The sequence below is a fragment of the Sminthopsis crassicaudata genome, chromosome 1, assembly GCF_048593235.1.
Source record: "Sminthopsis crassicaudata isolate SCR6 chromosome 1, ASM4859323v1, whole genome shotgun sequence".
Classification (NCBI taxonomy): domain Eukaryota; kingdom Metazoa; phylum Chordata; class Mammalia; order Dasyuromorphia; family Dasyuridae; genus Sminthopsis; species Sminthopsis crassicaudata.
Window position 1 is genome coordinate 428,485,584 of NC_133617.1, and position 144,179 is coordinate 428,629,762.

The window sequence follows — 144,179 nt, forward strand, 5'->3', positions numbered from 1 at the left end:
TAAAGAGGGAATGCTTTGATCTGTATTCAGAGACAATCACTTCCTTTTCTGGTATGGATAGGAATTTTCATCATAAATCCTTCATAGTAGTTGTGTGAATGATGTATTACTGAAAATAGCAAAGTCACGGTTATTCCAGAACATTGCTATTACTTTGTATACAATACATTTCACTTTGCTCGAGTTCTTGGAGGACTCCAATTTTTTTTTCCCCCAAGAAAATCCTGCTCATTATTTCCCATAGAACAATAATATTCCTTCCCAAACACATACTGAAGTTTATTGAGCCATTCCTCAACTAATGAGCAACCCTTCAATTTCCTTTTCTTTTCTTTTCTTTTTTTTTTTTTTTTTTGCTCTGAGAAGAGAGCTGCTATGAATATTTTTGGTACATATAAGTCATTCCCCCCTCCCTTTCTTCCTCTATCTCTTGATATTTATGCCTAGTAGTGGTGGTGTTAGGTCAAAGGATATGCATGAATTTATAAGCTTTTGGGCATTGATCATATCTTTTGATCATTTATCAATTGGAGCATGGCTCTTATTTTTTTAAAATTTGATTGTTTGAGAAAAAAGATCTTATCAGAGAAACTTGCTTCAAAAATTTTTTTACAATTACTACTGTTAATTATATCCTCCCCCCATTTATTCTCTCTCTCTCCTTTCACCCTGTTCCTCCTCAAAAGTATTTTAGTTTTGATCTCTCCCTCCCCCAATATCCCTCTCTTTTATCACTCTCCCTCCTTCCTATGTCCCATTTCTCTCCTATTTTCGTGCAGGGTAGGATAGATTTCTATACCCCTATTGAGTAGGTATCAAGTACCCAACATTATTTTGTTAAAAAAAAAAAAAAGTCATTAAAGAAAAATAAATACATTGGTCATGTCTGAAGATGTAAGCTTTATTCTATATTTCTAGCTCATCATCTCTCAAGAAATAGGAAGCATGCTTCATCATCATTCTTATAGAATTATGATTGGCACTATATTGTGTAGAACAAACTCAAAGTTGTTTTCCTTGACAATTTTTAAATCATTGTATAACTATTTTCATGATTCTGCTAATTTCATTAGTCATAGTTTCATACAAATGTTACCAAATTTCTTTGATGTCTTTATCCACCATTTCTTATGTTGCAATAACATTACCTTCATGTACTACATATTGTTCAGCCATTCATCAACTGATGATTACCTGCTTTATTTCTAGTTTTTTTGCTACAGCAATAAAGTGCTACTATAAATATTTTTACCTATATGGGTCTTTTCACCCATTCCATTTCCCTTATTCAGTATTCTCCAGTGGCTTCCCATCACCTCTAGGATATAACACCCTCTGGCATTCAAGCCCTTTACAACCTCCCCTACCTCCTTCTTTTACCTTACTCCTCAGTGACACTGATTTTTTTATTTCTCAAACAAGACAGTGCAGCTTTCAACTCAGACACGTTTACTTGCTGCCCTTATGCCTGGAATTCTCTTCCTTCACAAGAACTTCCCAGCTTCCTTCAAATGTCAGGTAAAATCTCACTCTTCATAGAGAACTGTCCCTGATCTCCCACAATTCTAGTGCTTTTCCTCTTTTATTTCCAATTTATCCTGTCTATATAGTTATTTGCATATTATCTCCCCTAAAAAGTTGTGAGCTAAATGAAAGCAGGGAACAATTTTGCCTCTTTTTTATCCCAGCTTTAGCATAATATCTAGCATATAGTAGCTGTTTAGTAAATGTTTTATTAAATGACTTGACTGACTTGATCTCTTTGGACCATAGGCCTAACAATGATATTATTTTGTCAAATATTTAGTGAGTTTTAGTTGCAAATTGCTTTCCAGAATGACTGAAACAATTCACAGTGACATCAACAAGGTATTAAGGTGCTTTCCTCCCTGTCATCCCTTCAATAATTGTAATTTCCCTTTTTTGGACATCCTCTCTAACCTGAGGGATAGAAGGTAAAAAAATTATAATTATTTTTATTTGACTTCTCCTATTATTGATGATATGAGCATTTTTTCTATAGTTATAATCATCCTACACTTCTTCTTTTGAAAATTGCCCACGATATCTTTGATCTTTGTCTACTGGTAAATAACTCTTTTTCTTGTACATTTGTATCTGCATATATTTTGTGATTATCTCTATGTCTTGTGTGATCAAGAATTCTACCAATAGCTGTGAAGATTATCTCCTTTTCTGATCCTCTAATTTATTTATGACAGGACTTTTTATGTCTAGGCTGTGTATCCATTTGGAGCATATTTGTGATATGTGTGTGTATTACTTTTAATGACCACAAACTTCTTGAAACAAAGTAAATCATGGTGTTTGGCCAAAGATAGTGAAAAAGGACCAAATGTACCCAAATAGCTATAGCAACGCTTTTTTGTTGTAGGAAAGAACTGGAAACAAAGTGACTTCCAATAGACTGAGGAATGTCTGAACAAATTATGATATATGAATGTTATGGAATATTATTATTATTCTATAAGAAATGGTAAATATAAAGAAGTCAGATGAACTTGAGAAGACTTGTGTAAACATGCAGAATTAAATAAACAGAACCAGGAGAACAAGTTACATTATGATTATAATATTGTAAATAAAATAACTTTGAAAGACTTAAAAAATATGAGCAATGGCCAGCTCTGATTTCTGAAGCAAGTTTCCTACCTCTTGGCAAAGAAGTGATGAACTAGAACTACAGAATGACATATATTTTCAAGTATGGTCAATACATTGATATATTTTGCTAAAAAATAAACACATGCTTATTTGTTATAAGGGAGGGCTTCTTTTTGGGAAGGAGGTAAATAGGATATCCTCCCTTATTTCTCTCCTCTCCCCAAAAAGAAAAAAATACCAATAAGAAAGATACACAGGAAAAAAAGTTTAGAAGGGGACACAAATGGGATGACTTTTTACTAACTTATTAAAGGTAATATATACTTTTTAAAAGTGGAGCAAATGTTCATATTTTCATATATAATTCTCATTTTATGCATTTCATAATGAAACTTTTGCTTGTTGGTATTCACAATGAAAAAAATTTAAATCATACTTTCTTAAGAATTGACATCATAGGGGCAGCTAGGTGGCACAATGGATAGAGCACCAGTCTTGAAGTCAGGAGGACCAGAGTTCAAATTTGACCTCAGACACTAACACTTCCTAGCTGTGTGACCCTGGGCAAGTCATTTAACCCCAATTGCCTCAGCAAAAAAGAAACAAAGAAAAAAAAGAATTATCATATAATGCAGGCCAGTTCCAATGATCTTGTGAGAAGAGACATCTGCACCCAGAAAGAGGATTGTGGGGACTGAGTGTGGATCACAACATAGCATTTTCACTTTTTGTTGTTGTTTTGCATTCTGTTTTCTTTCTCATTTTTTCCCTTTTTGATCTGATTTTTCTTGTGCACCATGATAAGTGTGGAAATATGTATAGAAGAATTGCTCATTTTAAACATATATTGGATTACTTGGTGTCTAGGGAAAGGGGTGGGGGAAAGAGAGGAAAAATTAGGACACCAGATTTTGTAAGGGTAAAGGTTGAAAATAATCCATTTATTTACAAAATGCTCATCCAAATTATTTTGAAAATAAAAAGCTTTAATTAAAAAAAAAGAACTGACATCATGGGTCATTGAAGAAGCATGACAAAAAATGGGCATGATGAGAATGCAATATATAGTTTCTAATTTTTATTGAAATGTTTTAAATATCACTTTCATTTTCTACTACATTTATTTCCTCTCCTTTTTAACTGCAAATTTAAAAAGAGAAAGGGAAGGGAGAAGAAAAGCAATTCAACAAAACTAATCAACACAATTATTGAAGTTGTCAGTGTATGAGACACTTCGACTCAGCAGTCTCCCCAAAGAAGGAATGGAAGTTAGGCTACCTAGAAATAAAGTATCTTGTTTGGAGCAGCCAGGTTGCCAGGGTCACTGGACCAAAGAGTATGTGTCAGGGAGTAAAGTGTAAGAAGAGTGGAAAGATTGGGGGGAGGTTACAAAGAGTTTTGAATACTCAAAAGAGCATTTTGCATTTGCTCTTGGAGATGATAGATAGCCCCTGTTGGAGTAACATGCATATACTTGGGTTTTAGGAAAATCACTTTGATGTCTGGAGGATGGATTGGAATGGTGGGAATCTTAAGGCAAGCAGAACACCCAGCTGGCCATTGCTATAAGGAGATAACAAGGGCCTTTATGAGAGTGCTGGCAATGCCAGGAGAAGAGGCTGTTTGGAGAGATGCTGTAAAGATGCTGTCATCAGGTCCTGGCAATGCTTGGATATGGGGGAAGGGAGAAGAGAGAGAGTGAAGAATCCAGGATGGCTCCTAGGTTTTTGACCCTAAGAGATGGGGAGGCTGGTGTTGCTGTCTACAGAGTCTAGAGTTAAGAACATTAATCTTCTCACATTCAAATCTGGCCTAACATACTTAGTAGCAAGTCATTTAACCTTGTTTACCTCAGTCTTCTTATCTGTAAAAGGAGCTGGAAATGGCAAATTATTTCAGTATCTTTGTGAATGAAGTCACAAAGAGTTGGACACGAATGAAATGACTGAATAACATCAGGATCTTCATGAAATAGTGACCCCCTCCCCCATTAGAAAAAGGGCTGCAAGGCTGGAGATATCTTGGGCAGAGGAGGTTGTTGGGGTGTAGATAAGAGGAAAGACTCAGGAATGGACCCAGGTGAGACATGTTATCTAAAACTGTCAACTTAGAATTGTCATCTAGCTTAGTTCCTTCATTATATAGATCAGGGCTTCTTAAAACTTTTCCCACTCTTGACCCCTTTTTACCCAAGAAATTTTTATATGACTCTGGGTATATGGGCATATAAAAATGATATACAAATCAAGTATTTACTGATTTCATAATTTTGTAACCCCCCCATTCATGAAAACATGAGGAAATCATGAACCACAGTTTAAGGAGGTGAGGTCTACATGAAGTAACAGGTTTAAGGAATTAAAACTTTTCTGAGGCTGCACTGATAGTAAATAGCAGAGCAAGGATTCAGACCTAGATTTTGATAAAGAGGTGATGGATACAAGGAATTCTGTCCACTGTGTGAATGTTTTTACAGAGGTTTCCCCCCAGTTTTTTTTCCTTTTTATTGAAGCACCCCCCCCTTCAATAAGGGATAAGAAGAAAAGGTTAGCAATAATGATGTGATGCAAAAGAGGATTACTACAATGTTCTTAAATGCCCAGAAGACAACAGAAGGAATTTCAGAAAGAAACATAGAAAAGGAGGGCAGTTTTTGTTCTATACTTTTTAAAAAGAAAGAGTATGAAATGAGGATTCAAGATTTTACACAGAATCCTTTTTTCTGTTGTGCTCTGTGTACAGAAAAGTATTTTTTGCTCATGGTCAGAAGTTATTTTAAGAGAAAGCAGAAATTGACTTGGACATGAGAAGGGCTCTTTCCCCAAAGGACTTTACTATGAGGGAAAAAAGACCACTTTGATATCAGAGGCTTAATAGTGGGTGAGAGAAAATAAGATGTTTGCTTTTTATCCTATAAACGGGGCTAGCCTGAAGATTTAACATTTTACCAATAATTTATTGTTTCTGGTCTTTTTTATTCTGATTCATAGTTAAGAGATATGGATTGATAAGTTGGAAGCAAGGGACTCACATGTCAATTATATTTCTCAGCTTCTAGGAACAGAGTAAATTGGCTATTCCAAAAACCAAAAGTTACTGACCAACACCCCCCTCAATATTATTTAAGGGAACACCTACAAATCCATTCCCCCATTCCCAATTTTCTTCTTCCACTAAAGAAATTGGAATGGACATTAGCTCTGGATTAAAACTTTACTTTTGTCTGGATAATCTTTTCCATGTCCTTAGAACTTTTCCAAGCTTCAGTTTTCTGCCTTTGCTGAGGCAATTGGAGATAAAGTGACTTGCCCAGATTCACACAATTAGGAAGTGTTAAGTGTCTTGAGATCACATTTGAACTGGGGTCTTCCTGACTTCAGGGCTGGTGCTCTAATCACTGCTTCCCCCTCCTCAAGACTTTAGTAATCTGTAAGACTGGCTTCTTCTAACTCTTCTAAATCTTTGTTTGTAAAATCTTGAAAAGCCCACATAGTAAATGATTTCTCTAAAGTAACACATCATTTTCTGTTTTCCTGGACAAGGAGATCCCTTTCAAATCCAGATTTATGATAAATGACAAGAAAATATCATTTTTTAAAACCAAATATCCCTTAGATGAACTTATGGGTCAAATTTTTTTTCCTACAGTGTTTTTTTTAATTTTTTTAAACTAATTTTATAATTTGACAGTACATATGCATGGGTAATTTTTTACATTATCCCTTGTATTCACTTCTGTTCTAAATTTTCCCCTCCTTCCCTCCACCCTCGATGGCAGGCAGTCCCATACATGTTAAATGTGTTATAGTATATCCTAGATACAATATATGTGTGCAGAACCGAACAGTTCTTGTTGCACAGGAAGAATTGGATTCAGAAGGTAAAAATAACCTGGGAAGAAAAACAAAAATGCAAACAGTTTACACTCATTTCCCAATGTTCCTTCTCTGGATGTTCTACAGGGTTTTGTGAGATCTATGGAGGCACTTTCAAGCCTAGAATTCTAGGGTCATTTGACTTGGAGCTTGGGCAGAGGGACCAATGTGGATGAATTAAAAGGTAAAAGCAAAAGTTCTAAAGACCTCATCCTTCCTTTCAGAATGAATCAGATCACCATTAGACTCTTGGTACATCTTCCTATCCCATTTCAGATCCATTCTAGTGTGCAGCTTGGTAGAGTGGACAGTCTTGGATTTGAGTCAATAAACATTTATTAGGCACCAAATGCCAGACCCTGCTAAGTGTTGAGAATCAAAACGCAGTCTGGGCTCTCAAGGTTTAACATAAGTATGCAAATGACTGTATAAGATATATATATATATCTTATACAGTCATTTGCATATATATGCAAATATATATATATATTTTATATTATAAAATATAATATTTTATATTATATATAAAAATATAAATATATATATATAAATGTATATGCATATATATATATATATGCACACACACATATATACGTAGACATACATATACAGACTAGGGCTTTAAAAGCCAAACAAGATCTTAAAGGCAATTAAGGAGTCACTGGATTTTACTGAAAGGACTGCTCAGCCCTGTACCTTAGGAATCCCATCTATCAGTCTGATCAAAGGCAAATTGCTTAATTTCTCTGGAGCTAAATAGCATGCAGATATTTCTAAGGTTGAAGTTCTAGATGTATTACTCTATTCTGCTCCAACCATTGCCCTCTCCCCCAAGAATTCTATTCTCAACCTAGTATTGAATATCTTGTTTCTCAGTGTTCACCATTTATAAGAAGCCTTTCCCACTCTCCCACTCCCTCTTAATTCTAGTGCCTTCCCTGTTTACTTGCATATGTCTATGTTGTCTCTCCCTAGTTTATGAGCTTGAGGGAGCTCTTTGGCTTTTTTGTATTTTGCATTTCCTGCACTTATCATGGTGTCTAGCACACAGTAAGCACTTAATGTTGATTGTTCCCATTCTTTCCTCTGTATTCTCTTCTGCATAATAAACCACTCTTAAATTAAGAATCAACAATTTAATTAAACCCGATTGGTGGGATTACCCTTAAGGTTGTGTTGCCAGAGCGAGAGCATATGCTTGTTTCTCCATATACATTATACTGGTATTAAATGAGCATGGAATTACAAGGGGAGGGGAAGAAAGGAAGGCTGACATCCTTAGCTATTCTATGCTGGATTAACTGAGACAACATTCCTATATGAAAGACCCAACCACTTTTGAGAAATTTTTGATTTAATGAGCTTATTGCCCCCCAGAGCAGACGACTTGGGAACATTAATACTTCATCTTTTCCTCCTCTTTGGCATCCCATTCCAATGATATCAAGAACTCCCTTTATAAGTACACAAGCTCACAAAACTCAAAACATGAACAGATTTATTTAGGAGTTCATGGAAACCAATGATCTACTCATAGAAAAGAGTAATATAAATGCGCAAGCCTCTCTTTCCGAGGCTTTAACAATCTCAGTTGCTTACAGCCATGCCCCAAGCAGGGCTCCAGGAAGGACCCCTGGGGTGGCTCTTTTCTGAGGTCATGCTGTTGAGGTCCCTTTAGTTTTCCTGTGTTATCTGTAGATCTTGGCTTCCTGTAGGTGGCAGTCCATCACAGGTCTTCCCAGTGTTAGCTATTGCCGTGGGGGAACTCTCTTCCTTAAGTAGATGGTACTTGTGGTCCCCTTTACCAGAAGACCCATATCAAGAGTCTGTCTTGACTGAGCTAGTTCACAACTCAAAGCACACTTTCAGAACAGAGGGTCTCTTTTTTTTTTTTCCATAGTTTTGACAGTTTCTCTTGGTAACTTAGGAAATCAGAAGTTTCTAAGTCATAAAGTTGAGATTTTTGTGAAGTCATCTTGCAAAATAGATGAAAAAAATATTGCTTTAGTGCAATGGCAATAATGCTGGGCTTGGAGTCAAAATAACGATTTAAATCCTGGTTCTTTTCTCAAACCTAGGGCACTGTAAAAAATGAGGTTACTGAAGCCCCTTGTTTCTAAATCCATCAGAGAGATGAGGCTCCAATGTCAAAAGGAACATAATTGCTTTCCAACTAGTTATACATATCATCCAAGGGCACAACAAATTCCATCCTTAAGTCTTCACTATAATTCTGGGAGTGAAATCATTCTAACCTCCCCCCAATTTTCCATTTGGTGATTTCAATCTGAAATCCAAGATTCTATAAATTAAACTGCCTTTTCCAAAGTTTTTTATAATTTCCATAGGCTTCTTTCTAAAGACTATCTCCCTACTTCTCATTCTTTGTATTGATACTCCCAATATCCAGCACAGTGCCTGGCATATAAGAGGATCCTTTAGTAAAAGCTTGTTGACCTATTCCTATCTTCACAATTTTTACTCCATTTTCACAATCTTTGCTGTCAGCAGCTTGAGCAGCACAAGTCTAAATTAGGATCAGAAGAGGTTCTCTTTCAATTGTCCTATTCTCTTACATTACTCTGTATTTGGGACATAGTTTTTTTTTTTTTAAATGGATTTAGAAAACACCTGACAATCACTCAGAGGAGAAATATTGATCCCCACTTCTCAGTCATGTGAGGATGCAATACCTATCACTCCCTCGCTTAATAGTTTTGTGCAGGGGAAAAATAAAAGCTAAAACATAGGTCTAAGGCCCCTAAAAGACTTGATTTCTAATCCTGGCTCTGGCATTAGTAGCTGTGATGCTTCAGGCAAAACACTTCTGGTACTAAGGACTAGAGTTGAATCCAAGTTCTACCACTTCCCATTTCTAGGCTTTGTTTTCCACATAGGAGCTGGACAACAGGAACTTTGGAGGTTCCAAGTTGAAATTTATCACCCTAAGTTTTTTCTTGATTGCCAAATGGAGGTTGTCACATAGTGGTTCTTGAGCAATATGAAAGTGTTTCAATAAGTATAAATCTATTTTTAAAAAGTGGTTTGGGGAATAGCTAAGTTTTTCACTCATAAGACCAATGACAGAAGGATGAGTCCTTGGGATTTTAGCCATAGAGCAAAAGCAGAGGTGCCATTTTACTCCCATCTAGTGGTGAACAACTTCACTGCCACCAGTACAACATACACCTTAAAATGTTTTCCATCTGTCTTGCTCCTAAAGGCTGCTAGACAAAGTGCAAAACATCCCCCCACCAATTACAGTTAGCCTCTCGTATTATTTGTAAATTTTAAAATAATCAGTTTCTTAGTTAATTCCACAGCAATTTTCTACACTCTCAATTTCTCAATCCATTGTCTCAATTTCAATCCTGAATCTGAGACACTGGTTTGGCCCAAGTCAAGCCCTATGTTGGTTTGGAGGAGACAGCCTCTCTTACCTTGATCCAACTGAAATCCATCCTAGCTTTCCAAACCCAGGACAACAATTAGAGCTCCCTCAACTCCCCTCTAAAACAAAAATAAACATTGCCTTTTCTTTTATGTCTTAATCTTTTCTAGGTGGAGGTATATTAGTAGAGGGGATTTTGCCACTACATTCCAGTATATTAAACCTGTGCTCTGGTCTCACTTTCCTCCCTTTGCAACCTTTAGAAAGGTAAGAGTCTAATGTCTATCCAAACTTTGCTTCTCCCAAGTGCCTAGGCAAAATGCTCTGGACATAGAAAGTGTAAAAAAAAGCCTAATATTGCATCGCCTCCTAACTAATAAAGGTATGAAGCTAAAAAGAGAGAAGTTATTTAGTGAAGTAGTTTAGAAGAACCAAGCCTCATGTGCAAAATATATAGAAATATATCCTGACATACCTGTAAAATGAATATATTTCAAATACAGATTTAGAAAAATATTCATAACTGAGTGCCTATTATATGCAAAACATTAAGATTAGCTAGTAAATGAATATTGCTTGTTCTCAAATTGGACAAAACCCTGAACTTCACTGTGCTGAACACAAATTACCTAACCTAGCTTGCTGGATTCTATTGAAATGAATTATTTCTGTCTGGATATACCTAACACTTAAGTTTTCCTTTTTCTAACAACAGCTACAATCTTGTATGATTTTATACCCAACCCTTATAAAACTGTTCAAACTGAATCTTGAAATAGTCAGGCTTTTGTTTTGTTGCTACATTTAAAGCACCTTAAAAACTAACAGGAGGGGCTAATATACCAGGCAAGTTCTCATATTGGTAAATGCATCTTTTCTCTCAACTGACTTTATCCCGCATGTTTTCTGTTTAGAAATGATCACCATTGAACTATTATCATTATTTTAATATTTGAATTAAATGGTCCCACTTTTCTAAGTACCAAAAGGAAAAGGCACAAAATGTAGGAGATGTGTTCAAGTGTTTTCTTTCCTTTCTTTTAGTATTTAAAACCACTGGAAGAAATGATTTTCTAATTTTACTTTTTCTTTACTTAAAAAATACAAAACAGAACAAAGCAAACCTTTCCTTTTCTCAAGGAAGGGGACAGAGTCAAGAAATCAACAAAACATAACTTAAAGACTTCTACTGATGGAAAGTATCACTCAAGAACTCTTAATTTAGAAGAAAGCTACCAAATCTGTAAAACATACAATAAACCAAACAAGGTATTTTTATTTAAGATTTATAACCTACTTCCTTCCAAAAAAAGTAGTAAGGAGGCAAAAGCCAAACAAGTTATATTCTTAAAGCATATTAATGTATTTCAATCTTGTAAGAATCAAAAGTGTAAGAATCAGAGGATAACAAATTACTTGAGTTAACTGGTACAGATATTCTCCTTTACCCAAGATTGTCACTGAGCTGACAGTGCCACCTTGAAGATGACTCTAATGGTCTATTACATAATTTAATATATTTGCATGAAGGTTTCATGACATACTGGACAACTGGATAAAAAATATTCAAGGTGACCAAAAATAAAATTTGTATGAAAGCCAACTTTAAAAACCCTTATAATACACATTTGATACAATGCTTCAAGAACTGGATGTCACTTCGATGAAATCCACAATTGTACTAAAATTTAGTATATGTCCTTTGAGAATTGTCATCACCCATGGTGAAAAGCCTCTCTTAAATTAGCCAGAGAATTCAATTAACTAAAAAAATGCTCAAACAACAGTTGTGCAGTATACCATGGCAACCTTCTCTAATGTCTTTCCAGCCTGGTAGGATCTACTAAAGCTTGTACTCTGCCAGCCAACTACCATTGAAGTGGGAAACCACTTCCCTTCCCTGCCTAGTTTCCAGAGGTACTCACTGCCTCTGGTGTGGCTAGATGCGGGCAGATTTTGGGGGGTGGGGTTATATGCCATCAGGTGATCTCTCCCTGAGTGTAAGAGGCCCCTGGCACACTTAAACCTTGGGGTTTCAGGGGATACCTTGTGTAAACATGTGACCTCACTCAAATCTTTTCAAGAAGCTAATGGGAAAACTGTTATTAAAATTAGTCCCTTGTAACAAAGATAAATTTTGAGATGGAATGAAAATGTCAAAGTAGAAACAGGGTTTTAATCAATTATTCAGATGAAGCAATAGAAGATAAACGGTAGAATTGTTTGATCTTTTTTCTGGCATAGATGCTGAATTCTGTGATAAGCATGCCAGGAAATTTTCACAAATTTCATTATATAAGATTCACAAAATAAACTTGTTCTTGGTATTATAAAGCCTAAGGGGGGGGGGGGGGAGGAAGACTAGAAAGATGTCAAATTGTTTAATTTTCAAACAGAATAGTTCTACTACCTTGCTGTGCTGAGGCACAGCACCTGACAACAGCACCTGTCTGTTTTAAAGGCTAGTTGTTAAACTCATTGCTTGGAAATATTTTTTAAGGTTCTTTACTTGTAAGAGGATAACACAGTTTAAGATTCATTGAGTTGCTGCATACTTTGGTTAAAAAAACAAAAACACACCCATAAGTATGTCAGTTTTCTATCAAAGGCATGTTATCACAATACTGTGGCTAAAATGAGCCATGGCTTCACAATATCCCAAGAAATTAAACAGAATGTACTCCACCCAGTTATTTACTCCAATGATTTCAAATGAATTTATAACATTTTATAAAACTATTATCCTGATTGCCCATAGAAGGCCTAGTACATCACTAGTATCCAATACATATTAAAGGAGATGGTATTCATTTCAGCGGTTTAATATAAGCCATTAATGCCATTATTAAAGAAGTTCCTTATATTTCATAATTAGAAAACCATGTTTCACTCAATTTAAAACTCAGAAGCACTGTTGTCTTTGATTTCCTTGACTGGAAGCAAAGGAATAATTAAATGCATCACACAAATGTAAACATTACCAAAAATTCTTTGTAAAAAGTCATTTAATATCCTTAGGAGAGTGGCAGGTTTCTGTTACTCTCCAATATTGTACTTAACCCCTTCTCCCTCTAAAAAAAAATCCTTTAGAAGTTGAAAGACAAAAAGTATTGATGAATTATTTTTACTATCATTTCCATAGTTAATTTTCAGGGATTAGAAGGGTGAAGTCTGTGGTACTGCTACTTCCCATTAGTACTATCTATTCATTGATTTTGAAGGCAGCTTTTGGGTTATGAAGGCATACACATTACAGTGGAAGTCCAGAAAGAGAGATCATAATTGCAAGTACAGATTTCATCACATACCTTTATAAACACCACATTTGGGGTATGTGGATAACAGAATTTTGAACAAGGCAAGTGGAGCAAATCTACTCCAAATACTATGGATCCCACAGATTAAAATACCTTAAAAAGTATTTAAAGAATATTTCCAGTCATTGTATTTGTACACGGTTCCCTCCTGGAAAACCTTTTATTTCTTAAGCTCAAATGTGACTAGTTAGAGGCCAAAAAACCAGGATTATACATCGGCAATACTGAAATTAAAAAAAAAAAAATACATCTTAGTAAAACCTTGTTATAAATGAAAAGGTTTCCCAAACTGTACTTCCAGGGAGAGCAGAAATCTTCCTCAACTTCCACGTCACTCACTGAAGTAAAATTTTTATAGAAAATTTTATTCAACATACAACATTTTCCAGCAAAAAAAGGCAATATACAGGAAGAGTTGTTGTACACTGCTGCTACAGAAAAAAAAAAAAAAAAATTACTGGAAAAGAATGAAAAATAAATGTGATTTGCTGATTCTATTTTTACTGCACTCAAAACTAGACACGCTGGCATTAGCTCCAAAATAAAAGGAAACAGTCTGGGACTGAAATAAAACTACACACAATGAATATCAACATCAGTGAAATTCACTTGCAGACTCACCCAACAAAATTAACCTCCAAGTGTTAAATTGTACATGTTCATTCATTAAATATACAATTTCATGTTCTTTTTTCTTACTTTTTCCCTTTTTTGTTTTTCTTTTTTTTTGTTTTTTTGTTTTATTTTTTTTACAAAGTCAATAGCTTACTAAACACTAGTGAGCATGCCCTCTGTGCTAAAAGGCTATTTTCTTTGTTTTTTCCGTCTGTTCCCATTTAAATGAAACTATATTTATAATCCTTTGAACCTGCTTTTGCCAACTTCTGATATCATTAAATTTGCCAATAGGCAAAATAGTAAACCTTAATTGTATTTAACAGTGTTTTTAATTTATTAAAAAGACCCAAAATGTCTTTTAGGATTTTATTCAGTGCATCCACTCTGCAAAATGGGCAGCAAAATAGTGGCTGAACTAAATAAATCAAAACTAGTTTTATTAAAAAGATCCTATGTAGCTGGAGGAGACATAAATCCCGAATAAGTGCCAACAATGTACACAATGAAGTAGAGATCTCTATTTATTGATGTTGTGAGTTCTTTTTCTTTTGCATTTACAAATGCACAAAATGTCATTTAAAGTATAACTGAAGGAAATAAATCAGTTGTGAGTCTAAACATAAGACTTACTTGCTGCAGGGTTGGTGAAGGAAACCATACCAAGAAGAGCAGCCAGTTAGCTTATGCCATCTATAAACATACTACAGACACATTTTTTGCCAATATCAATTGTCTTACTAAACTCTTCCCCCATTATGCTGACAATTGCCTTGCATTACGTTTACCATAAAATAACTCTCATTGGCATCCAAGCTTTATAAAAACACCTTCATTTTGCTCAAAAAGGGCAGTCAATAGATACAGAGAAGCCAAACTGAACAGCCTCAACAAAATAAAATTAACATCAGCAGCAAATCCTCTTGCTGAAGACTTCAGATATAGTGCACGTGTACCAAAGTTCTACTGTTGTTAAAAAGGTGCACACACACACGTATTGTCCCTTGCCTTGAACAAACTGGTTAAGTAAGTCAGTTATGAATTTTAATAGCCTTTTCAAGGTAAGTGTAGCGACTTCTCTTTGGGGCTTTATTGAAATGGTCAAGCCCCAGCCAAGGCCTGGGATGAGACATGTTACCTAGGGGAAGAAAAAAAAAAGGAAAAAATCTTTTAGAACTGATAATTTATACCTGAACACAATGATAGAGTTATCTTGACTTATAAACTCAAAAGACTAGTTTATACATCCCCCCACCAATTTAAATTATAATTCAACAATTAGTCACTGCCAAAGTGAATAATAATAGGGAAATACTTAAAAGATTGTGAATGTTAACTATATTTTCTTTTGGACTCTGAAACATAGTGTAACTAGTTCTGAGAATGGTTCTAAACATTTGGTGGCAAATTATAATCAAGTATTTCTTATAAAATTTCATTTAAATAGCAATAAATTTAAAAATTTTATTTCTGCTGTCTTACTTCTCCGACTTACACTTGATAAGGAATAATGGTCTAAAACTAAATGTCAAGGCACTCACCCGGCTGAGCCTCAAAATCTTTCAAATTGACTTCATATTCATCTTCATTTATGTACTGGTGTCGACCCATCATTACAATGGCAAATTTAAACTTAAAAATAAAAAAAAAAAAACACACACACACACAAAAATAAAAACAAAACCGAAGTCTTTTCAAGTCTGAATAGAGGCATAATGTGACTGCTGTGGAGATAAAAATAATCTCATCTCCAGAAATATACTGGGGTTTCTCATATACACAGATGTAAGATATCCTTTAGTAATAATGAAAAGCAAATCAAGAAGGAGAGGTATGGTGTTTTTTTCATGAGTATGGGGGGAGAAGGGAGAGAATTAATTTAAGTGTGGGGAGACAGAGATACCTATTGGCAAGGTTCCTGCCAGGGATAGGCTGGAAATGGACAATCTCTCCTATCCCATTCACTATACAATCCAGGAATTTCATGAATATGGGGGTAGGGGTCCCCCATCTAGGTGGCTGGTATTTTATCAAGGAACACTAAAATATCACTGCTTAAGAACAATTTGATTAGCTGTGCTAGAGAAAGTAACACAATTTACATCAGGAATAACTTTATAGCATCTCTAACAATAATTAACATTATAGGTCACTAATAAGTTTATAAAAAATGCTTTTTACCTCCTCCTGCAGGTCTAATGTAAATTCTTACCTTCTCAAACTCTTTTTCCTGGATATCTAGCATTGTCTGAATTCGTTTCATCACTTCTCTGAAATGTTCACCCTATAAATATATTTATATATATAATATATAATATGTTTAAATATATTTAACAGACAATACTAAATATATTAAAAGAGATTACATCTAAAACTGACACTTTTCAAATGAGCCACATGTATGACATTAAAATGTGAAAATAAATTAATTACAATTAAAATAAAAATTAATTCTTAATTATTATAAAATTAATTATTAATTAAATTAAAACAAAAATACATTAAAAGTTAATTCTCTGCAGTACCCCAGGCCAGAGGTCAGCAGAAAGTTCAAAATTATATAAATAGGTTACAGCCCTCATGAAGTGTACAATTGAGCAAAAAGAAAATGTCGTGCAAGTTTTTCCCAGTTTAAAAAAACTGACTACAGTTATTATACAATTTTTTAAACAAAAGTAAATCAGAGAATAAACATATTACAAATGATTAGTCAAATACTGAATCAGTGTGTCCTAAATTGCCCTGCTTTTGGGAGATATTAGAATGCTGATTAAAGACTGAACAAAAAAATTAATCTAGTAATCAAGAAGAGCATGGCTATCTTAAAAAGTAACTTACCTGGTGTATCCTGAGCAAAAATGGTATACCAAAAGTTCCAAAGACCTCTTTGTGGAAATGAGCCACTGTGATTAGCATCTCATTTTCTTTATCTATATCTACCTGGTCCAAGGGTATTTCCTGTAGTCAAATTAAATATTCTGATCATGAGCAGTTCTGATAAACAATTTAGAAGACAGAAATAGGTGGATTTACAATTAATACACTAACAAATCCCAAGGATTTTTTTTTTGTTCTTAAGTCATTTCTAAACTGCATTAGTCTTTAAATATATATATATATATATATATATATATATATAGATAGATATAGATGAAGAATCTATAAAATTATCTTCAATATTAAAAACACAATTCTAATATACTTAATTAATGGTTTCAGAGAAACTAGGAAAGGTTTGTATGAAATAATGCAGTGTGAAGTGAGTCAATTTATACCACTACACCAACCTTGTTAAAAAAGGATGCCAAAACACAACTTTGAAAGCTTTAAGAATTGTGACTAACCATGATTCCAAAAGACCAATAAAGGATGATGCTCAAGTCTTAACAGAGAGGCACACAGACTAAAGTGCAAGTCTAACATAGTCCTTCCTCCTCTCATTCGATGAACTTTAGTGGTTCCTTAGGACCTCTAGGATCAAACAGAGCCTTTTGCTTGATATAAAGTCTTTCATAATCTGGCCCCCTCCAAACTTTTCTGATTTTCTTAAAACTTAAATAAAGTTTAACACTGCCATACTCTAATTTAGAGGAAGTGGCCTCTTTTTTGAGTCTTGCACAAGACAACCATTCTCCTCTCCTAATTTCAGAAATCACTAGTTGTCTCCTAAGCCTGAAATTTCCTGGCTTCTTAACAAATATCAGCTTGAATCTGATCTACAAGAAGCCTTTCCTAACTTCTCTTAAGGTTGGTGCCTTCCTTCTATAAATCATGTCCAATTTATCCTGTAGATAATTTGTTTTTTCCTAGCAGCAGGATTTAAGCAGCATGAGCTGTCTTTTACCTTTCTTGTATCCCTAGTAATAAAAGCAAAGCACATACTAAGCTCTTAAATGTTTGCTGACCAACTGACTGGGTCCTATTACCTTTCTGTCAGGAAATAAATAACATGAGCAATCTTTGAAAATGACTAGTACCTAATGAGGCTTTCTCCTGAAGTAGCCACGAAAACTTAAAAAAGTCATGGCATTGGACAGAACCCTCTAAGACATTTTTTGTCAAAGTTCCTTATTTGCAGAAATCTCTAGAACCCTTTGCACCCCATAAATGAGAAAGCTATCTTTCAGCAAAAATTTAACCAAAAAAAAAAAAAAAATTAAGGAAAACTTAGTCTAATTAACAAATGCTAGTTCATAACAAATCAGCTTTAATCATAACCAAACAACTTCCTTGCAAAGAAAAAGATAATCTTTTATAATTCCTTTCAGTTTTAAATCTTTGAATTACTAACCTCTATTCGAAATGTTCGACTTGTTGCAGGTGATAAACATTCTAACAATTCATCTTCCTGATGGACACCAATAATTTTGTAGCTTACAATTTCTAGCAGCCTTAAAAATAGGAAATGAGTAAAAACAGAATTAACGAATTTTTCTTTCTTTCTTTCTTTTTTTTTTTTAAACAAAAATGAACGCTTAGATTAAATTAACTACAACAACTAGGGGTGCTTTTCTGAACTTATCTGTTCTATCTAATTGGATTCACTTTATAGATTATATCATTTAACCAAGTCAACAGTTATGTTGCCTGAAATGTCAAAGGAGGTTTTTCCTTCTTAATAGTGGAAATAGTGGAAAGTGGTGAGGAGAGGGAAAAAATTCTTATTGCAAAAAATTTACAAGAAATTTGTGAGAGGGAAAGAATAATGAATAATAATAACTTCTCTATATAAAGAAAAAAAAAATCATTGAAAAAGAACACCTGAATTAAAAGACTTTCATATTTTAAAAATAGCTGTCATCAAGATTGAAATTATGTTGGGCAAGGAACTTCTGAAAGTTTTGGAGGAACAGGAGATTTGTTGCTTTCATTTAAACTACCACTCTGGAATGTAGAAACACCTCCTGTATTCAATCCCCAGACTCCTTATGTGATCTCCGATTAAATCTACCAAAGCTTGCTATGCCTTGGATGACTCCCATAATCTGTTACCTTCATGCCCACTACCGAATAAAGACTTGAAAAAAAACAAAAAACAAAAACCACACCACAATGATTCTGACTAGATTCTTGAGAACTTTGTCATACAACCTCAAATGGGACCTCACTGCTGCTAGACAAAATCTTACTGTACCTCCCATATCAACTCACTATTCTACCTTTTCTTACCTTCTTGAAATATCTCATGGAGTTCCCCTTCTTCCCACTGTGTCAGATGAAAATCTTGCCTCATATTTTATAGAAAAAATTGAGGCCATTTGCTGTGAACTTCTTCCTTATCATCTATCACTCAGATGTATCCTGTCAACTTCTCTTCTTTAACCCTTGTATCATAAAGTGATCTCAAGGCTATTCTCTATTCAAAAAAGTCTCATTCCAACAGGTTGCTCCCACTGTCATCCCTAAGCTTTCCCTTATCCTGGAAAAGAATCTCACTTGATCCTTAGCTTTCCCTTCTTAACCATAATCCCACATGTCTCTGTCTTTTTGGAGCTAAACTCCTTTAAAAGGTCACTTAGAATGTAGAAGAGAAATTTTTATAAGTTATCATTTTCTTCTTAGTCTTTCAGATCTTCTCATTCCACTAAAGCTGCTCTCCAAAATTACTAACTTATGATTAGTTGCTAAATCCAGTGTTCTTTTCTAAATCCTCAGTCTTTGACCTCTAAGTACAGCTTCTGACACTCTCCTCACCCTGGTTCTCCTCCTATCTGACTGACTCTTGTCTTTTGTTCTTGGATCCAGGGGGCAACTAGTAGCACAGTAAATAGAGCACCTGCTCTGCAGTTAGGAGGACCTTAATTTAAATATGACCTCAGGGGGCAGCTGGGTGGAGCACCAGCCTTGAATTCAGGAGGACCCAAGTTCAAATCTGGTCTCAGACACTTAATACTTCCTAGCTGTGTGAAAAAAAGAGAAATAAATAAATGAATCTGACCTCAGACATCTGACACTTATTAGCTGTTTAGACCCTGGGCAAGTAACTTAACCCTGATTTCCTCAACAACAGCAAAAATTATATTAAGTTCTTTGAGGATAGGGACTTTTTTTCCTTACTTAATATTTATTGATCATGTAGATGATAATTTTGATGATAATGAAGATTGTTTTATTTCCTTTACACTTTCCACAACTATTTTCAGGAAATGCTTACCTAAGTTTCCCTGATGCTTTCTCGCATAGTTCTACAGCCTTTTTACATTCTTCTAACAGGTCCCGAACACAGCCATGTTTGTCTGGATATAGTGTTATTTCCTAAGTAGTAAAAGAATTAAACACACTTTAGAAAATAGAAAATGGCTTTTTTTCATCAAGTTTTCCAATGTCTCATACCTTCACGTGGAAGTGGGCAAGTTCGCAAGGGTGATTAAAAAAAAAAAAAAGAAAGCTATAGCAGTATAGCTCCCTATATACAATATAATAGCATATATACACTACTATATAATAGTATAGTATAGTATTTGCTATACTACCACAACAAATTATTTGCGGCCTAAAGGGGACAGCTAGGTGGCGCAGTGGATAGAGCACCAGCCTTGAATTCAGGGGGACCAGAGTTCAGATCTGATCTCAGATACTTAACACTTTCTAGCTGTGTGACCCTGGGCTAGTCACTTAACCCCAGCCTCAGAAAAAGGGGAAAAAAAATAGGGCCTAAAATTTCCAAGCTAACTAGAGACAGTACTAGATAATCCTCCCCTGCTTTCTTCTCAATTTATGACACTGTGTAATTAAGTATGGATGAGCTATACTGCAATACATAGTATTAAAAAAAAAAAAAATTGTGAGGTACACTGTGTACCACAAAGTGATAAAGAAAAGTTGTGTGATTATCTGGACTATCAGAGTCAGGAGACCTATGACCTATATCAACAAAACATAAATTTTCACAGCATAAGATATCTTCAATAATGCTCTCAGGTCTAGCGCAAGGTATGGAAAATGTCCTGTTCAAAGGGATTAATTAGTAGTCTAAATGTGACTTTTAGAAATGTCTGGGTGTCCTGAAAACAAAAAGAATAAAATAAAATCAGGAGAATAGAGTTTTTATTTTATTTTATTCTAACTAAAAATTTTTGGAATGCTCCAATGTGCAATAATAAACATACTATAACACTTCTCTAAGGAGTGTATGATGCAAAATATTTCATCTTCTATTTATTCATCTTTCTCACCTGCATACCCAACTGAAATACAATAGTGCTATTTTAAAATAAGACAATCATTAAAAATATAGCAGAATAATTTTAAAACTTAAAAATTTAAATTTTAGGTAAATATGTCGACACCACATGGAGAAATCCTGCTATACACCTTGAGGCTAATTCAGAAGCCAAATTCCAAAGCTAAGTTTTAGAGGAAAGATATATAAAATTTGTCACTTTATTCACCTGAACCTGCATAATTGTTCACAAATTATTCCACATGTGTAAGTATGGGTTCTTCAAATAATAATATTACATCTTTAAGTTTACTACAATTGTGTTTACTAATTGCATTTGGGCTCACTAAATGCTATAACCACAATTTTACTAGCATATCAGGGGAAAAGGCAACTATGTTTTTAATCCAGAGTGTCATGATAGCATGCAATTTATGTGGGTGTGTACGCATGTGTGCGCGCATGCACGCGCATTCTTTGAAGCCAGGGTAGAAGGAAAATATTTACCAGGTATTCCACAATTATAAATAAAAACCCATGTTATATACCTTGTTCTTTTCATACATATAGTGAAAATGGTACTATTCTGTAGGGGGAATTTGTTCCTTGATATGAAAAATTATTTCCTCAGTGCACAGGAAAAGATCATATCAAGAGAGGAGAGGGAGAGAGAGAGAGGGGGGGAGGAGGAGGGGGAGAGAGAGAGAGATTGTGAATGTGTGTTTGTGAGATGAGGGAGGAGAAAGAAGTATTAGACAACATGCTATTTTTTAAAAAATCAACAGAGAAGAGAGAGAGAGAGAGAGAGAGCGAGCTGAGAAGAAAGGGAATAATAATTGGAAATAATTATAGGGGTATAAAAGTTCACTATCAATATGAAATTTTCTGAGGTAGTTTACCATTAGATCATATTACAAATGTTACTTTGCTTACCTCTTCCCTAAATTGACTGTTTAGCCAAATGCATTTAAAACTCCTCCGATTTTCGAAATCTGTGATTTTCATTTTTAGCTAAGAAAAACAAACACAGTTTAAATATATCCACATGTATTCTCCTCCCACCCTTTCTTTGATGATTGTTATTTCAATTATAAATAATTTGGCTTCCTACCTGCTGGTAGTAAAGTTTCTTGGGTTGTCTGGGTTTAAAGAACTGCAGGAGATCTCTTAAAGTACCTTCATAATTATGTCTAAGAGGATTACCTGGGCCATCCCTATAACTACACAAAAAAAGAGTATATAAATATAATTTATTTATACCTACATTCTAAACATCTGGCTGTACATAAAGAAGCAAGCCACTATCCTTTTAATCCTAGGTATGCAACTCAGGATCTACTATTTGGAAGTGAGAGTTGGAATTACCTAAACCACCAGATTATGATAATGATTGTTTAAAAAAAAAATATCAGATTGAAAAAATTCTTGCACCATGGCAAATATTGCTACCAAATGTAATATTTAGATATGGATATATGCTAAATTCTCTTTAAATTTAATATTCTGAAATCTTATAACTGAAACTGCAAATAAAACAAGCATCCTTAAAAATTATACTTTGACTTACTCCTTTACATTTCAGGCTAATTGCCTGAAAAAGCTCTTTTCTTCCCATTCAACAAGTTTCACATGATCACCATCTTCCAGCTAACACACACTCTGCAACCAGTCACCCTTCAGTTTTTCAAATCAGTGACTGCAAAATATTAAAATACAAAACCTCCTACTCTTTCCTTGGGCCAACCCACCGCAAGTAATAGGAAGCAATGGAATGCCAACTGAAGGAGGAGTTGCTTGGTATGGGACAAAAAAAAAAAAAAACGACTATAACTTATTTTAAAAAAGGTTTCACTAGATCAAAGAAAGCACAAAGAAGTATTAGGCAAAATAACACAGATTTCCATAAATACATCTTACCCTTGGGACTTGAAAAACTGAAGTAGCATTGGATCTGTATTTAGCCTCTGTGCAACTGTCTTTGCAACCTAAAAAAGGGAAATGGTGGTAATGACAACATTATCAGTTTTCTTGGTAAATATTTAAAACCATATGAATATGGATAGAATCTGACCAAGCAAAAAGTGGTTTTTAGCTTTTTTACTGATTCATCCTTATTGGAGGTAATTTTAATCACTGTAGTTTTGCTATTTGTAAAAATGTGAAGATCAAGATTAAATCCTTAATATGCTGAAATAATAAAATATTTGTGGAAAAAATGAATATTATCATTTTTTCCACAAATATTTTAGCTTACCAAAGATATGAATACATTTTCTTATGAAATACCAACTTTTAATACTACTCCAATATTCTAATTATGGTTATTAGAGATTAAAGCCTAACCTACTAAACTGGAGAAAATGAAGAAAATCAATTTAAATGCAATTCACTGGAATTTATATTGAACAACTTCTTTAAGATGGAATGTTTTAATGGCTATATGTAAGGATATTCCAAATTCTGTTTCTACTATCTAGTTCCAAGATAGCAAAGCTATGTGGGTAGAAATAAATCTGAAGAAATCACCTGCACCCTAACAGTTGGCATTATATTGTGGTGTGTACACATATACTTTTGACAACTTTCCATCATTAAGGGTAGACTTTGGGATGCAAAGAGTGTGAAGAAAAAGCAACAAAAGCTTATACTTTGTTGGGGAGAGACAAGGCACACATTGTTTCTGCAGGATCATTTCAATTAAGAAAGGAAAAAAAGTGAAAGAAGGTATAAAGTACATCATGGGAAAAATTTCTTAATACAATTTAAAGTGTTAAAGTGTACTATGTGTTTTGAGTATGCCAAAATGATGCAATTAAACTAAAAGACTAAGCAATTTCTTGTGGACTATTTAGCAAGAAGTTCTTTCAACTAAACTGAAGAAATTTTTTTTCAATAGCTTGGGAAACAAAAATTGCAATTTGTTAAAAAGTACCTGAAAATAATTCATCCTATTTGACAAAGTAACAACAAATCCAGGATCATTGGGAATAGTTTTATCACAGAAAATGACATCCACACGGTGATACAAGTCTCTGAAATATTCCTTTGCAGTTGGTAGTTCACTGTTATCATTTTCTGGGTCATCTCTGAAAACAAAAACCTAAGTTATTAACTACTTAAAAATACAAAATAGAAGAAATCATTGATACAAATTACACCAATGTTTTTTCAAAAGATATTTTCAATGAAAAAAATTAATGTGTTAGAAAATTATACATTAAAGAATCTATATTGATATTTAAATGTTATGTTTTGTGTCTTAGAAGACTAAAATCTAGTATTTAAAAATGATCTGACAAGACAGATTCACTTATAGAGGAATACGAATGGATTAGTCTCAGTTTAATCTTTGGAAGAAAGTTAAGCAAAATTAATTTGAAAATCTGATGATATTATAGTTCTTTACTTAATCCTTATACAGACTATTGCTAGAAAGGACCTTGAGGGCCCTCTAGTTATACATGCTCATTTTACAGAAGTGGTCCAGAAAGGAAAAGGCATACACCATGGTAGCAAATAGCAAAGCTTTTATTTATCATGGACTCTAATGCCAAAATTCTATCATGGGATCCTAGTCCCAATGCTTTTTTTCCCCCCCCAGAGCATCATATAAATCCCTTAAGAGTCAGTTATATTTAACAAATAAACAGAAGCCAAGTTTTAATTTCATGTGACAAATTCCTACCATTCATTAAGAAAAAGTTTGTCAACCAGTTTAATTTGGTCATAATTAAATTCTTCAAAAATACATATTTCTGCATATATAGAATTTAACATATATCTCTACTGTGTTTAACATATGTTGGAGTACTTGCCATCTGGGGAGGGAGTGGGGGAAGGGAGGAAAAATTGGAACAAGGTTTTGCAAGGGTTTATGTTGAAGAATTATCCATGCATGTTTTGAAAAATAAAAAGCTTTTAAAAAAAAATACATACTTCTGAAACACTATGATGTCACCATCCATTAGTTCATCGAGTGCTTTATCAAGAGACACATCATAATCCTGAATTCTCTCTGTTAAATTCGGTTTAACTTCCTATAGGAAAAGATAACATGAAATAAACAACAAAGCATCAGAAGATTATTCTGTGTAAGTAATCTAATATAATGCATGACATTTAACTTTTGTCAATAAAGACACTACATAAGTCACAAAATCTGAATGCAAAATAGGTATAAAATTAATGTGATGCTAAGTTATAGCTTATAAATTCAAGTTTGAAATTGTCATAATTTAATACTAATCATGATGAACAAATGAAACTTAGAACTACAATTTAACATTTTTAGATTAGAACTACAACAATGTTGTAAACATTGAAAACAAACAATCCAAACCTCATAGAGGATAAGGTTAGTTTCTTGGGAAAATCCTGCTCTTTCACACATAACTGGGAGCAAATCGCCTAACAAAGAAAAGAAAATATGCATAACAACACATCACAATGTAATATACTGAAATTTTAAGTACCAAAATTCTAGATTATAAGAGAAAAGCTTACGTAAAGACTTACGAATTTTACAGGATATAGGAGTATAGATATGTCCACAATAATTCAAACTCCGTGTTTTTGGATCATACATCTTCAGGAACAGCATTACATCATCTATAAATTGAAAAACATATTTATTTTTGGTATACATACCAAATACACAGACCCTCACTCCATATTAAAAACCAAAAAAAATATATTAAGTTTAAAAATAATGAAAGATCATTTGTTTTATTCAAACTTGATTAGTATTATTAAGAAGCTATTAATGTCAGGGCTAAAATTATGTTGGATTTAGATTAAATGAATTAGTTACCTTAATCAATTTTTGAAGTTTATTTGTTTATCATGATATATTTACACTGGAGTAAAGATGATGAAATATCATTAGTCTAGATCAAATATAGGTTCTTCTTTAAACTGTGTGACTTGAGGCAATCTGTAAATACTGGAACAGATAAACTTCTACTGAAGTCCTACCTCAAAATGGCAGGCATATATATGGCCCTGAAGTCTTTAACTTATGTCAACAGAGTGTAGGCACTAGCGGGCTCTATAAATAAGACTAGGCCTAATATCCTGTAATATTAGAGACATTTAAATATTTATAAAATGTATCAGATATAAATGAATATTTATATTTTCTCAACACATGCCATTTCTGTTCACGTCAACCTATAAAAAATTTTTTCTAACATGTTAAAAACCTTACCTCTAGATCATATTTTACATTTAAATGACAAACATGATCAACATAGAGAAAAATAAAAACTGAATTGATGCAGATTGAAAAATATGGAACCAAAAAAATAAAAATGCCATAACAATGTAAATATCCCAAAAAAAGGAAACTGAACAAAGAAATCCAAAAACATAGTATACTTTACATTTTTTAGTCAGTTATGCTGCTTTTTTCCCTTTCTTTGTCTGTAAGAAATATTATTATCTAAGATGGCTATCTAGGAAAGGGATAGAGATAAAGTTAATTACTTTTTGTTGTAGCAAAGAGCTAAAAACAAAGTGGGTAGTCATCAACCAGGGAATAGCTATGCAAATTAAAGTATCTGGCTCCTCGTAACTCTCCAGACTTTTTACAGTTACAGATTATACCCTTTCATGTACTCTAGGATATATATACCTATAGTGGTCTAAGTTTTGCCAAACATGACTTTTATCTTTCATCTCTATGCCCCTCATCTCTGCTTTTTAATTTCCTTAGATTTCTTTTAGATTCTGCAGCAGGCCTTTCTTGGTATTTCCCCACCTCTTCGCTGCTAATTAATAACTTCTACTTTTAAACTGCCTCCATCTACTCTCAAAATATCTCACATTCACTAACTAATGGATTTACTCTATTAGAACAAGCTTTACTTAAGGGTATGGGTTTTTATCTCTAGGCCTTACTTAGCACAGGGCCTTGTACACAGTAAGTAGCTAACACATGCTTATGAACAATGAATAATATATTTTTACTACACTATTAAAAAATGAGGCTTGTGAGGTTTCTCAAATTTGAACATTAATTTTTCCACCCATCCTCCTTTATTCCCACGTATATACAGATTAATTTGCTTTCTTCTTTATAGTTTTTGTAAAACTCTTTTAAACTTTATTTCACAGACTGTTGTGGACAAAGAAAATATCACTTAAAGACTATATATAATCTATAGCGTCTATGACCGATTTAGCTATATGATAAGTTCATCACTAGAAGTATGGTTTCTTTTAAAGCATGTACCAGATAATTAACATCTTTGCTTTTTTTTGGTTTGACTTTTGATTTTATGTAATGAATTATGTATTCTAAACTGTTTAACATAATGTACAATAGGCTAAAAAAAACCACAATGCCCTAAATCTGTATGATATAAGGAAGGATATATATACAAATATATATTTTCTGCTCAATCTCAGGCATGAATTGTCACATAACTCCTGTCTTCCCCTAAAATACTATTTCCAAGTGGTTTATAGAAACACAAGAAAAACACATTAGGGATCACTGAACTCACAATGTCTTGTTCTTAGCTCACTGTAAGAAGTTTTTATTTTTAAGAAGCACTTACGATCTTTGTCAAACTTCGGTAATGTTGCCCCACTAGCAGCCATCTCAGGATCTACTGTTTCAAGGAATATCGTCCATGGATTTTCATTGTCACTGAGTTCAATCATCTTATTTGGAAGAAACAAAGAAATAGGTACTGAATTTGATAGCAAAAATTTATATTCATAAAATGGAGATGTGATCCCATATTTCTAAGAATCCTCTAATGATACATATAATACTTACTGTTTTATTGCCATCTGCTTCATTATCTAACATTGCTGGTCGTTTTGTTCCATTACTCCTTGCCTGCATGGGCCATAATCGAATCTGATCCTGTGGAAATCCCTAAAACAAACAAAGCATAAAATAACCGATAAAGTAAATGACATAATGGTTAGAATACTGGACTTGAATTTACAAAGAGTCCCAACACCAAAGTGGTCCTTACTAGCTTATGAGATTCTAAGTAAATCTTAGGTGTCTTATAGGGTTCATGTGATAATGAACTATTATAGAGTTAGCTCTTCTCAGAAATACACTGATCCAAGACAAAAAACTTTATCCCAATGCCATCCATATACAGATATAGAACTATGAAGACTGACTGTGGATGGTTTTTGCCTTTGTGTGTGTGTGTGGTTTTTTGAAATATGTAAAATGATTGTACATGTATCATTACCTTTATCAGATTGGGGGGTGAGGGAGAGGAAGGAAAAAAAATGGAACTCAAAAAACTTATAAAAATGCTCAAAAATTATCTTTTGCATGTTACTGGAAAAATAATACTATTAAAATTAAAAAAGAAAAATATTAACTCCTGATTCATAGATATCATCCTCTTTAATTAACTTGTCTCCTGAAGAGAGAGGGTCATAGGGGAAATGTAGGTAGTATAAATACAAGATATCAATAAAAATCTTTATTGGGAAAAAAAAAAAAAAGTTAAGCTATCCAATGCAGAGAATTGCATTCCTATTTATATTTATATCTATTTATATCTTGAACACTTGGAATATAGTGAACAATTTTATTCCATTTATTCTCTGCAATTCTATCTCTAATAGATTTTTTTAAACCAATGGTATAAGAAAAATATTTCCAGCACTTTAAGTGATAGGTGAAAAGGAAGAAACAGTTTATCTAGTGACATTAAGACAAAATTTCATTCCCTCCCCTAAGATATAAATTGAATCCAATTTTCTGATTAAAAGTTAAGAAGACTGTCCCCAACTCATGAATTCAGCAATGTTATAAGAATCATTTAACAAAACAAACTTACCATTGTTTGAGAAAGATTCTGTACAAACTCAGCTAATGAGGAGTTTTTTAATACTTTGAAGACTGTATATTTTACTTTTTCTTCATCATACATATCATTGCCTTGGTGCCCACAAAACTGGTCCTCGGTCACTATCTGGAAATATTCATTGATGTGTGAAACTGATTAAAAAAAAAACCTATAGGAAATCTACCACACAATCTTAATAAAGTCATTGTACTTGATTATAGCTAGGTTCAAGTAAAAAATTATAGGGGAAAAAATAAATATAAACAAGCATGTATAGCTAACAAGAATAAGTTACTATGACAGAATTTTATTATAATTTATTCACACACAAAAAGTACAAATTCTAGCTCAAAAATTCCATTAAGTAAAAGAAAAGTAGCACTTTTCTGAAAGAATCAGGATACCATATTATTTTCACATCTTCTTAACACATACATATATATGTTATAAAATAATATGAAAATGAAAAAATATATAATTAAAGCCACTAGATCATTGTCACCTATTTTCTAGCTAAAATTTTTGATTTTCCTTTAGTAAAATAGAAATTTGAATGTGTAAGATCCTGTTCCTTTTTCAATGTTGCTATCAGTTTCTTCTCCCTTCCTAGCCTGTTGTAAAATGCAAACAGCTAACAGTTCAAGTACAAAAACAAAAACAAAAAAATACCCAAAAAGGATTGATAGACCCAAGAGTTGACTTTTGTGGGGAACAAAAATTAGGCTCAAACTACCCTGGATGTTTCAATACAGAAAGCTAACAGGTTTAGTATAGATAAGAGCATGAAAGTGGTAGTGGTAGTGATATGAAATAATAGTACTTGGAAATATTATCAATAGAACCAACTTGAGGTCTGGGAGGAGGAGGGAGAGAAGTAGTCTATGGAAAAAAAAAAAAAAAAAAAAAAGAAAAAAAAAAAGAAAAGCCAGAGTTAACTCTTCATCCCATTTAGACTTCTGAGCACAAGGGGAAGGGAGAAAAGAACTCACAAGAGAGGGAGATCTTGAGATCTTCCAGATGGATATTTGTATAAGTGGCATGGGTGTATAAGTGCCGGGGCATGAATCATTAATCATCTGTATATGATTTTGTTCAACAAGTTTTCCATTAGTGAAAGTCAATCTTCTTGTATTTTTAGTTCCTCTTCTAATGCTAGGCAGACAAATATTCAAAAAATACTACTAAAAATAGGAAAAATGGCTCCAAATATTGTTCAGAACTATGCTGATTTTCTTTCTCATTTGTCAATTATTACTCCTTAAGTTTGAACATTCGTAGGGATTCATGCTTTATACCCATGCTTTTATACCTGTCTCATCTAACAGTCAAATAAGGACTTTGTGTCCTTCTTGGTTTGGAAGCTGACCTGCACTTGCATATAGAGATGGGCTTCCTGTCGCTCCTTCCTCTTTTGAGCCTCTATTCTTTTTTCTTCTTGTAAGCGTTCTACCAATTGTTGAGGAATATCATGATCAGTGACAGCTTGCAAAACTTCACCTGCAGAAATAACTGGGATTTAGTTTAAAAATTTTAAGTGATTCAATTCTATTGCTCTGAAGTGAGTATTCTAATCTAATAAATCACTTATCAATTGTTATTTATATAGTCTAATCTGTTGACTGAAGAATTAGTCTGTGCCTTGAAATCATAACAAAATAAAAGCTGAAAAAAGATTTTTAGCCACATGCCTAATTTAACTAATCTTCCACTTGAACAAGACAGCTTTGTATCTTTATATGGGCTTTTTCCATTCTCCTTTAAGAGTGCTCTGATTACTAAAAAACCATGAAAGAATCTTTTAAAAAGATATTTTCAAAGTTAAAAAAAATTGTCTCTCCCCCCTCCCCCAATAGAGAATAACTATAAATTAGTACAACTTCATAAAACTATCTGTTGATTGTTTTTACTTAATTCTCCCTCTAGCCTTTTTTTTTTTTTTTTTAATATTGATTGAAAGGATGTTGGGTAAAGAATGGTTCTAAAATAAAGATGGCAATAATTTCAAATAATTAAGGAAGAGAAGTAAAATATAAAAATAACAAATTATATACTTACTCAGTTTTGATTCCCTGATATAAACTAACATATAAGCATTTGTACAATGCCGAACTGATAAGTCATCATCATGACCTCCGTAATTATGCTCAATTGCTTCTTCCTTTGTACACCTTGACACAACATCGTCATCAAATTTACACCACTGTAAACAAAATGTACATTGTTTAAATAAAATATACACCAACCCACATGTTAAATGTAAAGTGACAGAATTGTATTGTATTGCATGCCTAGTCTAAAAGAGAGGCAGCTAGGCAGAACAATGAAAATGCAGGTCTGGGGGTGAAATCAGGAATGTGGCCTCATTATCTTACTAGGCATGTGATGCTGGGCATTCATTTAATCTCTTTGCCTCAGTTTCCCTAATTGTGAACACAGAAATTAGCAGTGCTTGGGACAAGGTAGTCCTTTTAATAAATCCTTTTTTTCTTTCTATCTTTGACAAATGTGATATTATGCAAAGTCACTAGTTCCTTATAAAGTTTTAATGTAAATCAAACTATTGATTTGAAAACTATTTTCTCCAACAATTCTATTCCACTGATGACTACAGGTTCTATATACATAAAAACAATTTCCATCCTGGAATGACACATTACCTCAAACAGCAGAGAGGACTAAAGACTAAAACTTTTTTAGTTTTACTATATAATTGCTCCCAATAGGATATAATAGAAAGCAGATCAGGAATTTGAATAGAGTTCAAGTCCCACTATACCCATATGATCTTGGCCAACACACAAAAATTGACCTCTTTGAACCCTCATCTCCTTTATTTGCGCAAGAGTAATAAATTTGCCCTGCCTAATTCAGGCTTAGTGAAGATCAAAGGAAATGATGTATATTAATGTCTTGAAATTAGACATGTTAAGCTAGAAATATCATTATAACTAAATTCCTCACAAAGGGTTCTTTCCCCAATTACATTTAGAATATTCTTCCTCTAAAAGTAATTATAGGAGAACCTCACCAGATCAAAAATACTTGCTAAATGCCCTAAAGCAGCTGGCTATAAAAAATTAATATCTTTAAAAAAAAAACAAAAACAAAAACAAAAAACTTAAATGTTAAAACAAGTAACATGCTATAACAATTTAATTTAATAGAAGAATGAAACATTTGCGGGTAAACTCAAAATTATTTATTTTTAAAAGATGTGACTATATTCCAGGTTTTGCTGGATTTTAATAACTTTAGCTACTTACTTTGCCATCCCCTCTAGGGTTTAGGTAAACCACATAATGTCCACCATGATTATCTCCACTATGTACTAGTACTGCATGAAGAATATAATTTGCAGGATCCTTGGGATCAGTTTTTTGCAAAAACTCATCAAGTGGTAATTGTTCAGGAAACTCGAACCTATTAAAAGAGAAAAAAGAAACAGCTTCAATAGATGTATAAAGTATTTAAGAAATCACTAGTAAAAAAAAATTCTTAATTAGCCATGTTAATGAAAGGAAGTCATGACATGGTTAACACAAAGAGAAATGACATAATTGATATTGACTGTCGAATGATAATTTTTCTACTTACTGTGCACAGAACTGTTGCTGATTTTCTGGAAACTGAAAAAATTTTCAAACAAAATAATGAAACCACAGCATCCAGCTATTCCATCTTGTCTTTCCTGCTTCACAGTCCATGCTAGGAATGGATCGCAACCTTTCAGGTTGTGTGGCCACGTTCCAGCAGCCTAAAGCAATGCTAAACCCTTTTGAAAACTGAACTATTTTATATCCTTCTTAGGGAATGGATGCAAGACCAATGAATCAGTGTGTGACATGACTGGGGAAAATAACATAAAGTTTTGATAATTGTGCTGTACTAAACAGGCATTCCCTACTTTTACAATGCCTTTAAAGGTCTAATTCAGGTGGGGGATCTTCAGAGAATAAAACCTCTCCTGAACTCTTCCTTCATGCCCAAATATTATTTGGTTTTTACAATGTCTTCAAATCACTTTTTGCCTCTTTCCTTTGCCCTTTCATAGATCTTAACTGAGGTAAGTGAATTCCTATCCCAATAATCCCAAGGGATTTGGGGAAGGATTCAGACTATAAGGTAGCAAGGAAAGGGAAAGCTGACAAAGAGACCTTCTTTCAAGATTAAATGATTCATTAGCACAGAGATTAACAAAATCCCTTTTCATATTGAACACAACAACTAAGGCTCTATGTGTTACACTTGCTCTATTTGACAATTTGTCTATTGACAAATGCTCTACTTGAAACATACCATGCTTTAAAAGTAACATTAACACAAAGCGCCAGAGGTAATGGGAAAAATACAAACGAAAACTGGTTTTGAGAAACCTTCATAGAATTCCTTTACTAGGTTTGATTCCACCATTCAAGGCAATATTTAAAATTTTATTTAGCAAATTACATGTAGTAGCAATTTTCAAAGAAAACAGCCAGTAATTGCACAACTTTTAATTAAGTCATATCTTGAAGATTTTTTTGCAAAACTTTCCTTCAAAAAATGAGTAAACAACCAATTTAGAAGCATAATTAAGTCTTCTGAAGAAAAATATGTTATTAATTTAAATTTATTAATCCCCACAATAGACATTTATACAAGACTATCTTTTCTCTTTGCTAGTATTAGAGAGCATACTTAATGGTTACTAATAAACTGGTTGTTAGAATCAGTAGAAGAGTACTATCAACAGGTACTTGTTTATGTTGACCTGATTACATTTGTACCTTTTTCCTCAAATCACAAGGAAATGCATTATTTCAAATAAGACTGAGCAGAAGTTGTCCAAGTGAAAATATCTACACTGTTATTTTCTAAATCAAAATTGTTTAAGGAATGTAAACAGTCTGCTGCAAGAAGGGTGAATCTTATACACAGTTATTTTTGTAATATGGCTAAGATTCTCTAATATATTAGATAAGATAGATGCAATGCAATGAGGAATGGCAAGTTTGATAAAAGCAAAAATTATGCTTTAGTAGGGCTGAAGGGACATCAAAATTGTTGAAGAAAACATCTCTTGGGTTGTGAATATTGGAGAAACAAAGCATAATTTTCAATCTATCTTAAATTTCAAGTGTTGGTCCAACATTTACAGATATATCTGTTTCTTAAAGAATGGTAAAAAAAAAAAAAGGGGGGGGGGGCAGCTAGGTGGTGCAGTGGATACAGCAACAGCCCTAAATTCAGGACGACCTGAGGTCAACTCTAGTCTTAGACACTTGACACTTCCTAGCTATGTGACACTAAGCAAGTCACTTAACCCCAGCCTCAAAAAAAAAAAAAAAAATTATACACGAAAAATTTTATTAACTAAAAAATTATCTATATATTACCTATCATTTATCTTGATATTTTGGTCCGTCTGTGGGTCATACATAAATCTCATGAGTTGTAGATGTAACACTGGTGGCAATGTGAGGAATTTCACACCTTTCTCAGCTTCCTGATAAATGAAGAAGAAATGTACATTAGCTATTTATTATCTCTGAGGAACCAAAGTACCATCATATAAATTAGAAATTTGCTTTGTTATTAACACAGCTGTATAGTCTTATCTTTTTAAAATGTGATATAAATTATTTATAATTCAATTGCAAAGCCAAAAAGGCACTAAAAATCCATATCCTTATGCTTTGTTCTACATAAAGATCTGGTTCTGGGATTAATTGACAATGGATTTAAAATTTAAAAATTAAAGTAGATGCCAGAAATATATCACTATCGATGAATTAAGAAATAGTTACAAAAATCCCAAGTACCTGCAAGCCATGCTCTCCAGCATCATATTTGTTGTCACCATCTAGCTGTTCTACTGCCACATAGTCTATGAAGGACTCAAATACTAAGAAAAGATAAAGAATTTTTTTTTTAACCAAAATGTGATTATTACAAGCATTATATGTTATAAGTCAATTTTAAAGAATTCAACTATGGCAAAATGTTTAATAAAATCACAAGCAATTAATCAACAATAGTGGAAAAAAGAAAATAAGCAGAAAAGTGAATTCATTCTTTCATACTGGCAATCAAAACATGCTAAATGGAAATCACAAATACACTTTAACCAAATATGAAACGCTTAATTCAACAACATTTTATTATGTATGTGAAACTTACTATTTTTTTTTCCCTTTATACTTAGCTGGATATCATAATAATCTTCTCTCCGATCAGATCGATAGTCCACATCTTTGCACTGGATATAGGACTAAAAACAAACAAAAAAATTCTATATATACATAAATTGACTTAATATGTAGCTTTACTATAAGTATTCAACAACATTTAAATACTTCTTTCAAAATAATTTAGTGAGCATTTACATACCACCATCTTGCCTCTAAATAATTTAGGTATGGTTCCTTCTACACACGTTCCTTTCATTTTATTCTCCACATTATCAAGCAACTGGAAGAGAATTTTACAACTTTTTTAATTTTAACACTCATACAGCTCATATCATCCTTCCTTATTCTATCTATCATAATCATATCAAATTATATAGATAATAGATTAAAGAACTGAAGGGACTGGAGAAAGCAATAGTCAAAACTCCCTCATTTTGCAGATAGATGAGAAAACTGGCTTAATTAAAAATGACACAATTAAAAATAACACAGAAGTAGTGAACAGAGAACCTGGGCTTGAACTCAGGTCTTCCGAGCCCTAATCCAGTGTTCTTACTAATTTTCTAGCTACTTCTAACACAAAACAAACTAACAATAACATATATATAAAGATAATGACCTCTTAAGAGGTGGAATAGTTGTGGAGCAGTCCTCAAAACAAGAAAGTAGACTTAGTTTGTAAACTTTGAAATAAGGAGAAACAGAACATGATTTTGACATGATAAGTCACTTAACCCCAGCCTCAGGAAAAAAAAAATTTGCTGCTGTAAAGGGACATTAGACCTAATTGTACTAGACTAAGATACTCATTTTAACCAATTTGATCTAATGTCATGCCTTCTTGAGCAAGGAGATTGCATATACACCATAACTTCTTATTAAGCAATAAAATTTACCTCACTCTTTTCTTAAAAACCTATTTTACATAATTAAGAGTAAAAACATTGCTGGAAACTTACCACTCGACATAGTTCTTGGACATCATGTTGCATGAAGCTGTCTAAAGTTTCCCATCTTTTAAAATAGAAAAAAAAATTTATGGAAATATAGGTTTAAAAAGCTATAAAGGTATCCTAGTCCAATTCAATATCTTAACAATAAAGAAATCTTGCCAATGGGGATGAAGTCCAGACAAGTGAAGAAGCAGAAAGAAAACAAGCCAAGGACTCCAATATTTAACAATTTAAATTGTAAGTAGAATTCAAGTTTTGGCTGATATGGGGAGTGATACAGATACTTCAGGAAAAATGGTAGCTAAACTGTCATTACTAAAAGAATTAGATAGAGAAATGATCAATTTATCTCAGTTATCTCAGTTGAATTAAATGACTCAATTTATGTACAATTGAGTGATATTTAGTTTGAAAAGACCAAGCTAGTATGATTAAATGAATTATTTTTGGGAGGATAAAATAAAAATTTCTATTCAATGTCCAAATTCTGTTTTGAATTGTTTGTCCAATTTCTTTTTTGAAAATACCCTAGTTGAAATCCTAGAGATCCGTAAGAAATTTAGAGCCTATTTATCTTTAAAATAATTTCTATGGATATAGTCTATTCTAATTCAAAGATTACTATGATAATTGGTGCCTGAAAAATAAGATACACAAAGATACAGAAACACTGAAACTACCTTTGATTTTGTTAATAAATTCCTGGTATAAATCCTATCATAGTATATTATCCTGCTGATAAATTGCTATAATCTCTTTGCTAATGTTTTATTTAAAATTTTTGCATCAATATTCATTAGGGAGATTGTCCTTCCTGGTTTAGATTATCAGTGCCATATTTGTGTCATAAAAGGAATTTGGTAGTACTCCTCCTTTACCTATTTTTCCAAAAAATTTACATAGTAAAAGAGTTTTTTAATTGTTGATACAATTAACTTGTGAATCCATCTGGTTCTGGAGACTTTTTTTTTTCTTTTTTCTTTTTTTAATTACAATTTTTTTTCCCCACAGTATATATGCATGAGCAATTTTTAAAAAAATAACATTATCCCTTGTATTCATTTTTCCAAATTATCCCCTCCCCTCCATTCCCTCCCCCCCCATGACAGGCAATCCCATACATTTTACATGTGTTACAATACAACCTAGATATAATATATGTGTGTAAATACCATTTTCTTGTTGCACATTAAGTATTAGATCTGGGGACTTTTTCTTAAGGAGTTCATTGTTCAATTTCTTTTTCTAAAATGGGACTAAGTATTTTATTTCCTCTTCTGTTAAACTGAGTTTATATTTTTGTAAACATTCATTGTCAGACTTTTTGCCAGGGTTTTGGGCAAAATATTTACCAATTATTTTTTTTTTCTGTTAGCAGTAAGTTCTCCCCTTTCATTTTTAATACTAGTGATTAGCTTGCTTCCTTTCCTTTTTCTGAATAAATTAAATTCATTTATTTATTTGTTAGTTTTTTTTGGATTTTATAGATTTATATACATTTTATTTATATATATTTATCTACTTTATTAGTTTTTTTCATAAAATCAACTTAAGTTTTATTAGTTCAATATTTTTCTTAGTTTCTCTTTTATTAATCTTTTCTTTGAATTTCACAATTCCTAATTTGATATTTAATTGGGGGATTTTAAATTGTCCTTTTTCTAACTTTTTTAGTTGCATGCCTAATTCATTGATCTCTTTATTTTATTTATATAGCTATTTAGCTTTGTCTACATCCCATATGTTTTGGTATGTTTTATTATTTGGTTTATTATTGTCATTTTCTTGGATGAAATTATGGATTGTTTCAGTGATTTGTTGTTTCACCCACTCATTCTTTAGATTATTTATTCTCCAATTGGTTTTAGTTTTTCCCCAGCCCTTTACTGAATGTAATTTTTATTGCATTGTGGCCTGAAAAGGAAGCTCTTACTCTTTCTGCCTTTTTGCATTTGATTGTGAGGTTTTTATACCCTAATAAAATGGTCAATTTTTGTGCCATTTTACAACCCAGAAAAAGGTGTATTCCTTTTTGTCCCCATTCAATTTTCTCCAGAGGTCTATTTTAGGATTCTATTAATCTCCCTAGTTTCCTTCTTGTTTATTTTGTGGTTAGATTTGTCCAATTCTTAAGAGGGGAATCTTGAGGTCCCCTACTAGAATAGGGGTCTATTTTTTCCTGTAACTGGCTTAAAATCTTCTCTAGGAAGATTTTACCACTTGGTGCATTCACATTTAATATTACTAGTTCACTATGGTACCCTTTATCAAGTTGTGCTTTTCCCTTCTTATTTCATTAAAAGAAATAAGAATAAATCTTATTAAAACAAGAATAAATCTTATTAAAAAAGATCTAATTTTACTTTTTGCTTTATCTGATTTTTCTGATGTTTTTGCTGATTTTTCTCTCCACACAATTCATAAAACAATATGTATTAAAAACAAACTAAAAAAATTTAATCATGCATTTTATATGTAAATAAAAGTAATTTAGACCCCCCCCAAAAAAAAGACATTGTAAATGAAATCTTTTTGAAAAGTGGGATGGCAATATATAAAAAGTTATAAAACTCAAGACTCTTTTACCCAGTAATTAGATTCTAAAATCTTACTATCTATAGAAATATTTACTTACTATATATAGAAATATTTTTAGAGCAAATAAATTTTGGGGGTGTGAAATTGAGACAATCCATGACATATGACCATAATAGTATGGGAGAGAGATGTTAAAGAATTTCCAATACAATAATGCAATATTGATCAAGTCAGCTGACATTTGCCTGGCGTTTTTAGAGGATAATCATGTCAAAATGAGAAGCATTATCTTCCTGACTCTAAAGCCAAACATTTTCTATCCACTACTCCATGAGATTATTGTGATTACTAAATTCAGAATAAAAACACCAAGTTCCAGGTGCCAATTTTGTGAAGTTAATTTGACAAGACTTGGCACTTGAATTACAGGGGTGAAAGCGAGGAATCAGTAGTAATGTTGGTATTGTAAACCTGTGAGAAAATGGTAAAAGATGGTAAACTAAAAGCTAACAGATTTTTGAGAAGCAAATTCTTTAGGTCTACTAGTATAACAAAAGGCTGTCAGGATATAGAATGTTGTTAATTGAGGCACTTTATAATTAATGGAACACTCCCACTATTTTTTTATGTTTTAAAAGTTATCTTCTGAATTTTATATTAACATGCTTAAAATGTGTGAATATACTGTTGTTTTGATTCCTTTTTCACTCTGTACCAAATTACATAAATTTTCAACAAATTCAACCAACATTTACTAAGCACTTGCTATGTACAGGGCATAATGCCAGGATCATGTTCTCTTGGAGTTTATACTTTTACAAGAAGGATGCAACATTTACACATAAAAAACCAAATTATCAAGGGGGTTGTGAAAAGCCTTTCTGTAAACAGTGGGACCTGACAAGTGCTTTGAAGGAAGGACTCTATGAGTAAACGTGAGAAGGGTGTGCTCTATAGTACTAGGGGACAATATATACAAAGGTACACTCATAGTAATTCACTTGGGTTTTAAAAGGTGGCATATTTCATCAAGTCATATATTGTAGTATGTTGCAATTGAGCGCTATACATGATCAGCTTTTGATACTACAAATGATGCTATGAAACTGTCTAGACATTGCCTCTTCCATCTTAGGTCAATAACAACCCCATGTAAAGATCATTATCCCAGATCTGAGTATTTTTGCAACTCTGCAAAAAAAGACTACTGCTTTCCAAAAGACTGTAATAATTTAAAATTTGCCATCAGTCTATTTCTCCAGTCCTACTGGTACTAAATTTTGTATGTATGAATGGTAGCATCCTGACTTTTTTTCCATTTCAACTTATTGCTGGAAACACATGGATATTATTGGTAAATCTATTTACCCATGTCAAATTTTTCAAAAATGTTTATGGTGAAATTTGTCTCAATATTATAATTTCTAGATATGCTGCTTTTCTGTTGTGCACACATCAATATGTTTTTTCTTCTGTTTTTTGTTCAAGGTTTTTAGGCATAAAAACTGATGGAGTTTGTAGCATCAAGTTCCTCTTCTGTTATATTATGATATATACACCTAACAAAATGAGACTAATTCCTTTGATCTTTTCCAAAATGTTTCAAACAGCTGCTTTATTCTCAGGAAAGTACTCCTATTCATTTCTATGTCTCACTTTTGAGGAAGAAAACCAGTGTTTTTGAACTGGAGATTGTTTAATATAATCAATTATCAATTATATGTAATCAATTATATTAATCAATTAATGTACCATCATGTGTATGCCTAAATCAATTTTAAAGAAAAATTTCCCCTTGAAAGTGGAAGTAAAGAAAAATTTCCCCTTGAAAGTGGAAGTAAGAATGTGGCTTCTTCATACTTACCCAAATGATTTTGTTAGCTTTTTTGTTCCTACTGGCTTGTCACTGTGTTGTAATTCATAAAACACTCTTTGTAATGCTAAAGGAACACTTTTTGATGAGTCATCACCTTCTGTTGGCATCATGTATACAGCCTAAAAAAGAATCATTAAATTATAAAAATTTATTTTTTTGTTCTCCCTCCTGCTATTTTAAATATAACCCTTTTTCTCATGTATATATAATTGAGGAATCTCCAAAAAAATGGGTAAAAACCTAAGGCAATTGGGGTTAAGTGAATGCCCAGAGTCACACAGCTAGGAAGTGCTAAGTGTCTGAGACCATATTTTGAACGAGGTCCTACTGACTTCAGGGCTGGTGCTCAAAACCTAACATTTTAAAAGCAATATTCATATTTTCAAAAATGGCGTAATATTATTCATTTTCAGATCATGCCAAAACAAACATAACTGGCTCCTACTAATCTAAGTTTAAAAATAGAATCATTTGAATCCAGAACATGTTGAAATATGTACCAAAATGCATTTAAATGTGGGGAGAGGGAGAAGGAGAGGGAGAGAGAAAGGAGTCTACTTGGGATAATGAGGTGGTGAAGTGGATTGAGTACTGGTTCTTGAAGTCAGGAGGTTCTGTCAAGCTCTGTCTCAGACACTTGACACATATGAGCTTTGTCACTCTGGGCAAGTCACTTAGTCCTGATTACCTCTCATCCAAATAAGAAGCCTCGTTAATAAGAAAAATTGTATCTCTGAAGCTAAATTTTAAAAATTAAATGTTTAAACACATTAATATGAAAAGCTAACATATATTTTATTCCTAAAATAAAAAGTTGGAGGTAGAGGCATGGATTGTAAAATCATATTCCTTGTGGCTATGTTTTTTTAAATCACCTGTGTGATTAACAAGGCAAATAAAAACAACAGTCTACTAAAAAGGATTTTCCTGAGTATAGTGCTAAGAGAAAAAGTTCAAGACAAAAGGAAATGGAAGGAGAAATATTATACACTTTACCTTGCGTAGTTGATTTGTGAAAAATAAAGTTTGTAACAAACTGTTCATGTAACAAGTTGCTCCCTGGTTCTTTAAACCAACATATCCCGTATGCTTCTTTGAATCCCACCTAAAATATTTTAAGGTTAAGTGTTAAACACATACCTTATATGTATGTATTTTACCCTCATATTAACTATCATAAAATCAAATATTTATATACACCAATCTCATAAAACCTACCTACTGTATAAGATGATGGAAAGAAGAGTGATTTATATCATGTTAAAATGATAGAAACCTGAGTAATTATTAGTCGTGAAATTTACTATGACCCATGTGTCTGAACACTATATTAATGAAATCAAAGACAAAGGTTTACAGTGAGACCAAACCTCTAATCCCAGCCTGCTGCCACGGAAATTGGTGGTATTACTAAAAAAGTTTGAAGCAATTGATGGATAAGGGCAGCTACATTGTAACTAAGGAAAAATACATGACAACACAGGCCCTATACAGATAAAATACTATGACAAATAGAGATCATCATGAAAATCTGGCTTAAGTCCCACCTCTGACACAGACAGTACTGGGCAAACCACCTAACCTAAATTACTACCCCTTTGAAAAACTGCAGCTTCATAGTTGCTGATCTGTATTGGTAAAGATAGATGTTTAATCTACATATACCACATTACCTAATATTGAGGAGATGAAATCAAAACAGAACTGAATCCTAAAAGTGAAGAGGAGTATTTTGAATACAGAATAAAAGCTGATGGTTTCCTGTCAGGAAGGAATAAAATCCATGAACAGAAGACAGGTATTGAAAGTCAACCAAAAGAATTATTGGTTTAAAAACAAATAACTTTTTCCCTTTAAAATTCAACCAAAAGACAAAGTAAAAGTAATTTTTACTTTATAAATAAAAGTAAGGATCCTCTTAATTTTCTTTTCTATTAAGAAAGCATGACTGAGTGTTAAATGTTAATAATTCAGTAATGTTTGCATTGTTGTGAGGTTATTTTAAAGAAAGAATTTTAAATCATGAATTCCTTTGAGAGCCTGATAATATCAATGAACTTCCCTCTCAAAAGAATATTACAAAGGAAACCAATTATATTTCAAAGTTATCAAAATATTCAAAAATAAAAAATTTTGCAAACATCAAGTTAAAAACTTGCTTTACAAAGTTCTATGATAAGGATAAACACTGTTGGCCTGTAAATGCAATGAAGCAGGATGTCTTGATTTTTAAACTGTTGATAACTGTTTATCATACCATCATTTCAGTTAGCCATACAATTTTCATTTGTGGAAGATTAAAGTATATAGGGAAGGGCTGGAGAAAAGATTTAATTGCTGGCTGATTTTAATTTTCAAATTAGTTTTTAATTTTTTTTTTTTATGGCATAGAAACCACTATTTGAATAAGCCTTCTGTGGTAATTACTTAACTTGAAATATGAAATAATAACAACTTTCCAAATACTAATGGCATGAGACTAATACCCACAATTACTCATAAATACGGGTAATCTACAATGCACATTATCGTGTGCATCATCTTCATATTCCATAGCCTTCCAAAATGGGGCATATATTTTTTGAAATTTGGAACCTACAAAGTCTTGAATTTAATATTACCTGTAATACTTGGCAAATATCACACCTATTTCTAGTTTTACTTCTCATCAATCAGTTTATGAGGATCTTGATGATCAAATTAAAGTATCTGTAAAATACTTCACAAACCTTAAAGTACTATATAAATCTTCCCTGGGTAAGCCCTCATATATGCTCCATAGTGGATTTACTGAACACATCAAAGGCCCTCATCTAATAACATTCTAATAGTCTCAGCCCAATTAGTCTATTTATCTTCTATTGCTAGAACAACACAATCAAACATTTCCTGAATACCTTCTGTACTATTTCCTTTTGAATGTCATTTTTTGGGAATATTCCACAGTCTATTTAACATGCACCACCATCTCTTTTGAAATTTAATGTTTCATGATTTCTAGTAAGAGAAATCTATCAGAAAGCAGCTTGGCAATGTTGAAATAATTTGCCAAATGTAATGCAGTCCTATCTTTCTCTGCTATTTAATGATGGGGGCAAAATTCAGTGGCTTCCCAAGATAAATATGTTAATGAACATACACAACTCTAAGCCACAGCTTAAACAGAGGCATACTTCATCATATGAGTGATTTATTGTTTTCTTGAGGAAATAGAGACTTGATATCCTCAATACAATGTCAACCATAAAAAGTATTGAGAAAACTTCAGCAACAAAGAGAATCCCTGTTTTATTTGAAAGATGAATATGAGACATCAAGCTAAGCTTTTTACTTGACGATAATAATTATAGGAATGCTGGAAAAATTATTGCTGTGTATTTATCAGAGATAAGATATATGACACTGGAGGAAGGTCTTTAGGACTGTTTTGTTGTCATATAAATGTAAAATTAAAGAGATAAAGGACTCATCTATGTTATTTTAGTTATTTGTGTAAGGACATGGTCTAATGTAAGAGGCAAACATATTTTGATGGATTTATGTTTAATTTAAGAAAATTATGGGCAACAAAATACATTTATGCTCTCTTATTCTGTATAACCTGTATCTTATATGAGTCTATTTATCCAAGAGGAGCCTCCCTTATTAGTAAATAAGTGACCATTTTCCTTTGAAGCTACAATGTTTCATGGAGTCCTGAAGTGGAATTTCTGAAGGCTATGCCTACACAGAAAACATGCAGGCCCAACACCAAAATAAAAATTAAGTATAGACTTTTCAATGGGTTGATATTCAAGGAATGGGCTAACTAAATGTGGAGAGTAGAGCCTTACTACCAAATTTTAATGATAAAGAGACTAATTTTCAGTCACTATAATGCTATAAAAGATGTCTGTAGAGTCACAGAATTGTGATCTAAATTGAAGGATATGTATATAGCAATGAAATCCACAGTTCCTACAACAAGGGTAGTAAAAAGTTTTTTAAAATACTGGTTAATATGTGCGGATAGTAGATAACTAAAGGAAACTTTTTTGGTGTGTTCATTTTTAAAATTATTATAGCTTTTTATTTACAAAACATATGCATGGGTAATTTTTCAACATTGCCTCTTGCAAAACTAAAGGAAACATTAAAGAGGAAAAACTTACGCAACTCCATGGGGAGCATCTGCCTGTACATAAACTTCAAAAGTAACCTTGTCATCTTCTATAAATCCTTTTTCAGGATCAGTAACTTCCTACAAAATAGAAAAAAGACTGCTGAATCTGTATACAATATTGCAAGATCATATTTACTCAATTATATTTATTATTGGCAAAAGTAGTAATTATCAAGTACTTAAATTCTTTCCAAATGCCAACAGTAATAATAATTACATGTAAGTTTCTTCTAAATAAGAACTGCTCCATTCACTGAATACTTATTTGAACAATAACTAATATCCTTCACCCCTTTCAGTCACATTTTGTGAAGCTTCAGCAATCCTGTTTAATTTTTTTAATATTCAATGCACTGAGGAAGGGATAAAAGACCCACAAGACATTTCAAGAATTACTCTAAGAATGTATAGACATTAATCCAACAGTTAAAGATAGCAATAATGATAATTTATGGTCTCAGCTGTTTTTGTTTTTCTCTTGAAGATATTAGGTATTGGTCTGTCTTTGACCTACAATATGGTAAATGCATATTCCCAAATGGGCAGAACCTTAAAATTGTGAACTAGCAAAACAAGTAAAATCAGTAAGGAATTTGACCTTATTGCCATCTAGAATAATTTTATGAATCAGAATCATGCAGCAAATTATTGAAATAACTAATAAAATCCAACTGTAAAATATATTAAGTACATTGTTAACTTACACTCCATGCCATGAAATTGGAAAATCCCCAATCATTTTCTTTATGAAAGAATAAGTGACTGATGCGGCGGCTGAATGATTTTTCATCATCTTTGTAATTTATTATCTTCAGCACAGCTTGTGCATGACAAGACCATGACCTGTTTTTAAAAATATATATACATATATATTTGTATTATTTGTATAATTAGCTGGTGATCTAGAATTTTCAAAATATCAGTTTTTTGGGGGGGAGAGGGGGGACAAAAAGAACAATATCTGTTGTTCATGGGTTTTTTTGTTTTTTAATTGGAAGTATAGTTTCATTAATTTCATTGCTGGGAGTAGGGAGTTGCTGATCAGGAAGCTCTCTTGCCAATGTAGGGTAAGCAACTTTAGAAAGTTACCTGGAACACTGAGAGATCAAGGAATTTTACTAAGGACACGAAACCAGAATGTAACAGAGAAGACCTGTTACTGTCCAGAGAGGATTGAATCTGTCCCTCTTTCACAAAATAATATTCTAACAATAATTATAACTTATCTAGTAATGATTTAAAAAAAAGAATAAAGTATCTGAATGGCAATTTTAAGATTGATTACACGACAATTTGTAAACTTTTTAAGTATACATAAAACCACATAAAAAAGGAAACAAGCATATTATAGGCTTCAAGATTTCAAAGAAAAGTGAATGGTAGAAACCTAAGAAAAAAGCTTTTATGACTAATCAAATGCATGACTTAGTCATGCTCACCCAAGTGATATAGAAGACTTTCAAAATTTTGTACTGATGTTTAGAAATGTTGTTTAATGATACCCCAGTTTATTTGAGAACAAAATATTGAATTCAACTAAGAGAATTGCAACCCTAAACCCCAACATTTAATTCTTACTAATCATGAGCTGATAAATGTGCCATAATTTCATGTTTTTTAAAAAAACTTATAAAATTTGTTCAAATTGCAGCACCTTATTTTATAGATGAGAAAACTAAGTTTGAGAAAGATGAAGGGACTTGCCATAGTCACAATAGTACCCAAAAATACAGAGTTAGGTTCTCAGAAATCCAGAACACTTGATTAATGATTAGAAAGATCAACACACTTCAATGAAAGACCAGTATTTATGGCCTATCTAAAAGAGATTTTGAAGATTAAATAAGAAATACTAGTCAAAAGCAAAATTAGTCAAACCAATTTTGGCATCCTTAAGACAAATGACACAGTAAAAAAAATAGTAAAAAAGCAATTTGGAAGGCAATACTTATAAACAAGATTTATGAAAGAAAAATGAGATTTTGTGTTGTAATTTTCTTCTGCAGGTTGTACGCCAATTGTTTCTTTCCTGATCAGGAAAATGATGATATTAATTTATGTTCTCATAAACAAATCGTATTTTCTATACTCCTTAATTTAAACATACCATTTTAGTTCATCAAGTTATGGGCACAAGAATGAGAAAAGTGGACAACTTGTCCCAGCTTAGGAACTTTGAAATAGAGCTTTTATTATTCTAATATATTTCCTCACCTATAAAACCAAAGGGTTGAATTAAAAGATCTCCAAGGCCTTCGTTTAGGTTGAGAATTGAATGAACATTTTCAATACAAGAGAGGACAAGGAAGATATTCCCAAACATCAAAGGCCACATAGAGACCCAGTTTTATGCTATGACAATGAGAAGCAAAGCCTAACCCCAGGCCTAGTTGGATCACCTTAAGGCAAGTTGTTTAATGTCTCTGGAAGTTTCATCTTGATGATATCCTAAGTACCTTTAAGCTTTTCTTTGAGTTTTGGTTACTTAAAAATGTATCTTTTATCTACGTTTGCAAATATATACATGTAGTTATAACACCATATAGGACAAGTTAGCACTGTCGAAACATAAAATGGTCTCCACTCAGAAGATAGTAAGTAAATATAATGATGCTAAATGTATATGGCAACCTACAAGACAGACTCATAGTAGGGGTTAGGAATGGTAGGAAGAAGCCAAATGCTTACATGAGAGGCATTTTATTGATGAAGTGAGGACTGAAAATAACACTACATAATTAGTTAGAACTTCTTAAGAATACAAAAATATGATAAATGGAAGGAAGAAAAATTACTTTCACATTTTCCAAAAGGGGAAAAAAGTCCTTGTTTTAAATGTATCAGATCAGATCTGAACTTTACTACTTGTGGGTTCACATTGTCATAATATGAAATATCTTACGTGGAGTCAGATTCAGCATTGCATTGGAGAAAGAATCCTACGCTTTTTTGGTGTGGTCTGTCTGGATAAAATCGTGGCATCACCATGATCTTCCATGGAAGATTCCGTACAAAACATGGAGGACTCAGGACTGACTCACTCAGCCTACTGAAACGTTCAACTGTAAACTGAAAGGTTGCTTCTGAACGCCAGCTGGTATCTGTAAGAAAAATGGTCAGTATATCAGAGCACATATGAATATTAAAAGCTAAAAATATTCTTCAATTTTATAGATATATTTCTAGACAATAAAAAAAATACCAGAAATAAAAAAATCAACCTGCTGTTGGAAATTCACTGGCCAACCCATTATTAATATGAAGCACAATAATTTTGAGTATCAATCAAGTCCCAACCACTATAATAGATTAGTGAATATGTACTCATGAAATATGAAAATGGAAATGGTGAAGAATAGAAATTGAAGTAATGACAATATCTGCATGTTTAGATTATTTATCTTAGAGCAATAAATTTCAAGAACAATGAATAGTTCCTTATTGAACTCAATTACCCATACTATTTACAAAGGAAAGATTCTATTAATTGGCAGTCCAGATCAAAGAGTGAAAGAAAAAAACGATAATCTTTAAAATTAGGAAATGGAACCTATATGCAAGGAGCTGGAAAAAAAGGTGGACAGATCAACTGTTTTCTGGTTTATAAAGGGATTTAGAAGAGGTAGTGAATGAGTGCTTGTTTTCCAGCTAGTTAAGAAGCATTAATCACCTCTAGGTAATTAAGTACAAGTGATTTCAACCAGTCCCATGCTTCAAATAAAGGAAGATCTTTAAACATTAAAAATACAGCCAAGCAACTGACATTAATAGCTAGCTATACATGAAGGGAAGAAAAAGTGACTTTAGGTTTAAAAGCATTTTGAAAAGATTTTTTTTTTTTTTTTTTTTTTTTGCTGTACGCATTTTTTTGGTGTTCCAGTGAAAAGGATGCTGTTTCCTTTTCCCCACCTGGTTAAAGGTTACTAAACCTGAAAACTAGGTTGTTAGATATTAATATCTACATGAGATTTCAGGAATCATTGGGGGAATGGGGTAGGGGAGGGAAAGCATACAAGGATTTAAAAAATTCATTTTTCCCAACAAAAACTATCATGAAAATCCAAGTTTCCTCAGATTTTTTCTTATGGCTAGAATAATCCATTTTAAAAATACTTTATAGATATCAAGATGGTGGAAATGTAGAATTACTTAGGAAATTTCTTTTAGTATTTTCTTAAAGAAAAACCTTAGCTTTAAAGTTTGAATTTTTAAAAATTTACCACTGTTGTCTCAAACATTCACTAAGAATTGAAAAGTTTTATACTTCTAGACTAATATTTTGATGACTGAACAAAAAATTTTATGATTTCAATATAGCATTTATAATTTGCATTATCAGTTAATTTTTTAAATTTAATAACTAAAAAAGCAATTATATATATATATATATATATACACACACACACACATGCTTTTTGGATACGGAAAAGTTTTCCCACTTAATTTTTAAGGGATATTCTCATTTGTATGCACAAGGATAGAAAAACCAACTATACCTTTAGCATCTATTGGCAAACCCTTATTATAATCCAGTTGATACTGAAACTAAAGTATGCTTATTCCCTATAAACATTTGGATAATAATTGTAAAATTTCACTCTACATCCCTTAGGCACAGCAATCAAAATCTCTGTAATGCAAATATATAGCCTATGGAAAAACACTGGCAAAGAAGCATGAAGATTAAAATATTTACTTTCTTCATGTTTAGCAACCAAGAATCAGACAATGATGAAACGCAGCAACTCATGAACTGTTTGAAGAAGTAGTTAGAGTGGAACATAGAAAATCAGCAAGGAAAATAACTGATTTTCCAGTAATTTCACATTAATAATTTGCTATTTTTAAAGTTATAAAAGTTTTCAAAGTTTGCTGGCCCTTGAATTTGAGCTTGAGAAAACATGTCCATCAGTACTCACAAAAGGGTAGTACTCTTTTTGCCACAGATAAACATAAGTATTAAAGTATTAAACCTAATTTTTTTTTTTTTTTTTTTTTTGCTATTTCTTCCCTGTACAAGCAGGGTAGCGAGGTGGTAAAGTGGATAGAGTATCAGCCCAAGTCAGGAGGACCTGATTTCAAATCTGACCTCCTAGCTGTGACCCTGGACAAGTCACAACCCTGACTGCCTCAGCAAAAAAACTAAAAACCAGCTATACAAGAAATTTTGAGCAGTAAAGAAGCTTCTTCTCAAACTTTTTCAATAAACAGATATGAATTAGTTTCTAAAGAGCCTAACTATTAAGTTGGAATAAATCTTAGACTAGTTTGTTGTTGTTCTTGGAATAGGCTACAAAGCATTCAAAAATGATGACAAAATACTACTCATAGCAGTTTGCAAAATCTCAATACAATGGGAGTATCAATAGATGAAGCTGAGAAAAATCAGAACTAAGTAACATTCTCTATGTGCTCTGTTGTATAAAATTCAAAAACCCCTTCAGAAAAAGTAGAATTCAAATTTATATTCACAATACAAATAGTAATATGCTTTTTGTGTTGGTTTGTATATTACAATTTAATAGGAAATATTAGCAACAATCCCAAATTATCATTATTTACTTTAATGATTTAGTTTGTTGTGGTTTTTCTATTTTAATAGTAAGTCTATTTTAATAATTAAAAGCTATAGCAAAGATTATTTGATACTTATTGCTAAAAACATATAAAAATGCAGACTCAAAACCTATTCTAACAACTGGGCCTGCAATACACCACTATGATGATATGATACAAATTGCATATAATTCCTTTCATATCCAAATCCGGTTTGGTTGGTGTTTCTTCATTCTTGAAGAGACCAATATGACTGCATGACATTAAGGGTCAAGTGTGTCTGACTGTGGCTGATCAGACTATCAGAATGCTCTACCTTTGATCATCCAACAATCCATGTGAATGTTTGGGGTGGATTCTCTAAATTTGTGCATCTTAAATTTTTTTTTTGAGAAATATGCTCCTAAATATAACTTGATGGAAGAAAGACTTAAATTAAAAAACCTAATTGCATATATAATGTAATAGGCATCCCTTATAGTTATATCTACAACCTCAGGAACAAAGTAGAAGGGAAAGTAAGGAAAAGAATATTTTTTACTATTTTTACTATGTAGCATCTACTTCTAAGTCATAAACACCCTGAGAGTGAGTTTTGCTTTTCCCTCCTTAGATGTCTTTATGCTATTAAGAATAAGACTCACCAACCATACTGAGATTTCAAGAAACAAAGCATGTATTTGGACCAAAATACTTACTTCTGATTTTAAAGAAGGGTGAAAGAAAATCTTAACATAAACCTTAGAGACCTTTATTGGTGCTTTTGCCTTAAAGTTAAGTATATTTATATCTGTACTAAACATGTAAATCATTCCCCTTTCCTTCTTTTTAACTGTTAAATGGATTGTTTTCCCAGGTTAAAGCATCTTTTTTACTGGAGAAAATACTGCAATATGCAATCCAAAAAGCAATTTTAACATATGATCTACAATGGAAATTCACATTACATGTGCCCAATATTAATTCAAAACCAATTGGAATAGAAATTCTTAGTTTTGCAAATCAGTCTACTTGTAAGAACTAAATGGCTATTTTGTTCCTGATAATGAATCTTTAAAAATTGAAAAGCATATGGTATTATTTGCATAATCATTTGAGGTTTACAATAATTCACTGGGAATACAACTTAGTTCTAATGCTTGGACTATTTCAACTTTCGGGTCACCAAGTCTCTTCCCATTTAAGCCTCCATTCAAGCTATCCTTACCAAAAAAAAAAAACAAAAAACACCACAAACAAACAAAAAAACAAAACAAAACAGGAAAGGTCACCCTGCCATTGTCCTAATTACTAAACAGGATAAAATACTATACTATTTGTCCCCATACTTAGAATACTTTCCCTTAGCCTCCTGGATTCCTCAGATCTCAGATAAGAAACACCTCATTGAAAAAAATTAATGCTAGTTCCTCCCCCCCCCCCCTTTGACAAATTTATTCCATATATATCTTATTTATACATAGTTGCAAGTATCTTGCATCCCCTATTAGATTGTGAAATCCTTGAGGGCAAGATATGGTTTTTGCCTGTTTGCATTCTCAGTGCTTAGCATGGAAAGGAGCATATTGTAGGCATTCAAGAAATTCTTAACCAGCTCCATTTTTTCCCCCCTACTATTTCAATATTTACATTTGCAAAGCATTTTACCCTCCTAGCCAACCCTTGGAAGTAAATGCTATTATTACTCTCATCCTACAGTTAAGGAAATAAGAGATAAGGAAACAGGTTAAAAAAAAGTTAGCCATTGTGCCATCTGCTTCGTGTTGTTTTCAAAACAAAGGTTTACCTTTTTCTCCACTATTCCATGAAAAAAATCTGATTATCATTTCTATTCAAACTCTTTTAAAAAGAAACAAGAAACACTACAGTATATTTACACTAATCGCATTCTTGGTATACGTGGGCATAATCTCTTCCAAACAAGAAAAAAAATGTGACAGAACAATCACTAAGATAAAAATAAATGTATTTCTTTTACTTTACAAAAATGGGGACAAAGAATCATTGTTTTCCTCCTTACCTAAATGTTTTTTCATTGCACAAATATTTATAGCACATTATGTAATGTCATTTTCATCCTAATATAAATTTAGGTTTGAACTCCTTAAGATGACCTGCTCAAAAAGACCACTGCCAAATCCTGGTAATGGTCCACAGCAACAATCCTTTGTTAATCTGGAATAAATTCTATTCAAGCTTCTACCCCAAACCCATACAAGAAATAATCTCTATTACAAAACTTCTTAAACATGTTATACACTAAAGAAATAGGTTAAGCTACAAGTAACTTTTGCAAACTCTCAAAAGAATCATTTCAAATGTTACAACTGGAAGAAATCTTGGAGATCAAATCAGCCCAAACTCCATGGTTGACATGATATCAAGTTATTATCTTTCAATTCCTGACTTAACAGCATCTCAAAGATTCTACATACCAAAAAACAAAAACAAAACAAAAAAACATCTATCTTAAAACAACACACAAAAAATATCTGATTCAAAACACTTCATTGCCAATTAAGGACAGTAGAGTCAGCTGTTTCATCTCTAGCTCCTATTAAAAAGCAATGTAATTTCTAACAATTCAGTCACTTTTATTGAAATTCCATTACACCCTAGAATTGTCTAAGTATAAAGGTATTTCACTTCTGTTGTTTCCTCCCTTATTCTAGTGCTACAAAACTGTTTAGCATACAATCATTCTAAAATATAAGAACTAGAGTGGAGTGCTCTCCTTGCTCCTGCATTTCTATCTTCATAATAAAAACTGGTTAATTAGACCAGCTTCCTGGATGCTTTTTGTAAAAAGTCTCTTTTGGCATTTCTGGTGAAAGAAAAACACCAAAAATCCAACAAAAAAAAAAACCAAACCATACCCACACAATAGTCCTTTTCTACACAGGATTGTAAGTGCACTCCACAGGTAATAAAGCAGCGGGATTTAGACCACGCCTTTTTACCTTCCTCAGATAATGCCTCAGTCAGCTGACAGGGGATAAACCGCACTGTGAGAGAACTCAACTACTGCTGCAGTTTCTCATGAAGGCTGAACTTTTGGCAGGAGGTCTGAACAGCAGTCCTTCTGGTGATGCAGCCCGTGACTGATGGTTTCTTTCAACTGCCCCGTTACTACCCTGGGAAGGACACAACCCTCATGAGGATTGATGGACTTGTTTTTGACAGAACATGGTTTCATATTACACTGTTAAAGATTCCAGGGACTGCACAAAATTATTACTAGTTGGTATCTTTTTAGCTTTGGTAAGTTTTGTCTTTTCCTTTTTAAACTAATTTCATCAGAGGTAGCCAAACTAAACAAAGTTGTTTTTTTTTTTTAATGAAAAGGAAAAGTTAAAAGAGTCAAGTGATATTCGAATGATACGAATTCATTATATTTGCTTCAACATTAAATTTGTTGTTCTATAACTACATATTTTCTTGGGAAGAAACCTGCCCTTCTATTTAGAGATATGTGTAAAAATGGAGACCATTCAACATTTATTTTACACCTATGAACTATTACTATTAAAGAGTAAATAGTAACTAATTACCTATACTCTAGGAAAAACCAAGCAAGCTCAAGAGATTTAGGAACTTATGCTGGTCAGAAAGAGCTATAGTCTATGCTTCTCATTTTGAGTCCACAATCTTGCTCCTATGAGTGGATGGAAAGATGCAGGCATGAATATATAATGTTAAATATTCCCAAACTACTAAAGGAAAAAAGTGAACTCAAACAACATTCATAAGCTACTTTGCAATTCAAACCACAATATGCCATTGCTTTTTTTAGGCCAGACTGCATAAAAAATACCATAAAAGAACTCTAAAGAAATGTAAATAATGATAAATCACCTTCACAAATCTACTTACCATCCTCCATATCTTCCTCTGTGTTGTTATGTCCATCGGCCATTGCTACATTCCCATTGATGACAGGATTTTGTGTAATTCTTGGTGGATCATCTGTATCTCCAGCTTTTAAGAGGGGGGGAAAAGAAACTTTTTTTAACTTACTTCTTCACTTTATAAATAATAATTTATAAATAAATAATGAAGCTATATGTAACTACTTTTTATTGGAGACCATAAATGTACATAATAAAAACAGTTAAAAAGTTTTAACAAATACATTTTAAAATTACAATTTTAAAGTAAAGCATTCAGATGATCAGTATCAGAATACCTTTCATATTTGCCAAGTATATACCAATTATCAGCATTATTTTGACATAGAATGCTATGTCTATGGATAACAAACATATTCAATAAACTAACATAAGGATACACTACTAGGAAGAGAAATTCTAACCCGAATTCTGTGAAAAAAGAAAATGCCAATGACTGTTCCATACATGTAAAAACATCATACTAAGAAGTACAATAAATGTAACTTGATTGCCAAAGGGGTCCATGACATAAACAAAAACCTTAAGAACAGTTTTAAAGGAAAATATCCACACTCAGCTTTTATGTTAATTATTAATTAAAATAAGTAAATTATTTTGGAAAAGAGAGGGGAATATATTCTACATTAAGGGCAACAGTTTAAAAATCTTCATATACATTAAATAGTAGTATCTGAATTTTTAAACTTTGTTTTATTCCTAATGGCCATTCCTGAACACTTTACTTACTTATACATTTACTAATTGCAAAAAACCCACAAAATTTAAGTAATCGTAAGTAAATTAAAATAAATCTAAAGGAATGTCTAAAGTAAATGGGCTTTTTTTTTTAAAAGAATAAAGACAGGACCTGAGGTCCCCAGTGAAGAAACTAAAAATGCAAATTGTTATTAAAAACCTCTAGTTTTAATCATCTAAATGTAGGTAAGTTATTTGCACAGGATCAGATTTGCTTTTCCAGACCCCAAAGTTAACTATGATACTACCATTAGAGAAAGGTACACTGAGAGGAAATATATCAGTGAAAAATAGAGCAAAAATACTAGTTCATTAAATTGAATGCCCAAAAACATTCCATGTTAAGGGACAGGTCAATTCTTCAAGAGACTCCACAGCTGAAGGAGTTGCAAGGCAGCCTTTGCTGACACAGGTGTTGCATACTGGGAATGAGATAAGTTGGAGGCAGAGGGAAGAGGAGAGGGGTCAGACAATCCAACACCCTCTCAGTCAAAAAGGTCAGAGAACAGCAACTCATCTTCTCATAAGAGGAGATCCATTCTGGATTGGATCTCCAGCAGCCACTGTGCAATGGCTCCCTTTTATTCCAACAGCTCTCCCATGTATTCCAACAATTCCAAGTAGTAATAATAATGTTATAATGTTGATATATTTCTATATATTATTTTAGATTAATCTATTTTAATCACAACAAAATGAGGCAGTACCATTTTTTGTGACCTCATTTGAGGTATTCTTGGCAGAGATACTGAAGTGGTATGACATTTCCTTGTCTCAACTCATTTTATGGATAATGATGTTAGGTAAACAAGGTTAAGTGACTTGCCCAGGGTCACATAGCTATTAAGTGTCTGAGGCCAGACTAAAAAGCACAGGAAGTTTTCTAGACTCCAGGCTCAACCCTTAAAAGGCTACTGCCCTTAAAGTGAGGCAGAGTAGACAGATTAACTTATTTTTATATGAGGAAACTGATGTTCAAATAGGTAAATAACCTTGCCCATAGTCAGAAAACTAGGATTGGTTCCTATACAGGTCATGTTTAACTTTCACATAGTATTTTTATTTCTGTAACCAAGGGTTTTAAACACTTGTATTACCATTTGCCCATATCTTATGCCCAGGGAGTACTATAATATCACTATATTTTATTGGACATTAATTCAGACTATATGTGTATGTGTATATGCGTGTGTGTATAATAAAAAGTAATATGTGCTTTTATCTGTATAGTTATTGGAGTTGGAGTAGAAAGGAAGAGATTTTAGGTGCTACTTAAATTTGTTGCCCAATGAATATATTCAGATAAAGTGTCCTAGATTGGTTAACAAATGAAAGTACTACAAGTGAAACTTGCTATTTTCATTTGTGAATTTAAAAATGTGAATTTCAAAAAAGAATTTAGAATGTGAATTTTCAAAAAGACTAAAATTCATATCAACAGCTGAATAAGCTCAGAAACTGATATGAAGACTCTTCAGGCTACACTTCATCTGAATTCACAACATCTGCATTCATCCTTAGTGTTCTATGGTTTTATCTTTTGTGATCTACTTTGCCTATTAATGGTGCAAACATTTCATTAAAAGAATGTCAAATACTTTCTCAAACAAAAATTTTAGTTGTAAATTCAATATTCCATTATTATTTATAAATTATAAACAAGTCTTTTAAAATTAGATATATTCATTCATTATCTGTCTCTGCCATGCACTTGAAGATTATTCAAAAAGCAAATGACATTCAGCACCACGGACAGTGTCACTTTAATGCAAGCTTGCATTAGGTGAGTTTCTAGCATGAAGAGAAAAAAATTCTACTTTCACAAAATAACAGTTTCCTCAATTTCACATTACAGACTGTCTTATTTTCCAAGTTGCAATTATCCTTACATCTTTAATGTAAATGAAGATATATATTAATGTATTAATGTAGATGATAGGCATTTTAAAAAGATAGTGAAAGATTTTAAAAATGCTTTTGTAATGTCTTTTTCATGTCTAGTTTAACATTTCCCTACAATAATTATTTTAACTGAGTAACAATGTATCCACATAACAAAACAATCACATTCCGTTATAGCAAATACATTGTACCACAAAAATATCTTACATGCACAAAACTTCTAAGGTTTGTAAACAAAGGGGATTTAAGGAAGTTACAATAGTGTATTTCTGAAAACTCTTTGTAATCAAAGAAAACAATAGTGATAAGACCATTATATTTGGAATCAGAAGACCAGTATTAAAATTCCAGTTCTATCATTTGGCTACTTGTGTCATCCAGTTATAAACCAGATCACTTACCTAGTTTGTGCTTCAGTTTCCTTAATGACAAAATGAGGGGGTTGAATTCAGTTTGCATTGCCTCTCAGGCACCTTGTACCATCCAACTCTAAATCTATGATTGATTCCATGACATTTCATAGAATAAGAAATTAATGTATTTGATGGGATACCATTTTAAATTTTAAAATAATGATATTATTCCCCTTGGCCTTATTTTTCCCTTGTGCAAGTTCTGTGACTACATCTCTCATTAAAGGAGTTTTGTAGTAACCATAGTTCTTGAGAATTTATGTAGTAATTGCACTTATTAGTTCTTTAAACATTTCTTTCACAGTGAGTTCTATTTTGTTTTTCTAGTTGGTCATTTTTGGTCTAGCTGGGGATTTTCTGAGGATCTAGATTTCTTTTGTGTTCTTAGTTTTATTAAAAGAATTTACTATGCATAGTTATAATTTTATTATTTTTATTTCTTTATTATTCTTTTTATTTCTTCTGGTTTTGCTGTGATTTTACCTTGTGTATTTTCTACTTTGTTGACTGAAATTTTCTAGCCTTTCTTTTTTGATCACTTTGTCAATTTTCTTAGTCTTCACATTTCTGTATGTTTTTGGTTTCCAATTTTTAACTTTCAATACTGTTCTTGCATTTCTTAGGTTTTTTTAAAAAATGAACTTAAATTAACTTTCAGATCATTAGTTTTCTCCTTTTTAGTTGTTAACATATGGCCTTAGATAATTTTTTTCTACCTAGGAATAGATCTAGTTGCATTCCAAAATTTGTGTAGTTTCATCATCATTTATCATTCTTTTGCAGAATCATTTCAATAACTCGTTTTTTAACCTACTTATTTAGGTTTTCAATGTTGGAAGTTTCAATTTGAGCCTCTGACTTTAAGGCTGATAGGAAATCCCATAAAATTACACAGGATTAGGGGGAAAAAATTATGTCATTTTACCAGGAAACCTGCGGCCTACAGAAGATGAATGCTTTAGTGAGTTAATGCCAAGGCTGATATTAGATGTCAGATGTCATTTTCAGTTCAGGATACTTTCAATGAAAGGATTAAGATTTAAAATTATATTAGTTTTTTTTTTTTTTAAACTATATTCAAATCATTGGATCTCTTCACATTCAACACATCAACTGTATTCTTACAATAAAAGCTACCATTCTGGTTTCTCATTGCTTCGTGGTAGCAATACAGACTATGGCAGGGGTTCTCAAACTACAGCCTAGATGTGGCCTGCTGGGTTATAGCAAATGGACTGAGGAGCGGAGACAGAGTGTTTTGTTTTTACTATAGTCCGGACCTCCAACAGTCTGAGGGACAGTGAACTGGCCCCCTATTTAAACAGTTTGAGGACCACTGGACTATGGGTAGAAAACGAAGGGGTAAAAACTTTCTTAAGCTGTAAGACTCAATAACAGGATTAGAAAGTGAGACGCTTATCAACACAAATAAAGACCAACAGATTTCTTAAGGGCTGAATGAAGTATATTTGAGCATTTTAGTTAGAGAAAGATAATTGGTATATAGAAAGTAGAATTGGCAACATGCTATTTTCTATAAATCAGTGAACTTAGGAATCAGAAAAACATGGAGTCAAATATTTCCTCTGACAGTTATTAGCCTGTGATCATCAGAAAATCAAACCTACTATAGGCAAGTTTGATTGAAATCTGTGGCTGTTTTTAGACATGGTAATTCTGACCTGTGAGTGCAATGAGATTGTGTAGGTGAAAAGCCAGCTTCTGATTAATTAGAAAATAATAGCATGTTGGATAAAATGAAGAATGGAAGTTTCAATCTATTTCTTTGTGAAGGAATGTCAAAGAGCAATAAGAATGGGATTTTCAAAAACAAATTTTCTGATAAACTGATCTACATTCACTGCCTTTACTCCTCAAATCTAGGTCACAATCTATTAGGAGACTGTTTCCACCATCTGAAAATGTTCTTTCCAAGGCTGTTAAAAAACCTGCTTAAAACAAAAACAAAAAAAATTCTCCAATGGGTTTCTCTGCTCCTCATGGCCTCTTGACATTCTGGACCACCTCCCTGATTTAGTATCTTTTTGCCCAGCTTCCATGGATACTTTCTGACCACACCTCTTTTTGCTACTCATTAGCTTCTCTAATAACAAAATAGCTAGCATTTATAAAGCAATATAACATTTTCATTTTATTCTATCAATGCTAGTAAGTTAGCTTTGACCTTATCATCCCAAGTCACTACTTTTAACCTGATGCTCCTTTCTCAGTCTAACTTCACTCAGTAACTTTGGCAATCTACAGAAAAGTTCTCTCCTATCTTTTAGCACTCCTTTCATTGCACTGTTTTCAACTCCTAGAACCATGAAATACAAAATCAGAGACTAATCTTCACCAAAATAAGTGAGCCACAAATTGACAATCTTTTGTAGACTACATCCTTAAAATGGTTTTACTTGGAAACAAGTTTCTAATTTTGTTAGAAAATGTGTATATATTGAAAAGTAACAGCATTTGTAGGATCCACCCAGCTTTATACAACAGATTATGATTTCAGCAGGTCTTAAATTAAAGGTGTGTAATTTTATTGTTGTAGAATTCTCTTTTTTGTGCTAGCTCATACTATAATTTTCAGAAAACTGTGGAAAGAATACTGAATGGATTCAACAGATTGTTAAATTTAGCCTCTACTACCTGTGTTTTCTTGGACAATTCACTTAACCTCTATTAGCTTCAGTTTCCTTACTGTAAAAATTGAGAGAATACACTGGGGCCCCTTCTAGCTGTAAGATTCTTATGGAATCTTAAATAACATTAACCTTTAGCTTCCAGTCTGGTCTAGACTTGGAAATGTCCACCATAATATAACACATTTGGATGACAGTTTTCTGCCAAACATCAATCATAAGACTCACAATAAAGTTTCTTACTCCTTTTCTTCTACAAGGGCTGTTTCCTTTCATCTACAATCTCTGTAATAGAAGTTAAGTTCTCTATAATAGCCTCACATGCAACTATTAAAAATAATGGAATTTAAAGTCAAAACCTTAAATATAAAACCTTAATTCTAATTTTAGACATGAAAAATCCCCCACAGAATGAGGTGACGTTCTATGTAACAAAGTAAATGCCAGATCACAGACTAGAACCTATTTCTGATTTCTTATTTAGGGTTAACCACAGTCTTGGCCCTTATAATGAGATAGCTGGATTACTATTATAGTCTCCTGAATAGTCTACCTGCCTGAAGACTCCTGTTTTGAACCATTCTATTGTCTAATGCCAGAGATCAGACAGAAGATCAAACAGAAATGTTACCTTTAGGAAGATGTTAATGCTTGATCAATGTATTAATTATAAAATTATTCAAAGACTCCATAATGTAGTCACAACTAACCTTTCCAAATATATCTCCAAATATCCTCTAACAAAACACTGGTGAGATGAAGGGAGACCTGGCATTGAAATTGGAAAATCTGGATTTAAATAATGTCTGTCACATAATGGCTGGTGCACTCAGTGCCCAAGTAACTCTTCATTATAAATTACAGACTCATGTTTCCTGTTTACCACACATTGTTCATTCATTCCTCACAGTCCAAAGCTAATCCTCTTGAGAATTCCCTTTCCCAAGTCTCAGTGCAATTTAATTTAAGTTCTAAATTATGTCAAAAGATTTTTCAAAATTACCTAATTCTCATATTCTCCAAATAAAATATTCTCTGAATAATACCAGTCCAAGGTTCTCTTCTATATATATCCATTGCATTTACTGTCTGTGTCACTTCCAGTACTTAAAGTATATAAATTATATAATTCTTTTGGGCAGAGACTGGGGTGTATTCTCTGTTCCACTACAGAGTTTGGAACAGTTTTGTGCACATTTAGGACACTTAATATCTGCAGATTGGGGGAGGGGAGAAGGAAGCTAAACCATTAGAGAGTTTGTGATTAATTAGGCAAGTCAAAACAAAAATAATTTTGTTGTATTACTTTAAATGTTTGTAAGATTAGTTCTTTAGTCTTACTATTTGATGCATGCAATAGGATCTTGCATCCCAACACTCAAGGAAGGCAAAAAAAAAAATCTGCATTTATAAAATTATAATTTTAAGAAATGTAGGGCTCTCTGAATCTGCTTAGGGTTGCCTATTAAAATACCTGCTGTGTAAAAATTGTTGTTGCCTTGACAGAAAACATATAACTTTATATAGAACATAGAGTTCCAACTCCAAAACATGGCCTTTATGAAAATACTGATTCTGAAAATACCAAAAAATACTCAATCTGAAATAATAACATAGGAACAAAGCATAAAAATTTATGGTAATAGGATTAACAACTGCTATATTTCTTCCTAATTTATCAGAGAATCATCACTATCTTAGCCCTATCAGGGCTTTAATTTATAATTTATAATATCAGGGCTTTAAGGAAGAAAATTATGACTGTGTTCTAAGGAAACTACAAGAGGATAATATGAATTTCCTGACCTGAAAACTGAGGTCTGATATCATTAAAAACTGAGGTGGTCCAACTCTCAGAGAGTATACAAATGATTCAAAGTAACAGGGAGAAATCAGTTTCACAGTATCTACGATAAATAATATAGCTTTATGTAAACATGCCAAATAAGAGTGGGTTGTGATGATTCAAATTGGCATGACCATCCAAAAAAAAATTAATGATAGTAAATAATATAAACATTGTTTGATACTAGATATAATGAAAACATTAAATTCATTATACAGTGAATGCAATTAACACACATTGCTGTAATATGCTTGTAAGATGCTTGAGGGCACTGAATAAATTGTACAAACTTAATATGTATGGTGAAGGAATGGGGGATTGGGGAAGCAGCTAGAAGGCGCGTGGAAAGAGCACAAGACTTGGAGTCAGTTCAAATCTAACTTTTTGTGAACTTGGGCAAGTTGCTTAACTTCTGTTGGCTCAGTTTCCTCCAATGTAAAATGGTTAATAATAGCATCTAGCTCACATAGTTGTTGTAAGGATCAAATAATAACAGCATTGGTAAAGTGGTCACAGTGCTTGGTACATAGTAGATATTATATAAATGACTATTCCCTTCATCCCCTTCCCCTAATATACAATTACTTTAATTATATACCAGCAATTTGCCCTTAATCTTTATATACACCTAATGCTAAAAAGAATTTATTGATACAGCATAACAAAAACTTCAAGGAAAAAATGAATATGCAAATGTTATAGGAAAGTTTACTGAGTTAATAAAGGTTATTTCCATTATTCATTATATGTATCTTATTTAACAGATGATATTCATACTTGCCAGACACCAAATTTCTGATAGAAATAGATAACACAGATCATTAATGAAACTGCTCCAGAATCATTTGAATAATGTGATGTGAGTTGCCCTTAAGATAATGATGTTTGGTCCTTGTGGTTAGTCTGTAGTGCCCAACCAGGTATATTATTAGAAGTTTCCATATAATAGCTGAGTTTTAACTGTGACCTGAATCTATAGCAAGTACTGAGTAGGCTAAGAAAACACTATTCACAAATGATGCCTGATGTGAAGTTCAGCCAGAAAACTAATAAAATTCTATGAACAAAAAAACCCCCAACAAAATATGTTCTCTAGAAATGCCTTATGTATACAATGTTCTTTCAAAAAGAATATCTATGCTAAAATTTAAATATCTATTCTAATAATTTAAGTGGCTTTCACTTGCTAATCACTAACCTTTAAACCTTTAAAAATTAGTTCAAAATTTCTCGACCAATTTATGAATGATTAGCTCAAACTCAGATAAAAATAGGTTTCCTGATTTTTTAACAAGCCTAACAATTATAATATCTTTTGAGTTAGTTGACAAACCACAAGTTCATATGTAAACCCTATCATAAAATCTTTATAAAATCCTGCCTATAATATTAAGTCACAGACAGGTCCTATTTCTGTGGAATATGAAACAAGCCAATTAGAATGTTAAAATAAATCCAGAAGACTCAAATATTAAGCAGGAAATGCTCTCAATTATCGAGGTGAAATTATTTGGGGGAAAAATTATTTGCAATAATATATGGATATATAAAGACATACACATAAGAAAAGCACAAAGTACCTTTTTAAAGAAGAGCTTTTACTCTGGAGTAGATATAACACATACACAAAAGGCCTATACTTGGCCAGTTTAAGATCTGTATTTCCTCCACTATTATTGAAGATGCTCAGGCTTTCTCTTCCCACTAGCTTCCATTTGTGATGTCATAAGTACAGAACTACTAACTCATGCAAGAAGATCTGTCTATTGCTATGGAAATGATAGTATTATCACTAATTCAGCTTTTGAAATTCACTAGCGGATTAAGGAGGCAAAGAAAAATGTATAATTTATTCATCTCCATATAATTTCATAACTTTTAATTTTGCAGAGTAAAGCTTTATTCTAAAGAAAAATATTTATGCCACAAAAACAAAAACACCCTGAATTTTAAAAGTAGGGAAATATAGTCACCAGCTATTGCTTTAGTCCAAAGTAAAGAGTATGCCTTTAATTGTTATTCAGAGTTCTCTGCTCAAAATGTCCCAAACTTCAAAGCATTACTTTTCAATGTAATGGTATCTAATTCAAACACTTTTTTTTTTAATGTGATAAAAAGGAAAAGTGAAGCATAGTATGACATGCATCTTAGACTTTTACAAAGAGACTTCTAGCAATAAACTGGGGAAACATTGTTACATTTGAGGGTTCTGATAAAGGCCTCATTTCTAAAATATATAGAGAATTCACTCAAATTTATAAGAATGCAAGCCATTCTCCAAGTGATAAATGATCAACGGATATGAACAGACAATTTTCAGATGAGGAAATTAAATCATTTCTAGTCATATGAAAAGATGCTCTAAATCACTAGATCAGAGAAATGCAAATTAAGACAGCTCTGAGATACCAACACACACCTGTCAGATTAGCTAAAATGACAGGAAATGATAATGACAAGTGTTGGAGGGAATGTAGGAAAACTGGGACACCAATACATTGTTGGTAGAATTGTGAACGAATCCAGTCATTCTTGAGAGTAATTTGGAACTATGCTCAAAAAAGTTATCAAGCTGTGCATATCCCCTTTGATCCAGCAGTGCTTCTTATTGGGTTTATATCCTAGAGAGAGGAAAAGGGACCTATATGTGCAAAAATGTTTGTGGCAGCCCTTTTTGAAGCGGCAAGAAACTGAGAGGTATGCCTATCAGTTGGAGAATGGCTGAATAAATTATGGTATATGAATGTTATGGAATATTATTGTTCTATAAGAAATGATCAGCAGGATGATTTTAGAAAGGCCTGGAGAAACTTACATGAATGGATACTAAGTAAAGTAACAAGACTATACAATGATCATTTCTGATCGACATGGCTCTCTTCAACAATGAGATGATTGAGGCCAGTTTCCAATGATCTTGTGATGAAGAGAGCCAACTATACCCAGAAAGAGGACTGTGGAAACTGAATGTGGATCACAACATAGCATTTTCATTCTTTCAGTCGTTGTTTGCTTGCATTGTTTTCTTTCTCATTTTTCCCTTTTTGATCTGACTTTTCTTATGTAGCAAGATTATTGCATAAATATAAATATATATAAACATATATATACATATATTGGATTTAATATATATTTTAACATTTATTGGATTACTTGCCATCTGGGAAGGGGATAGGGAGAAAGGAGGGAAAATTTGGAACACAAGGTTTTGTAAGAGTCAATTGTTGAAAAATTATCCATGCTTGTTTTGAAAACAAAAAGCTTTAATTAAAAAGAGAGACTTCTAAGAGGAAAAATTAAATGGCAAATCCCAAATTCCTTGAATTTTATATAAAAAAGATTGGGAGATAAGAATGAAATCATGAAGACAAAAGTACAATTCTAATGAAAAAAGGAAAGATAGCTAAAGAGATGAATTTGGAAACACTAACAAACTAACATTTTACAGACAAGTTCAGAAGGTGCAAGATTTATACAAATTTATACATGATGACTACTATAATATGAAATGAAAAAGTAATAACAAAAGTTTGAGCCCTATATAATTGTAATAATCAAACTTGGCCCCAAAGATGACAAAATATACTTTCTTCCTGCCTACAGGGGGTGAGGGAAGAGGTGCAACACATTTAGAGTTGCAGTACATTGCATATACTGTCAAGATTTGATAGATGTGTTCATTTTCTTTGGAGAACTATTTTTATTTCCTCATTTTTAAAAAATCTTTGTTATAAAAAGATTACTTGCTAGGGAGGGAAGATATAGTCAGAAATGAATGTAACAAAAGTGAACATAGGCAGCCAAAAAACCACCCCAAAATCTGATAAAGCATGGTAAACCTAGTCCAGATGACTTTTTCTCTCTAGAGATGGAAAAACTATGGGTGTAGAATACTGTATATACTATCAAATACAATAGATGTGTGGTTTGGTGTTACTGAATTGCCTTTTTTCAAGTGTGGCTTTGGAAAAAAGAAAAGATATGAAGAAATTAAAAAACATTAAAGATCAAATAGAAAAAGCCAAACTTGTGCCCAAATTATCCTCATTTTATTTTCTGGCAGTTTTAAGAAATAAAGGGAATGTTGCTGATAGATTTGATGAAAGCTTCTTGTGCTAATCCTGTGAACAAGATGAAGTGATGTGCATTAGGGGCTAATATAGTTAAGTTGATCTGAACCGAACTGAATAGGTGGAATAGTTATTAATAACTATTTCAAATTGAGAGATATTCATAGAATACCTGAGGGTTCTGCTGTGATTAACTTGTCTAGGATTTAAAAAAGAAGAGAGAAAGGGGGGGGAAAAAAAGGAAAAAACCCTGTGAAAAGATCATAGAGAGAAGGCAGGTCCCATTCCTCAATTCATACTCAGTTATTTGGTTCTAATGACAAGACAAGTTCAAAGAAAAGACCAGTTCTGAGCCAGAATTCTAGGCTAGGTCCAAGTCACCAGGAGATTTAAGAAGGTAGTGCTTTATGTACACAAGTATACAATGGCCTCTTTCCAACAGGCTTGATTCTGAGATGGAAAAAATTTCCCACTATTTATACCATTTCAATTAGATGAAATTTAGGAGAAAGGTGTTTTGGCAACTGTTGTTGACCTAATAGCCCTCTCCATCTAGCCATAGGCCCTAAATAATTTGCAGATGACTTAGTTCCTTGGAAAATATATGGACATATTATCCTATATCTTCTTTGGTCTTAGCTTTCCTACTCCTCTGTTCATTATTCCTGCTTAAGTTACATTTTCAATCCTATCCTCCCTCCATCCTCTATGAAGCATAGAGAATGCTTCACTAGATGGTACCAATCTATTATTTCTTTCCCTCCTTCTCATTTGAAACTGATCTATATCTGTGACACATTCCACTTCTCACTTCTGCAATCTGTTTTCTGACCTCTTCATTCAATTTAAACTGCCTTTTTTTTTTATTAGCCAATTGGGGTTAAGTGACTTACCCAGGGTCACACAGCTAGTAAGTGTTAAATATCTGAGACTAGATTTGAATTCAGGTCCTCCTGACTTCAGGGCTGGTGCCAACCTGAGCCACCTAGCTGCTCCCAATTTAAGCTGCTCTTTCTAAAGTTACTATTGATCTGAATCGTACCTAATGGCTTCTCAATCTGCATTCTTCTTGAATTCTTTGATGTACCACTAAGTATCTGGGGTTTTATGACTCTACTCCCTCAGTTCTTCTTACCTGCATCTATCCTCTCCTTTTCAATTTCTTTTGGTAGCTCTTCATATTAAGCCCACTAGCAAGAGTGCAAAGCTCTGGCCTAGGCTCTCACTTCTGTTCTCCCTATAACATTTCACTTGATGTCATAAGTGCCTATGGGTTCAGTGGACTTGTCTTTGAAGATAATTCTCACAGATAATCAGGCCTATAAATTGCCTAGTTGATTTAAGACATCTCAGACTCAAGATGTTCAAAAGACTATTATCATTCCTCAAAACCGACTTATTTATCAAACTTCCTAATACTCCTGTGGGCACTATCATCATTCTAGTTACCCACGCTTGCAACCCTTGAGTCACCTTCAAACTCTTCATGCAAGCCACATCTATAATAAAATGCCCCATGTATCTATCTCTTCTCTATTCACATGAAGACTGTCCTAGGCATTCCCTCTAACCTGAACCATTGGAATATTTTCCTAGTAAGTCTCCCTTAAGTTTTTCTTTTCTCCAATTCATCCTCCCCTCACTTACAAAATTAGCATTCCAATGCACAATTCTGACCATGAAACTGCTTGCTGGGTTCAAGGAGCTCCAGCGGTCCCTACTAACTCTAGGATCAAACCTAAATTGTGGAAGGCCCTTGATAACTTGACTCCAACCTCTGTAGGGAGGTCACATTACTTTCCTTGGCAATGCAGTCAGGCCAGCCTTCCTGCTGTTCCAGCACAATATTCTTTCACCTCTATGTCCTGGGACTTTAGCCCCAAGTTTAGTTCAGTTCTTTGCCTTCTTTTCTTCAAAACTAAGTTCAAATATTTGGAGCTATGTTCAAAAGGCTATATATCCTCTTTTGATCTGAAATGTCATAAAAAATGAGATCACAAAAGAGGGAAAAAGGACTCAAAAATGTTTGTAGCAGCTCTTATTGTAATGGTAAGGAATGGATGCCCCATCAATTGGGAATGGCTAAATAAATTATGGTATATGAATGTAATAGAATACTGTCCTGTAAGAAATGATAAGCAGGCTGATTTCAAAAAGACCTGAAAAGAAAGGCCTGGAGAAACTTACATGAACTGATGCTGAGTAAAATGAGCAGGACCAGGAGATCATTAAATACTTCAACAACAATAGTATATGATGACCAATTCTGATGGATAAGGCCCCTCTCCAACAATGACATGAACCAAATCAGTTCCAATAGAGCAGTAAAGAACTGATCCAGCTATACCCAGCGAAAGAACTCTGGGAGTTGACTATGAACCACTACATCGAATTCCCAGTCCCCTCTATTTCATCTGCATACATATTTTTTATTTCCTTCACAGGCTAATTATACACTGTTTCAAAGTCCGATTCTTTTTGTGCAGCAAAATAAAATTATATTTAACTTATTTAACATGTATTGGTCAACCTGCTATCTGGGGGAAGGGGTGGGGAGGAAACAATGCTGGAAAATTACCTATGGGAAAAAAAAAAAAAAAAAAAAAAAAAAAAAAGGGCCTGAAAAGACTTACATGAATTGATACTGAATGAAGGGATTAGAACCAGGACAACATTATACATAGGAACAGCAAAACTTATGTGATGATTAAAATGGCAGAACTAGAGACTGAATGTAAATCAGTGAATACTCTTTTCATCTATTTTTTGTTTGCTTTTTCTTTCTTGTTTTTTTACCCTTTTGTTCCAATTTTTCTTTCATAGCAAGACTAATATGGAAATGTAATAAAAACAAAAAATTTGAAAAGCTAAACTTAAGTGTCACTTTCCACATTGAAGCCTTATCTAATTCTCAAGCTTCTGGCTTTTTTCCTCACAAAAATTCCTTATTTTACATGTACTTATTATATACCTATTGTCTCTCTTGATAAGAGTACAGTTTCATTTCTTTGTTCCCAATAACTAGTACACAGTAGATGTTAATAAATGTTTCTTAACTGACTAAACTATTGAGCAGATTTGAAATGTACTATTATAGACTCCAACTCTTTCTTAGATGCAAAATGTAATACAACCAAGACAGAAGTGAGATTTAGGATGTATGGAGAGGTTATATAAAGTCAATGGGAATGCCTATTGCTACTGTTTCCTCAAGACAGGTTACAATGTAATAAACAGTATACTGTGAAATATCCAAAGCAATTTTACTTTTGATACAGATGATTTTAACACCACATTCTCTTCTAGTTCTACCATAACTAAAAATCACACTTCTAATTTGTAAGAGCTAAAGAACTGACATTCAGTTTTCTGATAGTTAAAATAAGCAGATTATGACATTTTAAAACAAGAAAGTTATGATATCCAAATCTGCCTGATGTTAGCGATTTTCAGTTTTTTAAAAGGAACTTTCAAGCAATAATCTCATCTCCTATATCTCAAGCAAAACCCTACTGGATTCAACTTTTTCAGTTAAAACTAAAGTAATGGATAACAAGGACAATTTCTGTATTTCAAATTATTCTAATATAGTGACATGTACACCCTGGGTGCCGAAGTTAAATAAACACTTGTCAGAGATCTTAGAATAAAAATGTTTGACTATAAATTAGATAAGATGACCTGAGACTCTGTAAAATGTTAATCAAATTGAAATATTTTTTTGTAGTAGAATGTATGAGTTTAAACCACTATGACACTGATATATATACTAAAGAGTATATACCATGTCAAGCATATAAAGTTTGCATAAAAATTAATATAATTTTTTTAACCAGAACCTACATGATGTAGATTTTTAAATTATCTTGCAAATAAATACCTGATTAGAAATGTTATGTAGGGACAGCTAGGTGGTGTAATGGATAAAGCCCTGAAGTCAGGAGGACCTGAGATCAAATCTAATAGATACTTGACACTTCCTAGCTGTGTGATTCTGGGCAAGTCACTACAACCCCAATTGCCTCAAAAAAAAAAAAAAAAAAAAAAGAATATAGACTTATTAGCCATCATTACTCTTTGAAATAGCATTCTTTTAAATTATGATTTCTAAAATATGAAAGATAATTGTGAAAAACATGAACATTCTAAAACTTTATTAAAGATTGATAATGAAAAACACATTTATCTTCAAAATTATATGATTAAGAATGAAAATTTTCTAGAAAATCTGCAAAATGCTTGAAATTATATACAAAAAGAATGAAATTTAAATTATCTGATCCCCACACACAAACTAAAATTTATCAAAAAGCTATCAAAAATCAGGTTAGCCCTCAATTTTTAATGACTTTCCAACTGATGCAAAGTTCTGATGCATTGGGGAGAGAAGAGAATGGACCAAGAATATATGGTTCTAAATTGGGAGAGCAGGGCTGTAGAAAGGGAAAGTGAGAAATGATAGGGAATCAATGAATATAGGCACCTCAAACTTTGAAAACAATTTAGTAGGAAAAATAATTTTATCTAGATTTTTTTCTTTCTCTTCAGAACTAGAGGAAACTGGCAATGGAGATCACTCACAGAAATGAAGATTTGCAGCTCAAGGAGAACAGAATGTTAAAAAGGAACTTAAAGACAGTAGATAGGAAATTACAAAAATGGTGAATTGTCCTTTTCAGGGTTGAGTCTGAAAAAAAAAAAAGAAGTCCAGAGTAGATGAAATGAATTGAGAGGATAAAGATAAATCATCAATATCAAAAAGCATTTAAAATATCTAGTATGTAACAAGCACTATGTTAGGTTCTGGGAATATAGAAGACAACATGATTATGGGATTGAATTCTCAGCCAGGGCACAGAACAGACAATATTAAGGGAAATGCTATAGAAGGAAGAGAGCAGATACAACTGAATCTCAATGTTGCATATTTTGATACTAGTACAAAACCAAGCAATAGCAAGCTCTTATATGACTATGCAAGTACCAAAGAGGCCCTTATCCCCCCAAAACGTTTTGAATAAAAGTCCAAACAAAGCTGATGGGGATTCAAATGCAAATATTCCAAATGCCTTTTATTTTTTTTTTGGGGGGGGGAATAATTTTATTTTTCCCCAATTACATGTAAAATTTTTAACTTTTATTGTTTGAGTTCCCCAGTCTTCTTCCTCCCTTCTTGAGATGATAAATAATGTGATATAGATGATACATGTGCAATCAGGCATAACTGCTCCCTATCTGGCACATATTTTACCCTCCCCCCCAAAAAAATCCCAAGGCCTCCAAATCCAGGAAAACAATAAAGGAAATGAAAAATAGTATACTTCGATCTGCATTCTATCGGTTCTTTCTCTGGAAATGGATAGCATTTTTCATGAGTCCTTTGGAATTGTCTTGGACATAGCTGAAAGTCATTCATAGTTGATCCCTATTATAAGGGAATTTTTTAAGTGAAGTTGATCCCTTACAATATTGCTGTTACTGTGTACATAATCTATCCATTTAAAAGAGCATGAATTTAGAAAACAAACTATATGCCCAAAATTTTAGGAGACTTTATCTGGTTATCTGGTAAAATAATTCTGATAGAAAATAGATAGCTTGCCTTATCTATAGGTTTTAGTTAGAAGAGTAAAATAATAATTATGATGATGATAAAGTTTAAGAGTCTAAGGATAAAGCTTGCCTCTTTGCCTTGTTTGTTGTCCTGAGCATAAGTTCCCCATAGAATCTCAGCAGGAAGGCATGTGAAATAAGTATGTACCTATAAGCAAGGCTGTAAGTGTGACTTTATGGATATATTGTAATGTTTTATTTGTTAATGTTATAATATGATTATTCCTGGATAAATATTATAATATTATTCCTGGATTTACTTTCTTTACAAAATGTTTAAAAGAGTTTAAAAGTGAAAATGTCTAAGCTTGGCAATAGAAGATATAAAGGCACCTTTTCCTTCTTTGCAAAAGTAAGGGAATTCAAATATCATGATTATCATTGTATAATATTATGCAGGATGATCAATTCTGATGGCTATAATTCTTTCCAACAATGAGATGATTGAGGCCAGTTTCAATGATCTCGTGATAAAGAGAACCACCTACACCCAGAGAGAAGACTACTGGAATTGAGTGTGGATCATAATATAACATTCTCATTCTTTTTGTTGTTCGTTTCCATTTTGTTTTCTTATTTATTTTCTTTCCCCTTTGATGTGATATTTCTTGTGCAGCAAGATAAATTGTACAAATGTTTACATATATTGAATTTAACATATATTTTAATACGTATAACATATATCAGATTATTTGCCATCTGGGGGAGGGGATGGGGAAGAAGGGAAAAATTTGGAACACAAGGATATGCAAGGCTCAATGCTGAAAAATTATCCATGCATGTTTTGAAAATAAAAGGCTTTAATTAAAAAACACAAATATCATGATTATGTTAATATGCACAAGTTAAAGCTAAAGTTGTCTAACAAGAAATTAAGTCTATACGCTAGTTGTTCATTAAACAACTTGTAAAAAGACAAGTTAGTTAATAGATTATTTCAATAAAGGTCAGCCTTGGAGAGTGAAGAATAACCAAGGAACAAGTTTTGCACAGGAGCCTTCAAACCGTTTAAAAGGAATATTTCAACACTACAGGTAGATTCTTCATGGAAGTTTTAGGAAAGACATGAATCAGCATCACATAAGATGAGAAGCAATTAGGCCATTAGTAACCATACCAGTGAGAATTGGTCTACTGCAGTTAACTATCAAACAACCTGGCTCATAGTTAATTATTTCCCTCTGAAATCTTAAATGTGCAACAAATGTCTTCACAAAAACAGGATGATTTTGGTATTACATCGTTAGTGAGAACATACACAGGTTTTTAAATTTTTGGTCATCACAATTTTATACAATATTCTTGTTCTTTACCATTTAAGTTGTTTTAGGCATGGTATATGTACCATTTTCTGGGTCCAATTTTACTTTAACTTTGCATTAGTGCTTTACTCTTTTCTGCCACATATTTACACCAACCTTAATAGGGCCTTCAATGCAGTAATCTTTTTATTCCTCCCTAATTGGTTGTTTCACTCCTATTCCTCTTTAAGCTGTGTGACTTTTTTTGAGTTAGCAAGTTTTATTTGTTTTGACAAATTTTTCTCTTTCCCCAAGTCTCCTCTCAAAACCTCTTTGGCAAACCCCTTTTGCTTCCCTTCTAATTTCCAATCTCTCTTTCTCTACTGGTTTCTTCCCTATAGTGTACAAACATGTCTAAGTCTTTTGTAGAATCCATAAAAAAACCAAAAACACAAAAAAAACCCCACCTTCATTAGACCTTATACCACTAACCACTAACCTCAAGCTATCTTATAACCTTCCTTCCTTTCTGAGCCAAAGCTAGCTGCCATCACTTTCTCTCCTCTTACTCATTTCCTCACCTTTGTAATAGATCTGAAACTGCTCTTTGAGAGTTTTTCAGTCTTCTTGTTTCTAGACTTTTCAGAAACATGATATTGTTGACCACCCCCTCCTTTTAGACGCACATCCTCTTTGGGTGATTGGTGAAATTACTGTCTCCTGGTTTTCTCCATGGCTCCCTATTCTTAATCTCTCTCAATATCCTCTGCCATCAAAATCATTCCCTCTACAGTCATGTCTTCAGAGCTCACTCTTGGGTCCTACCTCCCCCTCTTTCTACACTCTAGAGGTAACCTTATCAGCTCTCATCAGTTTAATTATCTTGAGTCTCTCACACACCCACCTTTGTGTTTGTGTGTATATCCAATCCTTCTAAATCTCAAACCACCAAAATGTCTACTGGATGTGTCAAACTGGGCACATCTCAGTCTCTACTCTTCTTCCCCATTTCTATGGAAGAAAGATTTCACAGATTTCAAAGTCTATCATCAACACAGTCCTCTACTCTTTCCTTATCTTTGTATATCATACATGAAAAATGTTCTCCTTCCTCTTGTCTCTTCCCAAAATGCAGCTCAAGCACCCCTCTACACAGTCTTGACTGCTAGATACCTTACCTCCTAACAGTGTCTGTGTGTAATAAACAATTTGTATATATACACATAGTATTGAGACACAATAATATACAGAGTCAGTCCTAGCCAAACTAACATATCCTGGGCAAATCAGTGAACCTCAAAGTGCTCTAGGCAATTTATGAATGTTAAGCTGCAGAAGTGTCAATCTGTATTTGAGTTCTCAGACCTAGGAATTCCCTATATCCATGAAGACTAAGGTCTAAGTTCAATCCTCTATTCATGTCTATCTTTATTCTTGACTTAATTTAAGCTCTTGCATAAAATGTTATATTTCTTATATTTGTATATAAGTGCCAAAAACAAACAAAAAAACCCCAAAAAATTTGGTTTAAAAAAACCAAAATCATTCAAATTTCAGAGATGGAATTGGGCTTTAGAAATTGAGCCAACCTTCCTCTTAACAGGGCAGAGTTGCCCTAAGATCAGTAGGGTAAGGGGATTGAACCACATTGCCTCATTTCAAAAAAAAATTCAGAAGTTTATTTAACGACCATAAAATAAGCTGAAATTATTGTGACACCAGTTTCTGGTTCTAAAGGAAACATTAATTGCACGAGTGAAGTTACTGTATCTGGATCTCCAAATCCATAATTATTAATTGGACATTGAATAAATTGAGCTGCAATGCTCAAATTTCCTAAAATCCTGAAAAAATTAGCTTTTTCTGCTAATGCTGAAGACAGAGTCAAATAACGTTTAAAAATATTCTACCTGTTGATAAATTTCCTTGGCATACAAGGAAATTGAACATTTTGTAAATCACGACACCACACTAGATAGCAAGTTACTGTCACTAATGTATTCTCAGCTTTGCCAGGTCAATTTGGTATCAGGTATTTTTCTCTTGAACATGTCAGGAGTTAAAATAATTTCTGCTAAAATTAGGATGCTTGTAATAACAATCTATTTACAATACCCAATACCTATATAGTTCATAATTCAAACATCTATATAATAAGGTCCTTTCTAATGTAAACATTCTATGACTTATTTAAAAGCTAAATAAGGAAACCTAACATTTTTAAAAACAATCAATTAAGCATATACAATGTACCAAAAGTCTTAGTGAATTTTAAGCTTTAGTGTATAGATAAGATGTAAAAAACGAAAAGTAGGAATGGTTGGGCGAGGGGTGCCCTAATTGGTTGAGGTATTCAGAGACCTAAGGGAAAACTTAAACGGTGTCATTTGAGCTTATCTAAAGATTTCAAAAGCTAAAGGGAATATCTTTAAATTTATGGAAGTTGGAGAAGGTAGGTTAGAAGCCAGTAAAATGGTTTGTTTAGCTGGGGCATTAAGTACAATAAGGAGACCTGAGTAAAAAAAGGGAGACAGCAAAAGCAGTTTGGAAAGAGTGCTGAGGATAAGAGAAGAGCTTGCATTTTATTCCATGGATGAAGGATATCAAAGCCTTGTAAAAGCAAAGTAATCAAAGAGGTACATCTCTGGAATCTGTGTAAAGGATATACTGAAAATTGGTTGTTTAAAGAGGACCATGGCATCAGGAAGGTGATACCATGACTTGCAAATGAATTGGATTTAAGTGAGCCCAGAGCCAAAGTCACTAGTCTCACTTTCTCTTCAGAGCCATCTGGGTCCCAGTGGCAAGATATAGATGAGAATAATCGGTGACGGTCTAGCTTGCAGTGGGAAACCTTGGCCTTTTTAACTTAAGATCTCAGTTTGTGGCAATGCCCATTAAATGATTAAGGCCTGACAGGAGTTTAGGCAATAAACGAGAGATAGCCAAGACAGGAGACTAAAGAAGAGGCAATTAGATAAGTGGTAAGGAAAAGAGCTGAATTAGAATGGTAGCAGTGAAAGGAGGCAGATAGATGCAAGAAATGCTGAAAAAACAAAGGATCTGTAAAACTTTGCAAGTTGATTGACTTGGGGGAAGAGGGGATTGGGAAAATCACCTATAATTCAAAAGTTACAAACCTAGGTGATAAAGTATAGAGACAAGTAGGCAGAGAGGAGCAAATGAGTTGTTTTAAATGTGTTCCCATTTAGGTTTTAGGCGGCAACCAAAAATATGAAAGGCACTGAGGAGTGCCTGAGATTGGATTGATTCCCCAGCAGTCAACAAAAAACAAAAAAAAACACCAGGAAGTTTTGTGAATAAATGCAAATTACTATAAACAAGCATATAAAAGTACTTCAAATCACTAATAAGAGAAATGTTTATTAAAACACTGTCACGTTACACTCAAATTGGCAAAGATGTTAAAAGACACATTGTAAAAAGTCACATTGTTTGTTGAAGTTGTAAACAGGTATATTATGGAAAATTATGAGCTAAGAAAAGTTTCCAAATACAAAAAAAATTTTCTAGCTGCACTTTCTAGTAGCAGAAAACTCATCCAAAAAAAAAAAAAACCTATAAACAAAATGTGGTACATAATTGTTGTAACGAAATAAGAAATGGAGATAGTCAAGTGATGCAGACTAAAGACAAAAGCAATCAAAAGAATGAAACATACATAAAATAAAATAATGTAACACGAAATAGCAACTGAACTCAAAATTGCAGTTTGAAATCTTGTTCAGGAAAAGAACAAAGAATGAAATACACTTTCTTCCTTCATATAAAGACTGAATGTAAAAGTATTATGTGCAAAACTTTCCTTTAAGGAAGAACATGTTTAAGGTCCTCAGGAGAAATATTTTAGGGAAATCCATAAATAAAAGGAAGTTCAGGGGAAAAAAGGAAAAACCAACACCCATTCACTAGATTAAAATTCTAGAATATCCAATTCTGTCTATCATTGTTCTTTGAGGGCAGATCTATCATATGATTAATGTCTGTAGAAAATTCAATCCAAAATCAACTTGAGCTATATTATGCAAGTCTTCAGAAAATTAACTATAAATTTATGCATATCATTTTCAAAAACATTAGTGCCCAATATTAAGATTTCAAATAAAACATTTTATGTTTTAAGTATACTTTTACTTACACATATCCAAGGAGATAGAAAAGGAAATTAAATGCCAACCAACCTATTTTTCAACATGGACCATATAATTTCCTATCTTCCTATGGCACTAACATCACATAGTCTATATTAGTAGTAGCCAATTTGCTTTGGTTGTGAACCATTTTATATATACAAAGCATGTGATGAACCAATCATAATTAAGCAACTTGCCCCAATTTATGCAGCTAGGGTCTGTGGCCACATGTTCCTTACTCCAGGATTGGTAATCTAGCTACTATGCCACTAAACTACCCCCTGAATCATACATACTTTTTGTATGTACACAAAGATACAAAGTGTCGAGATAGCACCTCTCAGTCACATGCCTGTTTTTTTAAAACCTTGATGAATCAAAATAAAAGGATTTTTAAAACATATTTGTTCTACAGTCATGACTGCACGTCTCTTATGAATATAAAGTAATTTAGTTCAAGTAAAAACAGGTCATTTTTCTGGGACCAGAGGATAGAGTGCATTACCACAGTTGTGAGGTCCTTGTGTTACACCTAAGGTAAAAGACCAGAAGGATTTAAGGCTAAAATGTTTATTTGTTTTCTTTGTTTTTTGCTGAGGCAATTGGGGTTAAGTATCTTGCCCAGGGTCACAGTTAGGAAGTGTTAAATGTCTGAGGGCACATTTGAACTCAGGTCCTTCTGACTTCAGGGCTGATACTTTATCTACTTCACCTACCTGCCCCACACATACACTTTTTATTTATTTATTTCCAAACACAAAGAATAAAGAAGACTGGCGATGTTAAAAACTGCAAAGGTCTATTACAGTGGTCCTCAAACTTTTTAAATAGGGGGCCAGTTCACTGTCCCTCAGACTGTTGGAGGGCCGGACTAGTAAAAACAAAACCTCACACTGTCTCCACCCCTCAGACCATTTGCCATAACCAGGTGGGCCGCATAAATGTCCTCAGTGGGCTGCATCTAGTTTGAGAACCCCTGGTCTATTACATATATCATTCTTTTCCCTTTAAATATGCAGTAATTTTTCTGTGCTGCATTTTGAATGCTACATTAACCCTTGCTAGTAGAAGTGGGGCAGTGGGGGAGGAGAGGCATGCCCTGTAGAGTGTGACCTAGGATCAACACTACTTTCTCTAATGTCCCTTAAAAAAAAACAAACCAAAAACAAATAAACCAAACATCTAGTGGGGAAAAAAAAAAAAAAAAAGAATCTACATATAAAAAAAAATCCATCATATAATGTATATTTATATCTCTTTCTTCATTCTGACTCTTATCACCTCTCTGGTCAGGAGACAGGTAACAGGCTTTATCAAAGGTTGACTGCAGGAGGCGTGGTACTGGCTTTTAGAAGTATAGCTATACTATATATACAGGATATAAAAATCTGGCCCTGTTTTTGTCTTTTATCACTTTTGTCGTTTTCAATTTTTCATTTGCGTTCATGGCCTCATTTGAGGCATGGTTTGCCATTTCCTTCCCCAACTCAGATGAGGAACTGAGGCAAACCGGGTTAAATGACTTTCCCAAATCACAAAGATAGAGTCCTGATTCCAGGCCACTATACCACCCAGTATCCAGTTCACAGTACACTAATAATAATCCACTACATTCACATGCTACATTTTGTTCTATCTTTCTAATTGATGGTTACCTCCTTGTTTTTCAGTTTTCTGCTTTAAAAAAAAAAAAAAAAAAAGGAACTGCACATGTCCTTTTCTTTCTTCCCTTAGCAGACTAGTAGGATTATCATTAGAGTATCACTATGTCAAAGGGTAAAAAACAAGTAGTTTAATGAATTTTAGGACATAGTTTTTCCAGAAATACTTTTTCAAGGTCCAAAACTCAAATGAAGGCACTTGGAAACAATGGAAGTTCCTGAAAATTAAAAAAATAAAGACAAAAAAATGCTACAGAAATGAACTGAACCAGCTATACCCAGCGAAAGAACTCTGGGAGATGACTATGAACCACTACATAGAATTCCCAATCCTTCTATTTTTGACCGCCTGAATTTTTTATTTCCTTCACAGGCTAATTGTACACTATTTCAAAGTCTGATTTTTTTTTTTTTTTGAGGCTGGGGTTAAGTGACTTGCCCAAGGTCACACAGCTAGGAAGTGTTAAGTGTCTGAGATCAAATTTGAACTCAGGTCCTCCTGAATTCAAGGCTGGTGCTCTATCCACTGCGCCACCTAGCTGCCCCCTGATTCTTTTTATACAGCAAAATAACTGTTTGGACATGCATACATATATTGTATTTAATTTATACATGTATTTAACATGTATTGGTCAACCTGCCATCTGAGGTGGGGGGAGGGGAAAAATTAGAACAAAAGTTTGCCAGTTGTCAATGCTGTAAAATTATCCATGCATATATCTGGTAAATAAAAACTATTAAATAATAATAAAAAAAAATACTACAGAGTTGTTCATAAAGGTTTTAATGATGTATTCATTCATCTTAAAATTTTGCTCTTCAATTTGTCATCTATCTTTTGGATATAAATTTGTACTTCCAAAAAAAATATTTCTCAGTATCCTAATTAAAATCCATCAGTTTGGTTTTTTTTTTTTTTTTGGGGGGGGGGAAGGCATAGACCCCTTTGACAGTCAAGTGAAGGCTAATACAACTGTTGTCTGTTGCCTATGTTTATTATGGAAGGAAATGCTAAATTTCAGTTAGAGGTTAGTGGGGAAAAAAATATGCAAATTCATCCACAAATCCCTGTTCCAGGTCTATGAGCTAGAAGACAGACCTCCAAATCCACATCTTCCTCCTACCTACTGTTCCTTCTGGGATTTTTTTTTTTTTTTTTTTTTTTTTTGCTGAGGCAAGTGGAGTTAAGTGACTTGCCCAGGGTCACACAGCTAGGAAATGTTAAGTGTCTGAAGTCACACTTGAACTCAGGTGCTCCTGACTTCAGGGCTAGTGCCCTATCCACTGGACCACCTATGCTGTCCCTAGCTGCATAATAAACATAATGATCTAAAAGTTAAGAAAACTCATAATCAAAAATGGAAGCCATGGGCACTTTCAAAGAAGTCTATATGGTGAATATTTTGCAAGACTTCACAAGTATAATCATATTACTTGACTCCTCAACTGGTGGGAGAGGGAAGCTGTAGAGGGAATTCGGAAGTGATTTTTAAAAAATTAATGTTAAAATAGAAATAAAATAATTCAAAGATCTATAAATAGATGAAGATTAAAGTTGGCATTACATGAAAATACTAGGAACTAAGTCTAGTCACAGGTGCTATCACTTCCTTCAATATCTGACATTTTAAGGTTGGTAAATTATTTCACATATTACAGCTCATTTGATCCTTAAAATAATCCTGAAGCAGATCACTCACATTTTACAAATTAGTAAAAATGACCCTCAAAAAGGTTAAGTGACTTATCCAGGATCATACATTTATAGGTCTTTTTGACAAGCCCTGTGTTTTATCTTGAAACATTCTGCCTCCAATTCTAAATTCAAATTCACCAGCCCAACTGAATACAGATTAAGTCAAATTTAATCAAAAACTGATCAGCTAGTTTTCTGTTATCAGAAAAACAATTCACTATATTTTACTTTATTATATTATTTTACTTTACAAAATAAGTCTCTACTAGGAATCAAATGGTTTAAATAGCTTTACTTTTATTATTTTACTTCAATACTAATTTGAAATTATAGATTGGTTGAAAACAAATTTATAAACCCTAAAATATTATACAATATCATGTGTCAGATATATTAAAATTATTTAATAGCAATATTGTTTTTTAAAAATTGCTTCCAACATAATTAAAATCAATAAAAACTTAATCAGATGTGGTGATGCAGAAAGAATCACTAGATTTGGAGTCAAAAAGCATGGGTTTCAATCCTGACTGATATTTGCTACACCTGTGTGACCTTGAAAGTTCACTCAAAAAAGTTCATTTAAAAACACTTTCAGTGTTTCAGTTTCTTCAACCATAAAACTGAAAAGATTGAACAAGAAAATTTCTAGGGTCTTTAAATCTGCCATTCTCCAAATATAAAACTTTGAAACTACAAAAGTAGACTCCTTTCAGCCCCAGTAAATTCAAGCAAAATAATTCAAGTAAATACAAGATAAATGTAAACCATTTATTTATTCAAATCAAAGATAATGAGTAAGTTTTTACAATTCCTCCCATTTCCATACTCCTATATTACTATACAAATTAGTTAATTTGGGGAAGCAAACCACAATTTTATATTCAACACTGCAACTGTAGAGTGACAAGAATTACCTTGTTACAAATTTGTCATCCTAGTGGTAAGAGCTGTGTACTAGATGTCACTTCAGATACAAGCTACATGTTACTTATTCCATAATAGTGAAACAATAACAAAACAGAGGTGACTTACAGTTTTAAAAACCACATATACATATAGCAATTTTACTAAAAAATAAAAATTGGGGTGATTAGAAATCTGATGTTAAACTTCATTTAAAAAAAAAAAAAGACCTTTCTAAATAAATTGGACTAAACAGTCTTCAAATTGCAGAGGGACACCCTCACACACATCCTAATTTGACATTTATCTATGACAAAAAACACAGAGCCTTACACTTAATTGCCTAATAAATGCTTTATCTATATAAAATCTTATTTTCACATACCTAACTTAATTCACTAAGAATAAAAGCTAGAAGGGTTTGCAGAAATTATCCACTTTCAGGTAAGGGACAAGAAACAGACCCAGAAGGTTAAATGTCATGCTTAAGGTCACACCTAGTAAAAAAGAGGGGAAAAAAGATTATGGTGGATGTTATTAGAACTCAAAGACTGAATTAATTTTTTTTCTTTGTTTTGTTTTTAAGTGCTCTAAAGTGGTACAAAAAAAACTATCACTATAATGATATAAACTATAATGCTAAATAGCAATGTTGGAATTAAATTTTTTTTTGCTCCATATCCAATACTCTTCTCATTATACTGTACTATTCAAATACAATACAGACAGAGCAAAATACAGAACTTGGAGTCCTAGGACCTTACTCTACAACTTATATGACCTTGGACCAAGTCCCTCTCTATGGGTTTAGTTACTTCCAATATGGAAATTTTCTCATCTGTAAAATGGGGGGGGGGGGGAGATTTGGAATTAATTCTCTAAAGCTATGATGTCTTATTAATTGAAGAGAAATGAAGATCATTTTTTTTTTCAAGAGTAGAGGATGGGATAAGGCAAGATTAAAGAAGGATTAGAAAAACAATCTGGAGGACAGGTTTTACAAAGACATATGTAAATATTCCTGAAAAAAGTACATCTATTGACTGACACATCATCTATTGACTGACACATCACACCATGAACTAAGATATGGAAATGGAAATACAGGGAAGGTATGGTATATGTGAAGAGGTAGTAAACCAGTTTGATAAAAACACAAGTGTAATTGAAGAAAAGTACAAGATAATGCTAGAAAGAAATGTTAGAAATAAGTTGTTAAAGGACTCAAACCAGGTTAAAAAGTATTTGATTTCATATGTCTTTCTAAAATCTCAGACTTCAGAATAGGGAGGGCAAAAGGCAAATTATATAAGATTTTGTGATTATATCAAAGATATATTAGAATAGGGATTTTTGTGCTATGGATTCTTCTGGCAGGTGAAATCTGTGGACACTATGAATCACATTTCTAGACAAAATTACAATGGAAATAAATTATATTGAAATTATTATGAACTTAAAAAAAAAATCATGGGCCCCTTGTTAAGATTCTATAGGTTAGTGAGAAGGGACTATAAGCTGCGGTGCCAGGAATAGAAAGGAAATTGTAGGTACTTCAGATAAGAAGCTGGAACAGACTGAAGATCAGGAGGAATCTAAATCTAAAATGGAATCTAAAATGACTCAAGTTTTTATAATGAATTGGTGAATTTGCTTGACATTTCAGAAATTTACCAAATATATGGGAGGCCTAACATTCACATTAGTCAATGAATCCTTGTTACGATGAAAGGTATAATACATAGATTCTGGGATGATAGATTCACAATATAACTGAATCCATGGCCAAGTACTTTGGCTATATAGTATAATCTGGTTTCAACATGTCATATTTAGTTTAACCAAAAAGACACTCATCTCCATAAAATAAGATAGTTGAAAAATAAGCAAACCTTTCATATTTCTTTCCATAGTTCCAAAGTCAGCAATGAAGGAATTTAATGATTGACCATTAGAAACAAATTCAGCCTATGGAAGTTTATTACTAATTCCTTACACATTTATTGTAGTCAGGTTTGGGTTTTTTTCATATTTTAATCTGAAGTTTAATATATTTTTACTAGACCAAAAATGAGGGAACACTGCTGAAAGAGAAAAGCTTTACTATGGACATTTAAAAGACAGCATAGATGTTAATTTTCTGGACTCCTGCAATTTCCCTACCAGTCTGTTTATAACAAATTATTAATTTGTTCATGATACTAGGTGAAACACTATCCAAAAGTTATATGGGTGTCCTTTCAATTATTTTAGCATTGCAGTGTGAAAGCTAAAGAGATGAGACTAGCATGAACAAATGAGAGCAAAAGACATGTTTGTAGTACAAGGAATAAAACACAATTACTGGAATTACATTTATATCCAAGATGAAATAAGAATGATGAAACAGCAAGAATGATCTGCCCAACCATAAGCTGCTTAAAAAAAAAAAAAAGCTTAAGAAATGTTAAAAATAGAAAGTGGGGAAGACAGAGGAATAAAATTTGTTTCAGACCAGAAGGTAAAAACAAAAATATCAAAATACCCTAGGGAAGAATGAAAGTTGACAATTCTATAAAATATGTTACAATTAAAAGGGCTGGCTATACTTTCCTACTGATAGGAAATAACCAACCTATCTGATCTTTGACACTTCTCTCTCCCTAGAAGACTCTTCTTTACAAGGATAACAAACATGAATTTTAATAATATACCACTTATAGCATCTTATCAGACCATTTTTAGAAAGGCTAGAGTAGAATGGAAAGTGTCAGCTTTAAAGTCAGAAGACTTGAGTCCTAGATTTGTTTACCCACAACTTAAAATACCTTGTCTAACTCTCAGGGCCTCAGTTTTAACTGGGAAATTAAGAGATTTTAATGAGGTAATCTGTTAAGATTTTTCCATTTCTAAATCTATTATCCTATGAATCTCCCTTTCCCCCCTCCCATATACACAACTACTTGGAAAAACTCTAAAAAGGCAACTATTCACAATTTAAATTTAAGCCTATAATAATAAAGTTGTGATTTTTCTTAACAGACTTGACACCATTTCCTAAGTACTTATAAGCCAACATATATAAAACTGGATAAAGTTTAAGTTAATATGTTACTGTGTAAATAAGACAGTATAATAAATGGCTTAATTTTTCTCAATTTTAAAGTATTAAAACTCTCTCTACATATCTGAGGATGCTTTACAATAATTGTAGGCCCCCAGATGGCATCAGTCTTCAAAAATTTCAGCAAAAAATTCTATCAAGCATATTTTATGGAACTGGAACATAGAGTTAATTTTAAACCATATTATTTCTTTTGGATTAAAAAAAGACATTTATCCTTAAATATTTTGGTTAATTTTTGATTTTTGAACTATAACATTCCTTTTTTGAAGAAAAGATTGCAAAGTCCAAACTGATACAGGATATTTTACAAGGCAATTCTTAAAAACAAAACTCTGTGAGTAGATGGTCCAAGTATGATACTGCAATTTACAGAAGTTTTTAGAGGTTGACTTTCCCCAAAACAACCTTGTAGGAGGGGAAGAGGCAGTCTCCTCCCAGATATTTGGATTCCATGTTTGATTAGTTGCTTTTTATATTATTCCAGGAGAAAGTGCCTCTTACTTTAGATTAAGTAAACAGTAGTGTAATGTACTCTGGAAAAAGAAAAAAGTCTTGACTACTTTTTCTTAAGTACTCAAGAGTTTTCTTAAGAAAAAAAGTATTTAAGAAAAAAATACTGGAATTTCATTCCAGAGATATTAGTCAACAAGACACCAACCAACTTCTAATGACCACGTTTTTGAATTTGACAGCTGTTCATAATGTAATTCTACATCACATGACAGCATTTTGGTTTTCTTACAGGCAAAGTTAAAAAGTAGCACTTGAAAAGTAAACTGAAGTACCAACTTTTTTAAAAAACAAGCTCCCTGACACAAAATGGCATTAAGTCATTTACTGGTGTTCAAGTACTCAAATGAAATGCTGAATGCTGTCTCTCTTAAATATAGTACAATCAACATGATGTCTACCCCAAGATAACTTTTGGGGCACAATTAAATTGGTCACCAGGTCCTCTTCCACAGCCCTTGCTTCATTCATTACTGTCATCAATGCAGCATGTGCCAAATAACTAAGTAGCTTACTTCTTTAAAACCTGAACATCCAATTATCACCAAGTTACCACAAATCATTAAAGTTCGAGAAATTGAATTTGGAAACTTAAAAAGTTTATTTCTTCCATTTTTATCAAGCTAGTATCCCTACATCTTGTTTAGATTTTGCTTTTAGCCCAATGTTACTAAAATTCAAATTTCATTTAAAACTATTAGCTAAACTATTAGCGTTTTTGAAAAAAAAATAAAAGAAAGCATTGTTTTCAAAATATTTTTCATTTTAAAAACTGCCATGTCAAAACCAAATTTCTTTCAAATGGAATTCCTTGACAAACTTATATATGTGAAAAGGAAATTTATAATATATCAATTTTATGTTGATTTAAGCCCATACCCAAACTTCACACCAAAAGAAAACAGTATATGATTCACAAGTACAGAAAAACAAGCCACTTTTTAAAAACAGGTTTGGCATGATGTTCCACAGACAGCTTCTGAGGCATGCCCAGCTACCATGTGTGACCAGACTAATATGGTTTCAAACACTTAAAGTGGATTCTATTTATGCCTCATATTAACGAAAAAGCTTCAAAGCCTTAAAAATAAAAGCAGGTAGGTTAAAAAAAAAAAGCTGAAAGTTCTAGAAATTAAGTTGCTTATGTACTTTTTGGTTGAAACATCCTTTCTATATTTATCTATATTTCACTGCATATCTTCAATGCTACGGCTCAAATGTAATTCAAAAAGTGAGTCAGTTTTTAGACTCTTTCATCATACACACATACACACACAGTGAGAAGAAAATGTATATATTTCTCTCTTAAATATACAAAGCACTTTGCTAACCCTAACTACAATAATGCTGCTGAAATCAGACAAATACCTTTGACAAGACCACTGAAGTTTTGACTTAAGGATAACTTTCACTTTACAACTTCTTGTTCCAGTGACATAAAGGATAACAGGTTGATAAATATTTTTCCGTAAAAAGAAAATTAAGCTATTAGGGAACCCCCTAGACAGTTTCCTTTTTAAAAGGGTCAGCAAAGGAGACTAGGAATAATTACAAGGAGATAAACAATGCACCACAACTGCTAAAAAAAGAAAAAAGCTTCCTAGACCAAACTCCTAGCGAAGCCAACCCCCAATTCAGTTACTCAAAGTGCCCAGTTGAGGAAGCGGTAGTCTGGGCACAGCAGCAAATCCCCCAGACGCACAAGTTTGACCGTAAACCAGAGAGCCCCTGCGCTCTCGGGCCGGGCACCGTCCCCAGTCCGTGGTGCCCCACGTCCCCTCCTCTCTCCACCACAACACGGCCCTGCCCTGCCCAGCCCTCCCCTCCCCCCCCAGCTCCGCTGCATGACTGGGCAGCCTCTCCCTGGAGTGGGGCCCCCGGCCCCGGCCCCCACTTTTCGGGGCCTAGGAAGGTGGCCGAAGGTGGGCTGCCAAGAAGTGCAATCGGGGCCGGGCGGCGGGGGAGTGTGTGCGGGCAGGCAGGCGCCGTCCGGTTCCGTGCCCCGATTAAAGATGGCGAGCATCTCGCGTGGCTCCCTAGGCTCCCCCATACAATGAAAGAGACCTGGAGGAAGCGGCGCCCCCCCACCTCCCCCACGCGGGCCCGGGGGGGGGGGAGGAGAGTGGGCGGGCCGGCGGGCCTACCCAAAACACTGGGCGGCGGCGGCGCGGCGGCAGCAGGGCAGCCCAGGGTCCCCCACACTCCACCGGGCCCCGGGGAAAACAAACACCCTCCTGAGCCATCTCTACCACTCTGTCTCAGACACACTCACATTCACACGCAAGGCACTCCTGGCCCGGTAGCCCCCAAAACGCGGCTTACCTTCCATCTCCATGTCTTCCGGCTCGCTCAGCTGCTGCTCCCCCGCTTTCTGCTGCTGCTGCTGGTGGTTCATGTCGGCCGCGGCCTGGGCCTCGCCTGCTGCCAGGAACCGGGACTGCGGGCCCGGAAAGCGGGGAGCAGCGAGGAGCCTGGGCGGCGGCGGCGGCGTCGAGGCGGCCTCCTCCTCCTCGTCGTCTTCGTAGGCTCCGGCCGGGCCTGGCGGCGGCGGGCAGGGGGCAGCGGCGGCTGCAGGGAGGGCAGAGGCTGGGGTTGGCGGCGGTGGCGGCTGTGGCGGGGGCAGGGAGACGCGCACGTATTTGCTCGCTATTCTCCCAATCTCGGCGCCGAGGCGGGGGAGCGGCGGCCGAGGCGGGGGAGAGGCCGGCGGGCCGGGCCGAGACGGGCTTCCCTCCCGCGCCTGCCTCCGTCCCTCCCGCCGGGGCCCGCCCCCGCTCTGTGGCCGGCCCCGGATTTATGTAAGCCGGGTGGGGGGCGCAGGCCTACGAGCCCCCTCACGGCGGCCGCCTGATTCTGGGCGGCGGCGGCTCGGGGCGAGGTGGCCCCGGCGGGCGGCAGGCTGGTCAGGCTGGCTGGCTGGCGAGCGGCGCGGCCTCGGCCTCAGCCTCGGCCTCGGCCTTAGAGGGGCAGTCTGAGCGCGGGGCGGCCTCGGGCCGGACTCGGGCCCCGGGATCGGTGCGGCGGCGGATCCGGCGGCAGCTGCGCCGCGCTCTCCGCCTTGCGGCCTCCGCCTCCTGTCCGGACAGAGCTGCAGACGCACCTCCGGCGGCTCAGCTCCCTCTCAAAATGGCGGCGGCGTGAAATGTCACATCCGCATGGGGGGCCCGAGAGCGAGCGAGTGAGCGAGCGAGTGAGGCAGGAGAGGGAGAGAGAGGGCGAGCGAGCGAGCGAGAGGAGAGACGAGAGAGAGGGAGGAGAGAGAAGAGAGAGAGAAGGGTGGGAGGGAAGGAGGCAGCCAGCGAGCAAGGGAGGGAGGGAGGGAAGAAGGGAGGGAGAAAGCAAGCCAAGAGCAGGGAGGCAACCAACCGGGGAGATCGAGAGCAGCAGCGCCGCCGCCGTCGCCCCGGGAACAGCAGCGCGGGCCGGGGGCGGCCGAGGCGGAGGCCGCCCGGGAGATGCTCAACTTCCCGCCTCCTCCCAGCTTCCCTTTGGGACACCCCTAGTCACCCATTGCCCAGATGGCCCCGAAGATGGACCTCTCTCCCTCTCATTCATTCTACCTTTTTTACAACCCACGTGCCAACTTTCTGCCCACTCCCTTCCCCCTCGGGATCCTATATCCCACTCTACCCTTCTCTTCCCCACGCACTCAACTCGCACACTCGCTACCCGGTTACCTCCAGAGGATTCTTCCTTTTGGCTCCTGCGATGGGGAAGAGTGAGTGGAGGAAGCTCTGGGTCTGTAGGAGTCCAGGGACCTGAATTTGAATCCCGTCTCTGCCGGCCAAGGTCGTTGCAGACCTTGGATCGAGTCACTCTGGGTCTCAGTTTCCTCCTCTGTAACATGAACGGGGATCGCTAAATTCCCTAGTTCCAAGGTTAAATCTGTGATCCTATATAGTCTTGCCCTGTCCCTCCCAGCTCTAGAAATAAAATACTCGGTCTAGGCATTCTTAATTTACCTATTCCCAATCCAATGGACAGCCCCCTCCTAGCTGTTCTCCCAGCCCTACAGAACTCTCCAACACTAAATATTCCTTTAATCAGCTCAAATTTGCATGACAGTAACTCTCAGACCAGTCCACCCACAATTCACCTACCCACCTCGGCTCTCGGAGGTTGGAGAGAAAAACCTCTGGTCACGGTCTCGTCTGGGAATTTATTCATTTCCCCAGATAATTTCTTACGAAAAAGAATCTTTTTAGGAGAGTTTAGATACCAGATTGTGAACTCTTCTGGGTAGTTACAATGTCTTCTAGATTTTTGACACTCTTAAGTAGCATAACTGAGAAAAACATTGCAGAAAAAAATTTTAAATGATAATCCAAAGGGAACAATAATACAATGTTAAATTGGTAAATGCCTGAGAGGAAACTTTCCTGTCTTAGGTAAACACTTGCAAATCATGTTATTTAAATGTATTTGTGGATCTCTTGCTTATTATACCTGGATGTTTCCCTTGAAGGATATTCTATGAACGTGTCAGTTTGGGGAAAAGAATACTGAAGTTCGTCCTAATATTCTATCCCAATTAAGAAGCAACTATGTGCCCACTATGTGTCAGAGTGCTAAGCATATTTTTAAAAGCATACCATCTCCCCATCCCCCTTGCCCCTCAAAGTTGGCAATTTAATATTTTCTCTTTTAGTTTTTCTTCATCCGACCTGCCTTTTCTAACATCTGGGTAGGAGTTTCAATATTTGAACTTAGGTATTACTTAAGTTAACAAAGGATTTGCGAATACAAAACAACCTTTCTAATTCCTTACAGGCTGGGATAATTGCATTTTTGGCTTTGCACACCCACCACCCAACTGTGAAGAAATTTAAAAAGTTGAAGCAATTGCTTCTATACACAGTGGATCAATTCAAGTACTTATCCATGAGTTCTTGTTACAAACAACTTACCTTCCATACTTGTAGAATCAGAAAGGAAGATTTAAAAGCATATGTTTCTACCAAAAAAAAAAAGGGGGGGGGAAGGTTTGAGAAAGTATTAAATGAAGGTGAGGAACTGTGGAAACAAGTTAGATATGATTGTATTGTTCTGTTATATAAGTTGCCTTTAAAAAAAAAAAAACAAAAAACTCTTTAGCCTAATTTGAAAATGTTTGAGAGTAGGGATAAGAAGTAAGAGAAGGGACTTCTGAATCTACCTGGAATTCCCTCTGCCTTTGTCCAGTTTCTAATTTCTTTAGCCCCATTGCAATCCTTGATATTGGATGGCTGTTGTTTATGTTTTAGTCACTTTAGTTTAAAGTCAAGGAGTTAAAGTCAGGTAGGCCTAGCTTTAAATTCTGTCTCATGTACTAATTAGCTGTATAAATCATTTAATCCCTCTGAGACTCAGTTTCCTTCTATGTAAATCAAAGATTATAATTTCACCTACCTCCCAGTATTGTTATGAAGATCAAATGAAATAATATATATAAAATGATTTGCAAAACTAAAAACTGAAATGCCATATAAGTAAATGTTAGCTATTAATTTTGGAGAAAAAGAAGCCCGGACAGTAATGCTAATGAAATGTCAGTGAAACATTTTTAAAGGATAGAATTTGCCCCATTTTCATTGCACTGGTGTTATGTCCACTTTAAATAAAAAGGCTACTTTTTCAATAGGAGTGGGTGTGGAAGAGTAGCTCTGGATATGTGAATCAGCTGTGTGATGCTTATTTGCTCTGGGGACTGTATCCAGGTTTAATACAGTTGATGCATTTAAAGGTTTTTTGAGTTCTCCAAATGAAAGGAATGGTCTTAAGTGTAAAAGTATTATTACAACAACTTAAAATTTTCTACTTTGTTCAACTAATGAAATTGAGAACAGGAGGAAGGAATGTAAACCAGGGTAGCTTCAATAAAAGCATGTTGAGGGAGGTGGCTCTATTCATTGAGTACATCCCATAAAGTAAGTCTATGGGAGTGGCCCCCTATCATTACTAGTTTAGCAAGACACATTTCATTTCACAGTACTGGTGCCAATGCCATGACTTGACAGAAACTTAATTCTTTAGAGGATAGATAATGTGTATTGAAAACTTTTTTAGTTCAAAATAATAATGCAATGAAGAGTCAGAAAGCAATTGAACTAATTCTTTTTTTTTTTTTTTTCCTTAATGTATCTCAGGGCCAAGGGTGATTGGAAAGAATGGGAAAGTTATATGGAGCTACAACATAAACACCTCAATCAACAAGTATTAAGGACTTCTTATAAACCAGGCACTGTTCAAAGCTCTGATAGATAGATACATAGAATATATAGAAAGGCAAAATCACAATCCCTATCCCCAAGAAACTCACAATCTAATGGGAGAGAAATTCAGTATAAATTCATCTCAGACATTTTATACAACAAATGAATTGCAAAATTATATTGTAGTTTCTTTTTAATAATTGTTATACTTAATTCTGGTCATATTTCTAGATTGTTGGTATTTTTATGTTCTGTACAAAAGTATGCCTCACATTGGAGGAATGATTAGATTAACTTAAAAACATTTTAGTGTATAAAAATCAAACAAAATAATTCAAAATAATAACTTGAATAATGAGTGTCTTTGAAACAAGTATGTTTCCAAGAAGTCTACTTTGGATTTTCTTTCCTGATCATTTTTATAAAGGCAAAAATATTTAAAACCATTAGTTTTTGCTGTCTTCCAGTCAGGAGGTAGATTTTTGTTAAAAGGATTAAAGCATATTGTTGTTTTCTGTATTCAAAATTATTGGGAATAATATGAATGGTTGCTACACTGAATTCTCTGTATTTTAACCATCTGTTCTTATAAATTTAAGTAACTTTGGTAATATGCTTTCCCCACATTAGTAAGCTAATACTAAGCATTTATGTAAGTAGTAGTTCTTTAAGGATTGAAAAGTATTTTACATATATTATCTCATTTACCCTCAAAATACTTTAGGAGACAGGGGGGTGTTGTTATATCCATTTTGTAGATGAGGAACTAAGGCAGGCAGCAATTAAGTGACTTGACCAGGGTCACACAACTAGTAAAGTATCTGAGGTAGGTTCTGAATCCAGATCTTCCTGACTTCAGGTTCCTGCCCTGCATTTACTGTCCCACTTAACTGCCTAGAAACTACATTTAATTCCTTTTATTTATACATGTTGTCCCAAAGCTCTTACTACAAGTTTAAGCTTTAATATCTCTACTAGTTAAAAACTTCACTAAAGCTTTTGGGACATCCTGTATCATATATCTCCTACAGTATGATCCCATTTGATTTTTCCTAATAAGAGTCTATTTTAGCTAAAAAACAAACAGAGAATTTTATATTTAGATTGTGGATAGAGCACCAGCCTTGAATTCAGGAGGACCGGAGTTCAAATCTGATCTCAGACACTTAACACTTCCTAGTTGTGTGATCCTGGGCAAGTCACTTAACCCCAGCCTCAGGGAAAAAAAAAAAGGGGGGGGGGAATTAATACATCTTCTTAAATTTTCATTCATTGAAATAAGAATTTATCATTATTAAGATACCCCATTTTTCCTAGATATTTCTCATTTATCCAGTATATGGTTTGTTTTTATCTTTCTATGTTCTCTTCCCCATTAGTTTATAAGCATCTTGAGGGTAGGTATTGCCTTTTGCCTCATTTTGTCTTAGCACAGTCTATCATATAAAAGACACTTAATGTTGATTTATGTTTATATATTCTACTCATTGAATTAGACCAGGGATCCAGATAAAAAAGCAAGCCTTTACCCTCAAGGAGCTTATATTCTATTGAAAGAAAAAAAAACACGTAAATGTATAAATAAATACAAAATATACTTTAAAACTTAATAGAGTGCAAAACAAATTGGAAGTAGTGGCACTGAACACTGAGGATCTCAAGAAAGAGCTCAAGAAACAGTCCATAAACTGAGCTTTGAAGGGATCTAAGGATTCTAAAATGTGGAAATGAGAAGGGAGTAAATTCCAGGCATGGGGAATAGTCTCTGTGGGATGTTAAATATACAATGTCATGTATATGAAAGAGTAGGTAAAGATATTCTCTATTTTATCTATTATGAATGACTTATTGCTAGGTTGAGTTTTCTTTACCCTATTCCACCCCCTTTTGCAGCTCCCAATTGGTTACTGAATTAGAAAATCTGAGGATCAGTGATACCTGGTAGATTTAAAAAAAAACAAAAACAAAAACATAACATTGTAAAAGAAAAACACGACTTATCCCTGGTGGGTATCTTTCAGGCAGCTTTTGAGATGACAAGATGTGACACTAGTGGGTAGATGGATGAAGAGAGAGTCATGTAATATGCTGGAATAATGGCTGGTCAGGGCCCTAGACAATCCTGATCCTAAAATGGATCAGTCTCAACTAGCTGAACTTCCAGCTGAACCTCTAGATCATAACTAGTCCATAACTACTCCTATAATTACACTCCTATGTTACTTATATAATATAACAAAATGAGTTACAACTTTCCCAGAGGAAGCCAAGATGAAGGTAAAAAGCCAGTGAATGTGAAAATTGGGAAATTCATTTCCTTTATTGAGAAGTCAGGCAACCCCAGAGCAATGAATCCAGGGCAAACTGAGATGACAAGCAAATGTAAGGGATTGGCTTAGGTTGCCTTCCTCTGTATAGCCTCAACCCTGTGGGGCCTGATTGGCCACTGTTTCAAGAATAAAAACAGACTAGTTGGACTGTGCACAAGAGTTCATGAAGCCTGGAAAAGTAGGCTAGAGCTAGACTATGTGATCAGTTTGTATTTTATATTAGAGGGAAAAGGGAAGCAATCCATGGAACTTCTTGGGTGACCTAGTCAAACCTCATCTTATAACAATTTATTGTTTGGCTCTGATTGTCTTGGGTCTGGGTCTGAATCATTGCTTCCAACAAGCCTATAAAAAAGAGGTTTTGTTGAAGAATCAGTCTCTTTTCCTTTTTCCCTTTTCTGAGAGATCCAGAGAGAGTGTAAAACAGAGAGCTGACCTGGGTCCTATGAGGCAGATAGTCCATGCATGTAAACAGCCTACTCTTCTACTCCCTCTGGACCCACTAATGATTACCTTGGGGCAGAGGCAGAAGTAGTTTTATATGCAACTTATTCGTGAAGCTCAAGAGAAAGATTCATGTAATCCAAGTTGCTGTCCCTAGCATAAGAAGGGCAGTGGCATAAAAACTCATTATTTGTATTATTGCATGCATCATTGGTCCAACACCAGGAATGAGATGGAAAGCTATTTGGTGAACTGCATGTCACCTATATTTATTTCTATGAGAAAGCAGAATTTTTAAAATTCCATTTTCACATGGGACAGGAATTAACTATTATGAATGAACCACCTCAGTTTAATGAGCAAAATGTTCAGTGTTGTTTTGGGGACTCCTTGAGTCTGAATGGTAGAAATTTCTGAACCTGATTACTAGAGAAATTCCTAGATTTGGGAACCAACTGTCTCTAGTGGAGGTAGTAGCAGAGTGTGTATTTCCTGGTTAATATCAAGCATCTTGTGGGATGCTACCTTATAGAATAGGAATGCCTGGATAGATAGCTATGACTTCTGGGAAATAAAAGAATCCTGGAATCTAGCCTGCTAGAAAGAGAATGAGAAGCTCCTATCTTTGCTGGAGAGTAGAGGATTTTGTTTATGGTTCCTGAAGCTGGAAGAAAATCAAGAGACAAAAAGGAATTTTTTTGTACTTGAGCTATGATTTCACCAATTTAAGAGGTTCTAGGTGAGGAATATCTTCTGTCAATATAGATGAGCTATTTCTCAGCAACTTACAGCCTTAGAGAATTGTCTGGGGGGCATTGAGAACTCAAGTGATTTTCCCAAAGTCACACTGTTCCAATATGTCAGAGGAGAGACAACCCTGGTCTTCCTGACTAATATAGCCAGGTCCATATTAGTGCAACTAATTAATATGGTGAAATGGGATTATTCAAATTCTCACTTCATATTTCCATTGGGTTAGAGTCAATGACCACATTTTATGCAATTTTAATTTTGAATAGTGCACATTTGAACACGTGACTCCTTCAGGGGATTCATTATTTGTACTAATCAGATTGAAGCACAATACCAAACTCTCCCTTTCTATTACTAGGAATTATTTAGACAATGCAATTCCAATAGGAATGGGTCAACACTTTAGCACTTTCAAATTTATTTTCCAGAGATTAGAGAAAAGTTTAAGCCCTTATAATCGTAGCATAAGGCTGAAGGTTTGTAAGCATACTTACAATAAAAGTGGAACGTACAAGAATTTGGGGGGATGGATTAGTTTCCTTTACTAGAAATCTGCAATTTAGGTTAAGTGATTTGTCCAGAGTCACATAGCTAGGAGGTGTTAAGTGTCTAAAGTCAGATTTGAACTCAGGTCCTCCTGACTTCAGGGGTAGTGTTCTAACCACTGACTACCTGGCTGCCCCCAAGTTGCTTATCTGTGGAAACCTAGATACTAGCTAGCTATAAGCCAATATTTCCTAGGATCAACTCAGGGTAAGGTAAAATGAGTCAAAGAGATGTTATTTGGTGGGGTTGTTACCAAGATGGTACTCAGTACTCATAAGCATAGAGCCTATATTAGGCTAAAGGAACAAAGAAGCTTTTAGAAAGGGTAAGCCACTTATTCAAGGTAACACAGGTGACTATTTCTAAACATATTTCCATCTTCTAAAAGGTAACTCATTTACTACCTAATGAATCTTGGATTCTGCCTCTGGAACCACCTTGAGTTCTGATGAGCTCTCACTTTATTGTCAGGAACTAAGTCTCCTTATCATTTCCTAGCCACTACTTCCAAATCATGCCACTGATTCACTTTTTGGCTCTCCTTTATGTATTGTCTTCCCTCCATTAGAACGTAATCTCAACTATCTTGTTTATATTTGTATCTCCAGCATAGTACAGTGCCTGGATCATAATAAGTACTTAATTAACTCTCCTTCCTTCCTTCCTTCCTTCCTTCCTTCCTTCCTTCCTTCCTTCCTTCCTTCCTTCCTTCCTTCCTTCCTTCCTTCCTTCCTCCCTCCCTCCCTTCCTTCCTTCTTCCCTTTTTACCTCCTTCTCTCCCTCCCTCTTTCTCCCTCCCTCCCTCCTTTCCTTACTTTCTTCCTTCCTTCTTTCCTTTCTCTCTCTCTCTTGTTTTCTCTTATTTGTCTTTCTATCTATCTACCATCTATCTTTTTATCTTATCTGTCTATATGTCTATCTTTGTAGCAGAGACAGAGTCTTGTCCTGTTTGCGATATTATAATACCTCTAGAGACCTGGCAAGAATGAACTGATAAAAAGAGAAAAGCCCTAAAAATTTTTTCAGTGATTTACCCTTTTCTTAATGTTTTAGCTTTACTATTTTTGAGGAAATTCTATTAAACCTCATTCCTTAAATAGAATGCAGAAAGTAAATGAATGATCCTTAAACTAAGTAATTTGGTATCATTGTCTTCTACATGAAATCTTCCCTGATTTATTTCTCCCTCATTCCCCATCCCAACCCAAAAGGAAGGAAGAAAATAAGTATTTATTAAGTAACTACTAGAAACCAGACACTGTGATAAGCACTTTAAAAATATAATTTCATTTAATCTTACAACAACTTGGGGAAGCAGGTGCCATTATCACCCCCATTTTGAAGAAACTGAGGCAGATGGATTAATAGACTTGCCCAGAGTCACATAGTATTTGAGACTGGATCTCAACACAAGTCTTACTCATCATTTGTATCTAGAAACAAAATATCAATTGTATCTAGAAACAAAAATGATAATGATAATAATAGGATAGGACTTATATAGCACTTACCATATGTTAGACACAGTGTGGTAAGAATTTTACAGTTATCTCTTTTGAGCATCAAAACAATCTTTGTAGTTGAGGAAACTAAAGCAGACAGAGTTTACGTGAGTTGTCTAAAATCATATACTAAAGTACATCAGAAATTAATTCTCTCTCCTCTAATCTCCCATAGCGTTTTACTCTTATATTTTTAGGGTACCAATCTCCTTTTTCTCCATGATTTTTATTTGTGTATATGGTAGTTGTTAATATTTTGGAATTTACCAAATACTTTAATTGCAACAACTCTATGAAGTAAGTAGAGGGTCTCCCGAGAGTATTAGGACAGTTTTAAGCTTTAATAATTGAATAATAATTATTATGTACTAATCAATTATTAAGGTTGAAACTGCTCTCATATTTTTTGGGACACTTTGTATTGTTTTCCCCCTTTCATCAGTAAGGAAACTGAAACTTTGGGAAAGGCAAGTTATTTTTCCATAGTCACACAGGTAATAAGTATCAGTGGCAAGATCTAAATTCTGGTTGTAAATCCACATTCAAACTCTTCCCTCTGTACAATGCTGAGTTCTGATCCTATCTTTCTCCACTAGATCTTAAGCTCTAAAATGACTGGAATTATATTTTAATGATTTGTGACTTCTTTAGCATCACCTTAATATGGTATCATATATAGATGTTCAAATATTTTTGGAATGATTGACTAAGGCATTTTAAAGCAATTTAGTGTTGTTGAAAGGTTTTTGTGATCATTGTAACAGAAAATTGAAATCTATTATTGAAGGGAAAGGTAAATTAAAATGGTGAGAATGGAACTCAAAGGATAGAAGTGCTAGGATTTTCAGGTCCCTCTAATAGGCATATCATTTAACTGCATTACTAAAGTAAAATAACATGGATTTCCAGGGTAAAACAACTTTATTTTCACCACTTGTAGTAGTAGACTAACTCTTTGGAATTTTCTTAAATTTCTCTAAGGAAGCCAAATCCTAAAGAAAATAATACATCTTACCAATAAATATTTATTATTTGCTAAGGGTTTTGATAGGCACTGAGACACAACAATAGAAGTGAGACAATACCTTCTACCTTCCATAAAGGAGCTTACTTTCTACTAAGCTATTCACCAATAGTAGTTTGTTTTTTCCTAAGATTAAGTGACTTATTCAGGGTCACACATCTAGAAAGTGTTAAGTGTCTGAAGATAGATTTGAACTCAAGTCCTCCTACTTCAGCACTGGTGCTTTATCCACTACACCAACTAGTTGCCCTCTCTATTAAGATATCCTAGAATTTTTAAAGCATTTCTAATTTTGGTACAAAGTTCAATCTAAGGTCTTTCTCCTTCAAAAGGCCTTTTCTTATGTTCCAGGTGTAAGTGTCATACCCACTCCCCATCATTGAGCATAAACTTTGAATATAACCTGTGATTATTTGTCTTCAAATATATTGGATTCCTTCATTTGAATAAACTCCCTGGGGACAGGAGCTGTCTGCTATACTTGTGGCCTAGCACAGTGCCTTAATTTCCCACTAATCTATACTCTTCTTTACTTTCCCATCATGTCCTGGAAACCTTTTTATCCAATAAAATCACTTCAGGCCAGGCTCTCACAGCTTAGAAAAACTCTTTAGAAGGAAAACCATGGCAAATCTGAACAGCATATTAAAAAACCTGAGATCACTTTGCTGACAAAGGTCCATTTAGCAAAGTATGACTTGTGAGAGTTGGACTGTAAGGAAACCTGAGTGCCACAAAATTGACACTTTCAAATTTGAGTCCCTTGGACAGCAAGGAGATCAAATCAATCAATATTTAAACAAATTAATTCAGACTATTCACTAGAGGTTAAATACTGAAGCTGAACTTAAATACTTGGGCTACATACTAAGAAAATGGAGACTCATTGGAAAAGACCCTGATGTTGAGAAAGATTAAAAAAGAAATGCAGAAGATAATAGGCATAGAAAGTATCGTGGAAACAATGAGGATACAAGGACCAGGTATGTTATGATCCATGCAATCACAGAGTTGGACATGAATGAATGATCAAACAACAACAAAACAGATAGTAAGTTTCAAAAGTAAAATGTAAACCCAAGTCCTTTGACTTCAGAACCAGAAGTCTTTTACCATACTGCATGTGAGGACAATGTGGGGTAAAGAGGAGAAGTGGGTGGGTGAGTGTGGAAGGTCCAAATCTGTTATCTTAAAATGTCTCAGACCAGCAACTCACAACACAGTGATATTTCTAAGGCCTGAGACTCCTTGTTATTATTCTCATTTGTCCTTTGTTCTTGAAGAGGACCATGAGATCAGGGAAGTGAAGCCATGACAGGAAAGTGAATTGGATTTAAGTGAGAAAGAGTTGTGAAAGAAAGATCTCCTGCTTCACTTTCTCCTCCAGAGTCTTCTGAGTCCAGTGGTTAGATATAGATCAGGATGATTGGAAGTGACCCTGGATGAAGTGGTTTTTTTAAGCTAAGGCCTTAAATAGGTCTTTCCATATTTGTTAGGTTGAATAAGAAAAATCAGAACCAAAGGGGGAAAAAAAAACCCAGAAAGAAAAAGCAAGCTAACAAACACCAACAATAAAATTCAAAAATAAATAAATAAATGAAAAGGTAAAAATGTTTCCATCCATATTCAGTCTCCACAGATCTCTCTGGGTGCAGATGGTATTTTCTATCACAAGACTATTGGAATTGTCTTGGATCACCACATTGCTGAGAAAAGTCAATCACCACATAATCTTGCTATTACTGTGTACAATGTTCTCCTGATTCTGCGCACTTCACTCAGCATCAGATGTTCATGTAAGTTTTTCTAAGCTTTTCTGAAATCAGCCTATTGAACAAAGTCTTAAAGGAAGTCAGGAAAGTCAGGAAGTAAAGGTAAGAAAGGGAGGAGCATGGAGCATGGAGACAGCCAGTGAAAGAAAATGGAAAAGCAGAGATTATTCTGTTTAAGAAACAAGAAAGCTAATATTGCTAGGTCAGAGGGTCCTCATAGGGGCATAAAGTATAAAAGACTAGAAAGGTAAGAAGGGGCCAGATTAAAAGACAGCTGATTTTTTATTTGAATCTAGGTGTATTAGGGATCCACTGAAATTTATTGAGTTGCAGGGATAGTGACATGGTCTGAACTGCATTTAAGGCAAATCACTTTTTCAGCTAAGGGAGGATGGATTAGAGTGAGGAAGAAACTTACTACCAAGAGATCAATTATAATCATATTGTGATAGTCCAAGCATGAGGTGATAAGGGCCTGCCACAAAGTAGCAGCTGTATGAGTAGAGATGAATGAAATAAACAAGTTATGTCTTTGTGGTAGAAATGACAAGACTTGGAAAGAGAATGGATATGGGATTAGTGTGAATGAGGAGGCAATAATGACACTCAATTTATGAGAATGGGTGATTGGAAACACGGTGATACCCTCAATAGTAATAGGAAATTTGAAAAGAGGGAAGGGTTTAGAGGAAATATAAAGAGTTGTTTTGACTATTGTTGTGTTGGGGATGCTTAGGGAATAATTAATTCAAAATATCTTACATCTCTCAGATGCCTTCCTCCATTATCTCCATCTTCACCACTGTCTCATATAAAGAGGTGGCCCTTCTCCTTGCCAAGGTAAATTCCTCTACATGTGATCTATTCCATCCTGTTTCCCTAACAAAGTACATTTTCTACCACTAATACTGTTTCTCATATTTTCCTTGTCTCCCTATCTACTGCTTGATTACTTGTTGCCTATAATCATACCCATGTATTTTCATCCTTGGAAAACCGTCATCATTTCATCTTTCCATCCCTGTAGCTATCATTCTATATTGCTCTCCTATCTTTAATGGCTAAATTCCTTTTTGACCATAGTCTACAATTCTACTTTGTCACCTGTCTCTAGATTCTAAATCTTCTAAAACTTGGCTTCCAGTATCATCATCCACCTAAAGTATTTATCTCTAAAGTTATCAGTGATCTCTTAATTGCCAAATGTATAGGCCTTTTCTCAGTCCTCATCTTTCTAGATTTCTGTGTAGTTTTGATCACTCTCTTAACCCAAAAACTCTTTTCTCTAAGTTTTAATGACTCTAATCTCTCTTGTTCTTTTTCTATGGATCTGACCACTCCTCAGTCTCCTACTGTTTGGCCTTCCTGCCTTGAGGCTCACCTCACTTCAATCTATCTTTCAATTACTTATCAAATTGATCTAATTAAAGTGATCTTGTCATCTTCTTATTCAATAAACCAGTTTTTTTAAAGTCCTGTCTGACTCTTCATGACCCCATTTGGGGTAATAGGGACTCCTTATTACCTCCAAGATAAAATATAAACTTTACAACCTGCCTCCCTTCCATTTTTCTAGTCTTCTTATACTTTACTCTCCTCAACTCCTACATACTTTGAGATCTTTAAACAAAAAACTTTTATTTCCTTACTCCCAGTATTACTTATTGGCTGTCCCTCCTGCCTGGAATGTTCTCCCAAGTCCCAGTAAAAGTTCAACCTTTTAAAGGAAGCTTTTCCTGATCCCAGTTAATTCCAATGTGTTCCCTCAATTGATTATCTCCAATTTATCATGTATGTAGTTTGTTTGTACATATTTTTGCACATTGTCTTCCCTATTAGACTGTGAGTTTCTTGAGGTAAGAAACCTATTTTCCCTTTCTTTGTATCTCTAAATGCTTATTAGCAAAGTTCTAGATATATATTATGGACTTAATTAATGTTTGTTGACTTGACTTGATAGGAGACTGGAGTTTAGGGATAAACACCCAAGTTTAGTGGGTGTGACCTGGAGGAAGATCCCAAAAAGAATACTGAGAAGGAGTGGTCTGATAGATAGGAGTAGAGCCAAGAGAGAGCAATGTCTGGCAAACCTATATGCATGAGAAAACGGTAACTGACATTATTAAATGTTTCAGAGAGATCAAAAGGTTGAATAGTGAGAAAAAAGCAATTAGATGTGATGATTGAGAAATCATTGGATTTGCTTTGCATGACCTTACATGTATAATTGATATCTTATTGTTTGCCTTCTCAATGGGTGGAGGAGGAATTTGGAGTTCAAAATTAAAAAAAATTAATATTAAAACATTTTAAAAATGCAATTGAGAGATCATGGGTGACTTCAGACAAAGTTTGGATAGTTTCAGTTGGATGGTCCTGACTTTCCTATATTATCTTCCTAGAGCCAAGCACAAGGCCTGATATGTAGTAGGAAGCATTAATTAATTGTTTAACTAATTGGTGTGTCTATAGGAGAATTGGGGGAATTCTGAGTAAACTAGAGCCTGTATGTAGTTGGGATGGGGAAGACAGTCACTTTTTTTTTTTTTAAAGAAAGGTTGAAGGACTATAAATCTATAGTATCCTCTAAATTCTGCACCCTGGGGCAAAGTGTTGATTGCCAGATTAAGTTTTGCCTACTTGTAAAGATGGGGGAGAAGATAATATCTTTTATTTGCTTACTTGTTTTAGGTTTGTTTCTTGTATAAGCTTATTGAATATGAGTGTCCTAAAATTAAATTGGCTAAAATTAGTGCATTTTATTTAAGGTCTATGAAAGATCTTACTAGGCTTAACTGAATTTGTTTCTAAATAACTTCATTTAGAAGGAACATAGACAAACAGAACAGTTTAGCAAACTACATCCTGAATTTATTATTCTTGAAATATATATATGTATATATATATATATGTACATACATATATACATATGCAATAGAAGTTCATGTGCAATCTTCTTTTATTGTTCTATTATAATATGAAAATGTCCATTTAAAGGTATTTAATTTAAAAATAAAAAAGTTTACTAATAATCAACATTACTTAATACTTCAAGGAAGGAAAGGAGGGAGGGAGAAAGGGAGAGGGAAGGAAGAATAAGGAGGAAAGGAGAGAAGGAAGAAGGGCAAAAGGAAGAGGGGAGAGAGGAAGGTAGAAAGGAAAGGATGGAAGAAGGAAAGAGAAGGGAAGAAGAAAAGGAAAAAAAAGGAAGGGAGAGAAAGAAGGGAAACAGAAAGTAAGGAAGAGAGAGAGAGGGAGAGAGGATGAAAGTAAATGAGGAAGAGAGAGAAAGAGGAAGGAAGGGAGGCAGAAAAAGAGAGAACAATGGAAAGAATCTTAGATAAATTTGGTTTAGGATGGTAATTGGATAACAGATATATAGTTCATTACTGGGCCCATATTGCAAGCCATTTCACAATACAAAACAATGCAATAAACTTTTCTAAGAATTACTACCAAAAACTGTACTAAGCACTATGTATACAAATAAGAAAAAGAAAGACAGTCCCTGTTGACAAGGAGTTTTTATTCCATGGAACTGAATCAACCAGAAGCATAGCTAGAAAATGAAGAGTTAGCATTTCAGCTTAGTAAGACCTGCGAAGATTATATTCTTTTGGCAGAGTCTTTGAGACTTGATGACTCTTGAGAGTACAACTCTAGTGGTAGATCATTGAGAAATAACTTGAAGAAGTCTACTATATACTCGATCTAGAATCTTTCTGTTGAAAAGTATCCCAAGGAAAACAATCATAGAAATGACATTAGGAGTCATTTCCTCCAAAGACATTCTTAGCAAAAGGTCACTCAACATTCGATTGAACAATTTACAACATTAGGGAATTTAGTACCTCATGGGACAGTCCATTACAGTTTAACATAGTTTTTATTATTAAATTCTTCTCTTCATTGAGTTGACACTTGACTTCCCATAAATTATTTCAATAGATAATAGTTATCCCTTCCACATTATCCCTTCCACATTGTGACTTTCCCCATTGTTGTTTTATTACTGCAGGTCGGTGTAAATAATTAAATGGGTATTTTTTAGGAGTTTTATGGAAGTTGTAGATGACATGAAAAGGCCAGCAGATGAGACAGAAAAAAAGTTTAGAAACTCAGAAATGAATAAAATATGTGTATAGTATTGAATAATATCAAACCAAATTTTATGATAAGGTACTGTAAACTTCCTATAAAAGAAAAAAAAAATCAGACTTTTTTGGTATGAAGGGAGGGTCAAAAAATTTGATGCAGATTTTCCAGATCAGGAGAAATACCATGCCCCTAACTCCTGAGATATGGAAGAGATTATTGGAGTTCAATTTAACCCAGTTCAACAAGGATAAATTAAATTTTTATTGTGGGAGGTACACTAAATGAAGAGGAGATTTGCCCTGATGTATTCACAGACTCTTATCAGGATGATGGGAAAAGAAGCCAAATAGCAGCTTTGTGGTTAACTATCTAGTTCCAGGTCACAAATACAGGGTATATGGAGAAGGAAAACTATAGGCAATAAAGGTATTGCTGGGTAGGGAAACCCTTAATAGAATACAGAAAAAGAAGGAAGTTCAATAGCCAGCAACAGCAATGATGTGTCTCAGACCTCAACTTCAAAGCAGGATCTAGCATCAAGGTCAGCATGTAGAGGATTAACCAAGATAGGAAACACAGAACTGAAGCAAAATTTATAATTCTGCCACTTTGAACCAATAGAGCTGACAGTGGAAAAAATTTAACAGAATTTTATACTTGCATAGACCCAAACCCAGGTCAAAAACTTGCTGAATTCTGAGAGTGGGTAGAATGGGATAGGATGACATAAGTGAAGAAATCAGTCTTTGTCTTGGATCAAACCATTTTGAAAGTACTGAAAGCTTGCAGATTTTCCATCTGTCTCTAATATCTTGGAATGAACAACATTTAATAATATACCAAGAAAGTAATAATAAGACCTGCTCAGACTGTTCTGCCAGAAGTGTGACATTGCTCAATCCTAACATTACATTGGAAGTGAAAAGGTAAGTTAAAAGAATGGGAAAACAAACAAACAAGAACCTTAGCCATAATAAGCTATTATGCTCAATAATAAGCTAATATAATAATAAGCTTATATTATTATATTAATTAATTATTAATTATATTATTATATTATTAATATTATAATATATTGATTTTAATATAATATAATATTATAATATATTAATATTACAATTATATTATTATATATTATATTAATATATTTTATATAATATATTAATATATTTTATATAATATATGATTATATATTAATATATAATCATATATTAATTAATATATTAATACAATATATTAATTAATTAATTATTGATATAATTAATTAATAATGTGTTATATTATTAATATAATAATATAATAATAAGCTCAATATAAGCTAAGATGATCAAGACAAAAACATAGATGAAGAGAATAACTCCAAAATACTTAGAAGTAATGCATCACAGCAAAACATAGCTTGGACATAATTTCTTCCTGGAAAAAAATAAAACAAGCATTAAAATGTTTTTACTAATGGAATGAAAGTTCTTGAAGAAAAAATTGGAAAAGATATGAGAACTATGGAAGAAAGAACTGGGAGGGGAATTAATAGATTTCATTGTACTAAATCTTAAAGAAAAACTTCCCAGATTTCTTAGAACCAGAGAACAAAGAAGAAATAGAAAGAAAATACTTATCATTCCATTTTATAAGAAATTAAGCCATTTTCCAATTGATAAATGGTCAATAAATATGAACTGACAATTTTCAGATGATGAAATTGAAACTATTTCTACTCCTAGGAAAGGGTGTTCCAAATCACTATTGATCAAAGAAATGCAAATAAAGACAACTCTGAGATACCACTTCACTTGTCTCAGATTGGCGAAGATGACAGGAAAAGATAATGACTAATGTTGGAGGGAATGTGGGAAAACTGGGATACTCATACATTGTTGATGAGGTTGTGAATGGATCCAATCATTCTGGAGAGCAATCTGGAATTGTGCCCCAAAAGTTATCAAACTGTGTATACCCTTTGATCCAGCAGTATTACTACTGGGGTTATATCCCAAAGAGATATTAAAGAAGGGAAAGGGACCTGTATATACAAGAATGTTTGTGGCAGTCCTCTTTGTAATGACCAGAAACTGGAAATTGAATGGATACCCATCAATTGGAGAATGGCTGAATAAATTGTGGTATATGAATGTTATGGAATATTATTGTTCCAGCAGGATGATTTCAGAGAGGCATGGAGAGACTTACATGAACTGATGCTGAGTGAAATGAACAGAACCAGAAGATTGCTGTACACTTCAATGCTGTATGAAGATGTATTCTGATGGAAGTGGATATATTCAACAAAGAGAAGATCTAATTCAGTTTCAATTAATCAGTGATGAACAGAACCAGCTATAACCAGAGAAAGAACACTGGGAAATGAATGTGGATTGCTTACATTTTTGTTTTTCTTCCTAGCTTATTTTTACCTTTCTAAATCCGATTTTTCTTGTGCAACAAGAGAACTGTATAAATATATACACATATATTATATTAAAGATATACTTTAATATGTTTAACATGTATGAGACTGCCTGCCATCTAGGGAGGGGGGGAGGGAAAGAAGGGAAAAGATGGAACAGAAACAATTGCAAGAGACAATGTTGAAAAATTACCCATATATATGTTCTGTCAATAAAAAGCTATAATTAAAAACAATTAAATAAAAAGTCACTCACAACAACAACAAGAAAATACTGGTCACTTCCCAAAAAAACCCCTAAAATGGAAATTCCCAGGAATGTCATGGCCAAAATGCAGAACTTCTAGGCAAAAGAAAAAATACTGTAAGCAGAAAGATAAAAATCAACTATAATTTAGCAGCCACTACTATAAAGGTTCAGAGAACTTGGTCTGCAATATTCCAATGCAAAGGATACAGGTTTATAGCCAAAAATAACTTAGACAGCAAAATGGAGTATGATCCTTCAAGGATAGAGGGAGAAATGGTCTTAAAATTTTTTTTAATTTAATTTTTTTAGGTTTTATATATAAGTATCAATTTTTTAAAATTCATTTTTCCAAATTATCCCCTCCCTCCCTCCACTCCCTCCCCCCGATGACAGGCAATCCCATACATTTTACATGTGTTACAATATAACCTAGATACAATATATGTGTGTAAATACTATTTTCTTGTTGCACATTAATTATTAGCTTCCGAAGGTATAAGTAACCTGGGTAGATAGACAGTAGTGCTAACAATTTACATTCACTTCCCAGTGTTCCTTCTCTGCGTGTAGTTATGTCTGTCCATCATTGATCAACTGGAAGTGAGTTGGATCTTCTTTATGTTGAAGATTTCCACTTCCATCAGAATACATCCTCATACAGTATTGTTGTTGAAGTGTATAGTGATCTTCTGGTTCTGCTCATTTCACTCAGCAACAGTTGATTTAAGTTTCTCCAAGCCTCTCTGTATTCCTCCTGCTGGTCATTTCTTACAGAGCAATAATATTCCATAACCTTCATATACCACAATTTACCCAACCATTCTCCAATTGATGGACATCCATTCAACTTCCAGTTTCTAGCTTATGTATCAATTTTTAAAAACTTATTTCCATATTCCCCCATGTTGGGGGAGAGAAATCAGAACAAAAGGGAAAAACCATAAGAAAAAAAAAAAAGAAAAATTTGAAAACAGTATGCTTGAATCCTCAATCTCCATAGTTCTCTCTTTGGTGCAGATGACATTTTCCATCCAAAGGGAAATCTGTCCTTTAATGAAATAGAAGACTTCCCTGCATTATTTTTTTTTTTAATTATAGCTTTTTATTGACAGAACATATGCATGGGTAATTTTTTACATTACCTCTTGCACTCACTTCTGTTCCAACTTTTCCCTTCCCTCCCTCTAATCCCTCCCCTACATAGCAGGCAGTCTTATACATGTTAAATATGTTATAGTATATCCTAGATACAATATATGTGTGCAGAACTGTACAGTTCCCTTGTTGCACAAGAATAATTGGATTCAGAAGGTAAAAAAATAACCTGACTTCCCTGCATTCTTCATGAAAAGACCCGAGTTGCAGAGAAACTTTGATGTTGAAACACAACAGTAAAGAGAAACATAAAATGTTAAACATGAATTAACAATTATAAAAGACTGAACAAGGAATAAACCACTAACATAATAATCTGGGGAGATGATTAATACATGTGTGCCTTCAGAACTCTATCATTATCAAAGTTCATAGAGTGATTCCAGTTAGACAAAGCCTAGAGTGGTTCTATTATGTTTTGATGATATTGAGTAGAAGGGAAAGAAAGAGTATGAAGATCATACTGTTAGGAGTGGGGGAGGGAGAGGAAGGTTGGGAATATCATTTATCATAATCAGGATGCACAAGTAGACATCTAAACAAATGAAGAGGGATGGGGGTCAGCTGACAACCTGAAGTTCCCTCATATTTGAACTGGTCAAAAGGAGGAAGAATACACACACACACACACACACACACACACACACACACACACACACACACACACACACACACTCACTCACTCTTAAGAGTTGGGTACAAAAAAACAGTTGGGTACAGAAATACATTTCACTCAACAGGAAAGTAGGAGGAAAAGAGAAGGGAAGGAGAGTTAGAGCAAGGCTAGATTAAGGGAGGGATCAGTCTTGCTCATTGTAGTGGAGTCTTATCAGTTTTGTCTATCTCTCCATAATCCCATTCTTTGTTTTGTTGTGTTTTGTTTTTGGCAAAAAATACTGGAGTAATTTGTCATTTCCTTCTCTAGCTCTTTTTACAGATGAGGAAACTGAAACAAACAGGATTAAGTGACTTGCCCAGGGTCAGTAAGTGCCTGAGGCCAGATTTGAATTTAGGTCCTCCGGACTCCATACCTAGTACTCTATGCATTATACTACCTAGATGTCTAGTCCAACGTATGTAAAAAATATTTATAGCTTTTTTTTTTTGAAGTAGTGAATGTGAAGGGATATTCATCAATTGGCGATGAACAAGTTATGAAATGTAAAAAATATATATATGTATATATGCAAGCATAAATATGTATGTATATGTATACATACATGATATAAATATGTTCATCAATAGATAAGTTATGGTATATAAATGCATTAGAATACTATTATGTTGAACTGTTATCAATATTATGGCCAACTATGATTCCAGAGGACTATTGATGAAACATGCTACTCAAATCCTGATAGAGAGGTGAAGGATTCAGAATACACAAGGAGACAAATTCTTTCTTGGTCATGCCAAAGTGGAAATTTAATTGACTATATATGTTTGTAGTGGGTTTTGTTTTTCTTGCATGCTCGATAAAGAATGGTGTTGAGGGTAGGAGGTTGAGAAATTGGATCTTGACTGATGAAAACAAATAAAATATTTTTAGAAAGCCTTTACTGTATATAGATAGAATTCTATGTTAGGTGCTGAGCAAGATACAACATTTAGAAAAGACATTGTTCCTGCCTTAAGGAAGTTTATAGTCTAGTAGGGAGATAACATGTATGCAAATGTTTATAATCTAAAATAATATATTCTAAGGGCATAAAAAGATATATGCAGAGTCTGTTAGCAAAAAGCCTATAGCAATCAAATAGCTACTTTATCTTATGTTATATTTTCCAACCTCCATGGCTTTTATACACTGTTTCCTGTGACCTTTCCACAGTTAGCCATCCCCTCCCTTCTCAAGCATTTTCCCTAACCTCTGCATCTATGGAAATACTTTCTCCTGCTTTTACTTATCTGATTATTCCTCAGTTTTTGTGGGAAACATATCTCTGGAGCACATCTTTGGGGTCAGAACTGTCCTTATTGAAGAATTTATCATATTATTTAAGCCCAACTATAAAACCTTACTTTAAAGAAAACCTGTCTCTACCTCCCCAGCTTTTTAGTTCTTTGACCCTAATTAAATCAATATTGCCTTTGCTATTGGAAAGGGTGTGTTAATTTGCTTTTCTAAGGTCCCACTCACTACTTTCTAGAGTTTCTAAACCAAAATACACTTTCTAGGCCACCAATCCCAAACTTTTAATGTAAACTAATGTAGGGCAGGGATTATCTCATTCTTGCATTTATATCCCCAACTTTTAGCTTGTTGCCTGGCATTTAGCTTTCCCTTTCATTGACTTGATAGATCTCTAGTCTGAGCAAGCCAGGTTCTCTACCCTTCCTCTATCCTTCTCTCTCTACAATTTGAGTGACCTCATTTGCTCTCATGGACTCATTATCTCTAACCTGATGAGTTACAAACATATTCAGTTCTACCTTCTTTCCCTGTTCCATTGTCGACTTACTGTCTCAAAGGAGATAGGTCTTTGATACTTCAAATTTTAAAGTCCAAAATTAAACTCATCATTTACACTTCACTCACTCTGCCTTAAAATTCTTCATTTAGTTCTCTCGGTCACTTAGCTGAATAAAATCAAGGTCATCTTTGACTTCTCCCTCATCTTCAATTACTAAGTCTACATCAACCTGCCCTTTCTCTTCATTCATAAGAATTTGGAGATGACATATTATGCTATGGAATGGATCCTATTCCAGCCTTCAATCCATTTCATACATATAGACTTCCCCAGGCCTCAAGATAAGAAGAACTAAATAAAAAGCTTTGAGTGAATATTAATTTGTTTGCTCTAATACTATATAGCATGCACTGCTCTGGAAGCTAACTCAGGAGAGCTAAGAGTTAATCAGAAATTTAGGCCATGTTCTACTTTAGTATGAGGCTTGTTATAAACCAATGGCTGGCTGTGCTAGAGACAAACTTCTGGACTCCAGGAAAGTTTCTCAGAATCTAAATAAAGTCCTAAGCAGAAGCCTTTTTTTTTTTTTTTTTTTTTTTTCTTTTTTTTTTTTTTTTTCTTACCACAGTCCTAAGACGTTTTGATCTCAGAACTTTTTAACGCTCTTAGAAATTAAGTGAGGACCTCCTCCTTTTAAGAACTTCTGTTTATATGTGTTATATCTATTGATATTTACCATATTTGAAATTCAGCTGTCTTAGTATTATTATAACAATATTATTTGCCTCAAGGATCCTCTAAAATGATCTCATGATCCCCTAAGGGTCCCCAGATTATACTTTGAGAATCACTGCTCTCTAAGAACAGCTCTAAATCAATCAATTTAATCAATAAATAAATCAGACTCCTTTTCCCCCCTTTTTCTCCCTTTCCCGCAATTAGCAGTTACAATTCTCAAGAATCCAAAAGAGTAGAACAAGGATTTTGTTTCTTTCACCAGTCATTGTGTAGGAAACAAAGAGAAGTAATGTATGCTCAAGAAAGATGATTTGAAACCAAATTGGGAATTATACACTCTTCTTGAGCAGAAGAGTGACACAATAAAACCTTTAATTAAATGATATAATTTGATAGTCTTCTAGAGGATGGATTTGAAGGCAGAATAAAAGTAGAGAGAAAATATCCTTGAGGATGGGATCTGTTTCATATCATTCTAATCTATCATTTGAGGTATTTATTAAAAAAAAAAAACACGCAAATAAGATGAGAACTAAAGAAGTAAACTAAGGAACTAAACTGAGTCTAGGATCTAGAGTACTAGTTATTTTAGAGACTCTCCTGTATTCATATTTTCCCTCTGGTTGATTTTTCATATTTGCATTTATATTGTGGTCAATTTATGGAAAAGAATAACTTGGTCTTTTAAAAAAACCCATTTATCAGTAATTATTCAGGTTAGTTATTTTAAGTAGTATTTTTAAACCTCAAAAATACTCTTTAAAAAAATTAAAATGTATTACTGTGGACAATATCTCACTCATATTAGGTACTCAATAAATGGTTATTCCCTTATTTTATTTTCCCCTTTCCTCTATGAAAGAAGTAGGCTTTGATGATCTCATTCTTTTTTGAAAGTTGTGAAACAAGAAACATTTTGAAGATCCATGGTATTTAATTAGGATTTCAAGCACTGAAAACTCCAATTTTTAAGGAAACTAAACAAATGGAAAGATTCAATACCTAGATTTTGTTTACTGCAAGGTATTTTGATGAAAAAGAAACAGATAACACAAGCTGATGTCATAGATTGAAAACTAAAAAGCACTGCAAGTATCATTGAATACAGCTTCCTAATTTTACAGATAAGAATTGAGGCTCAAAGATGTTAAGGAATATCCAGTCCAAAATTAGAAGGGAAGCAATTGGGAATAAATTTTTACATTCAAGGATTCTGATAAAGGCCTCATTTCTAAAGTATATAGAGAATTGACTTAAATTTATAAGCCATTCGATAAATGGTCAAAGGATAGGAACAGACAATTTTCAGATTGAGGTCTATATTGAGTTTCTGACATATTATTTTCTAGTTTTCCTAGAAATTTTTGTCAAATAGTGAGTTTTTATTCTAGAAGCTAGAATTTGGGGGTTTATCAAATACTAGATTGCTATAGGCCTTGATTATTGTGTCCTGTATATCTAATCTATTCCACTGATCTACCACTCTGTTTCTTAGTCAGTACCAAATGTTTTGATGACTGTTGTTTTATAATATAGTTTTAGGTTTGGTACTGCTAAGTCACAATCTTTTTTTTTTCTTCATTTTAATTATATTTATTATAATATAAAATTTTTTTGACAGTATATATGCATGAGTAATTTTTTTTATAACATTATCCCTTGTATTCATTTTTCCAAATTTTCCCCTCCCTTCCTCTACTCCCTCCCCTAGATGACAGGCAATCCCATATATTTTACATGTGTTACAATATAACCTAGATACCATATTTGTGTGTAAATACCATTTTCTTGTTGCACATTAATTATTAGCTTCCGAAGGTGTAAGTAACCTGGGTAGATAGACAGTAGTGCTAACAATTTACATTCACTTCCCAGTGTTCCTTCTCTGGGTGTAGTTGTTTCTGTCCATCATTGATCAACTGGAAGTGAGTTGGATCTTCTTTATGTTGAAGATATCCACTTCCATCAGAATACATCTTCATACAGCATTGAAGTGTACAGCAATCTTCTGGTTCTGTTCATTTCACTCAGCATCAGTTCATGTAAGTCTCTCCAAACCTTTCTGAATTCATCCTGCTGGTCATTTCTTACAGAACAATAATATTCCATAACATTCATATACCATAATTTACCCAACCATTCTCCAATTGATGGGCATTGATTCATCTTCCAGTTTCTAGCCACTACAAAAAGGGCTGCCACAAACGTTTTGGCACATACAGGTCCCTTTCCCCTCTTTAGTATTTCTTTGGGATATAAGCCCAATAGTAGCACTGCTGGATCAAAGGGCATGCACAGTTTGATAACTTTTTGGGCATAGTTCCAAATTGCTCTCCAGATTGGCTGGATTCTTTCACAACTCCAACAACAATGCATCAGTGTCCCAGTTTTCCCACATCCCCTCCAACATTCATCATTATTTGTTCCTGTCATCTTAGCCAATCTGACAGGTGTATAGTGGTATCTCAGAGTTGTCTTAATTTGCAGTTCTCTGATCAGTAGTGATTTGGAACACTCTTTCATATGAGTGGAAATAGTTTTAATTTCATCATCTGAGAATTGTCTATTCATATCCTTTGACCATTTATCAATTGGAGAATGGTTTGATTTCTTATAAATTAGAGTCAATTCCCTATATATTTTGGAAATGAGGCCTTTATCAGAACCTTTAACTGTAAAAATATTTTCCCAATTTGTTACTTCCCTTCTAATCTTGTTTGCATTAGTTTTGTTTGTACAAAAGCTTTTTAATTTGATGTATTCAAAATCCTCTATTTTGTGATCAATAATGATCTCTAGTTCTCCTCTGGTCATAAATTCCTTCCTCCTCTATAGGTCTGAGAGGTAGACTATTCTCTGTTCCTCTGATCTATTTATGATCTCATTCTTTATGCCTAAATCATGGACCCATTTTGATCTTATCTTGGTATATGGTGTTAAGTGTGGATCCATATCTAATTTCTGCCATTTAAAAAAAAAATTCCCTTGATAAAGATTGCATATGTTTAACATATATTGGATTACTTCACATCTAAGGGAGGGGGTGGGGGGAAAAGTGGGAGAAAAAAATTTGGAACACTATATTATATAAGGGTAAATGTTGAAAACTATGTATACATATATTTTGAAGATAAAAAGCTTTTAAAAAAGGGATGGCCAGTGTTCTGCAGATGATAAAGCTCCAAATCTAGCACTTTCCCACTGTTGTACACTATGCTACTTTTAGAAAAAAATTGAAGAGATAATAATAATAATATGTGTATATACATATCATACATATAATGTGTATATATATATATATATATATATATATATATATATATATATCATCTACCATGTACCAAGCATTGTGGTAGATGCTTTACAAATATTATGAAGACCTGAGTTCAAATGTCACCATAGATACTTAACATTTCCTAGTTTTGTGATCCTGGGCAAGTCACTTAACCCTAATTGCCTAGCCAAAAACAAAGAAATAAACAAATATGGTCTCATATTTGGCCATCTTGGGGAGGAGGAAAGCAAGGGAGGAATGGAGGGAAAAAAATTGGAACTAAAAATCTTATAAAAATGACTATTGAAAAACATTTTTACATGTAATTGGAAAAATAATATACTATTAAAATAAAATTAAAACAAAAAATATCTCATTTTATTCTCACTACAACCACCATTCTTAGAGGCAGAGCTATTATATGTGTTGTATGTGTGTGTGTATACATTTTGCAGGTGAGGAAACTAGAAAGGAATTTAAGTAAATTGCCTAAAGTTTTACAGCTAAGGAGTGTCTCAATCTGACTTTGAACTCAGGTCTTCCTTAATTCCAAGCCCAGCATTCAATAATGATTAAACCCTACATCTTTATATTTCCTTGCACAAGTGGCTAATACAGAAGCTCTATTAACCACAATCATTACTTAAGTAGGATACTCCATTTCCCAATCATGCTGGCTGAAGGGGAGCAAGACATTATGAAATTACAAGCTTCTATTTTGATATGTGCCTTTACCTTTATTTTTTTTAAGTGTAGTATGCTGTTGATACTCATACAGAATTCCAGGAGTTGATCATGGCCAATAAATACACATACATATCCATTCATGTGATGGAATTGCAGGTGAATTTAGAAGGGTTCAGAATTTGAACATGGGGATAGGAATTTGGAAATTAGTACCTTGCTTCTAACTAATACTTTATCTTCCATTCTTTTCTTGTATTCTGGAGGCAATTTTTAGATCAGACCCAATCCCAGATGTTAGCTCCTGTCTTCTGTCTCTGAGGTCATATCTTTGCCTGTTGGGAAGAGAGCTCCTGCATCTCACAAAATAGAATATCACCTTCTACTCTGAGGTTGGATTTCAAGGGAGAGTCTTGAATCTAATCACCTGCATTCCTCAAATTACTTTTCTTCAATCACTGAAACTCTGCCTAGATTCATTCCTCAATAGTTATTCCTCTTCATGATCTCCTCATTCTTCATCATTATAACTGCTCTCTTGCTCCCATTTCATTCTCCCTTCTGCTTGTCAATGTCCAGCTCCACATTTATTTGCTGTTTCTGCTTTGCTTTCTGGAGAAGGAAATGGCAGACCACTCCAAACCCAAGAATACTCCAAATGTGGCCATAAAGAATCAGAACTGAAATGATTGAACTGGCACGCCCTATCCTGACTACATTATTTTTACTTTCTTATCTTGACCTCTTGGTGAATGATTTTAACATTATACTATCCTCTACAATCAAATCCTTTGCCTCCTTGCCTCACTGCTGATCATGCTTTGCCTAACCCCAATGTTAGATTACTCCCACAATTTACATCTAAAATTTCTATTCATGTGCTGCTGAAAAGAGCTGGAGAAAATCATGTGAAGTTCACTACAAATGTATGTTATATAATCTCAACTGGGCCTTCACTATAGAAAAGAGAGTCCTTGGACAATTCTTTGATTCATTATCCCACTAATCTTAGTGATCATTCCAAACCTTTTCATTCCACCTCCAAACTCCCATAGCATTCCTCCCCATCCTCTTTCAGTTAAGTCTTCATACTTTACTGAACAAAATTGAGATGAGAGCTTTTTCTTCTCTTTTTCTCCTCATCTCATGTCATTCATGTATCTTCCTCCACTACCTCCTCCATCACCCCTGTCTCACATGAAGAGGTAACTTTTTTTCTAGCCAAGGGAAATCCCACTACATTTACCCTTTATCTTCTAATCTTATAGATTTTACCTTCTATTTTCCCCTCTCTCACTAATCTTTAATCTTCAATCTCTCCCTATCTACTGGCTGTGTCCCTGATGCCCATATACTCTCCTACTCTTCAAAAACAAAACAAAAACAAAAAACCCTCCTTTGATCCTAGATATCCTGTATCTTTCCTCCCCACTGAGGTTAACCCCTTGAGAAAGCTAATCTACAATTAGTGCCTCCATTTCCTCCTCTCTATCTCTCAATCCCCTACAATCCAACTTCCTTTTTTTTTTTTTAATTGAAATCCCTCTTTCTTTTGAGTTACTAATGATCTTTTAATTATAAATCTAATAGTCTTTTCTTAGCCCTCATTTCCTTATCCTTTCATTCACACTGCTGAATTTCTTCTTCTTGATATTCTCTTAAATCTAGATTTTTGGGACACTCCTATCTTCTAGTTCTTCTACATGTTTAACCACTCCTCAGTTTAATTACTAGATTTTCATCAATCTCGTGCTTGCTTACCATGGGTAGCTCATATGACACTAATCTGGATTCTCTTTTCTCTAGATGTCCTCACCTGGAAATCCCACCATTTTCTATGGATTCAGTTATCATTTCTCTTTAAAACATGGTCACATTTATTTATCTAACTGTAACCTCTTTTCTGAGCTTCAGTCTCATATCACTAATTTCCTCTTATAAATTTTATACTGGATGCCCCATAAGCACCTCAAACTCAAAATGTCTAAAACAGAACTCTTATCTTTCCCCCCAAACTCTTCTCTCATGTGAATTTCCCCCATTATTACCAATGACCCAGTTCCTTTCAGTTGTCCAAGCTGGCAACGTTTTTTAATTTTTATTTTTATTGTAGCTTTTTATATACAAAACATATGCATGGATAATTTTTCAGCTTTGACCCTTGCAAAACCTTCTGTTCCAACTTTTCCCCCTCCTTCCCTCCACTCCCTCCCCCAGATGGCAGATAGTTCTATACATGTTAAATATATTAAAGTATATGTTAAATACAATATATGTATACATATTTATAGTTACTTTATTGCACAAGAAAGATTGGATTTAGAAAGAAGATAAAAATAACCCGAGAAGAAAAAAAAATGCAAGCAAACAATAACAAAAAGAATGGAAATGTTATGTTGTGGTCCATACTCATTTACCAGTGTTCTTTTTCTGTGTGTAGCTAGTTCTTTTCATTACAGATCAATTGGAACTGATTTGGATCCTCTCAGTGTTGAAGTAGCCACTTCCATCAGAATTGATCATCATATAGTATTGTTTTGAAGTGTATAATAATCTCCTGGTCCTGCTCATTTCACTTAGCATCAGTTCATGTAAGTCTCTCCAAGCTTCTCTGTATTCATCCTGCCACAAACATTTTTGCACATAAGGGTCCCTTTCCCTTCTTTAAGATTTCTTTGGGAGGACCTGTATGTGCAAGAATGTTTGTGGCAGCCCTCTTTGTAGTGGCCAGAAACTGGAAACTGAGTGGGTGCCCATCAGTTGGAGAATGGCTGAATAAATTGTGGTATATGAATATTATGGAATATTATTGTTCTGTAAGAAATGACCAGCAGGATGATTTCAGAAAGGCCTGGAGAGACTTACATGAACTGATGCTAAGTGAAATGAGCAGGACCAGGAGATCATTATACACTTCAACAACAATACTATATGATGATCAATTCTGATGGACTTGACCCTTTTCAACAATGAGAGGATCCAAATCAGTTCCAATAGAGCAGTAATGAACTGAACCAACTACACCCAGAGAAAGAACTCTGGGAGATGACTATGAACCACTACATAGAATTCCCAATCCCTCTATTTTTGTCTGCCTGCATTTTTTATTTCCTTCACAGGCTAATTGTACACTATTTCAAAGTCTGATTCTTTTTGTACAGCAAAATAACTGTTTGGACATGTATACATATATTGTATTTAATTTATACTTTAACATATTTAACATGCATTGGTCAACCTGCCATCTGGGGGTGGAGGGAAAGAGGGTAAAAATAATAACAAAAGGTTTGGCAATTGTCAATGTTGTAAAATTACCATGCATATATCTAGTAAATAAAAACTATTTTAAAAAATCTCTTTGGGATATAAGCCTAGTATAAGCATAGTTCTAAATTGCTCTCCAGAATGGTTGGATCCATTCATAATTTCATCAACAATGTGGCAGTGTCCCAATTTTCCCACATCCCCTCCAATGTTCGTCATTATCTTTTCCTATCATCTTAGCCAATCTGACAGGTGTGTAGTGGTATCTCAGAGTTGTCTTAATTTGCATTTCTCTGATCAACAATGATTTGGAACACCTTTTCATACAACTAGAAATAGTTTCAATTTCAATCATCTGAAAATTTATTTATTTATTCATTCATTCATTTATTCATTCATTCATATATTTATTTATGTATCTATTTATTTATTCATTCATTTATTTATTTGTTTGTTTGTTTGTTTGTTTTCTCAGTCTGGGCTTAACTGACTTGCCCAGGGTCACACAGCTAGGAAGTGTTAAGTGTCTGAGACCAGATCTGAACTCGGGTCCTCCTGAATTCAGGGCTAGTGCTCTATCCACTGTGCCACCTAGCTGCCCCTGAAAATTTATTTATTAATTGGAGAATAGCTTGATTTTTTTTTTTTTTTTTTTACAAATTAGAGTCAATTCTCTCTATATTTTGGAGATGAGGCCTTTATCAGAACCTTTAGCTGTAAACATTTTTTTTTCAATTTATTGCTTCCCTTTTAATCTTATCCAATTAATTTTATTTGTATGAAAGCTTTTAAACTTAATATAATTGAAATTTTCTATTTTGTGATCAATAATGATCTCTAGTTCTTCTTTGGTCACAAATTCCTTCCTCCTCTACAGGTCTGAGAGGTAATCCTATGTTCTTCTAATTTATTTATAATCTCATTCTTTATACCTACATCATAAATCTTGGTGTACAGTGTTAAGTGTGGGTCAATGCCTAGTTTCTGCCATACTAATTTCCAATTTTCCCAGCAGTTTTTGTCAGTGAGTTCTTATTCCAAAAGCTGGGGTCTTTGGGTTTGTCAAACACTAGATTGCTATAGTTATTGACTATTTTATTTGAACTATTGAAATAACCTTATAGTTGGTCTTTATTTCAGATCTTTTCCCACTCTAATCTATCATTCATTCAGCTAGCAAAGTGATTTTCCTAAAGTACAGTTCTGACCATATTATACTCTTTTCCAATTTAATGAATTCCACTGGCTTCTTACCCCCAAGATTAAAAAGAAAATCTTACATTTGGTTTGGAAGATCTTCACAATCTGGCTTCTTCCTCCCTTTCCTGCATTCTTACACTTTCTGTCCCTCCAAAGAAAGACCCTCCAAAGAAAGATCCAATGATACTGATCTTCTTACTGTTCCTTAAATGGGATGCTCCTTACCCTTATTCCCTTCTGTTTCATTAACTGTCTCCAGTGACTGGAAAGGCCTCCTGCCTTATGTCCATTTTTTGGCTTCCCTAAATTCTTTCGAGACTCAACTAAAATCTTATCTTTTGAAGGAGACTTTTCCCCTCTCTCCAAACTCTCCTCCTAGTTTCTTCACCTTTGAGAATAACTTTCATTTTACACTCCCAATAAATATTGTATTTAACATATACTTTAATATATTTAACATGTATAGGACAACCCCACACTCCCTATATGTATACTTTTTTTGTACACTGTCTCCCTACTAGAATGAGAGTTCCTTGAATATAGGGATCATGTTTTAGCTTTTCTTTGTATCTCTAGTGCTTAGTATAGTACTTGAAACATAGTAAATATTTGATAAATGCCTACTGACTGAATATTTGCATGAAAAATGTGGTATCTTTCATCTCTCTGTCATTGGTGGATTGTGATAAACAAGCTAACTTGTAGTGAGGGAAATCCTCTCAGATTTTATCCCACTGGAAATGATGCCAGTTTTGGATGCTATTTTGCTTAAGTAGTTCATGCTACTTTTGGGAGAGCCCATTAGAATATTTGGAGTTCCTCTGAGTATCACTTTGAAGCTGGTCCATCGTAAGGTTTTTGTTTGTTTGTTTGTATTTTTAGAGAAAAGGACTAGGTGAGCATCCTTAGCCCTTCTCTATTTGGAGCCCTAGGGTCTGAACTCTGATTTTTGTTTTTGTTGTTGTTATTTTTCTGCTATCTTTTTTTGAAGGGTTGATGCAAAAATGGAATGGATCCCTGACTTGGGAGGTGCATGTTGGATGTATTGTTATTAACCTGCTTTATTGCGGCTGATTAATTAATTGATTAAAGTTTTATACCTTACATTTTATAAGTTAATTGTAATGACAGCCAGAAGATATTGAATGTAAGAGGAGGAGTTTTCCTAATGAGTAAGGAATAGGGAAACAAGATTTGATTGATTAATATGAATCCTTAGGCTCCGAACTTCAATACCAACCACAAAAAGATAGAGCTAAGAGATAAGTGGCAAATCAGATGCCTTGAGAACTCTAGAAAGACCACATAATACTTGAACGTATCTTTGCTAGATGGAACTGAGAGCTTGAGAGATTACCAATTATCAGTATTCTGATTGCTGAAAAGAATCAGAGCCTGATCCTAATGATTCCCTGCCAGTCACATTTTTTTTTTTTTTAACAGAGAAATTATTTACAAAGAAACTACATTTAGCTCATTTAGCTCCCTTCATTGGATTCAGAATTGGAAGGGACTTTAGACACTATAGGATCATGCAATTAAATCCTCCTCTCTCTTTGTGTCTCTCTCTGTCAGAGAGAGAAACAAGCTCAAGAGACTTTTGAATGACTTTATCCAAGGCCATTCAGGATAACTTCCAGTATTTAAACCTGGGTTTTCTGAATCCAATTCTGTAGAGTAATAGACTATAGCAAAAGAAATATTTTAGTCAATAATAACTGGAACAGGGTCTTCAGGGCATTTGCTTTTTTCCCAAAGGTCCTAAGAGCTACCATGGGGGATAGTCTACAAAAAATTGAAATCTCCGTTTGAGTCCAGAATAAAGCTATACAAAAGAATGGGAAAGAAGATAAAGTTTTTAGATCATAATAAAGTTAATTTCTAAATGGGATTTTTAAAAATAGTATTTTATTTTTCCCTTAGTTACATGTCAAGACAATTTTTAGCTTTTTTTTTTTTTTTTTTTTGCTGAAGCAATTGGAGTTAAGTGACTTGCCCAGTGTCACAAAGCTAGGAAGTATTAAGTGTCTGAGGTCAGATTTGAACTCAGATCCTCTTGGCTTCAGGGCTGGCACTCTATCTACTACACCATCCAGCTGCTCCAACATTCATTTTTACAAGATTTTAATTTCCAAATTTTTCTTCCTTTTCTTCCTTTTTCTGAAGATGGTGGGCAGTTTGATATGATATGTATATGTGTACTTTTGTAAAACATATTTCCATATTAGTTACAATTGTAAAAGAAGAAACAAATCAAAAGGAGGGGACGGACCACAAGAAGTAATAAAGTAAATGAAAAAATACTTCAGTCTATATTTCAAATTTATTAGTTCTTTTATCTGGTTATGGGTATAATTTTCCTTCATGAGTCCTTTGTACTTTTCTTGGATCAATGTGTTGCTGAAAAGAGCTGAGTCATTCATAGTTGATCCATTATATAATCTTGCTGTTATTGTGTACAATGTTCTCTTGGTTCTACTCACTTCACTTTGCATCAGTTCATATAAGCCTTTCTAGGTTTTTTTTTTAAACCATCCATCCTGCTCATTCTTTCTTTCTTTCTTTCTCCTTCTTTCTTTCTTTCTTTCTTTCTCCCTTTCTTTCTTTCTTTCTTTCTTTCTTTCTTTCTTTCTTTCTTTCTTTCTTTCTTTCTTTCTTTCTTTCTTTCTTTCTTTCTTTCTTTCTTTCTTTCTTTCTTTCTTTCTTTCTTTCTTTCTTTCTTTCTTTCTTTCTTTCTTTCTTTCTTTCTTTCTTTCTTTCTCCTTCTTTCTTTCTCTTTCTTTCTTTCTTTCTTTCTTTCTTTCTTTTTTTTTAATTTAATTTTTAATAGTATTTTATTTTTCCAAATACATGTAAAAACAGCTTTCAACAATCATGTTTATAAGGCTTTGTGTTCCAAACTTTTCTCCTTCCCTTTCTTATTTCTTCTTTCTCCAAGACTTTAAGTAATCTGATACAGATTAAATATGCTGCTCATCATTTCTTATAACACAATAGTAAGTACTCCATTACATTCATATACTATATAGCTTGTTCAGCCATTCCCCAATTGATGGGGATATCTCTTCAATTTCCAATGTTTTGCCACCACAAAAAAGGCTGTTATAAATATTTTTGCACATATAGGTCCTTTTCCTTTTTTATGATGCCCTTTGGGCATAATTCCAAATTGTTCTCCAGAATGGTTGCTTCAATTCACAACTCCATCAACAATGCATTAGTGCCCCCATTTTCTCACATCATTACCAACATTTATCACTTTCCTTTTTTGACATATTGGCCAATCTAAGGAGGTATATCAGAGCTTTTTAAAATTTTTATTTCTCTAATTAAAAGTGATTTATAGAACTTCTTCATATGCCTATTGTTAGCCTTGGTTTGTCATTTGAAAACTGCCTGTTCATATCTTTTAACCATTTGTCAATTGGGGAATGGTTTATATTCTTGTAAATTTGTCTCAATTCTCTATATATTTGAGCATCAAGGCCTTTATCAGAGATATTTGTTGCAAAGATTGTTTACCAACTTTCTTTCTAATCTTGGTTGCATTGGTTTTGTTTATACAAAAACTTTTTAATATCATAAAAAATATCTATTTTACATTTTGTAATGCTCTTTATCTCTTGTTTGATCATGAATTCTTCTCCTTCCCATAGGTCTGACAAGTGGATATTCCATGTTCATTTAATTTATCATCCTTTATGTCTAAATCATGTACCCATTTTGACCTTAATTTGGTATATAATGTGAAATATTGCTCTATACCTAGTTTATGTTCTATTGTTTTCCAATTTCCCCAGATTTTTGTCTGATAATGAGTTTTTATCTCCAAAGTTGGGGTTTGGTTATATAAAATACTGGGTTACTATGTGTATCAAGTCTATTCCACTACCCACCACTATTTTTTAGCCAGTACCAGATAGTTTTGAAGATTACTGCTTTATAATATGGTTTGAGATCTGATAGTGCTAGGCCACCTTCCTTTGTAATTTTTCTTTTCATTAATTCCCTTTATATTCTTGACCTCTTGCTCTTCCAGATGAATTTTATTGTTATTTTTTCTAGCTCCATCAGATACTTTTTCTTTGGTAATTTTATGGGTGTGGCACTGAATAAGTAAATTATTTATGCAGAATTTTCATTTTTATTATATTGCCTTGGCCTATCCATGAGTGATTGATATTTTTTCAATTGTTTAGATCTGACTTTATGTAAGAAATGTTTTATTTGCCTTGGCAGATAGATATCTAAGTATTTTGAATTGTTTACATTTATTTTAAATGGATTTTCTCTATCTCTTCCTGCTGAGCTTTGTTGGTGAAACTGCTTCTTAATGAAGATTTTTTTATGATGGTCTTATACACTATACTTGTCACTGTTCATATAAAAAAAAGAATGGGGAAATGAAATAAAAACTTCAAATATTTATAAATACACATTATAAATGCAACATATCATGTTGTATACCTAATGGATATCAAATACCTAATGGATATCAAGTCCTTTGTAAACTAAAAAACATTAAAGAAATGTTGAACATTTTGTACATTTTAATATCTCAGTTGCAAAGTATAACATAATTAAGCAATAGGTATGTTGTAGGAAGGATCTGCTGACAGAATTTAGCAATTGTAGAAAATCATGCGGGCTTTTTCTTTTTCTTCAGCCTTAGCAGGCATTGCTCACCAAGTAGTGTGGGAAGGCTGCCTGTCCCATATAATAGAAAGAGAGAGCAGATTGTCCACTAAGCTTTGCAGAAAGCATAATGCCCAAAGCTGTCAAAATCTTATAGTCCCTGTTCTTTTTTATTTTGTTCTATGCTCCCTTTCAGATCTTCTTTTCTTGAACTAATTTAGTTATTTTTTTAAAAAAATATTACTTTAATTTCTAAATATATCCCTTTTTTCCCAGCCAACAATTATTTGGAACAAAAATAAAGAGGAGGAATAAGGGAAATGCATTAGTTTAGCAAACCAACTAACCCCTTTACCATGTTTGACTTCCATACCCATAGTCTTCCTTTTTTCCTTCCTCTATTCCTTTTTTCCCTTCCTGTCTACTTGTGTTCCTTCCTTATATCTACATTTATTCTATGTTTCCTTCCTTCCTTTCTTCTTTCCCAAAGCTAAAATGTAGCTTATTGTTTTGTACAACCATACATGTTCGTTATAGTTTTGTTTTTCTTGTCTTCTCATTGGATGGACAAAAAGCAGAGAATACAAAATTGAAAATAAATCTGAAACAAGCAAAAAAAGAGGTTAGAGTTCCACCCAACTGAAGCTTTTCTTCAGCTTCTCCTAATATTGCAAAGGTTATAGAGGGTTGACTGTCCTCCCGTCATCTTGCCATGGAATCAGTCCATCTTCCTTTCCTATCATGCAATTCTTTGATGATATTATTTAGTTTTTTATTTCAGAGTTCCTCATTGCTTTTAACTTGTAGCATATATTTGTAGACTATAACACATATAAAATGTACTAAAAGTAAATAAAGTTTTTTGGGGGGATGGAGGACAATTGCAGCTGAGGGTAAGAGATCAGGAAAGGCTTCCTGTAGGAGGAGGTATAGAAGCTGAACTTTAAGAAAGACTCAGATGAGGGGAGAATATATAATAAAAGCATAAAGATGAGCAATGGTACATTGTGTGTGAGGAATAGTAAGAAGGTAAGTTGGGATGACCATAAGGTGAGTGAAAGGGTGAGATATAAATGTATGCATATGACTTATACATATATGCAGAGGTAGGAAAGGTAAATTGGGTACAGTATGAAAAAAGTTTAAATGCTAAACTAAGCTTATATAACAGGGAAATGACATGGTTAAATCTATGGCTTCAGAATATAAATCTGGCAGTTGGGTCAAGTATGGATTGGAAGGCAGAGAAGGGGAGACTAACTAGGAGTCTATTATAACAAATGAGAAGTGATGAGAACACAAACTAGGGTATTGATTTAATCAACAAAAAAAAATGTGAATTTAAAAAATATTTAAAATGAGAAAAAGTAGGGAACCAAAAGATGACTTGTAGACCTTAATGACAAGAATGAAAGAGAGGTCTGAAAGAAGGATTGGTCTGAGGGGAGAGATAGATAATGAGTTGTTTTAGAGATGTAGAATTTCAGGCATGTAGTTAGAACTATCTAGTAGGTGATCCAGGCATGGAGCTCCATGTATAAGAAACTAGGGCTAGATGTATAGTCCAAGAGGTCATTTGCATAAAGGTGATAATTGAATCCATGAAAACTAATGAAGTCATCGGGAGAGAGAATTTAGAAAGAGAATAGAAGACCCAGGACAGAGCCTTGGGCATCTATGTGGTACAGTGAATAGAGTACCAAGCCTGGAATCAGAAAGACTCATTTTCCCAAGTTCAAATCTGGCCCCAGCCACTTATTAGCAAGTCATTTAATCCTGTTTGCCTCAGTTTCCTCATCTGTAAAATCAGTTGGAAAAGGAACGGCAATCTACTCCAGTACCATTGCCAAGAAAACACCAAATAAAGTCATGAAGAATAGGACACTAGAAAATGAACCACATTTCCTGAGCTACAGTTACCAAATGGGATATGGATGTGGAGGAAGGAGTGGTCAAGCTAATAGGAAAAGCAAGAGAAAATTAGTGAATAAAAAAGTTTTTATTAAATGTTTATTGTGTGACAAACACTGAAAGATATAAATACAAAAGTTGAGATAGTACCTCCCCTCAAGGAGGTTACATTCTGGGGTGGACAATTTATTTACGAAGGAGAGTGGCTGGGGAGGAACACTTTGGTTAGGAAAGTTATGGGGATAGTGAGCTCCTTATTGGAGTGTGGCTAGACACACCCTATCCTGGAACAAAGACAGAGTTGTTTTTATTTTAGTTCCAAAATTGGGTGGGACATTTGAAAAGCTGAAGGTGATTGTTGAGGCAAAGATGCTTGGAGAGTAGAGTGAAATATGGTGACTGAGGCTTTACTGAAATAGTGGTCTGGGAGAGGCAATCAAAATCAATCATATGCTCCAGCAGAGGACATAGTGTTTGACAAAGAGTTCCTTCTGAAAGCCCACTGTCTCCAGAGACCACGGCTGAGGAGAGTAGAGGGTGGTTTGGTTAGGGAGGACATTTTTGTCCTTTGGTTCATGTATATCTTTTCAACTGAGTTCAGGGAATGAGGGCTTGCCTAGTACTTTTCAGGTCTGTTCATTTTCCTTTGATGTCCACTTTCACCAAACTCTGTGATTCCAAGTTCCAAGGAGTTGTATTATGCACAGAGGCCAATAAAACCATCTGCGCAAACAGATTAAGCCAAGTTTAGGTTAATTGGCAAGCCTCAAACCTATTGGCAAGTTAGGAGTATGTCTACCTGAAGCATGTGAAAACTTCCACCAGTAGAATGGGTAGAGAAGAACAATTTGTTCCATTGGCCATGAGGATGGCTGAAGCAAGTGCTGTGGAGTTCTAGAGCTTGGTCAGACAATAAAGATGCCATGTTCATTGAGTGTGTTCTGGGCCATTGTCAGTCATTCTGACTTTTGTCTTTCTACTAGACTTTAATCACTCAGGAAGAAAGAATAAAGCTGAATACTTTGTGCATCTCTACTTCATTTAATTCCAATTTACAAGAAGTCACAGGTGATGTCATTGATCTTGGAAATGAAAGGCAGACATCTTTTCAATCAATATCCATTTGTAAAAGTTAATTGATGTTAATTGCTTGTTTATAATATCAAGTAGCTATCAACTGCTAAGATAATATTGGGACAGTAATTACTGGCAATGACTTTGGGAAGGAATACACAAGAATTGGAGTTTGAGCATGAAAACAATCACCATAACTCCTCAGTTTCATTCTTATATCCTGGATAGGGTACAGCTAATTAGTATAGTGAATAAAATGCTGGATTTGGGGCCAGGAAGACAGTTTTTTGAGTTCAAGTCTAACTGAGGATCCAATTTATGAATGGGAATTGAAGGTGGAATAAGAATATTCAGAGCTTTACATAGGCTATAATTAAAAACAGAATAGTCCTAGCTTGCCGGAAGCATGAAGATAAGGTATGAACACAAATTACTATAATACACATTCAGAAATAAGGGCAGAAAAGAAATTTATACAAAACATTATGAAAAATTCCAGGAGAAAAAATCACTTCCAAATGAGAAGAGGGAAGGGTGTAAGAAAGATTTCAAAGAAGAGATACTTCCTGAATACTGAAAAGGAAAATTTTCAATAGATTGAGAAGGAAGTAAGGAGAGATTAGAGGGTCACAAAATCTCAGAGTTTGTAGGGACTTCGGGGGCATCTAGTCTAACACTTTCACTTTAGATAAGGATTGAGACCTAGAGACATTAAGTGACTTACTCTTGTCAAACAAGAAGAGATAAGATTCAAACACACACAGGTCTACTTAATCCACTCAATACTACTCTTTGTATTTGTGGATCCCAGTAGGTTTGAAAGCAAACTACATTAGCATAAGCTCTGTATTAAAAGAGTCTACCAACAATCCTTTCTATTCAATGAACCATAATTATCTATAAAATATTTTATATTTCTATACTAGTAATTTTCAAAAGTTCTTTTTAATTATATCATCTATTTCTTATTCGTAGTACTATTGTTACATTGAAGGGGAGCTAGGTAGGTGGTGGCTCATTGAATGCCAGGTCTGGAGACTCATAAATCAGAGTGCAAATCCAGCCTTCCTAGCTGTGTGATCTTGGACAAGTCATCGAACCCTGTTTGCCTCAGTTCATCATCTGTAAAATGAACTGGAGAAGGAAATGGCAAATCATTCCAGCATCTTTGCCAAGAAAATCTCAAGTGGGGTCTCCAAGAATCTTGGACTTGACTGAAATGACTGAACAGGAACATCATTATTATTATTTTGGTCCAGACCTTTTATTTCATTGGTAGAGGGAAACTTCATTTATTGATACAGATTAGCAAGATAGCTACAATTTAGTTTCTGGGGTTCTGTGACATTAAGTTACTTAATTGACTATAGTCATACAGTATATTTCAGAGACAGAAGGGATTTGAAAACATCTTTCTGACTTTAAGGACAGTTTTCTCTCCACTGATCTATTCTTCACCTCAGCTTTTTTTGTCCAATTTTATTCTTTGAGTAGGGTAAGGCAGATATTTTATCAACTGTGTTTTACCAATGAAGAAATGGGGACTTTGCTCAGGATTGCACAGAAAGTTAACAGCATAGTTAGGACTAACAGCATGAGCAAAGTCATAGAGATAAGATAGATTGAAAACATATAGTATGTCTGGAGGATAGTGATATAAGAATGAGAAGGTTTGGAGCCACATTATAGAAAAAAAAACTTGTATTCCAACTTAAGGCAATTTGCACTTTATTTAGTAAGCAATGGGAAGCCATAGAAGGTTTTTGAGCAGAGTAGTGACATGATTAGAGCAATGTATTTCAAGATTATATGTGCTGATACATGATGGTTGGCTTGAAGTAAAGAGATTGAGGCAGGAAAAACCTTCTGGAGCTTATAATAATTTGTTAGTAGTCCCTAATCATTCTGTGGAAACCAGGGCAGCTGAGTTGTAGGAGTGGGAAGCAACAACTGGAAGCAATTTCAACAGAAATAAATCAGGGAGAGCTGGAAGTTCTAGGTGGTGTTTGTTAGATTGGCCTCTTGTATTGGGATGAAGGGGTTTTTGTTTCAGAAGATGAGAATGAAAGTGAGTCAAGCGGTACCTGGATATGGCAGGCAAATATGACTGGGGGGAGGAGGGTCTCTTATTCTTAAGTGTCTTTGTGTTCCCCTCTATTGTATGTCCCTATAAAAAGGACAGAGAAAGGATTGAAGCTTTTGCTAGTGGTGAATCTGGGTCACATACATAGTCAATGACAAATGCATTCTGGAGAACACCTCAGTCCTTCCCTAATTGATCCAGGTACCTGAGTCAGAAGTTATAGAACCCTGTAATAATCCATGGGAGTTGTGATGAAAATATAAATTAAGTTAGTGGTAGTAGGAAGGGAATGGAGAACAAAGATTCAACAAATATTGAAGAGGTAAAGTCAACAAGTCTATGGCTCTATCAGCTAAATTAATAGCTATCCAGCTATAATTCATAGTTTGAGCAATACACATTTGATTTTTCCTTTTTGGATTCTTAGGCTAACAGTATGAGTAGATTCAGATTAGATGAAAGTGTTTGGATATATATTAAGGATATTTTATCTCCTTCCTAAAATAAAACCAAAGTAAATTACAACGATTACTAGTTCTTGCTTGAAAATCTAAGGTATCACAGAATTGATTATACTTAGAAGGCTTTCTTTTCTTCCCCCTAAACAACGTTTTCATGCCATACATTTTTTTAAAATAAGTGATTTAACAAAAATAAAGAGAACTTAGCTGAAAATACCTATCAGAGATAATGAAGACATCAAGTATTAGCACTTTATACAAAATAAGTAATTCAGCTTAGGAAACTTGCTATAGTAAGTCCATGAATTGGAATGCTTTAGTTGACTTCTTTCATTTACTATCTGTCATCATCTCTATCTTCTCCATTTTTTATGGGATTTATAAGATGACATCAGCAATAATTATATAGAATGAGAAGGCATGGATGTGTTTTAAATGTACCATATTCCTGAGAGCCTTTTGAAGTAGCAAAGAAGCATTAGGATTGATTGGATGTAATTAGCAAGGAAGAGGGAAAATCAAAGTTGATTCCAGAATTCTTAGAAGGAAATAGAAAAATGAGAATGGTTGATTTTTTTTTGGGGGGGGGGAGAGAATGTTTGCTTTTATAGTAAATTTAAGCAATATATTCATAGTACATGAGGCCACTAAGTGATGCAGTGAATAGATTATGGTGACTAGAGTCAGGACAACCTATATTCAAATTTTACTTCAAATCTACACTAATTGCATGCTAGTCACTTAGCCTCTGTTTACTTTAAAACCACTGAAATAGGAAATAGTAAAACTATTCTTTGCTGTGAAAACCCCACATGGGGTCAAAAAGAATTGAACATAACCAAAAACAATTGAATAACAACAACAATTTATGGCACTTTCACTTCTGCTAAAACTACCGAAATATCACTTTGCTATGCTGAATTGTGTAACACAAACCACAAAACTCATGGAAAAATGGAGTCAGGGCCACACAAAAAAGATAGGAAACAATCAATATGGTAAAACAGTTTTATACATGAATTGTGGTCAAGTAATACAAAAATATTATAATAAATAGTGGCAGCATTAGCAGCTTTGGGCTGCAATTTTGGGGCCAGGCTGACAAAGGCTTGGATGGGAGACCTTGTCAGAAGGGGCAAGGAATGGGTGATTTAAACCAACCTTCCTTCTCTCATAGTTCCGGTTGTACCAAAAGATACACAGTAAACATGGCAATTCACCTAGAAAAAGATTTGAAGTTTGATTGTGGAAGTGGGTATTGCAGGAATTGCAGCTTGTGAGTTATTGTGGTATTCTGCATTCATACTATTTCTTAAGGATGAATTTGTGTAAAATGCAATAAAAATTGCATTATACTTGTTATTCCTTAGTATATGTATTTTCAAAAAGTAGCAACTACTTTTCATGACTGTTGTCAGGATCAAATGAAATAATTATTATGAAATGCTTAGCATAGTACCTGGCACATTAAGCACTATATAAATGTTAGCTGTTATCTTCAGCTTTTCAAAGTCTATCTAAAGCTTGTCAATCTTGAGACTTTAATCAATGCAACAAGGAACCACAATTCCAGAGGACCCAAGATGGAGCACTTTTTCTACATTCTGATAGAGATATGATGGACACAAGATGGGCAAGTAAGATACTTTTAGATAGTTAACTTGGGAATTTGTTTTGCTTGATTATGCATGTTAGTTATGAGAATTTTCTATTTTGGTTCAATTGTAGGTGGGAAGTAGAAGGGACAGAAAATAAATGCTTATTAATTGAAAAAAATCTTAATTTAATTTTAAAAAAGAAATTTTATTGATGTCCTAAATAAAAGTGATATTCAGAATGGGATGAAAGAATCTTGGAAAGAGGTCTTCTAGTTGATATTTTCCATATTGATTTATTTCCATATTCTTTTAGTTGATATTTTTACTTAGCACTGCTTGGCACATAGTGGGCATTGAAAAAGTATTTGATCAATAAATCTATGGATTGATCCTCTCTGTCTTATGAGAACCAGGCCTCTGACAAGCAGTAGCTGATGTGTATGCTCATTCTTCTACTCACTCTCCTCACTCTCACCCTTACCCTCAACCCAGGCTTACTAATATTAAGTGAGGGCTCCCTTAAATTAGAAGAAATGGGGAGGGGCAGTGGCTAAAGCACCATCCATGAAGTCAGGAGGACCTGAGTTCAAATCTGTTTCAGATACTTAACTAGCTGTGTGACGCTGGGCAAGTCACTTAACCCCAATTGCCCCCCCCAAAAAAAAAAAAAAAACAAGAAAAAGAAATGGAACAGTGTGGCATATAAATATTGAGTAAGATCTAGCAGTCCTGATGAAATGAATTCTTTTGGTACAGATCTGTGAATCTCCAAGGTCCTCTCCAGGGTGAAGAAATCATCCACCAGTGCATCTGGCAGCATGCCCAATAATGTAAACGAGTACCCCTTCTTAGTGAATTGTCCAGGGCACTGAGAAGTAACATGATTTGTCTAGGAGCACATAGTCATATATCAGGCTTTTGACATGAAACAAAATTTTCCCGACTCTAAGATCAGCTCTCTCTTCACTATGCTTTGTTTCCTCTCTACATAAGGGTTATGTTGTTAAGGCATGTAATTTTTTTTTTTTTTTTGCCTTGTAATTTTTTCCCTTCATTAAAATTTTTTATGTGTTTCTCCTATATCTCTCTTGACCTTGGACTTCATATTTTTCTTTTTCATCTTCAGGATTTTTTTTCCCTTCTCAGAATTACTAGTGCTAGGTTATTTTTATTAATGTGGCAGGTGTGCTGATGAAGCAACAACCCACTACCAGATGATTAGTAAATTGCTTGCTAGGCATCCATGAAGTCAACTAGCTAATACTTCACTGCAATGAAGTCCAGAGGCTTAAGGGGGGATGGGAAGTGGAAAGGGAGCCTGTGAGGGCAAATTAAATCAGAGTAAAGATCTGAGAAAGCAGGTAACCAAGGCTGTTTCTACGAACTGAAGTAACTGGTTTCTGTGACTCATGGAACAAAATTCCTTTAGGACTCCATCTCTTCACTAACGAGTCCTAGGATTCAGAGAATAATCTAAGTCCAAAGGTGTCAAACATGCTGAAGACATTTCCAAGTATTGCTAGAACAAGAGTAAAATATGGGAAGTATCTACTGAAATAAAACAATGATTAGAAAAAGATATTATATTTTAAATTAAGTCAATATGCAGTCCCTAATTGTGTCCCTAAGTGTCTAATTGAGTTTGACTCTACTGATTAAATTTAATCTCCTCAATTCACAGAGAGGAGATTGAGACCTAATCTCTGTGATATACTTAGTCTCCCTTTACTTGTTTTTGCTTCTCACTGTCTCAACCCTATCCTAATCAGCCCTTCTCTCTGATCTCCAGCTTCTTTTGGACTTTCCTTCCACTACCCTCTAGAACTTCCATTCTAATATTAATAAACTCCTTTCCATTTTTAGCCTCCCTCTTTCTCACTTTCCTCTTGAGGAAAAGTCCCACACTTTTCTCTTGAATTTAGGATAACCCAATTCCCTTTGAAGCAAGTTGCAAACCCTGACCTGACTGTCCATGACAGTCTGTTCCTTTTCGTATGTCTATTAACACAAGGTAGGAGGAATTATCATTGTCTTTACTCATTTCTACTTCCAGACTCTCTTTCTGTCTTATCAACCAGGAGTTTCTTCTTTAATGTCTGTCTATATGATCCTCTTTCCCAGGAAAAAAACATGAAGCTAACAATTCTTTTGGTATCCCCAATGTCTAGCACAGAGCCTGGCCCATTGTTATTGTTTGATCATTTTTAGCAGCTTCTGACTTTTCATGTCCATTTGGGATTTTCTTGGCCAAAATACTAGAGTGGTTTTTCTATTTCCTTCTTGTCCTATTCATTGTGACCCCATTTGAGGAGGTCTCCTTGGTAAATTTCTTGGCTATTCCTTCTTCAGTTCATTTTACAAATAAGAAAACTGAGGCAAACAGGGTTAAATGACTTACACAGTATCATATGGTTATGAGTATCTATGGCCAGCTTTGAATTCAGATCTTTCTGATCCCGGACCTAGCACTCTATCCACTGAGCCATCCAGCTTCCTTGGCCTGCCATTCAGTAGGACCTCAATAAATGCTTATTGACTGACCCACTTCAGTTTCTTATAGCTATAATCTACTGGAAAAAAAGATATATAACCCCTAGATCCATTACACATTCATATGAGTCGATCTCAATGGCACCTTCACTGGTTCATGTCAATTCTTTTATTGTTCCTTGATTGATTTTTCTCTCATACTTGCCAGATTAGTGTTCCAAAACTCTTTCTCTCTTTTCAGATTCCCCTATATTATCCCTGATCATCTCTCTCTCAGAAGAATATTTCATTTCCTATTTTACTAGTATATCAAGGTCATACACAATCAGCTTCCCTTTCCCCCCTACTCTATAATTAAAAACCCTTATTCATCCCTTGTTTTCTTATTTATTCCATTCTCAAAGAAAAGGTATCCCTTTTCCTGGTAAGGTCAACTCATTTACTTGTAACTTGGTTTCTTTCCTATATTTCCTGGAAGTTTACCTTTCTGGTCATTTCTTTCATCTTCAATATCACTTTTCCCCCCTTTTTTGACATAATAAAGATTAAGCAGCTTACCCAGGATCACACAGCTAGTGTCCAAGTTCATATTTGAACTCAGATCCTCCCAATTCTGGAGCCAGTGCTTTATCCACTGTTCTACCTCCCTACCCCTTGATACCATCTTATCAATTGCACACACTAGGTACCCACTAGGATAGCTTGATGAATCGTGGTGGGCCTAGAGACATGAAGATTTGTCTTCCTGAGTTCAAATCTTAGCAGTGGGGCTCTGGGCAAGTCACTTAACCCTATTTGCTTCAGTTCCTCATCTGTCAAATGATCTGGAGAAGGAAATGGCAAATTACTCTGGTATCTTTGCCAAGAAAACCCCAAAGAGTCAGACACAACCAAAATGACCAAACATCCTAATCAGTTTGGGGAAATGATCAAGGTCCAAGAACGTCTAGCTCTAAAGAAGATCGATGGTGGAAAGTGCTCCATGAGATTATTTGACCTGATCTTTGGCAATAGGCATTTATTTGTTGTTGGTAGTTTTCAGTCATGTCCAATTCTTTATGATCCCAGGGACTGCATCGTCCATGGAGTTTCCTTGACAAAGATACTGGAGTGGTTTGCTACTTTCTTCTCCAGCCCATGATAAAGAAACTGAGGCAAGTGGAGTTAAGTGAATTGCCCAGGCTCTCACAGCTAGTTAGTGTCTGAGGAAAGATTTTAAGCTCAGGAAAATGAATTTTTTCTGACTCCGGGCTGTTAGGATTACTAAGTGAGAACTCGGGTTGTCTGGATAGTGACAAGGTGAGAATTCAGGTTGGACAATTACAAGGTGAGAACTCAGGTTGACTTGATGGAAGGAGCAGGCTCATTGGCTGAGGTGGTTCTTCCCAGAAGCCCTTGCATTATCCCACGCCCATTCTCTGGGAGAATAAAAGAGAGAACAGTGGGCCTGGAAAGTGAGTCTGCCTGGAGAAGGATAAGAGCTGGAGGAGATTCAGAGCCAGGATTCAAGGAGAAGACTCTGAATTGCATCAGGCTTGACGGGGCTCTCTGCAGGAAGGGAAGTCACTTCTTTGGGCAAGAGTTAACAGCAACTGCCTGGAGACAACGGTTTGTTACAGGAAGAAGAATCTGTCAGAGAGATTTGAGTAGAAGACACAGCAGATCTCTTCCCAGAGAGTGAGCGTGGGATAATGCAAGGGCTTCTGGGAAGAACCACTTCAGCCAATGGGCTTGCTCCTTCTATCAAGTCAACCTGAGTTCTCACCTTGTCACTGTCCAGACAACCTCAGTTCTCACTTAGTAATCCTAACACCGGGCTCCGCACTTTATCCACTTCACCGTCTAGTTTCCTGTGCCAAACCTATGCAGCGAGTGCTAATCACTGAATGGGTGCAACCTCAGTCAAACTGAGACTTGTTGAAGAGCTTAGCTTAAAAAGGCCAAGGTCTCCTTTCCAGGGCCATCTCCAGTTGTGCTAACTTATATTTGGCCACTGGACCCAGCTGGTTCTGGAAGAGAAAGTGAGGCCCTCACTTAAATCCAACTCACTTGCACATTATCTTCCCTGAAGTCATGATCCTCCTCAGAACCAAGGACAAACAACAGTTTTATCTCTGTTTAGGAAATTGAGGTGGATGGAGGTTTAGTGATGTGGCTAAGGTCATATATCTGACCTTGGATCTTCTCGACTCCAGAACTAGTCCCCCATTTGCTACCCCAAGCATAATGCTTAGATAATCCAGACTGATTCCTGGCAAATTAAAAAGAAAAGAAAAGAAAAGAAATACCTCCTACATTGAAGATCTTCTTTGGGGATTCATTCTTTCTGAACCAATCCATAAATTAAATGGGTAGTTTAGATGTTGCCAATCCTTCTAAGGAAGAATTGATTCAATTCTCGTTTTTTTGGCTGCTGTCAATGGAGTAGAGATTTAGACATACTACTAGATATTGGAGAGCTTGCAATGGATTAGTATCGTAGATATCTTTATGGAGCCAGATTGATTTTGTGTAAGTACTAGGTACAGGGACGCAGGGATACAGGAAAGGAATTCTGAGAGCTCCTCACCCAAGGATATGCTGGAGCTAGCTCAAACTAGCTTAGAAAAGTTGATTGTTAAATTTTTAGTTTGAGCAAGGTCTGGAAGAAATATTAATGATGCATATTAAATTTAAAAATGTGTACCGCATACAATTTCCTCTGTTCCCTCCCCCTCAAAAAAATCTGGTAGTTAAATATTTACTAACACAAATCTGTACCACATCTAATAATTCAGGGAAGAGATATTTATTTAATGAGGGTTCATATCACTAAATTGACACATATTTAATGAGATATTTATTGTGTCATATATGGGAGTGAATGAAAGATGAGGTTCTAGGATACCTGCCAGGGCATATTTCTTAGAGGTTTCCTTCCCATTCCATCTCCCCTCTCACTCCTCCAGTCCCCAATACCTCCCCTCTCTTATTTGGCTCTGACTAATGAATCTCTGGGGCAGACATTTGGGGCACCTATCTTTGATGCCTCTGGGGGTCTCTAAGTGGTCTACAATTCTGCCTTGGACAATTCCAGAACCAGAACACAGATTATACCAAATGGACAGTATCTTGCAGATTAAGTCCCCTTGAAATGAGAGATAGTATAGTACAATGGAAAGAATACTGGTTGTAGAATTCAGAGGATTTAGGCAAATTGTATTATAGGGGATGTGATAAGTAAGTTGCTTGCCTTCTGTTGAACTCAGTTTCCTCAAATGAAAAATATGTTGAAAAATCCAGTTGACCTCTGAGGTCTTTTCCAGTTCTAAATTTATGATCCTTTGAACTTAAACTCTTACCTAGGTAAAGATTGCCTAGTTGTTTATTTCTTAAATGACAGTTGCAAAGATTTTGACAGGCAACAGGGTGGCACAATGGATAGTCTTGGCTGGTCACAAAAACTCAGCTTGTGGTTTTTTTTTTTGTTGTTGTTTTTGTTTTTTTGGTCTGAGACAATTGGGGTTAAGTGACTTGCTTAAATCACACAGCTAGTAAGTACTAAGTGTCTGAGGCTGAATTTGAACTCAGGTCTTCCTTAGGCCAGTTCTCTATCCATTGAACCATCTACCTGCTCCAAAAACTCAGCTTCTTAAGTTCAAATCTGGCCTTAGATACTTACTAGCTATGTGACCCTCAACCTAATCTTGTTTGCCTCAGTTTCTACATCTGTAAAATGAACTGAAGGAAATAGCAAGTCACTCCAGCATCTTTGCCAAAAAAACCCAAAAGGTGTCACAAAGAGTCAGATAAGACTTAAAAATGATTGCACAACTAAAAAATCGACCTTGGCTTCATATTAGGTTGAGCAAAAATTGAAGGATTTCCCTTGTGAATCTGGCCTGAACCAATTCAACCAGATATTGAACTAAATCTGTGTATGCCAAAATAGAAATACATGATGGGTAATCTAATGACAATTTTCTTTTAATATAAAAATGTCTGTTTTTTTTAATGCTATAAGTAAGCTAAATTAAAAAAAAATTGACCTTTACAATGCTGTAAAGATGAGAGTTAATCATATATATTTAAGCTATGTTATACATACCAATATTTGTTGTGACTACACGTGATTAGTTCAAATTCTGCAGAACATTAATTTTCCTATATCCTTCTCTGCTTCACAACTAAGTAACTGAATTTGAGGCTGCTCATGAGTTTCCAGTGTGTTTCCTTTAGCATGATAGAAAGGAGACATTCATTCAAAGTAAAATACATTTAAAGTATAGAACAAGAAAAAAATATCCAAGACAGACCTCTCCACCTCCATACAAGGGTGAATTATACCAAGTTAACATAAGGCCTGTGGGGGAGGGGACATATTCAGTGAAAAGGATTAATCAAAGCCAGGAAAGGCCATTTCACAGGCATGAAAGGCACACCCATAGGGAACATGTTTGACTGGATAACTCCTGACTCTGATGTTGCAAAGCCTTTCATGCCTCTGGTGATATCATGAAGGAAGGTGTTTTCTTTTCTGATTGTTGGGGTCCTCTTTTGCTCTCTAATGCGCTGTTGTTCTCTGCTGGACATCTCAGCCCACTATTTTCTGCCAGATTGCTAGTCTTGACTTGTGTGGCCAGTCCTAAGAGAACTAGTTTTTACAGGACTAAGAAGCAGCTTCTATTCTTTTGGGCCTATTATCCACCCAATTATCTGATTTGGGGTTAGAAGTCCTTTTAAAATCTTATTCAATTTCTGAATTTTACTTAGAATACTGCCCCCTCTCCCCAACTGATTTTGAAGGTTGTACAGTAAAATTCCACAAAAGCTATACAGGGTCTGGGATAGACTCCAATCAGTTCCCATAAGGCTTCCTGGTGGGCATTCAAATAAACTTTGTGGCAAAAACAAAAAGACTAAATCTTTGCCTTTGTTCTAAGTCGTGCCTTTATTCTGTATCCCTGCCAGAAACAAAATTGCTAGGTTAGTATTCTGGCCAAGTCCAGAGTGCTGGTCTCTCTACATTCCTTTGCATGTTTCCAGAAGCCATCCCCTTCCTGCCTGTTCCTGTTGCAACCTCCCTAGTTCAGGTCCTAATTATCTCCTAATTACATGGACTGCAATAATAGCCTTCCCACTGGTACCTTTCTACTTCTAGTCTCTGTTCTGAACATTGAATCTGGCATCAAGAGACTTGGTTTGGAGCCTCTCCTCTGCCATGTATTACCTGACTGACATTGGGCAAATCACTTAACCTCTTTGGGCTGGAATATCCTCATCTTGCAAAATGAGGGCTTTGAATTAGATTATCTTTATGGTTCCTTCCAATCTATTCTTCATGTTCTCATCAGATTAATCCTCTAAAACACTACTTTGTTCTGTCATTTCCTTGCTCAGAGACTTTCCATTGTCTCCCTTTGTTTGCAGGATAAAATCCAAAAGATTCAGTCCAGTAGTCAAAGCCCTCTGGGAACTAATCTACCTCCCCAGCCCTATTTCCCATTGCTCATTACTTCTGTTCTAGTTCAAGTGCTCAAATTGTTCTTTAACACTATTAGTCCTTTAATGTCTCCTACCCCTTTTTAAATCTATTCATATATTCCCTGGGAATACTCTTCTACTTTTACAGCTATCCACATTATATCTAGATTTCAAGACTCAGCTTAAAGGTTACTTCAATGAAGTCATTCCAAATTATGCCAGCCCAGTGTTCTCTATTTTCTTTTAACACACATATGTACACATATACATGTGTGTACACACATATAGCACATTATGTGTGCATGTGTGTGTATATATAAATATATGTACCTCCAATATCAGCACAAGCAAAAAGAAAAGTCAATCCCTGCTCTCAAGGAACTTGCATTGTAATGAGAATGACACCATAAAATAAAAAGAAGCTGAAAAAAGATAATACCTAGGAATAGAGTGTTAAGTGGGGCAACATAATGTTAAAGAATAGAGGATTATATCCTGGTGAAAAATGGAGAGCTGGAAAACTTGGGTACCTTCCTTAAAGGTTCTGGGAGTAGCCATTCAATGAGAGGGAGAGAAGGAAGGGCAGAGGATACTTCTGAGGTCTAAATTCCAGACCTGAACATCTTTTAGGATGAAGAGGACTGCTGGAGCACAGTGGTATAGTTTAGAGGAGTGCAGACTTGTGGGAAATTAAGAGATATATGATCTGGTTACCCTTCCTAAGTGGATGTTCTGGGAGGAGCCATACAATTTGGCCCTGGGGGCCAGAAGTACTCTAAAAAGATAGTAAATGAGTTAGTAGAGAGAGTAATGGACTTTGGGTAAGGGAACTACTTTTGGTTTCACTGCCACCCAAGATTTATGTATACAATTTATTAGTTGTATACACATTGAAAAGTCACTTTATCTCTAAAAACTTCCATTTCTCCATCTATTAAAAAAAAAAAAAGATGATAACAGTAAGAGGTAAAATGCTTTGTAAACTTTAATATATCATTTATAAGTGTTTTGTTATCAGTATTTGAAGGTATTTTGGAGATTATTTACAACCTACTCCTAGACTACTTTGTATTATAGATGAGAAATAATTTACCAAATGCTACTCAGCTAGGTAGAGGCTGAACCAGAAAAAAAAAAAAAAACTAGAAAAATATTATCTCCTACTTTCTGAATGAGAATCTCTCTCTCCCTCCCTCTCTTCCTTCTTTCCCTTCCTCCCTTCTCTCTCTCTTTCTCTCTGTCTCTCTGTCTCCCTCCCTCTGTCTTTTTCCTTACATCTGTTTCTTTGTATCTTTCTGTCTTTCTCTTAGACATGAATACATACAAATTTTGTCTCTACATTTTCACATTTGTTGCATTTTGTCTCGTTGTCTAATATCTTTCCATTCTTTTTGTGGTTAAACTCCTTGAGAAGGCCATCTACAGTCAGTGGATCTATTTTTTTTTTTTTTTTTCCCTCACTATCTTTCTAGTTTTCTAATCTGGTTTCGCAACTTTATTCCCTCATTACTTAAAGAAACTACTGTCTCTAAAGCTATCAATGATCTTTTAGTTTTCCAATCTGATAGCCTTTTCTCAATCCTCAGCTCTTCTTGAACACTGCTAGCTTTGACACTGTCCATCAATCCCCATATTCTCCTTGATGCCCCCCCCCTTTTTTTTTTTTGGATGTTTTCATTACACTACTCTAATCTGGTTCTTTTCCTACCTGTTATGACCATTCTTCAGAATCCTTTGTGGGAAAATTAGGTTGTTCTATTAACAGTAGGTATCAATAGACGGATGGAAATTGGGATGGAAAATGCCATCCGCATCCTGAGAGAGAGAAATATAAAGGCTGAATACAAATCACAGAATATATTTTCACCTTTTTTTGTTGTTTGCTTGTTTTTATTTTTTCTTTTTGTTCTGATTTTTTTCCCACATGACTAATATGGAAATATGTTTTATATGATAATACATATATAACCTATATCAGATTGCTTGTTCTCTTGGGAAGGGGGGTGGGAAGCAATAGAGGTAGGGAGAAAAAAAATCACAATCTTACAAAAATGAATGTTGAAGGGGCAGCTAGTTGGTGTAGTAGATAGAGTACTAGTTCTAAAGTTCAGGAGGACCTGAGTTCAAATTTGACCTCATACACTTAATACTTCTTGGCTCTGTGACCCTGGGCTAGTCATTAAATCCCAATTGCCTCAGCCAAAAAAAAAAAAAAAAAAAAAAAAAAAAAAAGTTGAAAACCATTTTTACATGTAATTGGAAAAAATAAAGTACCATTAAATAAACAAACAAATAAAACAGTGAGTATCTCCCATAGCTGGATTAATGATATTATGTGGAAATGTGGATATTATGTGGAAATGATTTTCAAGTATGTTTATCCTTTGCTAACCTTTCTTCTGATCACTTGTCTCATATTTTCAATTGCTTTTTGGACATCTAGTTCAAGACATCTTAAATTTAATATACCCAAAATAGAATTTCCCCCCAAATTCTCCCTCTTCTAAAAATCTCTATTTGTGTCAAGGGTATCACCATCCTCCCAGGTACCCACACTCACAACCTAGGTTTCATACTTGATTCTTCATTTTCTCTTGCCCAACCCTTCTTTCCCCTATCCAACCTTGGCTTAACCACCACCACTTATCGAGTCCATCTTCTTCATGTACCTCTCTACGCCTCTTTCTTTTCTCTCTTACGCTGCCACCATTATGGATCTGACCCTCTTGACTATTGCAGTAATGGTCTCATCGTCTCAAATCTATACCCAAATCTAACGGCTTGTTCTGAATCCTCATTCTCTCTGTGATATTGTTGATCATGCTCTGCTCCTTATGCTTTCTTCTTTCCAGGTTTTCAGGTCATTACTCTCTCTTTGTTGTCTTCTATATGACTACACCTGCTCTCTTCTTCACTAGATCCTCACCAAGATAATTTCCTTTAACTATATGTGTCTCATAAGGTTCTGTCTAGGGCTTTCTCGTCATCTTTCTCTGTTCTGCTTTACTTGGTAATCTCAGCTTCCATGGATTTACATGTCATGCATTTACTTGTTATGGGTTTTATTTATCATGGAAGTAGTTATTATGCTGATTCTCAAATCTACTGCTCTTGTTAAAGTTAGCAATGATCTTTTAGTTTTCCGACCTAATAGCCTTTTCTCAATCCTCAGCTCTTCTTGAACTAGCTTTGACAGTGTCTATTAATCCCTTTTGTACCATTTTGCTGAGGTCCAGTTACTTTTCAAACAATTTGAGATGGGGATCCATAGATATCTTAAACTCAATATGTTCAAAACTCCTCTCATTATTTTTCCCTAAAATCCTTCACATCCCCTAACTTCCTAATTATTATTGGGGGCAACAACACCTTACTCCCTCAGGCTAGCAACCCTCATTATCTCTCACCTTTCATATTCAATCTGTTGCAAAGGCCTGCTGATTTTACCTTTGTAACATCTCTCCAATAGGACTCCTTCTCTCTTCTGACACTGCTACCACTGTTTTATAGATCTTCATCACTTCATGTTGGACTAATTAACTTCTGGGGAGTCTTCCTGCTTCAAGTCTCTTCCCATTCCATTCCATTCTCCATTCAGTCATCAAATTTTCATAAAGTGGAGATCTGAATATGTCATCCCCTTACTCAATAAACGCCATTGACTCCCCTTCTGGTTGACATTCAAGACCTTTCATAATCTATTCCCCTCCTGTCTTTCTATTCTTCTCACACCTTATTCCCTGCCACGTACACCTTAGTCCAGCTGGCATTTGTCTCTTTGCCATTCTATGAATAAGATGATCTATCTCTCCATTCTTTTCATATTTTTAGGCTGTCCTTCATATCTAGAATGCTTTCCTTCTTCATCTCCACTTACTGGTGTCCCTGGCTTCCTTTAGATCCCCAATAAAATCCTGTCTTCTATAGAAAGTGTTACCTAAGCCCTATAAATTCTAGTGCCTTTCCCTTTAAAATTTTTTCTATGTATATATGGGCTTAACACCCATTAGATAGTGAGCTCCTTATAGGCATGACCTTTGGCCTCTTTGTATCCCCAGTGCTTAGTAGAATACCTGGCACATAGTAGGTGCTTAATAAATGTTTAATGACTTACTGATTCTCATTCTAGTCTGCCTTCTACTCTGCTTTCAAATTGATCTTCTTAAAATAACTTCAGTGGTTCATTATAACCTAAAGAATAAACAGAAAATCCTCTGTTTAGTGTTTAAAGCACTTTATAAGTTGGCCTCCTTATTTTTCTCATCTTCTTACAACTTATTCCACATACTCTGTGATATTATAAAATTGGCCTTCTTGCTGTTCCTCAACCAAAATATTCCACTTCTGGCTATCTTCACTGTTCCCATTCCTAGAGGTCTTTCCCTCCATTCTCTGCTTCATGGTTTCCTTCAGGTCCCAGGTAAAATCTCACTTGCTTGAAGAAGACTTTTAATGCCCCCCTTAATGCTAGTATCTTTCTCCTACTGATTCTTTTGCAGATAACTTGATTGTATATAGTTATTTTATTTTATTTATTAATTATCTTCCTTGAAAGCAGGGACTGTTTTGGGTTTTTCTTAGAATCCCCAGAACTTACCAATATATGTCTATCACATATTAATGGCTCTTTAGGCAGAGCTCAGGTGCTACATTTTTTTTTTTTAGTGTCCTTCATAATATTTATTAGAATAATGGACAGACATACAATAGTTGCTCCAACATTTGTAGTCACAACCTGTAGCGAGCTATCGTCTCCAGAAGCTGTCGGATCACTCTCTGGGAAGAGATCTGCTGTGTCTTCTACTCAAATCTCTCAGACAGATTCTTCTTCCTGTAACGAACCGTTGTCTCCAGGCAGTTGCTGTTAACTCTTGTCCTTAGAAGTGACTTCCCTTCCTGCAGAGAGCCCCGTCAAGCCTGATATAATGCAGAGAGTCTTCTTCTTTCTCTGAGAGTCCTCTCTTTTATTCTCCCAGAGAATGGGCGTGGGATAATGCAAGGGCTTCTGGGAAGAACCACCCCAGCCAATGGGCTTGCCCCCTCTATCAAGTCAACCTGAGTTCTCACCTTGTAATTGTCCAGAAAACCTGAATTCTCACCTTGTCACCATCCAGACAACCTTAGTTCTCACTTAGTAATCCTAACATCTCCCCCTTTCTTTTGATTTAGAACATAGGACAGTCATGACCTTGAAACATAAATCCATCAATATGGGAAGTATTACAGATAATTACATAAATTACATAAGCACATAGTAACATAGTAACATAACACATGCTAGAAGTATATAACATAATCATAATCATAAATTGAAAATTTATAAATGTCCATAAGTCCATTGTCCATTATTCTCATCTTGTGTGAGGAAGTCCAATGATTCCTGCTGGTTTTTAAGTTCTTTAACAGTCTTCTTATTATCCATGCTCTTTCAGTGTCAGATGTTTCTTAGATCTTCTCCTTTATTTTGAGGTCTTTCTCTTTTTCTGTCTCTCTCTGATGGACAAGGCGAATATGACTTGTTGGCACCCATCTGATTCCTTCTCCTGCTGAAGAAATACAAGCAAACCCTCTCTCCCAGGCAGTTAACCTATCTAATTACCTTCTATTTACCACTTTCTAAATCTCTTCTCATCATCTGGCAATTACATTGGAATTGTTTGCACTGGACACAGCCCTGTTGGTTTAAAAGGCCTGTATTCTCCCCAAGTGTAATCCATTTTTGCAATCTGGTTGCCTTTTGACTCACTTATCAGGTAATCCCTTTCTGCCATGTGATTGCTTTTCTGCTGGTTGATTAAATCAGAGTCCTGGCCTTCTAAAGGTTCTTTGGGTGTAACATCAGCTGCCATCATGCCCCAAGTCTTTTTTCCCTGGGGCCCTGGACCTGGGCCCCTCATCCCATTTCCCTGAATTATTCTACACTCTGATGCCCAATGG

General features: G+C 34.5%; 1 protein-coding gene across 8 annotated transcripts; it reads right to left on the reverse strand.

Annotated features, from left to right (window-relative positions):
- Positions 1-14,334: 14,334 nt before the first annotated feature.
- On the reverse strand, positions 14,335-87,268 carry USP7 (ubiquitin specific peptidase 7). 8 transcript variants are annotated; one of them, XM_074280506.1, is made up of 31 exons: positions 86,804-87,268; positions 53,943-54,047; positions 47,416-47,614; positions 45,218-45,356; positions 44,503-44,591; positions 41,348-41,456; positions 40,340-40,470; positions 35,944-35,998; positions 35,184-35,264; positions 34,974-35,064; positions 34,616-34,698; positions 34,190-34,299; positions 32,078-32,234; positions 30,870-31,014; positions 30,181-30,323; positions 28,806-28,940; positions 27,770-27,871; positions 27,546-27,651; positions 25,489-25,593; positions 25,325-25,392; positions 24,922-25,022; positions 23,918-24,071; positions 22,903-22,970; positions 22,097-22,205; positions 21,919-21,996; positions 19,978-20,078; positions 18,115-18,214; positions 16,662-16,781; positions 16,036-16,107; positions 15,365-15,455; positions 14,335-14,961 (listed from the first exon to the last, which is right to left on the reverse strand). In XM_074280506.1, the coding sequence occupies exons 1-31, from the start codon at positions 86,874-86,876 to the stop codon at positions 14,855-14,857; spliced, it is 3,327 nt and encodes a 1,108-aa protein (XP_074136607.1). In that variant the 5' UTR covers positions 86,877-87,268; the 3' UTR covers positions 14,335-14,854. The 8 variants fall into 8 exon arrangements, with proteins under 8 accessions (XP_074136607.1, XP_074136602.1, XP_074136599.1 ...); XM_074280501.1 differs by having other exon boundaries at positions 25,501-25,593; positions 30,181-30,311; positions 86,804-87,211; XM_074280498.1 differs by having other exon boundaries at positions 30,181-30,311; positions 86,804-87,211.
- Positions 87,269-144,179: the final 56,911 nt, after the last annotated feature.

Bases quoted from the DNA above. Each gene is read 5' to 3' on its own strand.
- USP7 (XM_074280506.1), bottom strand. From the start codon at position 86,876: ATGAACCACCAGCAGCAGCAGCAGAAAGCGGGGGAGCAGCAGCTGAGC. The intron at 45,357-47,415 runs GTAAGATATTTC...TTTTAAAAACAG, and splicing joins AATGCTGAATCTGACTCCAC to GTCATGGTCTTGTCATGCAC. The intron at 35,265-35,943 runs GTAAGTTTCCAG...ATTCTCTTCCAG, and splicing joins TCCAAGAACTATGTCGAGTG to TTGCTTGATAATGTGGAGAA.